This window comes from Rhinolophus sinicus, chromosome 12 (genome assembly GCF_057876585.1).
Source record: "Rhinolophus sinicus isolate RSI-liver-muscle chromosome 12, RSI-T2T, whole genome shotgun sequence".
NCBI lineage: Eukaryota > Metazoa > Chordata > Mammalia > Chiroptera > Rhinolophidae > Rhinolophus > Rhinolophus sinicus.
In genome coordinates, this window is record NC_142512.1 from 2,693,794 (window position 1) to 2,837,388 (window position 143,595).

At 41.0% G+C, this 143,595-nt stretch overlaps 2 protein-coding genes and 1 long non-coding RNA gene across 3 annotated transcripts; all 3 read right to left on the minus strand.

Annotated features, from left to right (window-relative positions):
* Positions 1-32,019: 32,019 nt before the first annotated feature.
* LOC148756432 (uncharacterized) lies at positions 32,020-43,857 on the minus strand. Its single transcript, XR_016022828.1, has 3 exons — positions 43,647-43,857; positions 33,582-33,627; positions 32,020-32,244 (listed from the first exon to the last, which is right to left on the minus strand). It is a non-coding gene; the product is annotated as an uncharacterized LOC148756432 (long non-coding RNA).
* Positions 43,858-45,086: 1,229 nt separating this feature from the next.
* Positions 45,087-88,539, minus strand: LOC109439781 (ankyrin repeat domain-containing protein 26-like). Its single transcript, XM_088788976.1, has 14 exons — positions 88,399-88,539; positions 85,304-85,386; positions 84,008-84,145; positions 81,634-82,563; positions 80,133-80,282; positions 77,250-77,320; positions 76,816-76,909; positions 76,141-76,210; positions 68,712-68,888; positions 67,853-68,055; positions 65,038-65,211; positions 59,721-59,923; positions 58,297-58,522; positions 45,087-45,305 (listed from the first exon to the last, which is right to left on the minus strand). Exons 1-14 carry the CDS (start codon positions 88,424-88,426, stop codon positions 45,087-45,089), a joined length of 2,766 nt encoding a protein of 921 aa, XP_088645102.1. The 5' UTR covers positions 88,427-88,539.
* Positions 88,540-91,055: 2,516 nt separating this feature from the next.
* On the minus strand, positions 91,056-119,615 carry LOC148756433 (uncharacterized). Its single transcript, XM_088801855.1, has 10 exons — positions 119,253-119,615; positions 115,654-115,768; positions 115,318-115,491; positions 110,100-110,206; positions 108,677-108,814; positions 106,299-106,366; positions 100,947-100,997; positions 98,295-98,328; positions 95,702-95,774; positions 91,056-91,223 (listed from the first exon to the last, which is right to left on the minus strand). Exons 1-10 carry the CDS (start codon positions 119,501-119,503, stop codon positions 91,056-91,058), a joined length of 1,179 nt encoding a protein of 392 aa, XP_088657981.1. The 5' UTR covers positions 119,504-119,615.
* Between the last annotated feature and the right edge of the window lie 23,980 nt (positions 119,616-143,595).

Genomic DNA, 143,595 nt, shown 5'->3' on the forward strand with positions numbered 1-143,595 from the left:
AAGGAGCAAGACAGGACAGCCTATCGTAAGGGACTAAGCAGCTCAGCTTTAATGCAGCTACAGCATCTAACATTAAACCAGGTCAGTGAAGCACCGGGAGTGAGATGACACCCAAGCAGAGGTCAGTTCTTGGCAGTCACGGACATGGGCTGAGGCCACTTTGGTTCTCTATAGAGTTCTGTAACCTGGAAGGAGGGATGGTATGAGTGAAAATGTAAGTGGACTTGTTTCCTAGGTTCATGTTTAGGGCAGGGATATGGTCTTATAGGGGTGCACAGAAGGTCACCAGTCCAAACTAAGAAGCTATGCCATAGGGAGAAGCACTATAGTGTAGCCTGGCTCAACACAGATGCAAAGAGGGAAGAAAGATGAAGTGGAGCGTTGCTCCTCAGTGAGGTGCAAAGAACTGGAAGAAGGACACTTGGGACACAATGTGACTTTGGTTTTAGGATCCTAAGTCTTAGCGTTTGAGTCTAAGGATTTCAGTGTGACATAGTAATTATTAAGGTCAAGAAAAATGTGCCCTAGCTCCATCCTAGGTGCAGTAGGGAAGACTTAAAGGTAAGCACATTATTATAGCATGATAAAAGTGTCACAAATATCATGTAGGGAGCACCTAATACTGTCACAATGAGATGAGATCAGGAAAGAGGTGACACTGGGATTGGAAGGTGATGATCATAATTGTTGTTTTTGGTAGATGGGGACAATATTTGGAGGGATCAAGATGAAGTATTTTTGGGGAAGCAAACAGAATTTATTGAGGACCAGCCATATATCAGGCACTGTATTGGGCATGAAAATTACAGTAAGGAATGACACTATGTACCTTTATGTAGGAGCCTGACTCAGAGAAACTATGCTATCTGGCAGCACCTAATTCCTGGAACCGTCAGTTTGCCCTTAAAAGGTCACGTCTCTGCTAAGTAAAGCTCCTTCCTCATTCCACTCCCCGCCCAGTTTACCCTAAACCATATAATCTTGTAGCTGCAATAAAAAATTTGAGGCTTGATCAGAACTTTGTCTTGCCTCCATTTCTTCGCGCCTCCTATTTTCTCTTTTCAGGGTGTCTCCCTTCGGTCCCTGTTGAATGCCCCGCTGGTCGGGGCATTTCTGGCGCCCAACGTGGGGCCCGAAGATCCCAGACCCCTTGAAAAACTGTCTGCCTTAAGTCCGGCCGGACGCGTTGCTGAGTCTCCGCGCGATTTTACCGTGCGAGCCTGACTCGTTTACTGATCTCCGCGGATACAAGCCGATCCGTGAACCTGATCTGATAGAGGTAAGCAGACATACGAAAATAGATGTTTTGGGATGATTTTAGATTTAATATTACCCCTCGGTTGAATGAATGTGTGAATGAGTGATAGTTCCACGACTTCTCATCACGGAGCTTGCTTGGGCCCTAATCTGCGGTTCCGGTTCTGTCATACGGCATAACGGCGACTGGACTCCGGTCCACCAGTTTGGGGGTTTATACCAAAGCGCCTTAGCTAAGACAGATTTAGTCCCACGAGGGTCACGGCCAGATGGGCATCTGATTGTTTCGCTTATTGATTGAAGGGCCGAGAAGGGGACCATGGGTCAGACATTAAGTTCTCATGAACTGTTCATTTCTGGGTTAAAGAGTTCCCTCAAGGTGCGTGGAATTAAGGCTAGAAAAAAGGATCTCCGTGAATTTTTCGAGTTTCTGACAGATATTTGTCCCTGGTTCCCCCAAGAAGGAACGATTGATATTAGGATTTGGAAGCGCGTCGGCGATGCGTTCCAAGATTTTTATAAAGCCTTTGGGCCTGAAAAGGTCCCTGTTTCTACTTTTACTTACTGGAATCTCATAAATGACGTCCTCAGGGTTCAAAGTTATAAAAAAGGGGGAGAGCCTCTTAAAGGAATCGTCCCGTCCCCCGTCAGAAAATGACTCCGTGTATATAGATATCCCTATTACTGACCCTAAGCCCAAGCCCTGTCTCGAGGAAGGCCCTACCCAAAATTCGGCTGAACCCCCTAGTCATCCCTCATTAAGACTTTATCCCTGCCTTAAAAACCTTCCCCAAGATTCAGACACAACCCTCCCTCCCGAGGACCAGGCTACCCTTGAGGATGCGGCCGCTCATTACCATCAGAAGGACCCCTCTGTATCGTCTCCTCCACCCTTCCGGCTACCTCCTTATATCATCCCTCAACATCCTCCATTCCTCGCTCCCATCATCCACGGTCCCCCTTCTACTATTCCTCACTCCAATCCCCCTACTCAAACAGCCGCTTCCCTAACACAACAGATTGCCTCTCTTCGAGAGGCCCTCCAGGAAAAATGCCAACACATTAGTCTTCTCAAAGAACTCCGTGCCCTTGAGGCTGAATTCGCTGCACTCTCTGGGCTGCCCTTTTCCCCCCGTCTACCCCTAAAACGAGCTCCTAAACAAAAACCTGTCCTCGCCTTTCCGGTCACTCGCAGACAGGCTGCAGAGGTAGGTCCCGATACTCATACCCCTGAGGACCCCCAAGAGGAGGATACCGCAGAGGGGTCCGATAATGAGGCTGAGTAACAAGATAACCCCCCCTCAGAGGAAGAAACGGAACCCCCAAGAGACAGACAGCGCTACCGCCCTTTAAACATTAAATATTTAAAAGACTTAAAGGCTGCGGTCCACACTTATGGCCCTGTGGCTCCCTTCACGGTAGCCTTGCTGGAAAGCCTCACCGACCGTTGGCTGACGCCAAATGATTGGTTCACTTTAGCTCACGCCGCCCTGTCTGGCGGTGATTTTGTTTTATGGCGCACAGAGTATGCGGAAAACGCACGAAAAATGGCTGAACGAAATACTCAGAGCCAGTCCTCCCGATCCTGGACTAGAGATCGCCTTCTCGGCCGACCGCCCTATAACACCAATGAGACTCAGGCCGCCTTCCCCCCAGGCTTATTAGCTCAAATCCAAAATGCCAGCCTCAAGGCCGGGCGTAAACTCCCACCCAAAGGGCCCGCCAGCACCTCCTTGGCCAAAATCCATCAAGGGCCTGATGAATCCTATTGCGATTTCATCAGCCGCCTAACTGAGGCTGCCGAGCGTTTAATTGGAAAAGAAGAGTCAGATAGCACCTTTATTATACATCTTGCATTTGAAAATGCCAATGCCACATGCCAAAACGCCATCCGCCCCCATCGCAATGGCTCCCTCTCAGACTATATTAAACTTTGTTCTGGTGTCGGGGCGTCTCACGCCATCGGTCTAGCCATTGGAGCCGCACTAAAAAGCTTCACACAGGACAATCAAAAATCCTGTTACAATTGTAAACAGCCTGGTCATTTTGTCCGGGAATGCCCTATAGACAAACAGCCCCGTCAGCCACCTTCCACTATCTGTCCTCGCTGTAAACGCGGCAAACACTGGGCTAGAGACTGTCACTCCAAGGTAGATGCTATGGGTAACCCAATTCCCCCCAGGTCGGGAAACCCCCAATGGGGCCAGCCCCTGTCCCCAAGTCCCCAGAACAAACCAGGGGCAATACGGTTTGTTCCTCAGTCCCAGTCTCCATTACCTCCCTTTGCAGAGCCACCCCAGGCAGTGCAGGATTGGACCTCTTGTCCCCCACCCCAACATTATTAACCCCTGATCAAGGCATACAACTCCTCCCTACCAATGCCCATGGGCCTCTACCACCCAATACCTTCGGGTTAGTCCTTGGGCGCGGTAGTTCAGCTCTAGCGGGGATTAATATTATCCCGGGAGTAATTGACCAAGATTACACGGGGATCATTACTCTCCTGGCCTCAGCGCCTAACGGGCCGGTTACTATTCAACAAGGCCAGAGAATAGCTCAACTTATTTTACTTCCCTTAGATTCCTCCACTAAGTCTAACCTCCCTCACCCCAGACTACACTCTGCCTTTGGGGCCTCGGATACCTACTGGATACAACAAATTACCCCTGACAGACCCCTACTCACTCTAAAATTAGACAATAAACCCTTTGAAGGACTCATTGACACTGGGGCTGACGCTACGGTCATCGCCTCTCACTTCTGGCCTGCCTCGTGGCCTACCACTGTTGCCTCCACCCATCTAAAGGGCATCGGTCAGTCTACTAACCCTAGACAGAGTACAAAACTTCTCACTTGGGCAGACAGTGAAGGTAATACCGGCCACGTCCAACCTTATATCATCCCAGGGCTGCCCGTTAACCTCTGGGGACGCGATATACTTTCCCAGTTAAAGCTTATCATGTGTAGCCCCAATGAAGTAGTCACACAACAAATGCTCAACCAAGGCTTTGTCCCAGGACAGGGGCTTGGAAAGTCGGGACAAGGCATCAAACATCCCATAACTGTTATAACCAACAATAATCGGACAGGTCTGGGACATCCCGACCAAAATTTCTCCTAGCGGCCATTGACTTCCCTGTACCCCATGCAGACAAAATTAGATGGAGATCGGATGAGCCTGTATGGGTAGACCAATGGCCACTTAATTCAGAAAAACTCACAGCCGCCACACACTTAGTGCAGGAACAACTGGCGGCCGGCCATCTTGAGCCTACCACCTCCCCGTGGAACACTCCTATATTTGTTATTAAAAAAAAGAGTGGAGCCTGGAGACTTCTCCAAGAGCTCCGTGAAATTAATAAAACTGTTTGCCATGGGGGCCCTTCAACCTGGCCTCCCCTCCCCTGTTGCCATACCAGCCAATCACGCCAAAATTACACCCAACCATTCTCGTTGGATATCTACTCCTGGTAACTTCTTGCGTTTTGGCTGGCTATTGTCAATTCCACTGCTCCTGCCTGCCCCGCTCCTAATCATGTTTTCATCTGCGGCAACGGCCTGGCCTTCACGGCCCTCCCCACCAATTGGACTGGCCTCTGTGCACTGGCTTTTCTCTTGCCAGATATAGATATTCTACCCGGAGATCAGTCACTTCCTATACCAGCCCTTGATCTTTTCCCTGGGCGACAAAAACGGGCCCTCACATTTATTCCCCTTATGGCAGGACTAGGTATAACCGCCGCTATGGCCACAGGTGCTGCCGGGGTAGGAGTGTCCGTAGACACTTATCAACGGCTCTCTCTCCAACTTATTGATGATGTTACCACACTATCAGATACTATTAATGACCTTCAAGACCAGGTCGATTCCTTAGCAGAAGTAGTACTCCAAAACAGACGAGGGCTTGATCTTCTAACAGCGGAACAAGGGGGGATCTGTTTAGCTTTACAGGAGCGATGCTGCTTCTATGCCAACAAATCCGGCATAGTGCGAGACAAGGTCAAGAGACTCCAAGAAGATTTTCTTCAACGCAAAAAACAACTTCTTGACAACCCCTTTCTAACCAGTTTTCATGGTCTCTTGCCTGTCCTCCTCCCCATCCTTGGCCCCGTTCTAGGATTACTCCTACTTGTCTCCCTCGGACCTTGGGCATTTAATAAACTGACAGGATTCATCAAACAACAAATAGATAACATTCTGGCCAAACCTATCCATATTCATTATCAACGCCTGGCCACGATGGACCATCCGGAAGGTAATTACAACCAGTTACAAACAGGCTCCAGCTATATAAACATATAGCAGACACGGTGACTGAAAACGTGTCGGCCCGATCTAAAGGGCTTGAGCACCAGACGGCTGCAGCGACTGGGTACTGCAAGGGAGTGTCCCGATTGACCCCATTTCAGCTCTCCCTGAACTCATGTCCAGACTGCATAGGGGTTGGTATCTAAGTCAAAACAATTGCCTCACCCCTGGTCCAAAAAAGACACCAGAGGCTACGCCTTGCGCGTTACTCGGGCCGTCTGAGACCCTGAGTTCCCATCTTGGTTAAGGCTCACTCTCTTAAAGATAAAGAGTAGGAGATGTAGGAGCCTGACTCAGAGAAACTATGCTATCTGGCAGCACATGACCTAATTCCTGGAACCGTCAGTTTGCCCTTAAAAGGTCACGTCTCTGCTAAGTAAAGCTCCTTCCTCATTCCGCTCCCCGCCCAGTTTACCCTAACCCATATAATCTTGTAGCTGCAATAAAAAATTTGAGGCTTGATCAGAACTTTGTCTTGCCTCCATTTCTTCGCGCCTCCTATTTTCTCTTTTCAGGGTGTCTCCCTTCGGTCCCTGTTGAATGCCCCGCTGGTCGGGGCACCTTTACTCAGGGAATTTATAATCAAGCAAAAAAGTAACCTGGGACTGTTCTCCTTCGGGTGAATGACGCATGGGGAAAGGGCTAGAGTCAGGGAAAACTGGACCTGGCACGGAGTCTGAGTTTTAACCTGCAGACAACAGAGACCTATGAAAAGATTATTTAGTAGGAGTGGAATAGGGCAAAACTTCTACTGTAAAAACATAATTTCTGATACTGTGGAAGGTAAGCTAAAGGAAAAAAGGGTCTGAAGGAATTTTTTCTTATGTCTTAAATGCTCATGCTGAAGCGGGGCCTGCCATCCACAAGCCCCTTCTCCACAGATCGAGCTTGCAAGAAATATTTTCATTCCTTTATTCTTAAATGTGTACAATCACATATTTAAATATAAGTGAAAGAATATGCGTGAGCCTGAAAATAATGAGATGAGACATGAGAACTAGGGAACAAATCACAGGGAAATGAAATCTGCATCCTTTCGCATGGTTTTTTCTCCATGAACCCTGGGAGGCACTCACAGAAGAGCTGGAGAATCCTAAGAAATGCCTCTCCTGGTAAAAAAAAAAAAAAAAAAAAAAAAAAAAAACACTGATGGGAAAGAGTGCCGCTTTGGAAGGAGCATTGAACTCCACTGGAACACTTTCCCTCTATCTCCTCTTTGGAACAGCAGCCTTATCTGTGGGGCAGGGGAACCAAACACTTGCTCTTAGAACACTAGTGAGAAGAGATCGCAGCTGGAGAAGAGAACACGGCAATCTATCCTTAGTTGAGGGGCAGGGAAGTGCTTGAATTACTAAGAGGATCAGCATCCTGCCTTGACGGATATGATACCTGGATAAGATTTAACAAAAAAATCAGCAGGCCAAAAATTGAAGGAAAAATAGTATCTTTCAGTCTTAAAGTATCTCCATTAAATATTATTTATCAAGGGAGATAAAGGAACTTCTCAATGAAAACACATGGTGGACATTACGTTAACAAAATGACCAAGTTTAACATAACCAGTAATAATACATATTTACATCGTGTACTCCCTGAAATTGTGCAGTGAGAAGGGCATGTCACCTCTGATATTCATCTCAGAAACCCACGACTTTTTTGTACTTATGAGGATATATCACACAAAATCAACATTGAGGAGCTTCCTATAAATAGCTGAGAATTACACTTAACGTGTGTCAAAGTCATGAAAGTCAAGGAAAATCTGAGGAACAATTACAGATTAGAGGAGAACTATGGCAATCAAAGATTGGATTGGACTGGCTCTTGGAACAGAAAGACAACACTGTAGGGAAAACTGGTGAAATCCAAATAAAGTCTTGAGTTTAGACCATAGTATTGTACCAATGTTTAGTTCTTTTTAATTGAAGTTTGTTTGGGTGACAATTGTTAGTAAAGTTACATAGATTTCAGGTGTACAATTCTGTATTACATCATCTATAAATCCCATTGTGTGTTCACCTTCCATCACCACATATTTCATCCCTTTTACTCTTATCTACCACTCCCCTCGCCCCTTAACCTCTGGTAAAATGTTTATTTCTTAATTTTGATCATGCCAACATTAGGAGATTCTAGCTAATGGAAATAAGGGCACTGGGTACTATTTTTCTAGTTCTTCTCTAAATCTAAAATATTAAAATATTAGAAGCTAATTACATGTATAAATGTATGTCAAATGTAAGAATTTGAGAAGGACACTATGGAATCCAGGAAATCCTGAAATGAGTTAGTATAAGTACCAAGAAAACCAGTAGAATATCAGATTTTTGAAAAATGTGGTCCAGAGATAAAAATCACATTCTTTAGAATATATAATTATAGAGCTTAGAAAAATATTCCAGATGTGCTAAAGTCATAAAAAACAGACAATTGATTTAAATTTCATGAGAAAACTTCCTTTTTCTGGGGCACAGGGGTCACAGCAATGGACCTACAGAGTAGGGAATGGAATTTTAGCACCCTTCTTGGGTAGGGAGAGAACTCATGTACTTACTGACCATCAGCCTCCTCCTGAGCCGTACAGGTGTCCTCATGTTAACGAAATGTGAAGTCAAGAGACATTGGCTCTGGTATGTGGGATAAGAAGTGCAAGTGCACATATCTTGTTTGAATTTGCATAGTTGACAAATCAGAGTAGTGACTAAATAAATTAGCAAAAGGAGTAGATCACAATGTAAGGGAGATCATCCTATCTATCATATTAGGAAGGCAATAGTTAAAATATAACATCAATTGCACAATAACATTTAGATACAGAAGCAGTATTTGGAGAGTAAACATTACCCACCCAAGGAACTAAAAAAGAAAAACTGATGGAGGCTATGGGTTGGACTTGTACAGGAAGGGCAAGATTGAGACAGACACATATAGTTAGTGCTTCATTGTAAACCTATGATCTTTTACCACATATTTGGAGGTATTTTATATATATTTATACATAGCAAGTAATCTGTTAGAACCATAAAACTATGGCCAAGACAAATAAGTGTGGTTATGTTTTTATTTACATTCTTTTGCGTGTTTCTGAGTATATACACGTGTATGTGTGGATATCTATTTATATGTCCGATACACACACATAGATACATACATACACACATACACACATACATACATACATACATACATACATATAGACATGAAAGAGAATCATATACATTCCATATTATAGGTTATCAAATGTAATGCTAAATCCAAGAATGATTTTTGGCAATAGAGTCAGACAGTGAACTAGCCAATTGCATAAGCTATTACATAGGCAAAGACATATTTTCTAAACTGAAGGCAAAAATTGGGTGGCATATTCCAATGTTCATTGCAGCGTTGTTTACAGTGGCCAAGACATGGAAACAACCAAAATGTCCTTCGATAGATGAATGGATGAAGAAGTTGTGGTATATATACACAATGGAATACTATTCGGCGGTAAGAAAAGATGATATAGGAACATTTGTGACAACATGGATGGATCTTGAGAGTGTAATGCTGAGCGAAATAAGTCAGACAGAAAAAGCAGAGAACCATGTGATTTCACTGATATGTGGTATATAAACCAAAACAACAAAAGAACAAGACAAACAAATGAGAAACAGAAACTCATAGACACAGACAATGGTTTGGTGGTTGCCAGAGGGTAAGGGGGGTGGGGGGTGGGTGTGGGAGATGAGGGTAAGGGGGATCGAGTATATGGTGATGGAGGGAGAACTGACTCTGGGTGATGAACACACAATGGGATTTATAGATGATGTAATACAGAATTGTACACCTGAAATCTATGTAATTTTACTAACAATTGTCACCTCAATAAATTTAATAAAAAAGAAAAAAAAAGAAAAAAACTCAGCTCTTAAGTCTAGTGCTTATTTCAACCAAACTTTCCAAACCAATGTTATTACAACATTTTTTATATAGAAGTCACTTGAGAATCAGTTGTATTGTTTGATAGGTTGGCCGGAAATGGAATGCACACGGTCAGGCAAGTTAAGAAAGCTTTATTGCAAGAGAGCAACAGTATATGGGCTCTGCAAAAGATGGCTACAACCCGGACTGCATGTCTAAAGGAGACTTCCAGTCCTGAGGAGGGGGTGAGGAGGTTTTTATAGGGGCTGTGCAGACAGGATAGCATTGTTTGAACATGAAATGTTGAATGACAGCAAGCCAGTAGCTCTTTTGTGGTGTTTTTTCTTGTCACAAGCTTGGCTCTGCTGCAGGTGTAGGCCAGTCGACATGGCTCTGTCTGTAAGTCGAGGTCTCTGAGACCTAACATTCAGGGACCTAACATTAAATCAAGGTCTCTGACATTCAGAGACCTACCCTTCCAGCCTTGTTTGTTATTAAAAAGTAGAGGGGCCGTCGTGTCTCTATTCTGTAGTTTCTTCAGGCTGAATGAAGGTGGCGAGAGGAGGGAGACATTGTGGAAGGGGCTGGTAATGTTGTTGTAGGTGAAGCATTTTATGGACAGCTCCATTTGTGCACACCTGGAGTCGGCTCTGCAGGAATAGGGTGAAAAGATGGAAGAGGCAAAAACTAAAGGCTAGGACCAGGAAAGATAATAGTTAAAGGCCCTATGAGGGGGGCAAATCAAGAGCCACTCTTAGCTATAAACTCGGATAGCCACTGGTTCCTGAGGCGGCCTCTGATTCTGGGCCTGGGTGGGATCTTGAGATCTTGGGTGGGCCATGGATGGATCTTGAGAGTGTCATGCTGAGCGAAATAAGTCAGACAGAAAAAGCAGAGAACCATGTGATCTCACTGATATGTGGTATATAAACCAAAAACAACAAAAGAACAAGACAAATAAATGAGAAACAAAAACTCGTAGACACAGACAATAGTTTAGTGGTTACCAGAGGGTAAGGGGGGTAGGGGGTGGGAGCTGAGGGTAAGGGGGATCGAATATATGGTGATGGAGGGAGAACTGACTCTGGGTGGTGAACACACAATGGTATTTATGGCTGATGTAATACAGAATTGTACACCTGAAATCTATGTAATTTTACTAACAATTGTCACCCCAATAAATTTAAAAAATAAATTAAAAAAAAGAAAAGAAAAAAAAAACTGGTAACACCCTCCACAGATACAAAACATCTTACCACACACCAACACAAACTGGTTTCACCCAGAGATCACAAATTGACAGAATTAGTAATAACTATAGAGAACACACAAGACGTTTTACCAAAAAACAGCTTGTTGTCACAAGAGATCTATAACACAATGTAAATTTATAAGTTTTCCCCATTCCAAGGACCCATCGTCTGCACATGGACACTGAGGTCTAAATAGTGAGACACCAACCAGCCTCTTTACAGCTCAGGCCAGGAAGCCAGAGGCCCCTCCACACCGAGTGCAGAGGAAGCAGCCCTCCCACAGCCGAAGGGTCACCCCCAAGGACAGTCAGAGAAAGCACAGACCTTCGTCACACAGGCAGTAGGGATGGTGGGGTGGACAGGGTGTCTCAGGTCTCCCACAAAATGGGAGGCACCTCCAGCCCCAAACCCACTGATCTGTGGCCCCAGCAAATGTTACTGGACCGGGATCTGTCCAGCACTGAAGGGTAAGGAAGGCTGGGGGGACCGATGCCCCTTATGGGCAGAGGCCCCTCAGGATACACTCCCCTGGGAGCTGGCACAGCCAGGCAGACGCGCACTGGGAACCCCAGCTTCTCCCACTGGCCACCAGGCCCAATGGAGTAAGTGTACCTGGCCAATGGTGGGGACCAGAGAGGATTAGCTTCCTCGGTCACAAAGACAAGCTCCTGGGACACAGATGAGAAGGAAAGAAAAACCTAAAGAGATTTTTACAGAGGGACCCACAGCAAAGTTTGTCTCCTCAGACGCCAGTCTGGAGAGAACCGCTTAAATCCCAGCCTGTGGGGCTGGCTCCAAAGACAGGCTTACGGGAGCCTGTGCCTGTGTTCTGTCCCCGTGGGAGTTCCTTCTGAGGGCAAAGGACACACAAAATACACACACAGGAAAAAAGGATCATCTCTGGGAGGAAAGAATAAAGAAGACTCTAGATTCTCTAGGTGCAAGAAGTTAGCATCACTAATATTTTTCTGTATGTAAATGCAGAAAGGTGACAAGGCCTCACACCTGTTCTAACTTCTACCCAACTGCAGACAGAGACCAGGAATTGTAATACACGTGCACGTAGGATTCACATAAGCATGACGTTTCCAAAGACAGTGAGAAGAAATCAGCTAAATATGCCATTTTAGACAAGGGTGGGAGGGGGCTGTTAGATTTTAGATGAAGAATGGGAGATATACAGGTAATTCAGGAAAAGCTAAACACACATGGCAGGTAAAGTTTTGTGAGCTCCTGCATGGAGTCTTCGTGTCTACAGCTAAGGGGATTGTGCTCAGGGTTTTATTTGTGCTTCACAGCCTTTAAGGAGGCAGGACAAGGGGAGCCAGGCTGGATGAGGGAGGCTTGTATGGTTAAAACTGCCCTGTGGGGCAGAGCCCCAGAAAGTAGTTTACAGGCTCTCGGCCTCACGTGGAGGGGTGCTGGCTCGGGTAGTGGATGGCCCTCGGCTGGGGCTGGTTGGCCGTCAGCTGTGGCCTGTTGGCCAATTGGCCGCTAGTATAACAGCTGCGGCTACGGAGGAGAGCCGAGGAGAGTCCAGGAAGGAGTGGAGGAGAGTCGTCGGTCGGTTGGCGGAAAGGCTGACGGCAGGTCGCACGTCCGGTGGGCCCATTGAGACCATAGTGGTATGACTCCCCTACCTATGGCTCCGTGGGTGTTCCTTTTTGGCCTCACCATATCCTGCGTTCTTATGTGGGGAGCGGGACCAGAGACCCCGCAGGCCGCCCCACACGACAAATGGCGCAGCAAGCAGGGTCTCCCGCACGACATGCCCCTTTTGAAAGTTTTATGTTGTTTAGCTCAGCGGGCCTGGCGCAGTTGTGGGCTGTGTTTACATTTCAGATCTACTGGCAGAGGGCCCGGCGGTGATGGTGAGACTTTCTCACTCCTATCAGACTGAAAAATCAGCTTCCATTTTTCTCAAGTTTCTGATAGGTTATTAAATCCTTTAAAGCTGGTTTCAACATACCAATTCTCATAATCTTATATATCCAAATTTTTTAATATCGCACTTCTCTTGATTTTCCCTTCTGCCTTTTTCAAACCTAATATTGATATTAGCTTCTGTAAGACCCAGGAAGCTGAATAACTAAATCAAAAGCTTAAGAATAGTTGAATTTCCTTGTATCCCTTTGCATTAAACATGTGGTCTTTCTCTAGGGTCCAATAAAACAGCTGTTTCTCATGAACATTCTCCAACACACTTTCAGGTTTTGAAGTTTTTCAAATTCTATGGATCCATAGTCTGGCCACTGACGGTAAGATTTTAATAGCTACTCAAACCAAAAAGCCTTTATACAGCTTAACCAAGGAAGCCAAAGGCTTTCTTTCTGTCTCTGTGGTATTTCCTTGTCAGGACAAATGATACAAGAGACATAGACACCAAAAAAATGACCACCTCTGGGAGGAAAGATTCAATAAAGAAAACCTGTGAGTCGCTACTCCCGAGAAGCTAGCTTCACAAACATTTTTTCCTGACAGTCCACACGTACAAGAGAGGAAAAGGACACGCGGCACTTTTAAATTCTCCACAACCCTGCAGAAATAGACCAGGAAGTCTGGCAGGGTGAACAAAAACACCCCTTACCTCTACGTGCAGAGGTCCTTGAGTTCTCAGCTACAGCAGTTTCCAGGAGCTAGCAGTGCTCCAGCCAGTCATTCTCCTCGCTGACTCCCCAATCCTGTGGGGGCTTAAAACATTCATTATTTTGCTCTCACCTTTTAAGTGTGTTGTCGGAGAGTGGGTAGGCGTTCCAGGATGTAGGAACAAAGCCTCCTGAACAAAGCCATTCAGGCCAAGCATTTATTAAAAGAAAATATAGTCCCAAAATGCAGTACATAAGTGCAGGAAGAAAGGAACTGTTCCTGAGCAAAGAAAATTTAGGATTATATTTGAATGAGGGCGCCAAATATTCAAGGGTGGAGTCACAGGTCACATCTGGGTGTTTCCAGGGCGTTCCCAGGGTGTGTCTTTGTTGACCACTCCCTCCCATTGGAGGAGGGATTCCCTGGTAGGAACTGTCATCGGGACACAAGGGGTGGAGATTTTTCCCTGACTGCAATGCTAGTGGGATTATAACCCATTACAATCAGCTGTATCTGTAGCGTTTCTTAGGAATTTTTCCCTGCCTATAATGCTAACAGTTTTGTAATCCATTACAATTAACGATGGCTGCACCTTTTCTTAGGAATGATCTCTCTTTTCTTTGTTTCATCTCACATCTTCCTTCCTTTCCTCCCCCCTCTCCCAGTGGCCCTGTTCTCTTGCCTAAGGTAACAACTTCTTATGGCTGAACTAATCATCAAATTAACATAATCAGACTAACAGATAAAATTGAAGTTTAACATATGCGCAAGGGGAATTCACTTACATGAGAAAATTCCAAAGACAGTGAGGTAAGTAAGATTGGGTGCTTTGCGGGTAACTTAGGAAGAGTGGCACACTCACGGGGAATGCGGGGTGGGGGGTAAACTGTTAGGCAACCCAGGACATAAAGGGACATGGGGGAAGGATGGTCAGCAAGCTCCACGGGGCGTCTTCCCGCCTCATGCTAAGGAGTTTATGCCCAGGCTGCCTTCCTAGAGTAGGTCTTTCTATATGAATCTCCTTGGGAGGAAAGGGGAGGGTCAAAGGCTCTTTCTGAGCCTTTTGTTTCCTAACTACCAGCTCAAAGTCAGTTTGCCCAAGGCAAAATTTTTGGTCTATTCACTCCCTCCTTTGAAACTAATAACAGTTAACATTCAGCAGTTAAATTGGTAGATTGTTCCATATTTCATTGATCTAATCGTTCAGTCCTGAGAATCTGTACTCCCAAATCTCACCTTTTATTAAATATCCGATTACTTGTTTATGTGGGGGAGGAAGACTCATTCCTCTACCCTCCAGGTTCTTCTGGCTGCTCTAATAATCAAACAGACATGAGACAGATTAGAAGAGAATATACAGATTTCATATACACATGTGGGAACCCCACCCACGGAGGGAGTCAGAGACCCAAGATGCAGGAGAGGCAGAGAGATAGAAAGGGAACGTGGGTAGATAAGACACCCTGAGCTAGAGATGAAGGAAGGTCCCTAGTCAGACAAAGACTGGTGTTGACAGAGACTGGAAGTCAGACAAGGACTGAAATAGATGGAGAATGTGGGGTGTGAGGTGAGGGGTGCTGAGCTGCTGCCAGTTCAAGGTCGCCAACTGTGTGCGTGGCCTGTGGTTTGGGATCTCTTGGGGTGTCCTCGTGTCATGCGGGGCGGCCTGCGGGGTCTCAGCTCCCGCTCCCCACATAAGAACGCAGGACATGGTGAGGCCAAAAAGGAACACCCACAGAGCCATAGGTAGGGGAGTCATACTACTATATTCTCACTGGCGGCTGGCTTGGAGAAATAGGAAGCAGGAGCCACACTGTTCGCAACCCTCACTGCACCCCTTGCAAGCTCAGCCACCATCTTCTTGCTAGCCCCCATTTTCTGCTAGCAAAGCCATGGCAGTTATATTACTGGTTACAGCTGATGGCCAGCTAGTCACAGCTGATGGCCATCCAATCACAGTTGATGGCCATTTACTACCTGAGTCAGCACCTTTCCACGTGAGGCCGAGAGCCTGGAAACTGCACTGCTGGATTTGTCCCCACACCTCGGCTGACTCCGCACTGTGTTCCCAGGTCTTCCATATACACCTTTAGGACCCCCAGGACTGAAGTTCCTACACCAAGCCAGTCCTGTGAACCCGAGTGACCCCAGCCTTGGACAAGACACCTTATGCCAGGGAAAAGCTGAGGGACTCTACCCCAAACCACCGGACAAGTCCAGCTACCACAGCTGTGCTGGGGGGAGGCTCTTCCAGCAAAGCTGCCCCAGGAGCCTGGTGTTCAGCTCCCGCTGCAAATGCTGCACCTGGAGTGGAGGCCCCAAAGCCCCTTCAGCCCCAGCGCCCAGGCCAGAGCCTGGGATCCCACCACAGCCAGCGTCCCCAGCTCTCCCTGGGGGCTACAGTCTTGTCCCTGCAGGCCTCCCTGTGGCCTTTCCATACCCAGGCTTTCGGGTCTCAGACCTGGGTTCCTTCTGAGTGGTCCTCCTGGGCTGCCTCTCTTACATGAAAATAAATCTTTGGTTTGCACCCCACTGCCCCCACTTGTGGTGACTTACAGAGGCTCTCTAAGCACACTGGGAGTTAAAAAACGGCTCTGGGGAAGGTCAGGAGCCAGAGAGGAGGGTGGCATAAGGCAGCATAGGTAAGAGCCAGGTAAGGGAAGGTAGTTAATTCAGGTATGCAAAGCCCAGTGCCAGGTTTCACCTCTAGGACTCTACATTCCTGCAGGCAGCTGCCAGGGCACAGATGACTGCACCTGGGGCACAGCCCTGGGTCTGACAACTTGGCTCAGAAGACTGAAGAGCCTTTCCTGACCTCCACTGCGGTGTTATTCCCTAGATGGACACAAGATGGCAGCAGACAATACCTTTTCCAGGTGACGTGCAAACAGGTATTATTGTTAAAACTCACACGACATGGCAGCAGAAAAGAGCGTTTCCTTGCTCATTGTGAGAATCCGGGCCCCTGGGACGAAGCTCACTGAGAAATAGTTCCAGGCCCTTCACAGGCCTCACCTCACCCACTGCTCCCGTTTTCCAGAGGCGGCAGAGACCATTACTCACTCCATTTCACAGATAGTTAAAATGAAGACTGATTCTAACTAACACAGTTCTGAGCCCAGAACCGAGGCCCAAATGGGCCAACATGGGCCAGTAAGCTTGCACACATGTGGTTCTGGACAAACAGAGTGATCCAAACAGTCCTTGCAGCGTTGGGTAGAATCTTGGTCATTTTATTGAGGAAAATCTGCAGCACCCGGGCACGATATGAGTCCCACCCAGCACCCAGGGGAGAAATAAGTCCCACTGGCCGCACCGGCTGGAAATATGTCCCACCCACCACAATGGCACAAAATATCACACCCACCATCGCCCATGTGCCAAGAAATGTGTCTTTGTTGTCCAGTAACTACCGTCTCACCTTCCTTTTTGCTGAAAGATCACTGTGTTTACTTGTTGCTTATCCGTAAATTTATGACACCTCGCCGTGACATATTCACTGGATGAATGTTGATTTCTTCATCGATTTCTTCGACACTTGAGAAATAGTTATCGAATGCCAGATATGAGCCAGCCACGATTATTAGGCACAGAGAATAATCGGTAACTGAGATTCCTCGTGATGAATTCACTGAGTCAGGGGAACACATAATAAACGACATAGATACTGATTTTTGTAAAGGTGACAAGTACTATGGAAAAAATAAAAATAACAACATTAAGGGGATTGGCAGTGCCAATGGAGTAGCTCCCAGTTTAAACAGAGCAGAGTCTTAGTTTCTTAAACCGGCTGTAACAACTACAGTGTGTTTACACTTTAAGTGTGGGCTTGAAAAACAAATGTATTGTCTCACAGTTGTAGAAGCTACACGCCCAAAATCAAGGTACTGGTACCATTGGTTCCTTCTGAGGCTGTGAGCGAAGGATGTGTCACAGGCCTGTCTCCTGACTCGTATGCCTGTCTTCCATCTGTGTCTTCACATCATCTTTATGTGTGTCTGTGTCCACAGTCCCCCTGTAAAGAAAAAATAAGGACCACAGCGATGTGGATTGGTGATCTCTCTAATGACCTCACTTTAACTTGATGGCCTCTGTAAAGACCCTTTCTCCAAAAAATTCCACATTCTGGTCCTGGAGGATATAACTTCAAAGATGAGTTTTGGGAGGAATACTTAGTAATCCTTCAAAAAAGTAACCTCAGATTTAGTACTTACCACATGTCCTTATGGCAGTGTCTGTCTAGGAATTTTCTTTTCTGACGTTTTTCATTCCCCTGGAAGGGAGTTCCTGCGAACAATAATATTACCTGGGGTCGTTCATGCTGGCGTGGCTGTCAAGATCGTGGCTCACTGGTCATCACTAACTATAATGTTCCATTGTCTTCTTGTACCAATTAGTACCAGAAGGTGGATGAGATTCTAATTTTATTTCCCTTACAGGTCACTGGCTTTTTTCCCACTAGATGACCAACGCACTTTTCTGTCTCGAAAGCCCAATAATTCCAGGAGCATACGCCCCGTCATCAGTAAGCCCAAGTCTCCGTTTCCCGCTGCAGTTTCTGTCTGTGTGTGCACATACACACACGCACACTTTGTTTGCAGGCAGAGACCATTAAAATTCTCCCTTTAGAACGACAGCGTATGACTTTCTTCCCACCTCTGCTCAATTGGGTAATCCCTAGAGAAACTATGGCACCGTGTATATTAATGCAGGTTTTATACCTCATTAGTGACCCATTGCCACCCATTTCATTTTTTAGTTCTAGAAATTAGCCCTGAAGCAGCAATGATTTGGACAATAGCGTTTCACACCGTGAAGGGTATCCACTTTGTGTTTTTCTTTTCTTTGTTTTTTTTTTTTTTTTTACTTAAATTTATTGCGGTGACAATTGTTAGTAAAATTACATAGATTTCAGGTGTACAATTCTGTATTACATCATCTATAAATCCCATTGTGTGTTTACCACCCAGAGTCAGTTCTCCTTTCATCACCATATATTTGATCCCCCTTACCCTCATCTCCCACCCCCCACCCCCCGCCCCCCTTACCCTCTGGCAACCACTAAACTATTGTCTGTGTCTATGAGTTTCTGTTTCTCATTTGTTTGTCTTGTTATTTTGTTTTTTTAGTTTATATACCACATATCAGTGAAATCACATGGTTCTCTGCTTTTTTCTGTCTGACTTGTTTCGCTCAGCATTACTCTCTCAAGATCCATCCATGTTGTCACAAATGTTCCTATATCATCTTTTCTTACTGCAGAATAGTATTCCATTGTGTTTATGTACCACAACTTCTTTATCCATTCATCTATCGAAGGACATTTTGGTTGTTTCCATGTCTTGGCCACAGTAAACAAAACTGCAATGAACATTGGAGCACACGTGTCTTTATCTCTAAATGTTTTCAGATTTTTTGGGTAGATACCCAGGAGAGGGATTGCTGGGTCATATGGCAATTCTATTCGTAATTCTTTGAGGAACCTCCACACTGCCTTCCACAGCGGCTGCACCAGTCTGCATTCCCACCAACAGTGTATGAGGGTTCCTTTTTCTCCACAGCATCTCCAACACTTGTTACTATTTGTCTTGTTGATGATAGCCATTCTGACTGGGGTGAGGTGATATCTCATTGTGGTTTTTATTTGCATTTCTCTGATGAAAATCGCTCTTTTTGTAGGAGGCTTATTGAGGTATAATGTATATATTCCATAAAATTCATCATTTTAAAGTGTATCATTGTGTCACTTTCAGCATAATCGTTCCCATTTAATTATGGATGACACATTCCAAGACCCCCAATGGATGCCTGAAACCTCAGATAGTACTGAACCATACCTATATATTCACTTAAAGGAAGAACTTTATGGTTTTTCTTTGGTGTGTCAGAATTGCCAGCATCACTATTCTTGTACTTTGGAGCCATAATTAAGTAAAACGAGGGGCACATGAACAAAACCACTGCAGTACCGCTGAAGTCTACCTGATAACCCAGGTGACTAATATGCAGGGAAAATATATAGTGTGTGTACGTTGGAGAAAGGCATGACTTACGTCCTGGGTGAAACAGTAAGTAATGTCACAGGATTTCTTCATGCTTCTCAGAACATCGTGCATTTTAAAACTTACAATTTATTTAGTGGAGTTTTCCATGTAATAATTTTGGACCAAAGTTGACCACGGAAAGTGAGAAAACACGGATCAAGGGGATCCCGGGATTCACACAGTTGTGCAAATATCACCACTGTGAGATTCCAGAACATTGTCACCACTCCAAAGTGAAACCCTGTCGCCATTCACAGTAACTCCATTCCTTCCCCTAGCCCTGGCGACCATTATTCTACTTTGTGTGTTTATGAATGTCCCCAGAGAAGACATAAGCCCTCATGGTTTTCTTCATAGTATTACTCCTCCCTCTCGTGAAATTTTCCATAGAATGACCCCTCATCTCCTCCAGACACTCTACCTCATCATCATCTTCCACGTACGCCTGCCTCCCCACCAAAAGGACAGGCACACACACCCTCGTTTTTACTTTCTCCAGATATTCAGATCACCCCCAATAATCAATCTCTACCGCACCACATACACTCTCAAACTCCAACAAAGCGCCGTCTCCCTTATTCCGCTCTTAGTGTCACTGAACATCTCTGTGGGGACAGCGACAGGAAGAGCAGGCTAAGAGTCTCCTTACACCGCTTCAAACCCTGTCACAGGACCTCGCCCAGGCCGAGGAACACAGAGACCGCCACAAGAACCAGTGGAGCTCCTAGTGGATAAGAAACTGAGGCCCATATTCCCGCCCCTGCAGGGCCTCTAATCATTATCACTGTGGGTCCTAGATTTTGTCCCCGCCTCCTCCACCTTTTCTGCCAATTCCTCCAGAGACCACTCCAGGTGTTCACAAATGCAGCTGTCCATAAAATGTTTCACCTACAACATTACCAGTACATCCCCTAATGCCCCCCATCTCGGATGCCCCGTTCTGCTTGAAGCAGGTAAGGAAGAGAGAAACGCTGGCCCCTCTCATTTTTCATAACAAACAAGGCGGGAATGGTAGGTCTCCTAATGTTACAGACCTTGACTTCATGTGTGGTCTCTGAATGTTAGGTCTCAGATAAGTTGACTTAAAGACAAAGCCATGTCCGCTGCCCTGCACTTGCAGAGAGAACCAAACTTGCGATATCACAAAATGCCACAAAGCAGCTACTGGCTTGAAGTCAGTCAATGTTTTTGTCAAACTTGGCTACTCTGCCAGCACAGCCTCTATAAAACCCTCTTCTCTCCCTCCTCTGGGCCTGCATCTATCCTTTAGACATGCCGCCTTGGATCAAGTCATCTTTACTCATCCCGATAAATGCTTGTTATCTTAGAACAAAAATTTCTTAACTGGAGAGACCTTGTGTGTTCCTTTACGGGCCAACCTATCATTGGTGCTGAAACCTGGAGAAGGTTTAGGCCAGAGAACGCAAGATGTCCCCTTCTCTTTCTCTTCTCCCTCTCCCCAGGCTTGATCCGCTCTCTGGCTTCCCTCCCGGACCTGCCATAAGGACGCACTCAGGACTTTCTCCCTTCCCTTGCTGACATCCCAGACAGCAGCAGGCCAAATTCTCGCCGGGTGAGTGAAACCTACTATTCGTGTCTCGGACCTTCTGTCTCTCCCTCATTGTTCTAGGTTTCCATGAAGATCCCACCGCTAGGCCACAGGGTTCCCCTTGCCCCAGGGTCCCAGATCCTCCCAGTCTTGGGGACACCCAGTCTGAGAGGGATCTCACGTACTTGTGTTCGCGGGGTTGGACATCGGGATTTGGGACCCCTCAACCTCTTATTCTCCCCTTAATAGGAGGCTCCCTCCTCACCTTTCTCACTCCATCTGTTGGGACCATGGGGACCTCACATTCAGTCCATGTGAAATCTACATCCCTCGGTTGTCTCCTCCACAACTTACACACCCTCAGGCTCAACTTACAGGAGATCCGAACCACGTGACTCACCTTTTACTACAACACTGCCTGACCCCTATCTAACTTCTGTCACCACAGGGGAAAATGGTCATAAATTCCCTATGTCCAGGCCTTCTTTATACTTTGAGCTCAACCCTCCCTGTTTGATTAAAAGTCTCCACATCTCTCCCCCCAAAAAACAGACGAAAAACCACTAATGCTTCTGTTCCTGTGAGTCGATCGCAGACCTTAAGCTCCTTTTGAAGCAGACAGATGTATCACACCAGGACTGATAACTACTCATAAGTAACCCCAGACTCCTGCAGCTCCTCTTAATACCTTTAACGTAAGAGCTCCAGGTTTCCTCTTTACTGACAACCACCTGGGATGCCCTTCTCACTGTTAGGGGCCCTAGTTTAGTCCCTTCTCTCACCTTTACTCGTCCCACTTCTCATTATCCTTGGACTAACCCTGTTTGGATCTTGACGTGTTAACATTCTTGTCCAGTTTCTCTCTTCCAAAATCGAGTCTATTAACACTACAGATGACTATTGTGCAAGGCTTCCAGCCTATCCCCGTGACGGACTCTATAACCACTTTCTCCCCTTGGGTCAGAAATTAAGTTCCAGTTCATCGCCACTTAATTCAGTCCATAGACGAGGACTCTCAAGTTTTAGGGACCCAGGCGTTCCAGTATCGCCCATTTCTCGAAAGCAACTGAACTTAAACTTACTTGTCACCCTTGCTTTCACACAGAGGACAGGACCCAGGCTCCCGCATCACAATGGAGGAACCCAGGGAGAAACCTCACATGGCAAGAAAGCACATTTCTTTCTTAATAGATGTGGGGGCCCTTTTCTGTGCCCTCCCCGAATTTTTAGGGGCTACTCATCCCTGCTTTGTCTCCATTGGTGGGATTGATGGCTTTATCGCACAATGTTGAACTATACCAGCCCTAACAGGCTCACTTCATAACTCGGCTATTACCACTCATTTCTTATACTCCCCCGGAGGCCCACACTCCAAATACAGTCTCCTTCCATTTTCGTCTGCCCAACCATGGTCCCATCTTTCTCCTTGCTCTCCCGCTCTGACACTCCGATAGAGATGCCCTTACAGCCGTCCCTTGTGGATCCAGTTCTTTGGGAGACCTTCTATGATTACACACGACAGTCCTGTCGAGATCTAGCTCTGTGATCTATTCTCGTTTCCAAACCAATGCCTATACCCTCTTTCTCACGTCCCCATCCCTTTCCTGAACCCGCTCGCTTCACTGTGCCAGACCTCAAAGACAGCAGTCTTTCAAAGGTTTTTGGTTGAGCCTTCGTTTTCGCCCAGGCCTAGCTCCTGTCTAGCCTCTCTCCACCTCGCCCTGAACACGCCCCTACACTACGTGGATAATCTCCTTTTGTGCAGTCAGTCTCACTCTCTCTCTGCCATATCTCTACCCGTCTTGTGTCCATCGCTAACACGGGCTACCTGCTATCTTCAAGCAAGGCACAAATCTCTACTTCCTCTATTGTCTACTTGGATGTCCCTCTCACCTCCACCGACATGGCTATCATGGCTAACGGTATATCCAAATTTAACTCTATACCGCACCTTGGGCCTCCCCCTTCCTCAGTCCTTTCGAGCTCACGTATGTCAGATCCTTCCTTCCAGACAGCCTCCCAGCTAATAGCTCACCAATGACCGACTGCCTCCTAGCCATCATCCTCATTCAGCAGATCCATTGGAAGTACGCACACCGCATTCTTCCCCGACCCTAAGACACTTCCTCGGTTTCTCTACATTCCCTAAGCCCCAGGGGACTGGGTCCATCTCAAACACCTGAACCTGTCAGACTTACGACAAACTGGGAAAGAGCCTTGCCACCATCTTGTCACCACATCCACAGCAGCAATTGCTGGGTCACCCCTCCTGCTTTCATTTGTCTCAGCTGCAAAAATAGCTGACCCGCCTGTCCTGCGACTCCACATGATCGCCCAGGCCCCATGATAATGGCACCTCATTTCTGAGCCCCACCTCGTTTTGACTTTAAAACATCCCGCAGGAAAAACCAGGAGACTAACGAACTGTGATCCCTCCCCTCCCCTTTTCCTCATTGCGTGAACCACACAACTCCAACTTCACTCCAGCGCCTTCTCTCCCCCTCCAAATCCTCTCGGTTATGTCTTCCTTTCCCCTTATCTCTACTCGTCCATTTTAGAGCTCCTTTTCTTTGATTCCATCACCTGATTTTCAACCCAAGAAGACTTGAGTCCCATTACTGTCTTTATTATATTACTCTTCCCTCTCATAACACTTTGCATACCATTACCCCTTATCTCTACCTGACTCACAAGCTAATTCTTTATCTTCCACACACGCTTGCCTCCCCACCAAGTGTACAGGCACTTACTCCCTAGGTTTCCTTTCTCCAGATATTGAGATCACCCCCAATAGTCAATGTCTACCTCTCCCCACATATACTCTCATGCACCAAAAAAGGTCAGTCTCCTTATCCACTTCTAGTGTCACTGAACATCTCTGGGAGTAACGAAAGGAACAGCAGGGCTAGGAGCCTCCTTACATGAATTTCAAATCCTGCCACAGGATCCCACCCAGGCCCAGAATCAGAGGCCGCCTCAGGAACCAGTGGCGATCCGAGTTTATAGCTAAGAGTGGCTCTTGATTTGTCCCCCTCGTAGGGCCTTTAACTATTATCTTTCCTGGTCCTAACCTTTGGTCTTTGCCTCTTCCATCTTTTCACCCTATTCCTGCAGAGCCGACTCCAGGTGTGACAAATGGAGCTGTCCATAAAATGCTTCACCTACAACAACATTACCAGCCCCTTCCACAATGTCTCCCTCCTCTCGCCACCTTCATTCAGCCTGAAGAAACTACAGAATAGAGACACGACGGCCCCTCTACTTTTTAATAACAAACAAGGCTGGAAGGGTAGGTCTCTGAATGTCAGAGACCTTGATTTAATGTTAGGTCCCTGAATGTTAGGTCTCAGAGACCTCGACTTACAGACAGAGCCATGTCGACTGGCCTACACCTGCAGCAGAGCCAAGCTTGTGACAAGAAAAAACACCACAAAAGAGCTACTGGCTTGCTGTCATTCAACATTTCATGTTCAAACAATGCTATCCTGTCTGCACAGCCCCTATAAAAACCTCCTCACCCCCTCCTCAGGACTGGAAGTCTCCTTTAGACATGCAGTCCGGGTTGTAGCCATCTTTTGCAGAGCCCATATACTGTTGCTCTCTTGCAATAAAGCTTTCTTAACTTGCCTGACCGTGTGCATTCCATTTCCGGCCAACCTATCAAACAATACAACTGATTCTCAAGTGAATTCTATATAAATAATGTTGTAATAACATTGGTTTGGAAAGTTTGGTTGAAATAAGCGCTAGACTTAAGAGCTGAGTTTTTTTTCAATGTAAAGGAATATGCCACCAAATTTTTGCCTTCAGTTTAGAAAATATGTCTTTGCCTATATAATAGCTTATGCAATTGGCTATTTCACTGTCTGACTCTATTGCCAAAAATCATTCTTGGATTTAGCATTACATTTGATAACCTATAATATGGAATGTATATGATTCTCTTTCATGTCTATATGTATGTATGTATGTATGTATGTGTGTATGTATGTATGTATGTATGTATGTGTGTGTATCGGACATATAAATAGATATCCACACATACACGTGTATATACTCAGAAACACGCAAAAGAATGTAAATAAAAACATAACCACACTTATTTGTCTAGGCCATAGTTTTATGGTTCTAACAGATTACTTGCTATATATAAATATATATAAAATACCTCCAAATATGTGGTAAAAGATCATAGGTTTACAATGAAGCACTAACTATATGTGTCTGTCTCAATCTTGCCCTTCCTGTACAAGTCCAACCCATAGCCTCCATCAGTTTTTCTTTTTCAGTTCCTTGGGTGGGTAATGTTTACTCTCCAAATACTGCTTCTGTATCTAAATGTTATTGTGCAATTGATGTTATATTTTAACTATTGCCTTCCTAATATGATAGATAGGATGATCTCCCTTACATTGTGATCTACTCCTTTTGCTAATTTATTTAGTCACTACTCTGATTTGTCAACTATGCAAATTCAAACAAGATATGTACACCTGCACTTCTTATCCCACATACCAGAGCCAATGTCTCTTGACTTCACATTTCGTTAACATGAGGACACCTGTACGGCTCAGGAGGAGGCTGATGGTCAGTAAGTACATGAGTTCTCTCCCTACCCAAGAAGGGTGCTAAAATTCCATTCCCTACTCTGTAGGTCCATTGCTGTGCCCCCTGTGCCCCAGAAAAAGGAAGTTTTCTCATGAAATGTAAATCAATTGTCTGTTTTTTATGACTTTAGCACATCTGGAATATTTTTCTAAGCTCTATAATTATATATTCTAAAGAATGTGATTTTTATCTCTGGACCACATTTTCCAAAAATCTGATATTCCACTGGTTTTCTTGGTACTTATACTAACTCATTTCAGGATTTCCTGGATTCCATAGTGTCCTTCTCAAATTCTTACATTTGACATACATTTATACGTGTAATTAGCTTCTAATATTTTAATATTTTAGATTTAGAGAAGAACTAGAAAAATAGTACCCAGTGCCCTTATTTCCATTAGCTAGAATCTCCTAATGTTGGCATGATCAAAATTAAGAAATAAACATTTTACCAGAGGTTAAGGGGCGAGGGGAGTGGTAGATTAGGGTAAAAGGGATCAAATATGTGGTGATGGAAGGTGAACACACAATGGGATTTATAGATGATGTAATACAGAATTGTACACCTGAAATCTATGTAACTTGACTAACAATTGTCACCCAAACAAACTTCAATTAAAAAGAACTAAACATTGGTACAATACTATGGTCTAAACTCAAGACTTTATTTGGATTTCACCAGTTTTCCCTACAGTGTTGTCTTTCTGTTCCAAGAGCCAGTCCAATCCAATCTTTGATTGCCATAGTTCTCCTCTAATCTGTAATAGTTCCTCAGATTTTCCTTGACTTTCATGACTTTGACACGTTAAGTGTAATTCTCAGCTATTTTATAGGAAGCTCCTCAATGTTGATTTTGTCTGATATATCCTCATAAGTACAAAAAAGTCATGGGTTTCTGAGATGAATATCAGAGGTGACATGCCCTTCTCACTGCACAATTTCAGGGAGTACACGATGTAAATATGTATTATTACTGGTTATGTTAAACTTGGTCATTTTGTTAACGTAATGTCCACCATGTGTTTTCATTGAGAAGTTCCTTTATCTCCCTTGATAAATAATATTTAATGGAGATACTTTAAGACTGAAAGATACTATTTTTCCTTCAATTTTTGGCCTGCTGATTTTTTTGTTAAATCTTATCCAGGTATCATATCCGTCAAGGCAGGATGCTGATCCTCTTAGTAATTCAAGCACTTCCCTGCCCCTCAACTAAGGATAGATTGCCGTGTTCTCTTCTCCAGCTGCGATCTCTTCTCACTAGTGTTCTAAGAGCAAGTGTTTGGTTCCCCTGCCCCACAGATAAGGCTGCTGTTCCAAAGAGGAGATAGAGGGAAAGTGTTCCAGTGGAGTTCAATGCTCCTTCCAAAGCGGCACTCTTTCCCATCAGTGTTTTGTTTTGTTGTTGTTGTTTTTTTTTTTTTTTTTTTTTTTTTTTACCAGGAGAGGCATTTCTTAGGATTCTCCAGCTCTTCTGTGAGTGCCTCCCAGGGTTCATGGAGAAAAAACCATGCGAAAGGATGCAGATTTCATTTCCCTGTGATTTGTTCCCTAGTTCTCATGTCTCATCTCATTATTTTCAGGCTCACGCATATTCTTTCACTTATATTTAAATATCTGATTGTACACACTTAAGAATAAAGAAATGAAAATATTTCTTGCAAGCTCGATCTGTGGAGAAGGGGCTTGTGGATGGCAGGCCCCGCTTCAGCATGAGCATTTAAGACATAAGAAAAAATTCCTTCAGACCCTTTTTTCCTTTAGCTTACCTTCCACAGTATCAGAAATTATGTTTTTACAGTAGAAGTTTTGCCCTATTCCACTCCTACTAAATAATCTTTTCATAGGTCTCTGTTGTCTGCAGGTTAAAACTCAGACTCCGTGCCAGGTCCAGTTTTCCCTGACTCTAGCCCTTTCCCCATGCGTCATTCACCCGAAGGAGAACAGTCCCAGGTTACTTTTTTGCTTGATTATAAATTCCCTGAGTAAAGGTACATAGTGTCATTCCTTACTGTAATTTTTAGTGCCCAATACAGTGCCTGATGTATGGCTGGTCCTCAATAAATTCTGTTTGCTTCCCCAAAAATACTCCATCTTGATCCCTCCAAATGTTGTCCCCATCTACCAAAAACAACTATTATGATCATCACCTTCCAATCCCAGTGTCACCTCTTTCCTGATCTCATCTCATTGTGACAGTATTAGGTGCTCCTTACATGATATTTGTGACACTTTTATCATGCTATAATAATGTGCTTACCTTTAAGTCTTCCCTACTGCACCTAGGATGGAGCTAGGGCACATTTTTCTTGATCGTAATAATTACTATATCAAACTGAAATCCTTAGACTCAAACGCTAAGACTTTGGATCCTAAAACCAAAGTCACATTGTGTCCCAAGTGTCCTTTTTCCAGCCCTTTCCACCTCACTGAGGAGCAACGCTCCACTTCATCTTTCTTCCCTCTTTGGTTCTGAGCTGAGCCAGGCTACACTATAGTGCTTCTCCCTATGGCATAGCTTCTTAGTTTGGACTGGTGACCTTCTGTGCACCCCTATAAGACCATATCCCTGCCCTAAACATGAACCTAGGAAACAAGTCCACTTACATTGTCACTCATACCGTCCCTCCTTCCAGGTTACAGAACTCTATAGAGAACCAAAGTGGCCTCAGTCCACGGCCCTGACTCCCGAGAACTGACCTCTGCTTGGGTGTCATCTCACTCCCGGTGCTTCACCGACCTGGTTTAATGTTAGATGCCAGCTGTAGCTTCATTAAAGCTGAACTGATTAGTCCCCCTTGGACAACAGGCTGAGCGGTCTTTCTCCTTTCAGGAGACAACAACTGTAGTTAGATTAGCTTATGTTTAGCCCTCAAAATGAGGAACAGAAGTGCTTCCTCAAGTCCTTTATCCTCTTGATCCATCTGCTCTGTGCCGTGACAAACAGAGAACATCATGCCTCACCATAAAGTTATTTCAAAATTTGACTAACAAGTCTTCAGCAAGGCATTTGGCAAAATCTTTTCTGATATCCTCTCTTCTCTCTCTGTCTCTCTCTCTCATACACACACACACACACACACACACACACACACACACACAGCAAGAACATAAGTTGGATGAAGGTTCAATCAATAGGACAAATATATAGTTAATTGTTCACACCAAAAGGGTAGAGAACAATGTACTGTTATGCATCTGTCTTGAGTTCTGTAGTCAATGCCACATGGCTCTGTTTTCAGCCATTTCCCATTCAACATTTTACTCCCTAATGTGAAAAAAAAGATGCACATTTTATCACTTTTACTCACACAGCCACGTCATTGTAAATGCATTGGATAATGGCATCAAAATTCCACAGAAATCTCAGAAGGTTAAAATAATGTACTATGTATTTCAGATGAAACTTAAATAGAAAAATGCAAAGGCCTTCTTACATATAAATAAGAATTAAAATATTTCAAGGTGGAGAGAATGGTTTAATGACAGATATCATGCAAAAGAATGAAGATTTTCATTAAATATACTTCTCTAATATGTATTTCTGTTTGGTTGGTTCACTGTTTTATTTGCCTAGAAGACATTCCAGTAGACATTCAATGAATGTTGTTTGAATGAGTGAGTCAGGTATATGTTACAACTATGTTGTGTATAGAAAAAGCCAATAAAAGCTTAGATTGCAGTAATAGAAATGGACAGACAATAGAACAAGAGAGAACATAGGCTTGTTTGTTCTTTCTGTAGCCCCAGCACAGCTGTGGTAGTACTATGTTCAGTTCTGAGCAACATACTTAAGAGAGTATGTGTAAAGCGGAACTATTCAGAGGAAAGTTGCCAGAATGATGATACTCAAAAGCCAGCAGGAATCTCAGAAAATAAAGATGAGCGATCAGGGTTACTGTCTTTAAACGTACAGAACACCATTTGTGTGGGGGAAGGGTTACCTTAATTCTGGACGTTGTCCATGGGAGAACCAAAGCAAGTGACAAGATTTTAGTCAATATAAAGGAAGATTTTCTGTAAAGGGAGGAAGGAAGGAAGACCTATCCAAAGATACCAGTCACGTCTTAAGAACTAAGTTCCTGCATTTTGAGGGGTGCAAGATAAGGTGATGGAGGAGAACTGACTGTGGGTGGTGAGCACACAATGGGATACATAGATGATGTATCCCTGCTCTCATCATGGATATTCAACTGGTGATATTTTCAACTATAACTAAAATACCTTTCACTGGTCACTGTAAATCATTTCCTGACCCAAATGAGGTATTGATGTAAGTAATGCCATGGGGTTCCTGCATACTACTTTTAGAAACATGCCGGGTATAAGTCAGTCAGTAGGGTGTGGGAAACAAATATTACTATCCACACTCACAGAGAAGAAATGTAAAACTCAGAGACTGAATGACTCAGTGAAGGTCACACAGCCAAAAAGGAACAGAAATGAGTCTAGAATTATCTGAATGTTGTGTGTTGTACTAGTCACTGCACCCTCTACCTTCCTGTACGTTTTCTATGATGTGTATCTGTAGTGTAATTTATAACAAACATGTTATTCACACACTAACATAGAATTAGAGTAGGAAATAGTTTAAACATATAATTCTATAGTTTGTTTTTACCCTCCTGTGTACATATTTTAAATACCTGAACAACAGGTCTAGGGCTTCTCCAGTGCTTCCAAGCAACAAGGCTTTTCTCACAATATTGAAAAAAAGGAAACTACCTTGAATTCAAACTGGCAGGTATTTTTCTTTTGGCTGTACAATGAAGAAAGTAGCATTTTATGTTAAGACTCTTGAGATTGTAAACAAAATAAGAATTATGTGCTTGAACCAAAAATTATGAACTTTGGATGCAAAATGTATTAGCGTAGACCTAACAGTCATTTAAAAGATTGAAAATGATAAGTTTTCACTAGCTTTTCATTTCCTTCCCAGCAGGGAATTGATGAGTCCATTAGAGCCATAATCTATGTCTGCAGAGCGAGTTAGGGCAGATTCCAGCCCAACAAACTGTGGCCGATGCCTGGGAAGCAAGACGTGGGTCCTTGAACTAGAGAAACAAAAGAACTTGATACGCGTAATTTATACACCACCCAGTGATCCTAGAAAATCGATTTTTCAAAAGCTCAGAGTCATCTGAGGTGCAGTGTAAGTGCATCTACAATGATTTATTTTTTTAATTGCTGTGGTATGTTGTGGGATATCATAAAGTTAATTTGACAGAGACTGACCATCCCCTCGAATTCACTGACATTTCTGTTATTTAAAAAATAACCTTAAAAAATAAAGTTAACAAATTAGGACCCATTGGATACAATAAACTGTGAATCCATACTGATGAATGAATGGAGAAAAAAAAAAAAGATGAGGAACAGGGACCTTGACATAGTCTGAAAGGTCTCCCCCGTAAAGCACCAATGAATTGTAAAGTGAAAAGACAACATCACAGAAGAGAAAACCGGCAGATACTACCATCAGTGATCAACGTTAACAGCACCAAAAAATGGCACAAATCAAAATTGTAGTCACATCACGAGATGCAAAGAGAAGAGCACAGGACCACTTCTGTGATGCTCTTGTGAAAAACATATGATCTGAATCTTACTACAGAGAAACATCAGAAAAACCCACATTGAAGGACAGTCTACATTACTGGAACTTACTCTTCGAAAGAGTCAAGGTCATGAAAGTCACTGAAAGACTAGGGAACTGTTCCAGACTCTAGGGCATGAAGAGACATGACAATTAAATACAATCTATGGATCTGAACATGATCTTTGTGCTATAAAAAGAATATGAGGATTAAAGGATAGAATGCAGTAGTGTTAATTTCCTGATTGTGAAGGCGCTAGGACAGGTCAGTGGAATGTACCGTCTTGTAGGAAATAAATAAATCAGGGATGATGGCATAATGTCAGCAATTTGCTATCAAATGAATCAGGCAAAAAAAGTTCTTTGTGTTAAAACTTGGAACTTTTCCCTAATTTTAAACTGCTTCCAATAAATAAATACACTCAATAAATAAAAAAGGTGAAAATCCTTAGACAAATCTTATTGCTCTATGAGGACAGAATCTATGAATCAGTGCTTAAAATTATATCCAAGTGTTATGGCACTATAACCATTGTAATACATCCAAACATTGCTCATAGCAATAGCAGCAGATATCAAAATGATGCCTGCCTAAAGCTTTACTTTCATATATGGTGATAAAAACTGAAAAATACAAAAAAAGGCTATCAGTTAACACCATCGAAGTATTAATGACAACTTTGTTGTTTCGGTGTTATTAAACACTGGTATTTGGATAGTTTGAGTATGTAAAATGCAATACTTCTTGTTTTCATTTCATTGCAAAGTTAGTTAGATGCCAAGAAAATAGTTTAAAATACTATTAGGTTTGTGCTAACGTAATTGCGATTTAAAGGTTTACAAACAACTGAAAACCCCTCAATTAATTTTGCACCTATACACATATGATACGAAATAAATTTTCCTATACACATGTGATACAAAAGTATTTTCCTTTAATAAGGATTTCGCATGTCATATGCTTTGGGATGCAATTAAAATGTTATTTAAACAGCCCAGTAAATACACTTGTATGACTTATATTTTAGATCATATACTTTTCTTTCAAAATTTGGACATATTCTTGTTTTGCCTTCTTAAGTTGATCATCAATAGATAATGGAGGAAATGTTCGATTGTATTTAGATTCAAATTCAGCAGCATCTGGAAAGAAAAAGAAAGAATTATGTTCTTTAAAATACAACTAAGTATAAGCGTTAAGAAGAATGAAAAACCTATATATGAGGCAACAGTGCACAATAGGAGATCATATTCAATATAATTTGCCCACGGCTGCACACTGACTTAACTGCTATTGTTAAGTATCAGAGCTTCTGGTTGTGTCGTTCTTCATCCCTTTATTGACAAGGTCGTACGACAAGCACTGAAGTTACAAGGTGAAGAAGACACGGTCCACCCCTGACCCATCATCTACTATAAACTGAAGGAACAGATGAACAGGCGATTTCCATGCAGAGTCCCCTATACCACACAAATGCACAACAGGACGCGAGTGGGGCACACGGAAGGGACACCCCAGTATTGATTGTCTGTTCTCTGGTGGAGGTCATACGGAAGTTGATGCCTGAAGGACAAGGACAGAGGAGGCCAGCTAGAGGGAAGAAGCAGATGCAAACTAGAGTGGGGGAGAACACTTACGGAATGAGAAGTGGTCTAGTTTAGCTAGATGCTAGAGCAAAGGTGCAAACAAACGAGGCTTGGTAGCAAGACACAAGGCTGAAATATTTGGTGAGAACTAAATTGATGTGGGTGTTTTCATTCCATGCAAAGGAATTTGGAGTTTCTCCTGAGGGTACATGGCAAACTAATGACACAGTCAACGACTGCAGATTTAAATGTCACCCATCAGGTGACAGCTACAGTGTTTCCCCCAAAATAAGACTAACCGGAAATTGAGCACTAATGCGTCTTTTGGAGCTATAATTAATGTAAGACCTGGTCTTATTTTCGGGGAAATATGGTAGCTTGGCCCTCCCAGGAGGTACCGTATTTCCCCGAAAATAAGACCGGGACTCATATTAATTTTAACTCCAAAAGACACATTGGGGCTTATTTTCCGGTTAGGTCTTGTGTTTGGGGAAATGCCATATATGAACTGTAATTGCCTAAAAATCACTAGATAAGTCTGGGTATTGGGCCTCATATCACTGGCAAAAACATAAGAAGTTGATGACGCCCAGTTTTCAATGTGCAGGTGGACAGTTCCATAGGGATGGCAGAGGAAAGGAAGGGGACAGACCAAAAACAAAAAGAGATACATAGACTCTTGAGATATTTAAAAAGATATACAATGTCATAAATACTGATACGACCTTGTCTCACTATAAATGTTTATGCTTTCACCTTTTTTATTTGCTATGAAGAAAATATGTAATGTAGTATCTATTATCAGAACATGGAAAGGGATGCCATTTACTATTTACATTTTATTCCAGAAATCAATGATATCTAACTTGAATTAATACATTTTGGCAACATACCTTTCTGTCGACCTCTAGCTAGTTCTTTCTCGAACTTCTGCCACAACTGAAATAAATCAAATCTTATTATAGCATTTAAGGTAAACAAGAGACTTTATTGTAGAAATGACATATATGTTATGAAATGTGCCCTATAAATAATACCTTTAGAGACTAGATTTAACGTACAGATTATATAAATCCAAAAAATTAATAAAATGAGTAAAACAAATTACTGCCTGTTTTGATTTTACATAATAGAGACCATCTATATGAGATGCTGTTTAGATTAATCTGACCAACAGTGCAATTGATATTGGTCTACCGAAAATACATAATTTCAAAGGGTGACGTTTGATTTGATTGGTACAAAGAAGTTTAAACAGGTCAAGTCATATTTTACAGTGAATGCAGTACTTTGCAATTCTTAGAAAAATTGTCCTTTATAAATGTTTCTTGTTTTTTGTTTTTACTTTAATGGACTTTTCCTCAAAATGAGCTTTCCGTTCTTGCACTTCTAGAAAAGTAATCTTAAGGTGTATTCTAGGCTATTCATTTTTCAGCATAGAACCTTAAAGACATAAAATGATGAAAGTGGTACTGTGATGTCATGTGAAAAGTCTACTGACAGAAACAATAACCAAAATGATTTTGCCATCTATGACTGAAACATTACTGTATTCATATGGACAGAAAGATTTCCGAAATGCTGCTTGAATAAAGCATGACCGAGAGCCAGTTTTCAAATTTACTTTCTTATTCATGACTTTGTAGTGTTAGAAACAAAAAATAATATATGAAACAAAAAATAATATATAATTCTTTAAATGTAACTTTGTTCCTTAGAAATCAGGCCCAATTTCCAAAACACTCAAGTAGCCCTAGTTATAGTCTATTTAATAATGAAATGCGTGGGAATATTTCACATTACAAGTGTCCCACTCTAGAGTGTTCTTACTTAAACCTTTCTTCTGAAAGCTATCCTCTAACTAAGTGTCCAAAGGAGTGCTTAAAATAATATCCAGAACCTAATAGATACTGTGGTGACAGCAATGTGACACCCAATCCCTGTACAAATTAGGGGTGAAGACAAATTTGTTGGCCATCATGTTGCCCAATATTTGCATAACACTTTTTTTGTGAATGGCTTGATAGACAGGACTTATAACATGAATAATGTGACAACAACATCACTAGACAGGCCGTGTAAAATCAATAACTAAATACCCTATGAAGGGAGAGGACTTTCATGAAACAGTTTTAAGTTACTGTTAATCAACAATATAAAATGTAAATCACATTTTTACATGACTTGAATTCAGGAACTACCAATGTCAAAAGACACTTTAGAGCTGATGGTCCAGCTATGTCTTATTTTCGGGGAAACACGGCATGTTTATTTCTAGGCGAGGCGTGTGTTCAGATGGTGGAAGTAGCTTGAAGTCCAACATTAATAAGGAGAACACGTCTGCAGTCTCATTTATACTTTTCCATTCATCAAATATATAGAAAGCTGAGAAAACTATACACAAAAGAATGTGTCAGCAAACTTTAATCCAAAGGATTTTAGCTAGAAGGATTTTCTCACAACTGGCAGTTCTCACTACACTACGTCTCGGAGAAAGCTCAGGTCCCATGGGGACACCCACGGATTAGCACAGCTTAGGAGCCTGCATCCCTCCTTAGCCAGGTAGTGCTACGGTCTCTGCTTTGCTTTGTTTTGTTTTAATTGGGGACTATCGAGGAACAGTTTGCTTTTCCAGGATGTCAAGCCATTTTTTTTCAATCTAGTTGTGGATAGTGCATCTCACTGGCCAATGTGGGACTCGAACCGGTTACCTTGATGTTATGAGCACCTCGCTCCAACCACTGAGCCAACCAGCTGCCCACCAGCAGCCCAATTCCAAGCTCAAGCCGTTGCTTCTCACGGGTCTATGTGGGAATCGAACTGGCAACCTTGGCGTTATGAGCACCGTGCTCCAACCACTGAGCCAACCGGCTGCCCACCATTGTTCACCTACAAGCTCAAGCCGTTGTTTTCAATCTAGCGGTGGAGGGCGCAGTTCACTGGCTCATGTGGGAATCGAACCGGCAACCTTTTTGTCAAGAGCTTGCACTCTAACCAACTGAGGCATCTGGCCGCCCTTGGTCTCTGTTGTTACATACCGTGTTTCCCTGAAAATAAGACCTAACTGGACAATCAGCTCTAATGCATTTTGGAACAAAAACAAATTAAGACCTGGTCTAATTTTACTATAAGACAGCGTATGACATGATATATGATATGATATGACATGACATGACATGACGTGGTATGACATGACATGACATGACATGACATGACATGACATGATACAATATAATACCAGATCCTATATTAATTTTTGTTCCAAAAGACATATTAGAGCTGATTGTCCGGCTAGGTCTTATTTTTGGGGAAACACAGTAATAGAGTTTTAAACAAAAAAAAAAATTTCTCAAAGAACAGTACTATTCTTTGAGGAAAACAATATTTTTCAAATATGAAAGTCACTGATTTAGTGAAAGTCCCTAATTTTACATAAGAGGCAACCAAGGCTCACAGAGATTATAGGTCACCTGAGGTCACCAAACCAATGAGCTGCGGGCCAGGAATGGGATAAGCCTTCCTATTGAGGCTAGAGTGCTATGCCAGCTGCTACCTCGTATTAAGGAAAATTCCATCGATTTCTAAGCACAACTCAAAGAATATGAATACGTAATACTTTGTCATGTAGCTCAATAATGTTAAGGCATGAGAAACAAAACAGTAGCTTTCTAACTCAAGTATAAGCTTTAAAGTCAGGAATAAAAATAAAGACACAGATTAATATCACAACTTCTACTAACAGAAGTCAACACACTCAGTTTATAAAGCATAAACACTTCTAAACACAGAACACGGAACTTAAAAGGGAAAATCATGAGTTAAAGAAAGGAAACTCAAGTTGAGGAAATTCTTCCTTAAAATGACTTTTCTTTTCCTCAGAATCAAACTTGGCTGACCAATATAAACCAACACAGGTATTATTCATGTTGGGGTTAACTATAGCGAAATTGAAAACACAAAACAGATTTCTCTTTACCATCTAGTGCACTTCTGTCCAATCTCACATCATCACAACCATATCATAAGTCTTTCCAGGGTTCTGTAGTGAGTTGGGACACTGATCTCTGGATCCTGACAGAGTTGGTGCTTTTTCATCTCTTATTCAGCCTTGCATGATTGGGCAACCCAGCGCCTCACAAGGGAACAGCGTTGGCCTTGGAATGAGGACATTGACTTTAACAAAAACGGTTTTTCAATTTATGAGGAAATACTGAAAACTAAACACCTCTTTCCTACCAAAAAATAATTAAAGGAAAAATGTCCACAAGCATATTCTCTTGCATTGCTTATGCCTTTACACTCTTTCATCTTCTGATTTCTGTGGTAAAACTACTGAGAACATTTTAACTGTGCAATACGCTTAACAATTTACAGAAGCATTGGACATTCACTTTCTTTTGGTACCCAGTCCTTCCTCCAGGTTCACCACTCTGAAGGACGTGGACTCCATTTAGCCGAAGGGCTGTCCGAAAGCCCTTGGCTTTGCTCTCCTATGATGTTTTAAGGGGAAGCTGAATGAAAACACAGGTTGGAGCCCCGTTTAGCACAGGCCTGTGCTATTTTTCTCTGCGTTAAGAAGGCCACAAAACACCATCAAAACCACAAACCACCATGCATTGATTGAAAGGAATATTCTTTGGAATGATGTAAACATCATGTCAAGAGAGACAACCCCTTTCTATCTCCACCGATATCTACAACTCATCGGGCATCTATCGCCCAAGAAAGGTTCTTCTGCTCAACACACTACAATTCCTTAAAAGACCACACATCTGTATAAGGGAAGGAGGGTGCACTGGATGTGAAAGGGAGGCAGGATGGAGGCAAGGACAGGGACAGGCCCACAGCCGCAGTTCCAGGTGGACAAGGCTGAGCCTGAAGCCCCCGCAAAGGCAGTAGCGTTGGAGGGGATGGGGTGCAGCTCCCACATCACAGCCCAGGGGAGGCTAAGCGGGGCAGCAGCAGCATCCCCCCACCTCCCCAAGAATCCCCACCCCTCTCCAGATGCAGCAGTGCTGGCACCACCAGGGACCAGTAGCAGCAGCAGAAACAATTCTCCATTCTCAAGACCACACACAGTGCTACCAGGATACATAGGGAACCAGGTAGAAGCTCAGCGGGCTCAAGAACAGGCTCCCCTCAAGCACCCACTTCCCCCACCTGAGTGGTGGTGGTGACCAGAGACCCTGGAGATCTGGATACAGTTGCGACACCCACCTCCCTGGTCACCCAGGCCTGGACTCCCACACCCACAGCTAAGCCCCCCACCCCTGGACCTCCCATACTCAAGGAGCACCTGTGGGAGAAAGCAGAAACTACACTATTGTACCATCTACTGAAAACAAAAGAAAGACCTCTAATTATATACCTGTTTAATTGTTCACATCGAAATGTACCTACATAAGAAAGTGTTCACTACTTCAAATGTGCCTGTAGAGGAACAAGGCATTCAGCAGCATGAACAAGCAAGGTGACACGGTAACACTGACAGACGATGACACTTCTTAAGAAACCAAGTCAAAGTCACGGAAGACTGTGATCTACATGACCGAGATTTCAAAACAGCAGTCATGCTCTCTGCTCGTCACACAGAACAGCTAAGAGACTTGTAGGAAGGTTACTTGAAGGTTGGCAAACTGGGCGAGCAGGGGAAGTGGGAAGGGAGACTGGGCCCGCATCCATGGCTGTGGAGGTGCTGGTGGTGCCAGAACAGAACAGAGACCACAAGAGCCAGGAGGTGGGCCTTTCCCTGTGTCCCACAGCTGATCTCCGCTGCCCAGAGAGCAGCATATCCAGCATTTGAGGCAGTAACCTCAGCTGAGACCTCCAGCTGGGCCCTAGGTCAGACAAAGGAAGGAAACACCATACCTGGGCCCCTCCCCTGACTCTCCCAATCCTACCCCTGCCCTTCCAGAGACTCAAAGTGGCCCCTGAACTGAGGAGTAGTGTCAGATTACAGAGGAGCCCTAGTGCTCAGAATCTGGGAGGACCAGGTTTGCAGCTGCTGTGACCCAGGGAAGAAGCTGGGAAGAATGTGACACTGCTGGGCGGGGAGAGAGAAGACTCCTCCATCCCCAGCCGCCACCTTTTCTGACCTGCCTAGGGCAGGGCAATTACAACTGCAGAGACATCCCCAGGGGTCAGCAGTAGGCAACAGTGGCAGCTCTGGGCATTCAGCAGCTCAGAAACCTCCCACCCTCCACACACACACACACACACACACACACACACACACACACTCACACACACGGAAGAAGTGCCCTAAGACTCAGGAGACCTGGGCACAGGGCTGGCTGTGTTACTCTCAGTGTGCATATGTGCAGGCAAGAACAGAAACTGCACTGACTTTGTAGAAACTACCATCCAGCCCCCATAGCCCCACTCATCCAGGACTGCAGTCCCAGGGTCACTCTGGGCACCAGGTGACCGGCTCTGCCTGAACAATACGCAGAGGACTCTCTGGTACAGCAGAGGACGGCCTGGAGATTACTTGGTGGGCTTAAGCCAAGACTGGCGCTGCTTTTTTTGTTTTGTTTTGTTTTCGTATCTTTGATATTTTTGCCTGTGTTGAGTGTGGGTTATTGGTTGTTTTTACACGTGAGTGTATTTGGTTTTTTCTTTGTTGTTGTTGTTGTTGTGCTTGGTGATGTGCTTTGTTCTGAAATTGCCCTACACCAGGGCCCAGTCCAAGAGTCACAATATTCAACATACCCAGACTCCAACTCCAGACCAAACCAGAGTATTATCGGGTTTGACCTACAAGTGACACACCCAGAGGGAATTCTCTGGCTCAAGAGCCCATAGGGGCCAAGCCTCATTTGAATGGTCAACCCTCACGCAGCAGATCATCCACCGTGGGCAGAGCCAAGTCTCACAACTAGTCAGCCTAGGATCAATCCCACCTACTGACAAGCCAAAAGCAATTAAAGTTCAACTTTAACAAGACAATATACACAACACAAGGGTCACCTTTGGAGCACACGCATAGGAGAATATGGAAGTGGTGCAAGTCAAATATAAAGGACACGCACTACATAAGACAACCAAGCAAAACCAAGAACCCGAGGGGATCTACCTAACACATTGAAGCAAACACAGAGAGTCAGCAGGAATGGGGACACAAAGAGACATGTCCCAAATAAAAGAACAGAAGAAATCTCCAGAATTGGAACAAAATGAAATAGAGGAAACCAACCTATTAGAGACAGAGTTCAGAACACTGATGACAAGAATGTTTAAAGAGCTTAGTGATGACACAAAGAAGGATAGAGAAATCATAATGAACAACCAGTTAGAACTAAAGAACACAATAACTGAAATAAAGAACACACTTGAAGGAATTACCAGCGGGTTAGATGAGGCAGAGAATCGAATCAGCGATTTAGAAGACAAGTTAGCAGAGGTCACCCAAGCAGAACAAAAATAAATCCATGCCTATATGGTCATTTAATCTATGACAATGGAATCAAGAATTTACGGTGGGGTAAAGACAGTCTAATCAATAAATGTTGCTTGGAAACCTGGACAAACACATGCAAAAAAATGAAGCTGGACCAGCTCCTTATACCATATACAAGAATAAATTCAAAATGGGTTAAAGAGTTAAATGTAAGATCTGAAACCGTAAGAAAATATAGGAAGAAAATATAGGAAGAATCTTATGTATATATGTATATATTGCCCGGAGTAAGATTTTCACTGATATATCCCCTTGGGCAAGGGAAGAAAGAGAAAAAATAAACATGTGGGATTACATCAAACTAAGAAGTTTTTTCACAGCAAAGGAAACCATCATTAAAACACAAAAGGATCCTACTGAATGGGAGAAGCTATTTGCCAATGATATATCCAAACTTTATTAAAAAACTCACTCAACTCAACTCCAAAAAAACCAAACAACCCAATTAAAAAATAGGCAGAGGACATGAGGAGACATTTTTCTAAAGAGGACATACAGACATGAAAAAATGCTCAACCTCACTAATCATTAGAGAAATACAAATAAAAACCACAATAAGATATCACCTCACCCCAGTCAAAATGGCTAGCATCAATAAATCAACAAACAACAAGTGCTGGCGAGGATGTGGAGAAAAGGGAACCCTTGTGCACTATTGGTGGGAATGCAGATTGCTGCAGCCACTATGGAAAACAGTATGGAGGTATCTCAAAAATCTGAAAACGGAACTACCTAATGATCCAGCAATCCCACTCCTAGGTATCTATCCAGAGAAATCCAAATCTCCAACTCAAAAATCTTTATGCACTCCTATGTTTATTGCAGCACTATTTACAATAGCCAAGACATGGAAACAACCGAAATGCCCATCAGTAGATGACTGGATTAAGAAACTGTGTTACATTTATACAATGGAGTATTACGAGCCATAAAGAAGAAGGAAATCTTACCATTTGCAACAATATGGATGGAACTAGAGAACATTATGCTAAGTGAAATAAGTCAGACAGAGGAAGATAAATACCTTATGATCTCACTTATATATGGAATCTAAAGAAAAGAATACATGAGTGAACTAATCAGAAACAGTCTCAGAGACATAGAGGAAAAACTGAAGGTTGCTAGATGGGAGGGGGGGTGGGGATAAGGGGGAAGGTGAGGGGATTAGAAAGCACAATCGGTAACTACAAGATTGTCACAGGGATACGAAAGTCAATTTGGTGAACGTAATCAATAATGTAAAGATTTTGAAGGGTATGCGATGGACACTTGTCTCATTAGGGAGACCACCTCAGGGATGATGTAGATGCCTGACCACTGCACTGTACACCTGAAGCTGAAGCTGAACAATAAGGAATGTTAATGTTAACTACAGTTGTTTATACACACACACACATGTACATGTATGTATATATATATGGTTACAAGAAGTGGAGCACAGCATTAGGGATAGAGGTAGTGGAAATATAATGGCTGTGTGCGATGTCAGAGGGGTCGTTGATGAGGGGAGAGGGTCATCATTATGTGAGGGATACAAATCATAAATGTTTACCTATTACATTGTTTTGTACACCTGAAACTAATAATAAAAAAAGCTGAAAAATAAATAAATAAAACTCATTAACTGAAAAAACAAAACAAAAACCACCCAGAACTAGTTTCTGCACAGTAGAACAAAAAGTAGCATTTCTCGATGACTTTCAGGCATGTATCTAACACCTGTCAATCAGCAATCTGGCCCTCAGCTTAAAATAACCCAGTTCAATACAGTCTATTCATGGCTGAAGAGAAACAGGGCTGAGCGATTTTCAACTGTAGCCCCAGCAAGAAGCTGAGTATATTATATACTATATTATGTAAAATACTATTTGTCAATAGTCAAAAGACATACAGTAGTTACTTCTAGGGCCAAAGATCAGCACGAACCAGGAAAAACTTATTCACCTGAAACTAACGACATACATTATACTTCACTTAATTTTTCAAAGACAAAGGAGGTAACAGACTCTCTGCCACATATTATATACTCCCCCATGAAAGAATTATTATTTCATTATCCTTTTTATGCCTACTGCTGCCTAGAGAATAAAATTCAAACTCACTTAAAGCCCTCCTCAATTTGACCTCTACTAACCGTTTAAACTAATTTTCTATATTGTATGCTGCATGTAAATCAGACCAATTGTTCCGAGCAGATGATTTCTTGCTTTCCTTCCTGTATTCTCCATGTTGCTTAAATGTAATAAACATTTTGGAGGGTAAAACAAAACAAAACAAAGAAACAGCAGTCATGAAGAATCTCACAGATATAACAACACTCACAAGGCAGTTCAATGAGTTCAGGAGTAAAATGAATGACCAGAAGGAGTACTTTATCAAAGAGATGGACACTATGAAAAAGAGCCAAACAGAAATCCTGCTGGTCAAGAACTCAAGAATGAGTATTTTTAATAACCACGTCACACGAAGAAAACAAGTTGTGATTAAAGATTCCCTAGCATTGCCATCCTACTCATCAATTACTCAAATGCTGTCAAGACATATAGACATAAGTGAACTTCATTTTAAAAATTCAAATATTTGCTTAATGTTCCTGTTTAGAATATGTACAATTGCGAAGCATCTCATTTTAAAACACTGCAATAGATAATGCTATGAATAAAATAAAAATTAAGGATATACTGTCTTGTTAGAAGATAACTTTAAACATAAAAACAGAGATGAATCTTTTCCAGTATTACAAGTTTGCCGAATTGATAAAAAGAATCATATCCGTTTCATTTAATAATAAACATCCATTTGTGGTTAAGTGTTTGGACGTCCATCATTCACTTACGCTTAGGGGAGGAAACACTGGGATGCACAAAACTTTAAAATTGTTATGAATCATCTCCAACTAAAACCAATTAAGAAGTAAGCCAAAGCATCTCAAAGCATACCATTGGTTATTAGGCAATGATATTTAACACCTAAAATAAAATTTAAAGGCAAATTTTCAAGAATTTTAAATGCATCACTTTAATTACATTTATTAAAAAATAATAAATCATTCTTAACACAGGAGAGATCTAGGGATTTAAAAAAAGATTGTAAAATTTCTGTCTCCTGTGTATGTATATTAACACACATAATTATGACTTTTACCTCGTGTACATTAGTCAATGAAACAACTCAAAATTTCACCAAAGACAAAGAAAGAAAGAAACAACAACTCACAGACACAAACAACACTTAGTGGGTGAGGGGAAAGAGAGAGAGGTAGAAGAGGGAAAAGGGGGTCAAATCTACGGCGATGCAAGGAGAACTGACGGGGGGGGGGTGAACACATAGTGAAATATACAGAAGATGTATTATGGAAATGTACACTTGAAACCTATATGATTTCACTAACCAATATCACCCCAATGAATATATAAGACAAAACAAAACAAGAAGTCTATCAAAGAAATACAAAAGAAAGAAATCTGAAACCCAAGGGAAAGAAGCTAATATAACTAACCTCGGTACAGTAAGCCTCCAGGCTATCATCATTTGTAGCCTGTGCGGTTGACTTCGGAATCACCAAGTTTTCTCTTGGAGCAGGATTTCCACTGCGGAGTAGCTTAGTATTCAAACTTCCAACGCAAGGTGGCTCCAGGACTGGCCTCCTCAGAGCAGTGCTGAGAAACTGGTTCCGCTGTTCCTTTGCGAGGAGTTTGGTTCTGGCCTCTGCCGGCCTTTTATCAGCACTGTGAAGATTGTGAAACACAAAGCTTTGAATTTTATTTTTCCTGAATGACTTGCATTTTTTTCAATTTGCCGTAATAAATAGTAAAAGGAATTTCCCATTAAACAGCATTTTAACACTGAAAATGTGTCGGGGCACACCTACCATGCACAAGTATAGGTTTAAAATTATTCTAAACAAACACACATATTTCTATGGGGATGCCAGACTAAGAAGAAATTCAAAGCAGGGAGGGAGAGAAAGGGCTCTCAGAGATGTGACGGCTTCACAGGTAATACTTGCTGCCTTCTGCAATGGCTGAACTCGTAGTATGATTCTGGAGCACTGCACTGAGACATACTTAGTAAACCAGGTTAGAGATTTTTAAAAATCCCACAAAGATATTTTCAAGCATTTGCTGTCACCTCCCTTGGAAAATACTCTCATTACCCTGGAGAAATTAGTAACCATTTGGCACTGAGGCATCATTTAGAGCAACAGCCTCTAGTGGGGAACAAGACAGCCTGGTTGGTTATCAAAACAATTAAAACAGCTCCAGAGGCTTTAGCTTATAACATTGTCACCAAGGCTTTGAAGGCGGGACCTGCCCTTTCTGTCTTCCACACAGCCCCTCAGGCAGGCAGACCACCTTATTATTTTTAGCCACCTTGTCAATTATGCTGACTTTTACACCTCCATTAATCTTTCCCTATTTAACATGTATACCTTTGTGTAGAGTAGAAAGACTAGAAAAAAATAGTTTTTCTCAAAACCACCTGTAGTGGTAATAACACAGATCACAATCAAGAAAGTGCATTTACCAAGAGCCAGATGTGCAGAGTACTTAACCATTTGGGTTTAGTGTTATCTTCCCCCAAATAGTTAAACTCGTTAGAAACGATTTAGGGGAATTCTGACAAGAAATTTTGTAATAATAGCACTGTCTAATTTATAGTGTTTCCAAAACACTTTGCTTAAAGACTAGTAGATCAGGCTGACTTTATGAAAGCATTCAGTGGGAAAAACACAGTCATGTGAACCAAAAATGGGGGAGAGAAGCAAATGTCCTGGACTAACATTGTAAAGGTTAAGTTCATTTACTAGCATCATGTCCCCAAATTCTACTATTTACTTCGCTTTCACTTCCTTCTAATCGCATGAACCTGGCTGGATCAAAATTATACGTTAGAGGCAAATTAATGAGCTTAACTGATCTTCTCTATGTGTTTTGACTTACTTGGTTAGTTTATTTACCAGTGATATTCTACGTTTTCGTTCTTCCAGGTAGGCCTGCTTATATTTTTCCAATTCTACTGCACAAGAATCTTGAGAAGTTTTCACTTTGGAGAGTTCAGACTCCAGACCTTTACTTCCGAGTTCCATTTGACTTCTGATAGAAATATTGTTATACTCATTTAACGGGTCCAAAATTTCTGGAGCAGCTGCTTGTGCCTAAAGCCAATCAACAGGATACACTTTAAAAATAATTATAGAACATTTTTACTTGAATACATTGAAAGTAAAGTCACTTTCCTTTCAATGATTTGGAAAGTAACTTTAAATGTGAAAAAAAAAAAAAAAGCTGACGTTTAATGTATTTATCATCCATATCAATGGAATTAAATCTGAAATATGAAAATAGAGTTGACTCCTTCTTCTATTGTATTCATGTCATCTGATTATTCAAATAATACAATCAATTTCAAATTTTAAAAATCAAACAATATAATTTAATAATCCAAGAGTATGGTGCAATTTTTAAATCACCTTTTTTCTTAACTTCCTAATAGTCTCGTTTCATATCAACTGCTCTTAAAAATAAAATGATTCTCTAGTAAGAATGATTCTCAAAGATCATTTTAGTGATAATAATGATGGACACTGAAATATCTAAAGGGAGAAACAAATGCCACCTTCCTTCCACAAATCTCAAAAACAAAACAACAACAACAACAAAAAACCCCGAAAACAACAGCAGCAGCAGCTATTAAGGGAAGTAGGCGAATCACATACAATGTATATATTCAAAATGTAGTTTGCAGTGAAATGAATTAAGGCACATTAAAGATCAATAAGTGAATCTGTAAAAATAGATCGACTTCTTCCAATTTTTTTTACGACATCCTGTCTTGCTTGTTCTTCAAAATTTCCCGTTTATACCGTTCTACTTCACTCTTTTGTACTGTATTCATGGCCATATGACATATGAGGTTTAATAATTCTCAACTCCTTATTTTTATTCTGTAATTTTTCACATTTCTTTTGTATTCCTTTCATAGATAATAACTCCTGTTGAAGAGATTGATGTTTTCCAAGCAGATGTAGACATTCTGAAGACACAGTTTCCAGTTTGGCTGTGACATCATCAATCTCCATGAATAAGATAATATAGTTTGGTTATGAAGGAAGTTGACTGAGAACAGTCCTGCCCAAAAGCAGTATCAACTCTGAACTAAATTCAGTTGCCATAAATGTCATCTGTACTGTAGTAGAGTCTCAGAATGTGGAGCCTTGAATGACTCAGAATCAAGAACAAAGATAAAATCATCAGGAGTCTCAAAAATACACTCCTTACTGTCATCGCGTTTGCCACACAACATCTGCACTTGATTTTATACTGCTTCATGTCTTTACTGCACAAAATGACCAGCAGTCACCTCTTAGAAGTCTCTTAATTCCCTCACTTAACACCCCATAATTTTTAAAGAAGGTTTAGGGATATCATGTTGCGTTATTTAGGTCTCAGTCAATAAATGCCTTCCCAAATAAGACTTCGAAAATAAGCCTGTAATTAATGCATCTGATAAGAATAAATTATAATGCCATCAGCCTTTTACTGAACAACCAATATTTTATGGTAATTTGAATAGCATTCCAAGAAGAAATGATTTCCAGATTTCAAATATCTGTTTCCTGAATATAGCCTCTCCCACATGTCCACTTGTCAAATCACGCTAAAATGAAGAAATGGCTTGTGGGTGAAGATCTAATACAGAGTGCTTCCAGGAAGACATGGTCTAGGGACGAAGACAAGACTGTAAAAGAGTCTTGTTCCACTTTGCCAAGTGGAAGCCTGTCACTTGGAAAGAGTAAGGTGCGGCCTCCAATTCCTGTAAGGATCTTAAGAGTATAAGAATATTAAAGGCCTGGTCCTACAACAGTTACAGGAAACCCAAGGTGAAAAGCTCACCTCAAAACGCTTTGTGAGGGTGGCTTCTCAAAACGCACGAACACCCATAAAACTCACACGCAGTTCAAAGTTTTTAAGAGAATCCTAGTAGCAAAAAACGAGCTTGCTAGCTTTGCCTAATGAAAACCAAGACAGCACAAAATAAGGGGAGGCCTGTGGATCTTACACATTTTGAGGGGAGGAGTCAGGCTAAGAGCTGCACGCACAGGTCATTTTTCATGAAAAGTACAGAACAGAGAGGTCAGAGGGTAGAGCACAGGGGCATGGAGAAGCCTTCCCGTGGTCAGGAGTAAGTCCTAATCAAAGAATGGGCAGCACGCATCAGGCGGTGTTTCAGAATCACTGCGGACCAGCACGCCTCCCGATTTCCATTTCTGCGTGGGAAACTTTAGCAGTTCTGCAGAATGTTGGGTGTGTGGCTGGTAGCGAACTCATCTCTTTGCTTCTTCTAAGGTCTTCGTATTGAAAGGAATTGTCTTCGATGGGCTTACTCCAGAAACCACGATCCAGGCATCTCATCATCATTGGCACCAGTCTAAGATGGTACAATGTTGGACTTGAGCCTGAGCCTGACGCCGTAACAATTGTGACTTGTGAGGGTATTGTGTAGGGATGAGTGTATTTTCCATGTGGGAGGAAGATATAAAATAGTGGCCCGTGGGTAGATTAAGCAGGTTTTTAAATGTATCCCTAAGTTTTGAAATATTCATGCCATAAAAACAGAATACTGTTCAGTGACTTGCTCCTACTAAACAGAGTATGTTGAAAGAAATTCCGTGTGAATTCCAAGGCTGGTTCAGAAAAAGCAACACAGCTGCTGCTGGCTGTGTCTCTGAGGACGTTACCCTTGGAGCCCAGCCCCCATGTTGTGAGGAGGCTCGGGCCACAATGCGAGCCTGGGTGTTCCAGCGGAGGTGTTTGGGCCCCAGCGAAAGTTCCCACCGACGGTGGGCGTCAACAACCGCACATGCTGGTGAACAAACTTTCAAACGATTCCAGCCACCAGCGTCCAGCTGCCCCAACTGAAGGTGAGGGGAACAGAGACAGACACACTTTTCCTAAAAGCAGTACTTTTTGTCCGCTTGTAAGAATTTATAAGTAATTTTGTGCTGAGACAAGTAAACAGCTAACAGGAGTGGGCTTTTGAGCTGGCAGGATGGGTCAGGCAAAGATGAACAGGAGCAAACTTGAAGCTGCACGAACGAGCTTAAACATTAACTGCCTGTTCTGAGCCCCCCGGCTAGCACGGCACCTGCAAGCTGACAAGCACCTTACATCCATCACGGGTGGGAGAAGAACACTTCTCAGTCACAAGAGCAACCCCATGGAAGCTGACATCCATCAACGGTGGGAACGGGGCAGTTCCCAGGAGAAGACAATTGTAACGGCAGCCCCTCTGAAGCTGACAAGCACCCTACACCCGACATGGAAAAATATAAAACCCCAGCACTTCTCATCTGTGCATCTGTCTCCATCAGACTCTACCCTGGCAAAACCCCTTTGGTCAGTATTTCCCTTACCCCCTGTCTCCACAGTTCTCTCTGTCACACTGCCTTGGTAAAATTCCTCTTGCCAGTTCCAGCAGAAAACTCTCTGCCTGACTTTCAATACATCCTTTCTCACTCTGTAGAGTCTTGTGAATACTTTTTCATTCTGCCACCGACCACGGGCTAATTCTACGCCAATACACTTCGTTCTGTACTACTCAGCGGGCAAAGACCATGGAGTGTAACGCAGAAACCACCTCCCAGACTGAGCATACAGTGCACATGACCATGAGAGGCAGGGTAAAGCCACTGACATGGAAAGAATGGACTCTAGTGCTAAATCCACCTCCCAGATCGCTTCATTCGCAGCAAATGTTTATGCTGGGCTGCATTCCCAAGTCCTCTGAGAAGCAGATGAAAGCAACATGCTCTGGCGGACCAGAGAAGCCGTCCCCAGATCTTCACAGTTACTCACGTGCTGCCAATCTCTGCACATTCCCACTGTGGCGGAGGAGTGAAGGGAGGCTGGTTTCCTTTTTTTATTTGTTTGTTTATGTTTTTTGTTTCTTACAGAGGGGGAAAACTGAGCATTTGATTGAACAATTCTCTATTACATTAAGTGCTTTCAATTTTGTGTTTAATTTGTAAAATTCTTTTACAACAAAAGCTTTATTATATCCATGTCTCCAAGAAGAAAGTATTGGTGTGGTATAGAATATTTAATGTTATCCAAACAACTGTTCAGCAAAATATTTTCAATTTGTACAAGGAGAGGTGCCATCATATGGAATACCAGTTCTCCTTTGACAAATTGATACTTAGAAAGACAAGGTATCGCTCATGAAGAAAATTTGAACAATGTAAAATTCATTGTTAGCCCTGTCAAATTCTAGCCCTGTCAAATTCAGGGCTAGGTTGTCCTGCTGACAGTTGCTGAGGAGAATGAGCTCAGTGAGAGTTGGAACAGTCACAGGAAGCGTCACGGGAGGAGAGCTTGAAAGCCAGACGTCCAGGGCAGGGAAATAAAACCGTAGGCTCCCACCATAACTTGTACACAAATGTTCACAGCAGAATTATTAATCCCCAAAAAGTGGAAACAACACAAAGATCCATCATTGATGAATGGATAAGTATTTAACCCACAAAGTGAAGTAATGTTGGGCAATAAGCAGAAATAACTAATATGCTGACATGTGCTATAACACGGTTGTGCCCTGGAAACGTGATGTTAAGTGAAAGAAGCGAGTCAGAGGAACTCATATTGTGTGATTCCATTTACATAAAATATCCAGAATAGGCAAATCTATAGAGACAGTAAGAACACTGGTGGTTCCCTGGGGCTGGAGGAGACGGGAAGATGGGGGTGACAGCTAAGTGATATGGGCTTTCTTTCTTTTTTTCTAATTTGGTTTTTAAATTTATTGGGGTGACACTTGTTAGTAAAATTACATAGATTTCAGGTGTACCATTCTGTATTACATCATCTATAAATCCCATTGCGTGTTCACCAGCCAGAGTCAGTTCTCCTTCCATCACCATATATTTGATCCCCCTTACCCTCAGCTCCCACCCTCTAACCCCCTTACCCTCTGGTAACCACTAAACTACTGTCTGTGTCTATGAGTTTCTGTTTCTCATTTGTTTTTTCTTGTTCTTTTGTTGTTTTTGGTTTATATACCACATATCAGTGAAATCGCATGGTTCTCTGCTTTTTCTGTCTGACTTATTTCGCTCAGCATTACACTCTTAAGATCCATCCATGTTGTCACAAATGTTCCTATACCATCTTTTCTTACCGCCGAATAGTATTCCATTGTGTACATATACCACAACTTCTTTATCCATTCATCTATCAAAGGACATTTTGGTTGTTTCCATGTCTTGGCCACCGTAAACAAAGCTGCAATGAACATTGGAGCACACGTGTCTTTATCTCTAAATGTTTTCAGATTTATTGGGTAGATAGCCAGGAGAGGGATTGCTGGGTCTTATGGCAATTCTATTTGTATTTTTTTGAGGAACCTCCACACTGTCTTCCATAACGGCTGCACCAGTCTGCATTCCCACAAACAATGTATGAGGGTTCCTTTGTCTCCACAGCCTCTCCAACACTTGTTACTATTTGTCTTGTTGATGATAGCCATTCTGACTGGGGTGAGGTGGTATCTCATTGTGGTTTTGATTTGCATTTCTCTGATGATTAGTGATGCTGAGCATTTTTTCATATGTCTATTTGCTATTTGTATGTCCTCTTTGGAGAAATGTCTCTTCAAGTCCTCTGCCCATTTTTCAATTGGGTTGTTTGATTTTTGTTGTTGAGTTGCATGAGTTCCTTGTATGTTCTGGATACTAGCCCCTTATCGGAGGCACTGTTTGCAAAAATCTTCTCCCATTCAGTTGGTGGCCTCTTTATTTTGTCAATGGTTTCTTCTGCTGTGCAGAAGCTTTTACGTTTCATACAGTCCCATTCGTTTCTTTTAGCTTTTACTTCCATTGCCTTTTGGAGTCAAATTCATAAAATGCTCTTTGAACCCAAGGTCCATAAGTTTAGTACCTATGTTTTCTTCTATGCAGTTTATTGTGTCAGGTCTTATGCTTAAGTCTTTGATCCATTTTGAATTAACTTTGGTACATGGTGACAGATAGCAGTTCAGTTTCATTCTTTTGCACGTGGCTATCCAATTCTCCCAGCACCATTTATTGAAGAGGCTGTCTTTCCTCCATTGTATGTTTTTTGCTTCTTTGTCAAAAATTATCTGTCCATATTTATGTGGTTTTATTTCTGGGTTCTCAATTTTATTGCATTGGTCTATGTGTCTGTTTTTCTGCCAATACCATGCTGTTTTGATTATTGTAGCCCTGTAGTACAAGCCAAAGTCAGGAAGTGTGATACCTCCAGTATTGTTCTTTGTTCTTCAGATTGCTTGGGCTATTCGGGGTCTTTCGTGGTTCCAAACAAACTGGTGAATTTTTGTTCTATTTCTTTAAAATATGCCATTGGGATTTTGATGGGGATTGCATTAAATCTCTATATTGCTTTGGGTAATATGGCCATTTTAACTACGTTGACTCTTCCAGTCCATGAGCACGGAATGTCTTTCCATTTCTTTGTGTCTTCTTCAATTTCTTTTAAAAATGCCTTGTAGTTTTCAGCATATAGGTCTTTCACATCATAGGTTAAGTTTATTCCTAGGTATTTTATTCTTTTTGCTGCAATTGCAAAAGGAATTGTTTTTTGTATTTCTTTTTCTGAGATTTCATTGTTAGTATATAGGAAAGCAATGGACTTTTGTGTGTTGATTTTGTAGCCAACAACTTTACCGTATTTGTTGATTGTTTCTAATACTTTTTGGTGGAGTCTTTAGGCTTTTCTATATATAGCATCATGTCATCTGCAGAGTGATAATTTAACTTCTTCATTCCCAATTTGGATGCCTTTTATTTCTTTCTCTTGCCTTATTGCTCTGGCAAGGACTTCCAACACTATGTTGAAAAGCAGAGGTGATAGGGGACAGCCTGTCGAGTTCCTGAACGTACAGGAAATGTTTTAATCATAAATGGATGTTGTATCTTGTCAAATGCTTTTTCTGCATCATTGATATAATCCTATGATTTTTGTCGTTTATTTTGTTTATGTGACATATCACATTGATGGATTGGCATATTTTGAATCATCCTTGTGCCTCTGGGATGAACCCCAGTTGGTCGTGATGAATAATCTTTTTAATGTATTGTTGCATTCGATTTGCTAGAACTTTGTTTACGATTTTGGCATCTGTATTCATCATAGATATTGGTCTGTAGTTCTCTTTTTTTGTGTTGTCCTTGCCAAGTTTTGGTATCAGGGTAATTTTTGGCCTCATAAAATGAGTTAGGGAGTACTGTCTCTTCTTCAATATTTTGGAAGAGTTTGAGCAGGATTGGTATTAGATCCTCTTTGAAGGTTTGGTAGAATTCACTAGTGAAGCCATCTGGTCCCAGACTTTTGCTTTTGGGAAGGTTTTGGATGACTGATTCAATTTCGTTACTGGTGATCGGTCTGTTTAGCTTTTCCAGTTCTTCATGGATCAGCCTAGGAAGGCTATATGTTTCTAAGAAGTTGTCCATTTCTTCTAGGTTATTGAATTTGGTGGCATATAGTCCTTCATAGTATTCTTGGATGATCCTTTGTATTTCTGTGGCATCCATGATAACTTCCCCTTTTTCATTTCTGATTTTGTTTATTAGTCTTCTCTCTTTTTATCTCAGTAGCCTAGCTGTGGTTTGTCAATTTTGTTAATCTTGTCAAAGAACCAGCTCTTTGTCACATTAGTTTTTTCTATTGTCTTTTTGTTCTCTATTTCATTGAGTTCTGCTCTGATTTTTATTATTTCCTTTCTTCTGCTGTTGTTCTGCTTCTAGCCTTGGACAGGTGGGAGCAGGGCGAGCTCTGGGAGGGGGCGGCTAGTCTCAGTGCCTAAGGCTCCGTTCTCTGCTTGGCAGTGAGGGCTTAAACCACCATTTTTAGCCTTCTTCCCTCAGTCTTTTTTCCGAGGTCTCTGCCGTGAGCGTTGGGTTCAGCCATGTTATATGCTGTCCCCTCAGCCCAGTGGGTCAAAAACGGAGCCCTAGCAGTCCGAGTTCTTCCCTCTCCCGCAGCTGCAGTAGCTCCGGGATGCAGCGAGGTTAGAGCACTGAGCTAGGTCGAAACTCTCACGTAGTTGTAATGATAGTCTGTTTAAATATGAAATGTGTGGGAATATTTCAAACTATATTACAAGTGTCCCAGTCTAGACTGTTCTTACGTAAACCTTTCTTCTGAAAGCTATCCTCTCACTAAATGTCCAAAGGAGTGCTTAAAATAATATCCAGAATCTAATAGATACTGTGGTGACAACAATGTGACACCCAATCCCTGTACAAATTTAGGGGTGAAGACAAATTTGTTGGCCATCATGTTTTCCAATATTTGCATAACACTTCTTTTTGTGAATGGCTTGATAGACAGGGCTTATAACATGAATAATGTGACAACAACATCGCTAGACAGGCCGTGTAAAATCAATAACTAAATACTATATGAAGGGAGAGGACTTTCATGAAACAGTTTTAAGTTACTGTTAATCAACAATATAAAATGTAAATCACATTTTTACACGACTTGAATTAAGGAACTACCAATGTAGTGTTATTATTATTTTCCCCCAAAACAGCTCTTTTCCTAAATATTTACTTCAGCACCTCCTACCGTGTTTCCCCAAAAGTAAGATGTAGCTGGACCATCAGCTCTAATGCGACTTTTGGAGCAAACATTAATATAAGACCCGGTCTTATTTTAACATAAGACCGGGTCTTATATAATATAAAATAATATCAGACCGGGTCTTATACTAATGTTTGCTCCAAAAGACACGTTAGAGCTGATGGTCCAGCTATGTCTTATTTTCGGGGAAACACGGCATGTTTATTTCTAGGCGAGGCGTGTGTTCAGATGGTGGAAGTAACTTGAAGTCCAACATTAATAAGGAGAACACGTCTGCAGTCTCATTTATACTTTTCCATTCATCAAATATATAGAAAGCTGAGAAAACTATACACAAAAGAATGTGTCAGCAAACTTTAATCCAAAGGATTTTAGCTAGAAGGATTTTCTCACAACTGGCAGTTCTCACTACACTACGTCTCGGAGAAAGCTCAGGTCCCATGGGGACACCCACGGATTAGCACAGCTTAGGAGCCTGCATCCCTCCTTAGCCAGATAGCTCTACGTGTCTCTGCTTTGCTTTGTTTTGTTTTAATTGGGGACTATCGAGGAACAGTTTGCTTTTCCAGGATGTCAAGCCGTTTTTTTTCAATCTAGTTGTGGATGGTCACTGGCCAATGTGGGACTCGAACAGGTTACCTTGGTGTTACGGGCACCTCGCTCCAACCACTGAGGCAACAGGCTCCCCACCAGCAGCCCAATTCCAAGCTCAAGCCGTTGCTTCTCACGGGTCTATGTGGGAATCGAACTGGCAACCTTGGCGTTATGAGCACCGTGCTCCAACCACTGAGCCAACCAGCTGCCCACCATGATTCACCTCGAAGCTCAAGCTGTTGTTTTCAATCTAGCGGTGGAGGGCGCAGTTCACTGGCTCATGTGGGAATCGAACCGGCAACCTTGTCGTTAAGAGCTTGCACTCTAACCAACTGAGGCATCTGGCCGCCCGTGGTCCCTGTTTTTACATACCGTATTTCCCTGAAAATAAGACCTAGCTGGACAATCAGCTCTAATGAATTTTGGAGCAAAAATTAATTAAGACCTGGTCTTATTTTACTATAATGTAAGACAGCGTATGATACGATATATGATATGATCTGACATGACATGTTACAATATAATACCGGATCCTATATTAATTTTTGTTCCAAAAGACATATTAGAGCTGATTGTCCGGCTAGGTCTTATTTTTGGGGAAACACAGTAATAGAGTTTTAAACAAAAAGATTTTCTCAAAGAACGGTACTATTCTTTGAAAAAAAGAATATTTTTCAAGTCTGAAAGTCACAGATTTAGTGAAAGTCCCTAATTTTACATAAGAGGCAACCAAGGCTCACAGAGATTATAGGTCACCTGAGGTCACCAAACCAATGAGCTGTGGGCCACGAATCGGATAAGTCTTCCTATTGAGGCTAGAGTGCTATGCCAGCTGCTACCTCCTATTCAGGAAAATTCCATCAATCTCTAAGTACAACTCAAAGAAAATGAATACGTAAAACTTTGTCATGGAGCTCAATAATGTTGATGCATGAGAAACAAAATAGTAGCTTTCTAACTCAAGTATAAGCTTTAAAGTCAGGAATAAAAATAAAGACACAGATTAATATCACAACCTCTACTAACAGAAGTCAACACACTCAGTTTATAAAGCATAAACACTTCTAAACACAGAACAGGGAACTTGAAAGGGAAAATCATGAGTTAAAGAAAGCAAACTCAAGTTGAGGAAATTCTTCCTTAAAATGACTTTTCTTTTCCTCAGAATCAAACTTGGCTGACCAATATAAACCAACACAGGTATTATTCATGTTGAGGGTTAACTATAGCGAAATTGAAAACACAAGACAGATTTCTCTTCACCATCTAGTGCACTTCTGTCCAATCTCACATCATCACAACCATATCATAAGTCTTTCCAGGGTTCTGTAGTGAGTTGGGACACTTATCTCTGGATCCTCACAGAGTTGGTGCTTTTTCATCTCTTATTCAGCCTTGCATGATTGGGCAACCCAGCGCCTCACAAGGGAACAGCGTTGTCCTTGGAATGAGGACATTGACTTTAACAAAAACGGTTTTTCAATTTATGAGGAAATACTGAAAACTAAACACCTGTTTCCTACCAAAAAATAATTAAAGGAAAAATGTCCACAAGCATATTCTCTTGCATTGCTTATGCCTTTACACTCTTTCATCTTCTGATTTCTGTGGTGAAACTACTGAGAACATTTTAATTGTGCATCACGCTTAACAATTTACAGAAGCATTGGACATTCACTTTCTTTTGGTACCCAGTCCTTCCTCCAGGTTCACCACTCTGAAGGACGTGGACTCCATTTAGCCGAAGGGCTGTCCGAAAGCCCTTGGCTTTGCTCTCCTATGATGTTTTAAGGGGAAGCTGAATGAAAACACAGGTTGGAGCCCCGTTTAGCACAGGCCTGTGCTATTTTTCTCTGCGTTAAGAAGGCCACAAAACACCATCAAAACCACAAACCACCATGCATTGATTGAAAGGAATATTCTTTGGAATGATGTAAACATCATGTCAAGAGAGACAACCCCTTTCTATCTCCACCGATATCTACAACTCATCGGGCATCTATCGCCCAAGAAAGGTTCTTCTGCTCAACACACTACAATTCCTTAAAAGATCACACATCTGTATAAGGGAAGGAGGGTGCACTGGATGTGAAAGGGAGGCAGGATGGAGGCAAGGACAGGGACAGGCCCACAGCCGCAGTTCCAGGTGGACAAGGCTGAGCCTGAAGCCCCAGCAAAGGCAGTAGCGTTGGAGGGGACGGGGTGCAGCTCCCACATCACAGCCCAGGGGAGGCTAAGCGGGGCAGCAGCAGCATCCCCCCACCTCCCCAAGAATCCCCACCCCTCTCCAGATGCAGCAGTGCTGGCACCACCAGGGACCAGTAGCAGCAGCAGAAATACTTCTCCAGCCTCCACCCACAGCACAGTGCTACCAGGGCCACAGGGAACCAGGTGGGCTCAGTGGGCTCAAGACAGACTCGCCTCAACCAGCCCCTTCCCCTGTTCCCTCCCACGGTGCTGGTGCCCAGAGACCCTGGTGGTCTGGATACAGCGGCAACACCCATCAGCCTGGTCACCCAGGCCAGCATAACCACACTCACAGCTAAGCCCCCACACGTGGACACCCCAGGCTCAAGTAGCACCAGTGAGAGGAAACAGAACCTGTGCTATTGCATCAGCTACTGAAAAACAAAACAAAGACGTCTAGTTATCTACCTGCGGAATTGCTTGAATCAAATTTTATACCTGAAATCTATGTAATTTTACTAACAAATGTCACCCCAATAAATTGAAAAAATTTAAAAAAATGTACATGAATAAGACAGTGTTCACTACTTCAAATGAGCCTGCAGAAGAACAAGCCATCCAGCAGCATGAACAACCAAGGTGACACGGTAACACTGAGACAATGACACTTCTCCAGAAACTAAGTCAAAGTCACGGACAATTGTGATCTACGTGATAGAGATTTCAAAATAGCAGCCATGAAGAATCTCAATGAGATACAAGAAAACTCACAAGGCAGTTCAATGAGTTCAGGAGTAAAATTAATGAACAGGAGCACTTTATCAATGGTATGAAAACTATAAAAAAGGTCCAAACAGAAATCCTGGAGCTGAATGAAGAACTCAAGAAAGGAGATAAAAAAATGGACATTTTAATAACAGTATGACACAAAGAAAACAAGCTGGTATTAAAGACGCCATATCATTGCCACCTCAGTCATCAATAATTCAAGTGATGCCAAGATGTAGAGATATAAGTGAACTTCACCTTGAATATTCAAATGTTTGCTCAATTTACCTCTTTAGAAAACGTACTGTTGCTTAGCAAGATATTTTATTTTATTATTACTTTTTAAGCAAGACATTTTAAATCATCGAAATAAAAAATGCTATAAGTAAAATAGAAATTAAGGATGTACTGTCATGTAAAAAGATGACAACTTTTAACTTAAAGAGACAAATTAATCTGTTCAGTGTTACAAGTTTGCTGAATTCATAAAAAAGGATCTACCTCGGTTTCACTGAAATAAGAAATATCCACATATAGTTAGTGAATGTCAAGCATTCACTTACGCTTAGAGGTGGCAAAACTGGGCTGTAGGAAAACTAAATTTGTTATAAACCATCACCAAATTAAAGACAATGCAGAAGTAAGCCAAAGCATCTCAAAACATACCGTTCGTTGTTAGGCAATAATATTTCATTTGTAAAATCTAATTGAAAGCAGCTTTTCCAGAAATTTAAACTGTGTCAGTTAATTACATTTATTGAATGCAGTTAATGACAGGTAGCTCTTAAAACATGGGAGATGCAGGGACTTACAAAAGATTGTAAAATTTCTGTCTCCTTTCGACATTAGCACACATAATTATGCCTTTTACGTTGTGTGCATTAGTCAATGAAACAACTAAGAATCTCACCAAGTTAAGAACAAGAATTATCTCGGAAATCTGAAACCCAAAGGAAAGAAGATAATATAACTCACCTTCCTCATGTTGCTCAACGTGCCATCATTAGAAGTCTGTGGGGTTGACGTAGGAATCACCAACCGTTCTCTTGGAGCAGGGTTTCCTGGAGGTAAGAACCGATCATGTAGCCTTCCTATACAAGGTGGCAGCAGGTCTGGCCTCCTAGGAGCGGTGCTGAGTGAAGGGTTCTGTGGTGCCTTCGTGAGAAGGAGGGTTCTCATCTCTGCCAGTGTGTCATCAGTCCTGTGAAGATTGTAAGAGCAAAGACTTAGTAGTTTATTTTTCCTTAATGATTTGCATTTTTTAATGTTGCCATAATAGTAAGTGGAATTGCCCATGAAACGAACACTGAACATATGTCAGGGCAGACCTACCATGTGCAGGGATAGGTTTCAAATCGTTCTAAGTAAGCACATATCTTTCTACGGGGAAGCCAGACTAAGTAGTAATTCAAAGTAGGGAGGGGAGGAAAAGGGCTATCACTGATGTCCACGGCTTCACAGATAATACTTGCTGCCTTCTGGAATGGCTGAACCAATAAGATTCTTGAGGATTGCCATGAGACATACATAGTAAACGAGTTTAGAAATTTTATTTTAAATCCCACCAAGATATTTTCAAGCATTTGCTTTCACTTCCCTTGGCTAATCCCCTCATTACCCTGAAGAAATTAACCATTTGGCACTGAGGTGTCATTTAGAACAATGGCCTCTGGGGGAGAACAAGAGAGCCTGGTTGGTGATCATACTGAACTGAAACAGCTCCGGAGGCGTGTAGCTTATAACACTGTTACCAAGGCACTGGAGGTGCGATCTGCCCTTTCTGTCTTCCACACACCCCCTTAGGCTGACCACCTCATTTTTTTAGCTACTTCGTAGGTTACACTACCCTTCACCCCTATGTTAACCTTCTCCTATATGTCACGTGTATGCCTTTGTGTACATCAGAAGAACTAGAAAAAGCAGCTTGTCTGAAAGCGACCTCTAGAGATAATAACACAGAGCACAATAAGAGAGGGTACATTTACCAAGTGCCAGAATATGCAGAGTACTTAAGCCTTTGGGTTTAAGTGGTTATCTTATAATAAATAGTTACCTCATTAAAAACTATTTAGGGAATTCTGACAAGAAATTATATAATAAACAGCGCTGTCTAAATCATAAAGCTTCAAAAACACTTTGCTTAAAGACTGGTAGATCAGATTAACTCTATGAAAACCGCGAGAAGGAAAAATACAGTCACGTAAAACCAAAAATGGGGAGAGATGCATCCTGAACTAACATTTTAAAAGTAATTTATTCACTAACATCATTTTCCAAAATTATACTATTTAGTAAGCTTTCACTTCCTGTTAATCTCGGGAATCTGCCTGGATAAAAATTATACTTTAGAGGCAAATTAATGAGCTCGATTGGTTTTCTCTGACTTTGTTTGGACTTACTTGTTTAGTTCTTTTTCCAATGATGTTCTAAGTTTTAATTCCTCTAGGTAGAGGTGCTTACATTCTTCCAATTCTATTTTAGAAGAAGTTTGCACTTTGCAGAGTTCAGATTCCAGACGTTTCACTCTGAGTTCCAGGTCACTTATGGAAGCACCATCATAGTCATTTAGCGGGTCTACGTTTTCTTGAGATGTTGCTTGTTCCTAAAGCCAACGGAAAGGATACATTTTAAAAATAATTATAAACTGAATAATTACAGTCTATTTGTATTCTTTAGTTTTAAGTAATGATTTGGAGGGAAATTTAAATGTAAAAAAAGCTGAAGTCTAACATATTGATCATCAATATGGAATGAAATAAATCTGAATCATGAAAATATTTTGAATCACCTCATCTGACTATTCCAATAAGGGAATCAATTTTAAATTTTAAAAATTGAATATGACCTAATAATCTAAGAGTATGGTGCAATTTTTAAATCACCCTTTTTCTTTATTTCCTAATAGTCTCGTTTTCTATCAAGTGGTCTTAAAAATAAAATGATTTTCCAGAAAGAATGATTCTCAAAGATCAACTGAGTGATAACAATGATGGGAACTGAAATATTAAAAAGGAGAAGCAAATCCCACCTTAGTTCTAGAAATCTAAAAAAAAATAATAATAATAACTGCTGTTAAGGGGAGTAGAGGAATCACATACAATATGTATATCTAAAACGTAATTTGCAGTGAAATGCATAAGGCATGTTAAAAATCAATGAATTAATCTGTAAAAATAGATTTAAAAATTTTTTTCTACTACATCCCGTCTTGCTCAGTCTTCAATATCCCAGAATTTATAGTGTTCTGCTTCACTCTTTTCTACCACATTCGTCACTATATGAATTTTGAGGTTTAATAATTCTTGTCTCCACTTTTTATTCTCTAGTTTTTCACATGACTTTTGTACTCCTTTCATAGATAATACCTCCTGTTTAAGATTGATTTTCTTCCACAAGATGTACACATCTTTTTTAAAAAAACTTTTTAAAACAAAATTTATTTTTTAAATTGGGGACCAGTGTTTTTTCCAGGACCCATCAGCTCCATGTCAAGTAATTGTTTGCAATCTAATTGCGGGATGCACAGCTCGGCTCCAAGTCAAATCGTTCTCTTCAATCTACTAGTTATGGAGGGTACAGCTCACAGAACCATGCGGGAATCGAACCGCCAACCTTGGTGTTATGAGCACTGCACTCTAACCACTGAGCCAATGGGCTGGCCACCCACTGTGGGCTCAGCTCCAAGAACTAGCCATTGTTTTCAATCCAGCTGTGGGGGGGTGTAGCTAACTGGTCCATGTGGGAATCGAACCAGCCACCTTGGTGTTATGAGCACAATGCTCTAACCATTGAACAAAGTAGATGAACCATTGAACCCCACAGATGTAGACATTCTGAAAATGCAGTTTCCAGTTTTGCTGTGAGATCCTCATTCTGAATGAGTAAGATAGTATAATTTGGTTACGAAGGAAGTTGACTGAGAATAGTCTAACCACAAACCAGGATCAACTTTTGAAATAAATTCAATTGCAATAAAATGTCATCGATACTGCAGCAGAGTCTTAGAATGTGGAACCTTGAATTACTCGGAATGAGGAACAAAGATATAAGCACCAGGAGTCTCAAAAATGCATCCTTTATTGTCATCGACTTTGCCACACAACATCTGCACTTAATTTTCTACTATTTCTTGAATGATTGTTTCATGTCTTTCTTCTATAAAATGACTATAAGTCACCTCTGAGTTGATAGTCTCTCACCTGTTCCCCATTATTTCTTAAGAAGTTGTAGGGAGTTACAAGTAACTCATCTTGAGTTACTTCGGCCTCTGTCAGCTACAAATGTTTCATGGTAATTTGAATTGCTTTCCAAGAAGAAATGATTCCCAAGGTTAAGGAGAAATCACATCTCACACTGTGAATGTTTAGTGAGATGATTGCTACATTTTTTTTCAACAACAAAAAAAGTCTTAATTTGATAATGCTGTCTTGTAATCCTCTCTTTTTGTTTTTTTTTTATTTTTTTGTTGTTGATTTGCATGACTTCCTTGTATATTTTGGATATTAGCCCCTTATCGGAGGCACTGTTTGCAAAAATCTCCCATTCAGTTGGTTGCCTCTTTATTTTGTCGATGGTTTCTTTTGCTGTGCAGAAGCTTTTAAGTTTCATATATTCCCATTCATTTATTTTAGCTTTTACTTCCATTGCCTTTGGAGTCAAATCCATAAAATGCTCTTTAAACCCAAGGTCCATAAGTTTAGTACCTATGTTTTCTTCTATGCAGTTTATTGTGTTAGGTCTTATGCTTAAGTCTTTGATCCATTTTGAATTAATTTTGGTACATGGTGACAGATAGCAGTCCAGTTTCATTCTTTTGCCTGTGGCTTTCCAATTCTGCCAGCACCATTTATTGAAGAGGCCACATTTTATCCATTGTATGTTTTTTGCTTCTTTGTCAAAACTTATCTGTCCATATTTATGTGGTTTTATTTCTGGGTTATCAATTCTATTCCATTGGTCTATGTGTCTGTTTTTCTGCCAATTCCATGCTGTTTTGATGATTATAGGCCTGTAGTACAAGCTAAAGTCTGGGAGTGTGATACCTCCAGTATTGTTCTTTGTTCTTAAGATTGCTTTGGCTATTCAGGATCTTTTGTGGTTCCAAACAAATCTGATGGTTTTTTGTTCTATTTCTTTAAAATATGCCATTTGGATTTGACGGGGATTGCATTGAATCTGTGTATTGCTTTGGGTAATATGGCCATTTTAACTATGTTGATTCTTCCAATCCATGAGCACGGAATGTCTTTCTATTTCTTTGTGTCTTCTTCAATTTCTTTCAAAAATGTCTTATAGTTTCCAGCATATAGGTCTTTCACATTCTTGGTTAAGTTTATTCCTAGGTATTTTATTCTTTTTGCTGCAATTGCAAAAGGAATTGTTTTTTGTATTTCTTTTTCTGAGATTTCATTGTTAGTATATAGGAAGGCAATGGACTTTGGTACGTTGATTTTGTAGCCAGCAACTTTACTGTATTCGTTGATTATTTCTAATAGCTTTTTGGTGGAGTCTTTAGGGTTTTCTATATATAGCATCATGTCATCTGCAAAGAGTGATAATTTAACTTCTTCATTCGCAATTTGGATGCCCTTTATTTCTTTCGCTTGCCTGATTGCTCTGGCAAGGACTTCCAACAATATGTTGAAAAGCAGAGATGATAGGGGAGAGCCCTGTCGTGTTTCTGAATGTACAGCAAATTTTTCACCATTAATTTATGAGATTACCTGAGGGCTTGTCATATATGGCCTTTATTATGTTAAGGTATTTTCCTTCTATACCTATTTTATTAAGTGTTTTAATCATAAATGGATGTTGTATCTTGTCAAATGCTTTTCTGCATCAATTGATATAATCGTATGATTTTTGTCCTTTATTTTGTTTATGTGATGTATCACATTGATGGATTTGCAGATGTTGAACCATCGTTGTGCTCCTGGGATGAACTCCGCTTGGTTGTGACGAATAATCTTTTTAATGCATTGTTGTATTCGATTTGCTAGAATTTTGATTAGGATTTTTGCATCTGTATTCATCAGAGATATTGGTCTACAGTTTTTTTGTGTTGTCCTTACCAGGTTTTGGTATCAGGGTAAAGTTGGACACATAAAATGAGTTGGGGAGTACTGTCTCTTCTTCAATTTTTTGGAAGAGTTTGAGCAGGATTGGTATTAGATCCTCTTTGAAGGTTTGGTAGAATTCACTAGTGAAGCCATCTGGTCCCGGACTTTTGCTTTTGGGAAGGTTTTGGATGACTGATTCAATTTCCTTACTGGTGATCAGTCTGTTTAGATTTTTCCAGTTCTTCATGGTTCAGCCTAGGAAGGCTGTATGTTTCTAAGAACTTGTCCATTTCTTCTAGGTTATTGAATTTGGTGGCATATAGTCCTTCATAGTATTCTTGGATGATCCTTTGTATTTGCATCGTGATAAATTCCCCTTTTTCATTCTGATTTTGTTAATCAGTGTCTTCTCTCTTTTTATCTTAGTGAGCCTAGCATGTGTGTGTGATGACGACGATGGGGATGAAAGACAGTTAAACAGTCATCCTTCATAGTGGGAGATCAATAAACTATGTTTACAATAGGGGGGGAAATTTTAAGTAGCTATTTAAGCCTGTTATGTGGAGGTAAATATGGAAAGGACCAGCTAAGTATGTTGAAAGTGGTTATCTAGGGAAGCAGGAAAAGCAGGTGGGGGTGTAGCCAAGGACCTGCTGTTTTTCTATACAAAGCTTGTGGAACAACCGATTCTTAAACCGTGTGAATGCAAAACTGATTTTTAAAAAAGAACTTAGTGGTGATAAAAAGTAAAACAAGCAATATTGCTATCTTGCAAATTGCCAAACCTAACTGTTGCACAGGCTCAGTTCCTGGCTCAGCAAGTAAGTGGGTTAGGAGCCATTTGGTGCAGGGTTGAAGGAGAGCCTTTATCATACCACTCACACATCCACAGTGTTTTGACCTACATTTGAATTACAGCTTGTTTTCATTTTCTAGGGCGAATTTTCCAATCTGGGTTGAATTTCCTTGCTACTTCTCAATTTTCCTGGGTCACACTTCTTACACACTTCCCCTCTCCTTACTGGCTGTCAGTTTAAGTTTGTTAAGAAAACACAAATTACGTGACATATTAAACTTGACAAACAACAAAAGAAAGACAAACCACCTAAAATGTTTCAGAATAAATTTCACACTCTCTAAACCCCTATTTCTTGTGATTAATGAAAATGAAGATTAACTTATTTATTTGAGAAAAACACATGCTGAACTTGGGATGTGTTTTCATCATATTTTATACAGCGTGTACATCAAGCCAGGATGTTCAGGTGTCAGGGATTTTAGTTCTAGGTTCCAGCCCTGCCTTAGTTAGGAGGAACTCATCAACCTGATACCCACGTAGAAAACATTAGTCTTGGCAACTAATCACCGACTTGCGGGTTGTTAAAGACTGAGAAGGTGGTTAGTCAGGACAGACTGGAAAAAAGAAGGACGATCTCTTTTGTCATAAAAGGTAATCAATATTTTTCCATTTCAGCAATGATAACCCTTACAAGCATTATGTTATACTTAAGAAATAAGAGCCAATTTATCTTTGCTACACTGAAATTTTCCCACTACTTGGCTCCTCTGTGTTGAAAAGAAATAGTGGTATTTGTATCAACTGTCCGGGTGCGGTTTTGTAATTTGCTTAACACAAAACCAAAGCCAGAACACTTACAGCCATCCTAACTTCAACAAAGGAGTCTTCTGAGTGGCCGCTTGAGTTCAGCTTGAGCTGTAATTCAGACACCATGCCCATCAGATCTGCCATTTTAGCTTGAAGGCGCGCCGCCTGGGTCTTTAGCTGTTCCATTTCCTGTTCTGCTACTGCTTTGGGGTCCCCAGGTGGGTCCTGGAAATGACAAGGAACAAAGCGAATTAACTAATCAATCCAAGAATCTGGCCGTCAAACTCCAGTGCTCCACACCCACTGGGAAGGCAGTTTCTCAACATCTTTGTCCCCTGTGCTTTACAATAGAATATTCTAGCTTGTCCTTGGCAATTTTTTTTGACATAACATTGAAAACGAACATTTTCATATCATTTTATTGTATTGAAATAATAGCAAATTAAAATAACCTCATGAAAGAAAGGCTTCCTCAGCATGCTGGAATAATCTGATAGTATGAAAATAACCAACCAGACCTTGGCAATGGTAGACTTGCAAGTTTTAGTCCAGAATATCAGAAAATAAGGACAAATGCTGCCACAATTCAACCTCTTGCATTTTATTTTCCTCTACAAATGCATACCCACCCCCTCGCTCCCCATACCTGTCATGTCCACTTAGAAGCCCAAGCATCAAGGACATCACTTGGCACAGTGACAGCAAAACACAATGAAAGGTCCAAAATTCTCCCAGGTATATAGTCTGGATACTATAATACTCTGGGTTGGTGCTTTAAGATGCTAAGCTTAAGTCTGGTGAGAAATAAGCCGACTGAAAGTTCAGAGGATGGTATGAAAGCTCAAAAAATTAAATTTCAGCCTCTGTAAACATGGATAGTTCAGCAATACATCAAGTACATGTTGTGTTCAGCCAGATGCAATTACTGCATATGACAAAGTCACAAGACAGACCCTGTTTAGATGCAGCCTTTTACTTGGGAGCAGGGAGAAGAGACTCGACTCCACACTCAGCTAATCAGTGTATGTGCTGCCTTGAGCAGATTCACTTAATGTCTTGGCCTCAGTTTACTTGAGTTAGAAAGAAAGACATGGCACACAGGGTCTCTGGTCCCTTCCAGCTCTGACCTTCTCGGCCTCTCTGATTTCCTCCTCAGGAAACCTTCACTACTCTTGAGGGCATGGCCACCACCACCAGAAATACGCTTGAGAAGCCCTGATGCTGAGGGCGGATTCCCCCCTGTGGAAACAGCGGCAAAGATGGGCCAGCATGAGTGAGACAAGTCCCAGGCCTTGAGAGCTTTACTAAGTGAGGAAGATGACCGCCTAAACCTAAAAACCACCTCAAGGGAGGGAAGGGTCAGCCTGGGAGGCACAGTCTGGGGGGGAGAAGGCTGATGACCAAGGGTATTAAAGAGCCCCAAGTATCTCATTGTTCCAACACCAAGTCCTTTGTCCCAAGGACTCGTTTCTGAGTCCTGCTTGTAGCTCACTTCGATAGATCACCTGCCCTGAAACAAGCGGTCCAGAGTTTCAACTTCTGATCTCAGCTTCTTCCAATGCTGGGATCGGTAAGAAAACCTACAGGCAGACAATCTCAAACTGCTTCTGGAAGCTTCCTTTTTGGCTTCAATGTGTTTGGCTGAAGCCAACTGTCAGCTCACATCCCAAAAGCCAAGGGAGGAAAACCATACAAGACGTCTTCTTCCAGAGAATACAAAATGACTCATATATCCCAGGTGTAATCATTTCTTCAGAGTATTATACCTCAAAAACATTCAGACAATGAGCGATTTCCCCCCAAAAGTGACGTAACCTCTTCCAACTGGAAGACACGTTGAAGCATCAGATGTGGTAAGCCTTATCCACAGTGAAACATTTCCAACACTAATATAAATGCACTAAAGCTCAATGTTTTCATTGTCTCATGAGCACCAGTTGATGAATAGATCACTGATACAAACTGACACTTTTCTAAACAACTTTTCATCCTTTGGATTATTCTACATCATCCCCTTTGCATTACTTTCTTTCCATGTTAGTCCTCTGTTCGCATTCTTTACCCATTCAAGAAATTAGCGATCATCAAAGTTCAAGGTAAAGTCTCAAGAAAGATCACTGATATCTGGAGTTACGTCCTCCCTGAATCAACCCAGTGCTCTGTCCTCCAAAGAGTTAAGATCCAGGTTTGGAAGAAAATGAACAGCAGATGCGTCCATGTAAACAAATAATACCCAGTGAGCGTTAGCAACCAGGCAGACGCTGCACATGTGCTCTGCTTTGTTTTTCACTAACATCTTTGATACCCACTCTGGGTTGTGAGCATATTTCCCAGGTTCTTTGGGTCAATGAAAGCACGGCAACCCTATATAATCTTCTATCACAATATACATTTGTTAAACCATCTTTCAGAAGTAAATGTACAATGGAAAGTGATGAATCTATCTTAGACAGAGAGGAAGGACAAGGTCAGTAAGTAAAGCTTCTGAGTAACAGATTTCTTAAAATGTAATCTTATATCACAGACACACTGAAAACTAACACTTGGATGGTTCTAGGCAGAGGTCCTTCTGCACTGTCTATAATGAATACAAAACATTAGTTTATAACTGCAACATTCTTTTGACTATAATCAATATGGTCAAAGCTTTACAAATGTCTTTCCCCCAACAGTAATTTTTCATGACCCTTAAACCTGCAACCAACCTTCTCAGCAAGAACACTTTTTTCAAGGTAATGCAAAACATCTGTCTAACTTGAACCATGAAAGGTTTTGGTCTAGAAGTCAACACAAATAAGGTTCTACAAATAAGATACTACAAATATTAGTAAAAAAAAAAAAAATCACAGCTTATCAGTCTGCTCACCTGGAATGACCTTTCTGATTTCCCTTTTAGTTTTCCAAGTTCCTCCTTCAAATTTTCAAATTCATGATTCAAAGCCATTAGGCGTTCTTTGGCTTCTTTGCTCTGGATCCCAAAAAAAGGGCGTTCTTCTTTCTGTTTCTCTGTCCAGGCTGAAAACTCCTCAAATCGTCCTTTCAGACCTCGTTCATTTAGCTTCATGGCTTCTGTATGGGGTTCACAGTGAGGGCGTCACACACCAGGGGACTGAACCTGATTTCATGAATCACACTGCCCCTCAGACCCCTTCACCGGGAGGCTCTGGATCTAAAGATGCCACGTTGGGCCTGGGCCCAAGGATCAGCCAGAAGAAGACTGTAGCAAGATGAGGGGCTTTTGTTTTCAGACAGGACCAGCGGGTCTAATGGCATTTCTAGTCCTCATAAGTCTCAAGAAAATAAAATTGGTTCAGGTACCTCCAGATAGCACAAGTACCTGTGTATAACTACAGAGACTAACCCGATTCAAACACAGGTCCTGCCAAAAGCCATGGCTTGAGATAGTAGAATGCTTCCTCTTAACGAGGTAATAATATGTAGGACTAACTGCAATAGTAGCAGCCTTCTTTCTTTTTCCTTTTAAATGGACTAAATGTCAATATGCTATTTCCCAGAGACACATAAAATACTTTTTATACTTACCTTCACCAAAAGTAAACAATGAAAGCAGCTTTAGCCTTACTGAAAGCTTAATTCTGTACTCTTTCTGTCCCCAGGGAACCAGACAGAGAGCAGGGAGTTCACAACAAGCCTTATTACAAAGGGTATTATGCTCAGGAAGGTCCAGGGTGAATGGAGAAACACGGGGGCCAGGTGCTGCTTGCCTTTCAGCAGATGGTTCTCCATCAGGAGCTCCTTCATTTGCCGCAGCAGCTCCTCTGGGGTGAATGTGTCCAGGTTTGGGGGAGCCAGATTGGGGGGTCCATTTCCTGTGGTTTCGTCGGGGCTGTCCCCCTTTTCAGTTAGGCAGTTAAGTGGTTGGTGGGACATGGCAACAGATCCTATGGAAAAGTTACAAACAGAAAATATAGCTGTCCGTCCTCTGCAAGGGTTCCCCCTGAATCCCACCAAATCCATTAGCAATTGCTAATATGTATTCCAAAAGTTGCCTACTTTCCCTCCCATTATATTTTGAATATTTTTGACTCTTTTAAACAAAGGCATATCCTAGCTCAGTGTGTATGTGTGTGCATGTGTATGCCTGTGCATATGGGTGTGCAGAGGGGTACAGTGAGGAGCTGGGAAATGGAGGAGGAAATAAAGGGCACGGCATCATGATGATCGGGAATCTCAGCAAGACTCATTCAGGAGGATTTCCATATGTACATATTTGTAGATTTGGGCAAAGTATCATTGAGCTGATTTTCCCATGCAAATCATTCCATTCAAGTCTCCATACTGTGGGAGAATTGTGTGGTATGTTAAGTATATTTCAGTAAGCTGTTAATAATCTCCATATTTTATTTCTTGTATTCTTGGCTAAGAAGAAAGGGAGAACTAACATATTTTGGATGCTCACTATGTCCTGAATCACTGCATCAGACACATCAGCTCCTAATCCTCATTGAAACTCCATTATATTTAGTTTACAGCTGACAGAGCTGAGTTCACTGAGGTTTTACAGCTCATCCAAAGTCACTTAAGAAGAGGCACAAACAAGTATCAAGGATGACTCCAAACCCAGGTATATAGGACCATAAAGTGATGACTGAATATTTAGGCTTCAATATTGGATCATTTTGCAAAGCACACTAAAAAGACTAAGAAATCTCGCCTAGTTATTGCATGTTCTGAGACTGTTTTAAGCATACCACTTAACCTGTAGAGGGGCAAAGCCGACGTCAATAAGACACAAGTGCATCCCAACTCCACTTCTGTAGGGCCTATCACCTGGGCAAACAGAACTCTCCTCTCATGACTGGCTGCATGCTACAGGCAAACATTTTCTTTTACACACTTCATGAAGAAGATGATAAGCCTTTTCATGAAACCCTGCGGTCAGTGAAGACGAGGAGAGAGAAGTACACTCTGATATCTCACTGTATCATCACGACTGAGTGCTCTCCCAGTGCCCATATAAGAAAAGGCAACCAACACACTAGTGCAGGACGGTACTTCCTCCTGATCCAACAGGAGGCGGCACCCGGGCTCTCTGGGGGTCCCCTGGCATCAAGAGGCCGGCGACCTGCCTTTGATCTAAAGGTCCTTGTAGGAAATCAGAGATGGAGCTACTACTGATGGGACAGCAGGCCCCCAACAGTGTCACCTGTGTGACTTCTCCCCAGGCAGCTAGCACAAGGAAAGGCATTGTCATGAGATTCTTTAATGAAGATGGCAATGTCAGGAAGTAAAAACACTGATAAAGCACGATATTCAAGTGTGAGCCGTTGAAGGCACCGATGTGTCCCATATCCCAATTCATTTAGCAAAGAGGATACTGCTGACGTGTGCTCTCTGATAGTATCAGGGGACGAGAACGAGCTGCTTTTGTTTTCCAAATAAAATAATCTGGATAAAAATAATTCGGTAAAGCCATTTTCTGGCTTTCCATAAATTCAGTTTTGTACAGAATGATATTGGTGCTAACATTTCATAAAAATGGGTTTTTACTTTATATCAGTGTTCCCATCTATTTTGCAGGGGAATACTAAAGTTCTAGGTGATAGACCTAAAGATAAAATCCTTGTAACGTGTATCATTTACTCGTGCACATTAAATTTCCTCATTGTATTCGATGAGTACATGACACTTCGAAAAAGTAAATGGACATATTTAACAGATTCTTAAAAAGTACCTAAGCAGGTATCTACAAATGTGTTTGGTTCCATTTCATTATACGCACACATTTCTCCTTAATAGTTTTTCCAAGAGAGGGGAAAGAGGAGGAAAGGAGAGGAGAGGGGAGAGGAGAGGGAGGAAAGAAAACCACCCGGATATTTTTCCTCTTTGACTATCCTTTATACCTCTACCAAGTCTTCAGACACACCATAAAGGAGTTAAACAGCTTCTAGTTATTACATTGGTGCTTCTCACTTTTCCAGGTTGCCCAGATTTTATAAGGACACCAGGAAAAAACAACAACAGGGTTATACTAAGGGAGATGGTAGAATAAACACTGGGTGCCACAAACAGATGTGTGACCTCCAGATGTCACCTGACCTCTTGTGATGGTCAGCAAATGTGTCTTATCCAGCAAATGATCATTACAGTAGTTTTCAGCTCAAAAAGTGTTCTTAAGCTTCTAATAAGGTCACAGTCCAACCCATACCATTCAACACATGCACCCTAACAGCCCAGGGCCATGCCACCGTCTCACACTAATAATACACATGCCTATCCTAGCTATAGGAAAGCCTTCGGTATTCAGCATTGTTAGGGAAAATTATTTGGTAATGCAGATGTCACAGTAAATAAAGTTAGCCTGCATGCTGAATATAAGTATGTAAATACCAAAATTATAAGCATGTAAATTAGTACCAAAATTTTACTAAAAGCAATTTAACTGACTTGTGGTGACTCAAAGAGAACTTTATGATTTTAGAATATTTCAAGGGGCCTCATTATGAATTATCACAGTACAGTGCATATGTGAAAGGTCTGTTGGTAGAATGCCAGTTAGAGGGAGTTGAGTCCTCTGTTTTTAACAACACCTTGAGCTGCTTTCAATGAAACAAACACAGAGATGTATTATATATCCTTGCACGCATCTTCAAAGGTTATGGAAATTGGAACTAAGCCATTTATTCCAAGTTCTACCCCATAACAGATTTTTTTCATAAAAGGCCAACTAATGTGGATCTGAAACGTGTCATTTACAAAGGTGATATTTAACTACAGAAGGCTGAATTAATTTAACACAGGATTTGTCAAGATTTCCCTGAAGAGGAAAAAGGAGAGCTGCCTAGAAAGGAAAACGATCAAAAGCAAAATCTCCAGGATCTTATTCCCAGACCCACTATTTGAATTCCTGATTATATTTTTTTATCATTCTTAATTCCAGAGGTCACGTAGTTCTAGCAATGACTTGACTTTGTAGGCATGAACTTAAATCTCATCCCTGAGTTGGGCTTTAAAATGATCCAGTCCAACTCCCTATTCTGGCTCTGGCGGCCCAAGATGGCAGATTAGAAATTTAACCCTGGTCTTGAACAACAACAACCAAAATGTCTCGTCTGGCTTTGTGGCAGATGGTCATATAGACCAGGCGTAAATGTCTTCAATGGCAGGAAATATGAGCAATGATCTTAGCAGGCAACTGCCCATTGTATTACAGGATGGTTCTCATTGCCAGAAAGTCATTTTGTATTGAACATAATCTGCCTTATACTGACTTCCCCCCACTGGACATTGGACCAGTGTAAATACCGTGTTTGCCCGTAAATAAGACCTGGCCGGACAATCAGCTATAACGCATCTTTTGGGACAAAAATTAATATAAGTCCTGGTCTTATTTTACTATAATATAAGACCTGGTCTTATCTAACATAAAATGATACCGGGTCTTATATTAATTTTTGCTCCACAAGACCCTTTAGAGCTAATTGTCCAGCTAGGTCTTATTTTCGGGGAAACACAATAATACAGAATAAGTCTAACCCTACGCTGGTGTGGTTGATTCTCCAAATCTGCTGATTAAGTTTTCATAGGTTCAATCCCCATGTGGATGAAGAAATTTTAAACAGTGAAAACCTATTTGGTGATTGGAGACAATAGCTGGCTATTGGCAAAGTCTGGTTTGGGTTCACAAGGAAGCTGAGTAAGATTCCAAGACTGCATCAACTAAACCCATCCCCATCCTGGGAAAAGAACTCAAAGTATGCATCCTTCTAGCGGGATAAAAACAACTCTCATCTTTTATGCCAGAAATGCTATCCTGATTTTGTAACTTGCTAATATACGGAAAATGGAAACAGACTTCACCTCATCGCCCCGGGCAGAAACCTGGGAGCTGTGTTTGAGTCTTCCCATTTCCTCTTCCTCCAAGTCTAATGGGTCACTAATGGGTCACCAAAGGGTGTCACTTCCGCCCCCTCTCCATCCTCACCAGCTTAGGTCAGGCCCTTCTTGTCTCGTCTGGACTACAGATATCAACGTCGCACTCCACGGAGTACAGGCCTATTTTGTCCACAGCACCTAGGACATTACCTGACATAGTTGGGGGTCCAACAAATACTTGCTGAATGAAATTTCATAGCCTCCTACACAGTCTGACTCTCAGATCTCCCTCTCAGCCCCACTACCTCCATGGTTTCTTCCCCAACATGAGCTCATGTGCCCGCTTAAAGCCCTTCCCATACAAGACAGAGGTCCAGCTCCTTCCTGAGTGAGACAAATAGGGCCTTTCAGGATCTGGCTGTCACTTAACCACCAATATCATCTCCTGTCGCCATGCCACTCATACCCAGAGGACACTACAGAGCTCACAGTTCCCTGCACTCTTGCTTCTATGCCCTTGCATCTGTGTTCTGCCCTGTGCTTGAAATGAATGGCCGCCTTTTGCCCTGACAAACAGCCACTGGACAGTTCAATGTCCAGGTCAAGTAGATGTCCCGTTCTTTCCTCTGCGTACCCGATAGCGCGTTCCTCCTGTGTTTCACCTCCCTGGCCCTTTTCTGCAAAGTAATCACCCCATGCCCGTCCATCTTCCTGTCAAACTTAGACCCAGGTCTGTATTTCATTCTTCCTAGATGTTGTCACACAGCAGGCCCTCAGGAAATGTTTGTTGAAATGAAATGAAAATGTAGTTTACCAAGGTATTTTAAAGTCTAACACTAGTAAAACACTTCCTGCTGCGTAGGTGACAAATCCACATGAGTTTCTCTACAGTTCTATGGCATTCACTTCCAGATTCTTAAATTCAACATTTAAAACTTACCTTGAAAATCAGTACTGTTTTTCATGTTACTATTAGGTTGCTGCAAGAGTAATTGAGGTTCTGGTTTCGGAAATAACCTTTCCACCTTAGTCACTCAAGGGCCCCAGTGGTGGCAGCCCCTCACCACCGACACATTTTCACCCCTAAAGCCCAGTGGATAGTCTCACATCAAATTCTACTTAGAAGGCAATCTGGGAGCACACATAATAGCAGATAAGTGACTTTCAGCAAAGATAAATCAGGATGGTCTGGGACAACCTGTTGTTTTCAGTAAGTGAGGATGCTTTCAAATACAGCAGGGTGAGTGTTAAAAGATTACGCCCACCGACATAGCGGTGGTAACGTGAGCAACCAGAGGAAATTACAATGACAGGTGTTTGCAACAACTTCATCCTGGGTCATCCCACAGATGACCCCGCTAATTAAAATTACTGATAATAAGACATGCGTCGATTGCCAAAATGCTAACAAACCAGGTCAATGTGTAGCAAGGAAGGGACAGTACATTGTGAATGGCTGAACAAGGGAACAAAGCACATAAAGCTACTTCGTGTTAGAGAAAGAAGTAGGAGGAATTAAGGCCCATGTAAAGAGTAAGGACTTAAAATTTTCCCTGAGGTAGCAGATATTAACTTTAAAGTGAACCGAGCAGAGTGAATATACATTTGGTTTTAAACATGTTGAGTGACACAAGTATGTTCTATACCTGATAGAAATTTAGTTAGTTATAAAACCCAAAATCCGTAACCTCAATTTGTCTGAAAAACTACTCTGTTTGCTTTTTTGTTTCTGATAATTGCCTAAAATTCTGGAAAGCTTTTTCTTAAAATGTAGAAATAAAGGAGCAATATATTTTCGTTCATGGTGAAAAAAAAAAAAAAAGAGTAATTGAGGTGTTTGCATTCATTTTTAACCTTTAAAAACCACAATTACTTTTGCACAAACTTAATGGAAAGATATCTGAACATCATTTCATAACATATATTCTGTTATTCAATCCTCATGCACATCAAAGTGAAAACAATGAGAACTTGTGATACGTATATTTTTTCTGCATGAAATAGATGTTATTTTAAAAACCAACAACAAAGTTTACTTGTTTCGTTTTGCTTTGTATTAACTGTTCCACAGATTCCAAAGAACATACCACACAGTTCAAGTATCTATAAAATTCACAAGAAGCAGGGCTCGGAGATCTACGTAAAGGGGGGCTTCCACGGTAAGGTAATAGACACAGTGACCAATTCCTTTCAAGAATAAGTTTGTTTTGGTTTTTGGAGGGTTTATTTGGATTCTATAGCATGAGATGCAACCTGAGGTCAATTACAAAAAGACGCTACTTTTATAATGCTGTTCACAATATCTAAAGAACTACTGAAACTGTCCCAGTAGAAAAATGGATCGTTCATCCCAAAGACTCTAATCATTGTCTTCTGTCTCCAGGGTAGTCCATTCCAGGGCGGTCCCTGGCCCTGGCCTCCTGTCAGGGCCTCCCAGCTGACTACAGACTGGGCAGGGCCTGAGGGTTAGCCTGGCCCCTCGACAAAGAGCAAGGGGGGGGTTCCTGTTCACAGCGCCACTTGCTGAACCAGATCTCAGGCTTTGCATGTCCTACCACCACCTTAGGGTCCTACAGCTTTGGTCTTCCTTAAATAACTCTGTGGCACACATTTCTGTGCAACAGTTTTCCTGGTGAAGGAGGCAGAGGAACCTGGTTTCATTTTCTCTCCTCGATGTTTACTGCCTCCAGCTTACACATCTCCAACAGTAAAAGCAAGTCCTCACCCTCATCAAATATTCATATTCTCTCTCTCTGTCTAAATACATGTATATAAGTATGTATGTACACATATCCACACACAGACACCCACACATGTTCTAGACACAAGAGTTTATGAAGATTCCTTTGGGCCAGCTCTTCAGTATCCCACCACCTGAGAGAAGTCATTTGTTCTTTAGTGTTCCTGGGCCGTTTCCTAAAGCTAGAGTAGTTTTCAGTTTTTTACATCTCCCAAAGGTGTACCCTTAACCACTTCCCTTATAATGAGGCACTAGCTGTAGAGTGATTCCCAACCCGCAGGACGGTATCACCTTACGCCACCTTCGTGACCTTCACAGGAAGTCACCTGCGGCTGGCCAGGCCGGTGAAGGGGGAAGGGCGCTTAGGGATGGCTGCCCTCGTGGCCCTTTCCCACCAGGTCAGGATCCGCTGGGAACTGGAAACCCTCCCACAAAAGGGGACTCCCCAACCCCTGGCCACCCACTCCCCGATTGGCTCAGGATGGCAGGGAAGGGGTCTGCGGGAACAGCTTCCAGGGTAGATAGAGAAGAAGTCACCACCTCGCCCAACCCCGAAAGGCCCCCCGGCCCTGGCTCACCCGTTGCCTGAGCTCCCGCCTCTCTCTGGGTTACTGTGTCCTCGGCATCGTGCCCGCTGGGGAGAGTCTCCTAGTAAAAACCAAAACAGTGGAAAATAAGAGGAGGCCTGTGGGTCTTAGACATTTGGGTGGAGGAATGATGCTGAGGAAAGAGCTGGAAGCACAGGTCATTTCTTATGAAAAGGACAGAACAAAGACTCACAGGGGACAGCAAAGGGCCATGGAGAAGCACTGGCATGGGTAGGACTAAGTCCTAATCCAAGAACAGACAGCACACGTCAGGCTGTATTTCAGAATCGCTATGGACTAACGTGCCTTCCACTTTCCTTTTCTGCAGGGGAAACTTCAGCAGTCCGGCAGAATGTTGGGTGTGTGGGTGGTAGATAACTCGTTGGACAAACGAAAGGTAAATGAAATGTGGTATATATCAAATATTGCCTTTCGACTATCACAATCTTTTTGTATAAAAATCTGACTGCAAAAATCATTAATTTTATGAACTGAGATTTCTTTCTCTGTAGAGAGGAATTACATTACTCCCAGCAAGTAGTATCAACATGAATACAGTACTTTTATTAATGAGACTGTTCTTATTGTCTAAAATAGTATTATAAGCTACTATGACAGACATACACATTCCTTTGCAGTATGACACAAATGAAGAGATTGACTCACCAAGCTTGTACCTGACAGGTTCCTGTGAAGCTGTTCGATTAGGCCCACTAGCTTTTTAGTTGTCGTTGTTAGGTCAGTGCTTTCAGTGTCAAGCCTAAAGTGAATATTTTGACATAATTATTCTCACACATTGACTTTAAAGCATACCACATAATCTCTGAACAAATATCTGAAGGAGCAACTACATAAAATCTTACAATTTGAAAAGCGCATGATTTGGCAATTGTGCCGTTTTTCTAGTTGTGAATTGTGGATAATGTGCAAAATCAGAGACAATGTACACAAATTATTCTTTTCAAGGTAGCGCAAAGCTGACACTTTGACCCAGCTTCACACTCATGTGTTTATTGTTATAACTGATCTAACTGTCATACTACACTACACATCTGCTTTATAGATACTCAGGTTATTTTCTGTGCTGCTTTAACTTATACTTTTGTACGTGATCTTGAATCTTCTCAGTACATCTCGCATCCTCTGTATGTCGAGCTCTTGCTTCTTGCTGCTAAAATAAAGAAAAAGTGATGTTGAACTACTGATGATCTATGACATCTGACAACTAAGTTCGCAAACTTGTTGCAATGATGTTGCTCCCCTTTTTTTATATATGAGGGATTGTTCATTATGAATTTCTACCAACTGGACAAACAGTTAACCAAGTTTACTCTTTGGAAGTGCTGAAAAGGTTGTGTGAAAAAGTTAAGAGGACCTGAATTTTTAGCCAACGACTCATTGCTCTTGTATCACGACAATGCACCAGCTCACAGGGCACTGTCTGTGAGGGAGTTTTTAGCCTGTAAACAAATAACTTTATTGCAACACCCTCCCTACTCACCTGATCTGGCCCCCAATGACTAAATATGTCATTATCCAAAGATAAAGAAAATATGGAAAGGAAGACTCTTTGATGACATTCAGGACATCAAAGGTAATATGATGACAGCAATGATGGCCATTCCAGAAAAAGAGTTCCAAAATTGCTTTGAACTGTGAACTAGGTGGTGGCATTGGTGCATAGCTTCCCAAAGGGAGCTTTGTGACCGAAGTGATATTCAGAAACGAGGTATGTAGCACTTCTTCTAGAATGAGTTCTCACACTTAATTATCATACCTTGTAGTACAAATGACCCGAGAAGTCAAACATACTGTATTCCAAGCATCCCATCAGCTCTAATTTTAAATATTGACATATGTGAATTACCAGGCTAGTCCAGTTGACATGTTACTCTTGGGGGCAGTCAGATAGTTCATGGAATAGTTTGAGGGGCAGTAACTAAATAAGAGTCAAAATGCCAGGGTTTTTATCCCAAGTCCACCAGTTATTAGCTTGAGCAAAATACTTAAACTTTTTGGGTCTCAGTTTCTTCATGTATAAAATGAGACAATAGTGGCATCTACGTCACTGGGATATTGGGAAAATTAAATTAAGGAACATATGTAATAGAAAAGGACACGGCGCACAGTAAAATCAAAGGGTTTGCAGTTGGACTACAATGCAAATGCCACCTCCCGGATTGAGCATACAATTTCTATGACCATGAGAGGCAGGGTAAAGCCACTGATGTGGGAATACCGGACTCTAGTGCTAAACCCAACTTCCCAAACCAATTCATTCCCGGGAACTGATTATGTTGGGATGTGTTAGCAAGCACTCAGAAGAGCAGAGGAAAGCAACACGCTCTGGCAGATCAGAAAAGCCGTCCTCAGAGCTGTGCAGTTAGAACGTGCTATCAATCTGTACACCCTGTCTGGCTGCAGAGAGGAAGGGCTGGTTCCCTTTAATTTTATTTTTTTTATTTTCATGGAGAGGGGGAAAATGAGCATTTCATTGGACAATTTTCTGTTAGATTCGTGCTTTCGATTTTATATATAATTGTGAGAAATACTTCAGAATAAAAATTTAGTTATATCAATGTCTCCAAGGGGAAGTATTGGTTTGGTATAAAGTATTTAATTTTATCCTAACAACTGTTAAAGAAAACATTTTTAATTTATGCCAGGATAGGTGCCATCATATCAAATACTATTTCCCCTTAGACAAACTTATACTTAGAAAGACAGAATTCTCGCTCATGAAAAATTAAAACTATGTCAAATTTAGGGCTTGATTGCTCTGCACAGACTATCTGACAAGTGCTGAGGAACATGAGTTCGATGAGAGTTCGAACAGTCAGAGAAAGCGTCACGGAGAGGCGAGGTTGGGAGCTGAAATCCGGGGGCAGGGAAATCAAAACATTGGCTCCCACCATAACTTGTAAACTCGTGTTCATAGCAGAATTATTAGCAGCCGAAAAGTGGAAACAACACAAAGTTCCATCAACTGATGAATGGGTAAGTATTCTGTCCACAAAGTGAAGTAATGTTGGGCCATAGGAAGAAATAGCTAACAATTGATATGTGCTACAACACGGTTGAACCCTGGAAACGTGACGTTACGGGAAAGAAGCGAGTCACAAAGGACCTCACTTCCTGTGATTCCATTCACATGAAACATCCAAAATAGGCAAATCTATGGAGACAGAAAGTAGATTGGTGGCTGCCTAAGGCTGGGAGAGACAGGAAGACGGGTGACAGCTAAGTGATGTGGGGTTTCTTTTGGGGGTGACGGAAATGTTCTATGATTGTGGTGATAGTTCCACAACTCTCTGAATGTAACGAGAGATATTGAATTGTATGTTTTAAATGGGTGAAATATGATATGGGAATTGCATCCCAATGAAGATTAAAAAGAACAATAGTGAATCTCGATTATTTTCTTAATTCTCTATTGTGGGTGTGCATACTATAATGATCTACATATTTCTATACTTTTACAATATTTCTAAAATGAAAACAAAATGAGGGAAATGTCTACTTCAATTGGTTTGTATAATGAACTTTCTGTACGAGTCAGTCTGAAGTCCATGAAATATATGCCAGTGCTGTAACCATTGACAAAAGTGATGATAAGAAATAAGACAAATGCCTGAATTGTTCTAGTAAACATCATCTTCTGATCTTAAATGGCTGCTCATCGTGGTCATGGAGCGATCACTACAAAATACTTTTAGTAGGAAAAAGTCTCTCCATTTCTATGAGGAACGCTGCCTATTTCTCAACGTTACCAAGGGTATAGACTCTAAGAAAAAACATGCAATGCGAATAGCAGGATGGAAGCCAGAGTTTAAGGAAGAAGTGCATTATAAAGATAATAAAATTATAATAAATTAATTACAACAAAAACACAAAAGAAAGCTGCCCTTGAAAATCAGGATCCTAAAACACTTTATATTAATCAACTATAGATGAACTGTTGACAGGTTACATTTCACACATACCTGATGTCTGAGTTGCTCTAACGTCTTGAAATCCTGTGTCTCAGCTTCTGAATTCATACGGTAATGTGATCTAACCTCCCGTGAAGCCTCTGACAGAGGCAGTTTTCTTGTGGTGTCAGGTAGCTCTTGTTGAAGTTGTCTCCCAACCACCTAGGAAGATGATGCTGTTAGTGATTTTATAATCACATCTATTAAATTATGTTAATAATCCCTAACTCTAACACATTAATATAATCTATAACTTGAAAAAGATCACCCCAGGCATCATTTCACCTTCTTTTCCTCTTTTGGGCACAAGTCTGTCTACTGAATCTGGGTAAGACACAGAAGGTGTTATCCCGCTGCCCACTCACTATTACGTAGGTTACTTGAACAACAGATTCAGCCCCACTCCCCATTTCCCCTGATGAAGCTGCAAAGCTTAACAATCTACTGACATCTCAAGGGGAAATTGGTATGTTGGTGGGACTAGTGGTAGTCAATTCTACATTGTGGAATGTTTTCCCCCTTTTTTTTATCACAGGCTTAAATTGACTTCACAGGTCCTCACATACACAGTCCACTGCTCACAACCTTCCAACAGATTCCTGTATCTTAGAAGAAAAGCGAACTCATTCCAGTGGTCTTCAGGGCCCCAGGTAACGTGGCCTGGACCTCCTTCCTGCTACACATGAATCCTGCCTCCCCTCACTCGTCTGAAAATGGGGACCCAATGCCAAATTAATAAATCACAGACCGCTACAATTCTCTTTGAAATGGACAAACTTATGTCCAAATGATAGTAAATGGGCCTTGCGATGAGAAATACGAATTTGTAAAAATATTCAAGGACAATTATACATAGCAGTGGGAAGATCAAATCAAGTAGAGTTTTGATAAAACTCCTCACATTTGTCCAAAATCATGATTTAATGAAAAATTAGCTGTCTTTAAAGAGGTCACAGGTCATAAGAATACATTATTTGGGACTGAAATAGTTCCAATTTATATCAAATTGACATGAATAAAAACAAAATTATACCAACTAAAATGTGGAAGAAACTACTGAGGGAAAGGGACAGCATCTACACTTCAGTTCATGTGGGAAATCTAGAATTAACTCTACGTAATCCACTTAATTGAACCTTTATCTCTAAAAATTCTGTTTGCATAGGAGCATTTCCATTTATCTGCTTCACAATGGTATTACAATGTGGTAACATAGATGAAAATTATTATTGCAGCAGTATAGGACTAAATCATTCATATCAATATGTATCTAATAACAATTTATACCTTAAAATTTCATAGTCAACACAATGTCTTGACTCAAAGTAAAGCACCTCACAGGTCTAAGTTTTATTGGCTGGATACAATGTATGCTTTTAAGCTGTTAGCACAAATGCATTTGTAATCTATATATTTTTAATATTCAGATAGATTCAACACTTAGCCATCATCAAATATTTGAACATTGAATTTTCTTTCGGGAAATTTGAAAACTATTTTTCTGGATACTTACTTCTCTTTCTGATTCATCGTTTTCATACTGGCATATTCTTCCTTCCAAGTGAATCAATGTGTCGACTAACTCCTTATGTGTCTCTTTCGCAATACGATCGTGTTTTTCACATTTAGCTTGAAGCACTTTTCTGACCTCCTGAAGCTGCTCTTCAATACTCATTCCTGAGTTTTCATTATTGTCACTTTTGTTGAACGCATCATCCAGTTGCCGTCGAAGAAGCATATTTCCACTTTGTAGGTCAGAACCTTTCTCCTTTAGGGATTCCGGCTTTCCAATATATGTGTTCACGTTTCCGTGTTCCCTTTGATACACGGGTTCAATTTCCTCCTCTTGACACTGAGTTTGGTTTAGGTCTTTCAGTACAGGTTCAAAAACCAATGTCCTGTCTCTGACAGCATATCTTGTGTGAGGGAGCTCAGTGTCTAAGCTATTGAATTTACTTACAGCTTTAGCAAGTTGTTGAGAAAGAATCTCCTTCTTTTCTTTTCGGTTACACATAGCAAACCCGCTTTTGTCCAATAAATGCAAGCATTCATCTCTTAATCCCTGGAAAGCATTTTGTAGGTGTCTTATTAATTGCTTACTAAGCTTATAATGATGGGTGGATTCCGCTTCTGTTTTCAGTCTTTCTTTGCTTTGTCTTTCATTCTCCAGCTGAGAGTTCAGCATTGTATTCTCAGCTGTTGGGACATTAAGCTGTCTGTTACATTCAAATACTGTTTTTGTTAGTGTTTCGTCATTCAGTTTTCTCGTCTTTTGAAGACAGTCATTCTTTTTTACGTTTGCAGTGTCCTCAAAGTACTTTTTTTCCATTTCCTGATTCTGAGTTTTCAGTGTGTCCCTGTGCAGTCTTCCTATGGCGATTTCATCCCCCAACATCTGATTTTTAGGCAACAGGTCTTTTTCTTTTTCGTAACTCTCAGAAACCTAAGTAAAACAAAGGAGACTTGTAGCTAGCATTCAATGAAATGACATATCATGATATCCTCTGAAATGAAAGAAGAACCTAAATGTTTATATAATGAAAAGGTTGCAGTAAGTGGATATCCCATTGGCAAAATACAACGTTGAATCCAAACCTCCAACTTTATACAAGAATAAATTCCAAAAAGTTAAAAACAAAATTAATATAAGATGCTGAATCCATGAAATGGAAAAAGAGAATTTTAAAATCATAAGAGAACTTTAAGCGTCTCAGATCTGGAAAGGCAGCAAACCCAGAAGGCATGAAATAAAAGATTAAGAAGTCTGACTACACTTTAAAATAGAGGTTATCGTCTGGATATACACCTCTCCCACAGTAAGAGTATTCACTCTGCATACATTTGGACTGATTACATTTCCTACAACTTTATTCCCAAGAATACTGAAAAGATATTCTACATTTCTAATACTTTCAGAGTCACTTATAAGATTAAGTCTACTAATCACTGATACATCTAGGCATTGCGCTAAGCACTTCTTTATACATCAATGAACTCGTTTCGTTATCACAATCTTGAACAGAGTGATTAAAAAGATGAGCAAGGTCAGGATTTTCCGCAGGACTTTGGGCTCCGCAATAGTGTGCTTGCTGCTCTTCTAGTGGAAATATGTAAATTCCAACGAAGCCTTAGATTTCAAAACACTCAGGGAAAATAAGCTCAAAATTATAGAGCTCTTCTTAGAAAGTAGTGAGATCATTTGCTGCTGCAATAAGTGTTATTCCCTTTTCATAATGTTTAAAGGAGAAATAAATGTGAAACAGGGGCAAATACACTGACTTCTCTGAATAAAATCCTCACCAATAAATTATCACTAAGTATGTATCACGGCATCCAATTTCTTCAAAAGTTCCTAGTCTGAAGTAGGACTCTACTGGGAGCAAGTTGTTACTTTCTCAAAAGTAGGAGAACGGGATCTAAAAGACGGTCCCTGACCTGGCTATGCCTCTACTCCTTACAATCAGTGGAAGTGAAAACTAACCTCTCTGCTAATACAGCAAGGGGATGAAATCACTGCCTCACACTGAAACTTCCGTTATCAGTAGCAATAGTTTTGAGATTGTAGAAAGCTCATCGATCCCTGTAAAAAGTATTGAAAGCCTCCCCTTTAGATGAGACATTGGGAACGTCACTACTTGACTGTTGGACACAAAAGGACTTCAGTCAAGAATATCATTTATTGCAATGGACCAAAAATGTCACTCCCCCTAAAATACTCTCTCTCTCTCTCTCTCTCTCTCTCTCTCTCTCTCTCTCTCTCTCTCTCTCTCTCTCTTTCTCTCTCTCTTTTAAAATCCTCTACAATTCCCATACGTACAACATTGGTTTTTAAAATATGTACATACACGGTACACACACACATGTTTGAAAAGCACTAAAGAAAATACCTCAGAATTCATTTTCTGAAGGTTTATTTCTGTCTCCTTTTGTTGTTGAAGGCAATTGGTCAGAACTGCATCATGTAATATTCTCTTGTCCTGTTCTCGGGAAAGTGGCCTCTGAGTGTCGTTTTCCTCTTGTATAACCTGGAGAATAGAATATGAACGGAGAAAAATTAGAATATAACTAAATTTAACTGTTAAGATTCTTAATCTACATTTACTTACTCCCAAATTATTGGACTGTAACTAGAAAGTGAAAAATAAGTTGCCTTAGTCTAAATTAGAAGAAAAACATGAACCCGCAAAACTAATTTTGTCACCGTTTGCACTGAACAATCGCTTATATGTTAAATCCACCCAAAAAATGAGATAGTAGATGATTTTTAATGTCACAGAGGCTTCCTCACTTAAAATAGTTCACCCCACCATATCTTAAATCGTGAGACCCCATAGTGAATTTAAGATTATTTTTTCAAGATTAATAACTGGAGAATAGGCAAACTTTAATTAGGAGCCCATATGATCAACATCAATCAGTAAGAGAAGCAAATTCCTAAATATTAATTCCAATTATACACTATGACAGTGTTACACATTGACATAGTTATCTGTTGCATCCAATTATAACTTACTCACTACCCACTAATAAGAGCAGATAAAACATTAAATCATATTTACTGATTTCCTACACTGAACTGAAAGAAATTAGAAAGTTATTGTTTGTGCCCTAACAACCAAAGGTCCCATCCTGGAAGGTGTGATTCTCTTAAAAAGCAGTTGAGTTGAGTGCATGACCCCATTCTCTCCCTGAATGTAGACTCAGAGTCCGTTACACAGAGGTCACAAGGAAGAATCCATCTCCAACCTTGGCCTTAGTGACCAGCCATATGGAACTGCACATTTTGAACCCCTGAGAATCCTGACTCCTTTCGCGTGAGCCCGAATCAGTGGCCATCATTTTTACATGGTTCATAATTTCAACTGTCTCATCATGTGATTCAATATTTGATGTTACTTTCTTTATTACGTAAGGGAGTTATAAAAATTAAAGGCGCAGACAATATTCAGGACTTTATTATTTTTTTTGGCCTCAATCCAAAGATAAAGTTGAGCTATGAATATCTATAGATTCTAACAATATTTTAAGTTTTGTAACTAGTTCAAATGTTATAAATATCATTCAGTTATGACCTTTTGACTCTAAAAGGCTAGCATGTAAGGTAATATCAATTGGACTGTATTATATTATTAAAGCACAGAAAACCATATTATACTAGAAATTTCAAAGTAAATTTCACATACATGCGTGTAGGTCTTTTCATTTCCATCAAGCCTCGCTTGCCCTTCCTCCGATGTCATTCCTAGGTGTTGTCCTGCTGACGAATCTACGTATTAGTTAAAACGAACTACTTAGAACAGTTTGATAAAAGCTATAATCTTTATAAATACAGAAAATAACATCTTATCAATTGAGAGTTCAAATTAAGCGTAATCTTTTCCTGAATATTTACTTTACTTAAGAAATACTTCTAATTAGCTAACACTTCAACAAACCATTTGGGAAATATGAGATGTCACAAACTGAAAGGCATACAAACATGTCAAAAATTCATCCACAAATTCATTCATTGAACATCGATGGAAGAACAATCAGAAACAAAAGACAATTTAGAAATGCAGGACAAACACATCGAGTTGCACTCTATACTCTGCTCTCTACCTGGTAATGGTATCTTTTGAACAACACCCTAAGATTCAACTGCAATGTCATTCATTGTTTCCAAAATGACTGTTACTTCTGATGCATTTATCAGTGTACACCCTTTCTTATAGCTGAAATGTTTTCCTCTCCTATTCTGAAAATTTCTTTTCACCTTTGAGGATTCAGCACTGGGGTTTAAGGAAGAAGAGAGAGAAGAGGAGACAGACTGCGGACACAGCTGAGAAGGAAGTGCTATAGATTTAATTCTCGACGATTCCCATCACTGCTGGGAAAGTCAATTCTAAAATATATAAAGCCATAGAAAATCCAAGAAATATTTGATTGTTGGTTTCGGAAGGTGCTTTTTCATTTACAATAAATAGTTTTAACTGATACCTGTGAATTCAGAATATAAAACTAAAGCTAAGAAACTATGTTTTGTTTCACTAGGCAATCTTTAGATCTTTATGAAGTTTTCCCATCTGGTCCCAATGTGGTACATATAATCCTGCTGCCCACTCCCCAGTGTACGGTAAATACTAGTCTAAAGGAAACCACGCTTTCACCTCATTCTTTTTCTTATTCCCATATGTTGCTGTGGTTCAGGAAGAACGCCAATGTCTTGCTAAAAGTCATTTTGCTTTGTTGTAAGTTGCATAAACAGAGTAAACATAAAGTAGGTTTTGCCACAAAGTGACTGTTGGAAAGTCAGAACTATGATGAAGCTACATAGAGGTGGGCTGGGGTTGAACACTTTCTGTTCCTTTATTTCCTTCTTTGCTTTCTCTGTTTTCTGGTAGCGGTGATTCACACAAGTCATGGAGCCTATTATTACCTAACAGAAACACACCTACAATCTGAGTCTAGTTTGTCTATTACGGTCATCTGTCCAAACTCTGTGGATGCTGACATAGGTTTGCTCATTGAGTGTGTGGCAAATGGCCTTTTATCACCAACTTTCTAATCCCCGGATCTTTGACAAGTTCCATGATTAGAGGTCAAAGAAGTAGAATCCCCGTCTGAATTCTGGGATTAACTTTTCATTTATTAGGATGTAAAAATAACACAAAGTTGACTATGTTGTAAAACTTCTTTTTTCAGAGAAACAGTCACACATCCTCCTTTTCCCCCAATACACTATTCCTTCAGAGTACATTTTATTTTAGGTGTCCTATACTTGCCATTGACACAGGTAAGTTTAATTAACTATTATCAGGCAGCAATTTCTATTATATAATGTGTTTCCAATTAAAAATTACCTACTTAATAGATGGTGCAGGGTATGATTTTTTTTGTTATGATCAAAAGTTACGTGTAACCACTTATCTTTAGTTTAAATATGCATGACAAACGTGGGTTTACAAAAACTTTTAATGAATGGTACGACTTCAAATAAGAAACTACTGATTATAAGAAAATGGTATTTTCTAAATGCTCCAATATCTTCAGAATTCATTTTTTTAAGCCTTAGATAAACAGATATTCATGTGACAAATTACAGTCTTGGGTGACCTTATTGTTTCCAAGGAAAAATAGGATCAAACTAGGTCCACATGAGCTCCAAGGAGTACAGGGCACCATGAGACAGAAAACAAATATATGACAAAACTATTTTCCTTTTGTTTTTTAAACAATATTCTCAGCTTAAAACTTTTTAAGACAAGTGAAAGAAAAACACAATTGTAGAAGTGAAGCTTTAAAGCCTGTTTTATCATTTCACGTCCAGGAAGCCCGTACATCATTTCAAACGGTGGTTTCCAATGTCATGTAAGAATCCCTGAAGTCCCAAGATCTGTAAGTCGTGGGGCCCGAAAAGGTCACAACTATTTTCACAGAAAGACTAAATGTCATTTGCCATTGTCACTCTCATTCTCTTCTAAGTGTGCAGTAGAGTTCTCCACGGCCGTGATATCACAGCTCTGATGGTAACATCATAGGTCTGATGGTGACTGGGTCTTAGCTCTAATGGTTCATGGAATGCATGCCTGTGTGAGCTCGTATTTTACATTGTTCAGTTTTTATTTCTAATACTGTAACTATCTACGGAGACTACCGACTTAAAAATATTCTTTGGAATTCTCAATAATTTTTAATAGCATAAAAGCATCCCAAGGCACAAAAGCTTCAGAATTCCTGTTTTCAAAGATTGTGTCTACCAAATATTCATTACGATTAATTACTTCTCCCATTTTTAATAATCAAAGACACCATAAGTGCGCGTACACACACACCCGGTGTCTGCTCAGCAGAACATCTGGTTGTCTTAAGACCATCAGTGTTACAACACTAAGAGGAATAAATTTAAAACACAATTGACATGGTAGCAACTGAGGCTTACTCTGGGTAAAGGTCAAAATTCAAAGAACCATTTTCAAACCCTGGAAATATCTTCCAGTGTGATAATTAACCTCTGAGAACCCCTATTAAGTACAGGGGTTCCAAACTGGGACATTTAGGATATCGAACCAAGAGGAGAAACATCTGAATTAAAGTCACATTTTTAAAATCTTGTTTTCTTATTCCTGTCGATGTCTTTTTTTTCAAACATCAATACCAACAGTGACATCATGTTGCTTATGTGAAATCCTTCCATTAAATTGTAACAAAAGAAAGGAATTCTGAATAGAAGACTGCGAGCATGCCAAATGTCCTTGCGTACTCCTTCCCAAAATTAAACTGGTATTGCAAAGTGCACCTGGTCTGAAGGGTTGCACATCGTCCATTCCTACACCTTCGTGAGGACCAGGATTTTCCACTTCAATTCTCGTCTGAAAGGGTTAGGAAACAGGACGATTAGTAACTAATGGACACTTCATACAATTTCTAGTTAATAATTCAGGATAAAAATATTAGTGTTATCACCACCAAGAAAAGGACTTTTTGAAAAATATGTATTTAAGCAAACATTAGGTTCGTGCAAATGTAATTGCAGTTTTGCAATTTTTGTAAGCTTTTAAACTGCAATTACGTTTGTAGTGACCTAATACTTTGATAAGTGTACTTGATATAACTGCTAAATATTTCTAATGACAGATTTGATTTTTAGTGTTAAAACAAGATACTTGCTTGAAATGGTAAGAAACCTTGGTGTATGTCCAGTTGAGTCTAAACAGAACATTTTAGAACCTACTTCATCTAAATCAAGAAGAGCTTGGAAAAACCGAACTCTTATTTGACAAAAATTTTGATAGAAAAAATGATTGAACAAAGTGGCAAAGTGATAAGAAAAACTTTTGATTAGATTATGTTTCAATAAATAATAGGGAAAATGTTATATATAGTTATGCAACTTTTCAAAAAAGTATAATAATTTCTAATCGGGGAAAAATAAGAACATTTATTTATTATAACCATCTAAAATGTACCAGACACTTACTATGCACATTTTATTTCTTTCCCACACAAAACAACAAATACAAAAATGGTTTGATGATGGTTACCCCACTTCCTGCTTCCTGGCCATTCCAAGACATTAGAATAAAATATGAACAGATGTGATCCATTGTTATCTCTGTCCAGCAGGTTTTGCTTCTAGATCTTCACACGACTGGCTCCTTCTCATGCTTCACTTGGCAGTTTTTGTCACACTCAGAAAGATCTTTCCTGACCCCCGAAATTCCACTCCCACTCCCATTCCAACTACAACCATGCCCCCCCACGACAATATTCTCTAACCCAGCATTCTCCATCCTCTTTAAATGAAGCACTTATAGTGCCTTATGATGGACTGTTGTTCACTTGTTTTTCTGCACCTACAACTACAGCTGAACCCCTGAACTTCTCCATTCAGTGTCTAACTGCCCAGCACACAGCTGGTGTCCAACTAGAAATTAACTCAAGGTGAAAACGTTGAGCTCGCACCAACAAAGCCTCAAGAACCGAAACACTACACATCTACAGGGTACCGCCAATCACAGTCTCCTGAAACTTAACATCCCCCAGATTAGAAATCCACATGCCCCTTCTAACTTTTCCACTCTGCTCTTGACACTACCGCCATTTGATTGTCCTACATGTTTACAAAAAGTGTCCCCGATATCTAGTAAGTCAGTACATCCCACTGTGATCATTGTGTTTTACATTCTATAGCTCCCTTTACAGTTTTAAAAGTGTTTTCACATTCGTTACCACATTTGTGCATTCCACATACCTGAAAGGTAGTCATTAGTACCATTATGACGAATGAGGTCACTGACATCCGACAGGTTCAAAAGAAGTTTCCCCAAGATCCCATAGCTAGTAAGGGACCCATCCAGAATTCTAGTCTGTTCTGATCGTCAAACACAGTGTACCAGTAGGCAGCAGTTGCCTATATCAGAAGATCACACTTTTCTTATATCTTTCCACAGCTGTCACCTCACATTAGCTCATCATTACATTGTACTTCTATTACTACAAGGACGGTTGCCATCAAGTTACTCAATGCATGATACTTTAAGTGAACAAGACAGTTGTTAGTATTAAAGCAGCGCTCAGCCGAATTGTTGTTAGTATAATCCAACGTATTATTAGTATTCACCATGCTCTTCCTTCCCAGCAAAAGTTCCTTGCAGATCTCTTTGACAATACTAATTAATAATACTTTGATGTCCCAGGCATTATCTTTTCAAGTTCCAAGTTATAAACAAACCCTGCGATCCAAATTCTTTCTTTCTGAAATTCATTAGGACATTTACACATCCACAAAACCCACAAGATCATGCATTTGGGCATAGTTCGAGCTGGAATAATTCTTTAGCTTTTAGGGAAACTTAACTTCAGAACCCAAACTGATTCCTTATGACTTGGAAACCTTTGTGTTTTATACTATACTACACTGACTGCCTGAAGAGAAACTTGCAAGTTAGCAGAATTGTACTACGCTGTCTCATTATATTACACATAGCCAGTTTAATAATTACAGGCGAAACCATACAAATTGGTGTGTATGGGGAAATGTAGGGGTGAGAAAGTAAAGTCAAAGCATACCTTTTTCGTTTTCACATCACAGAATGGTGATATTTCAAATAATAACGATAATAATAAGAATAGTGAAAGACAGTACCTCAGAATGCCAAGGTGATTCTTCATCTTCCTCTTGTCCTAATCCTAATGATGACTTTCTAACTATAAAATGTAGTCACAGGTACATTAATGTGAACATATATTACTATGCATTTTGAATACACATTCAGTCATGAATATTTCCATAAAAGTAATAGCAGAAAAGAATTTCAGGGGGTTGAAGCATTTGCAAGAAGAAGCAGTTGTTAGTAGTGGGGACACTTTTGAAAAAAAGATAGAAAAAAAATGCTTAAAAGAAATAAATATCACATTTGGACCTACACATGTTAGATTTGTTTATAGCAGCACTTACGCTAGAAAGAATTCATAGACAGTCACTAAATTACCACTCATATTATTCTGCTGTGCTCCATCAGCACAAGTCAAATTACCATTGCTTGTTTGCTCTTGTGGAGCACTTTCAATAAGATCCACACCATTTTCTCCTTTTCCAGTTGCCGGTTTGGTTGCTTCTTTCTATTAAAAAAAAAGAAGGAAAAAGAAAAAACAACCCAACTTCAGAAAACACCATATTCGTTTACTCGTTCACTCACTCACTCAGTCCATCCATCGACAAGACAAAAGACTCTACTGTAGCCATCAAATCATAGGCACAGCCCCAGGGGAAGCTGGAAATATAAATGAGACTTTCTCTCCTACACGCTAGTACGAGTAGAGATGACATAACACATGAAAAAATAAGAGCAGAAAAGTACCGCTCTCCACTTCAACAGCCCACATGAGTCAGGTATCGTAAGGGCACAAGAGACAACAGTCAGTTGCACCAGGGAAGCTCAGCAGATGCGGCAAAGATAGGGCTGCATCTTGACAGTTATGCAAGGTGCTGAGGGAAGGCGTGACGGGGATTCCAGAAGGGCAGCGCGAGCAAAAGCCTGAGGATGAAAGAACATATTGCAAGTGAGGCCGCAAAGGAATGGGGTAAGCCTGGAACACTGAGAGTGGGATGGAGATACCACTGCAGTTTCAGAACCAAATCAAAGAAGGCACGTGTCATGCTAGCCTATGAATTTCACCCTCACGTAGTGGGGAGTCACTCAGTAAGCAGAGGTGTTGCATCGTCACAATTCTGTTTTAAGACAGTCACTCAGGCTGCACTTTATGATATTGAGGACCTCCGTTTCTTTCTGGTATCCTATCCATCATCCTGTCTTGCGTCACAGCGTAGGCGCTTCTCGGTGCCTCCAAACCCGCAAAGGCAGCTACCAAGAGTAGGTCACTTTGTGGCTTCTATTAGGTGGCTCTGGGTTGGGCACTAGCAGCAGCTGACCTGGGCCTGCCCCACAGCCCCTCCCAAGAGGCCCCAAATCCAACACACCTGGTGATCAGCTTCAGCAACCCCAGAACAACACCCAATTAGCTCCATAAATGACACGCCCAAGCAATGGACTGAGCAGACACCAGAGCCCTGCTATAGCCGATCTCACTCTGCGAGGTCAGCCCACATACATCAGCTCATGTACTGTAGTCACAGCCAGTCGTCCTGAGGGTCGATTCCACACACTGATGTGCCAAGAGCAATCAAGGCTCAAGTACAACAGGGGGGCACACACCACCCACACAAGCTTCTGGAGCACCTGGCTAAGGTGACCAGACTGTACGACTGGTCCCCACACAACACCTGTTATATGAGCCAATGCTGCCAAGATGAGGCGAATTAGCAGATCTACATAATACATAGAAACAAACACAGAGAGGCAGTGAAAAAAGAAGAGAGAAAGAAACATTTCTCTAATGAAAGAATGGGATAAAACTAGAAAAAGAAGTAAACCAAATGGAGACAAGCAATCTACCAGAAACAGAGTTCAAAATACTAGTTATAAGGATGCTCGATGAAATTAGAAGAATAGATAAACTCAGTACAATTTCAACGAAGAGACAGGAAACATAAAAAGGACATAGAAATCATTAAAAAATGTCTGCAATGAAGAATACAGTATCTGAAATGAATAATTTATAGATGGAATCAGCACCACATTTGGTGAAGCAGAGGTTCAAATAGTGATTTGGTAGACAAGGTAGCAGAAAACACCCAATCAGAACAGAAAAAAAATGAATATAAGTAAAAGATAAATAAAGACAGAGAATACTTTAAGGGACCTCTGGGACAATATCAAGTATAACAACATTCGTAAGACTATCAAAAGGAGGAGAGAGAGAGAGAGAGAGAGAGAGAGAGAGAGAGAGAGAGGAATTGAAAACCTTTTGGATTACACAATGATGGAAAACTTTCCTGACCTGGAGAAGGAAATAGACACACAAGCGCAGGAAACACAAAGAGTTCCAAACAAAATGAACCCAAACAGGCCCACACGAAAACATATTATAATTAAAATGCCAAAGGGTAAGGACACAGAGAAGATATTAAAACCTTCAAGAGAAAAGTAGTTAGTCATGTACAATGGAGCTCCCATAAGACTGTCAGCTGATCTCTCAACAGAAAATTTGCAGGCCAGAAGGGATTGGCAAATATTGAAAGTGATGAAAAGCAATGATCTTCGACTAAGAGTACTATATCCAGCTAGGCTCTCATTTACAATCAATGGAGAGGTAAAGACTTTCCAGATAAAAAGATGATGGAGTTCAACACTAACAAACCAGTATTACAAGAAATGTGACACGAAGAAGGAGGAGGAGGAAAAGGAGGAGGAGGAGGAGGAGGAGGAGGAGGAGGAGGAGGAGGGATGAAGAAGTAGAAGGAGAAGGAGAAGGAGACGAAAAAGGGAAGGGGAAGGGGAAGAAGGAGAAGAAGAAGAAGAAGAAGAAGAAGAAGAAGAAGAAGAAGAAGAAGAAGAAGAAGAAGAAGAAGAAGAAGAACAGAAAGAGGAGGAGAAGGAGGAGGATGAGGACGAAGAGGAGGAGAAGAAATATGAATAATAAAATGGCAATAATCACATGCCTATAAATAATTATTTAAATGTAAATAGGTTAAATGTTCCAGTCAAGACATAAGGTGGCTGAATGGATAGAACTACAATACCCATAAATATGACATCAAACTTAAATTTTTTTGCACAGCAAGGGAAACCATCACAAAATGAAAACACGACCAGATGAATGGAGAAGAGATTTGCCAACGATATATTTGATAAAGGGTCGACATCCAAAACATGTAAGGAACTCATAAAATGCAACACCTTTAATAGACAAACAATGCAATTAAAAAATCAGAAAAGTACCTGAATAGACTTTTCTCCAAAGAGGTCACACAGACAGCCAAGAGACATACGAAAACATGCTCAGTGCCACTAATCATTAGAGCAATGCAAATTAAAAACACAATGAGTTATCACCTCACAACTGTCAGAATCGCCATCATCAATAAATCAACAAACAACAACTGTTGCTGAGGATGTGAAGGGAAGCCCCGCGCACTGTTGGTGAGACTGCAAACCCGGCCAGCCGCAATGGAAAACAATATGGAAGTTCCTCAAAAATTTGAAAATAGAACTACCACGTGGCACAGCAGCCCCACTTCTGGGTTTTTCTCCACAGAAATCCAAAACACTGATTTGAAAACATCTGTGCATCTGTATGGTCCTTGGCACATTATTTTCAATAGTCCAGATAAAGAAGCAACCGAAGTGTCCATCGTCTTGGATAAAGAAGAAGTGGTACATAGATACAACAACATACTACTTGGCTGTAACAAAGAATAAAATCTTACAAGCTGTGACAACGTGCGTGGACCTAGACGGTATCATTCAAAGTGAAATAAGTCAGACAGAGAAAGACAAATATCACATTATTTCACTTATTTGTGATATCTAAAAAAAAAAGTTGACATAGAAAAGAGAAACAAACTCATAAGTGCAGAGAACTAACTGATCGTTGCCCAGTTCGAGGATTGTTGGGGGAATCCTTGAAAAGGTAAAAGGATTAAGGAGTATAAATTGACAGATATAAAATAGTTATGAACATGTCAGTTACAGTACAAGGAATATAGTAAATAAGATTGTAATAACTAAGTATGCTGTCAGGGATACCAGACTAATCGGGGTACCAGTTTATACATTATATGAATGCCTAACCACTATGCTGTACACCTGAAGCTGACATAATATTCAATGTCAACTCTAACATAAATGAAAAACTTTACATTTAAAAAACAAAAAAATTTCTGAAATTTGGTATATTACTATATGGTTCTTAAGAATGTCTGCTTCTAAAATTGGTTATTATTTTATGCAAAACATGTACTCCTCAATTAGAGGAAGACATTTAAATATAGTCATAATGCAATGATTTAGAACATAGTGGAATCCCTTTACAATATGGGGTTTAAGAAAGAGGACTTGAATTCTAAATTGTCACAATTTCTACTATTATTTTAGCCTAAATTATGAACCCAGTATACCTGAAACTTATACAAAATATTATTCAATTTCAACTGAATATAACTAAAAAGCACAAGAAAACAAAATAGAGAAAACACTGGCTCCCAACAATTATATGATACCAAAATACAAAGTGTAACAAAAAAAGAAGTGTATGTTATATGCTATATAGTTTTAAAACTGAAAGGTACCAGGAAGATTACATGACTATGACAATATGTAATTGAATCCATCAAAGATTTCATTTAGGCACGAGTATTATGAAAGTCATGTTGGAATAATGTAAAAGATATATTAAGAATCCTAATCCGTAACCAAATTTCATATCTCCATCACTGTGGGATACCTCCCAATATAATTGTCCTATCACTATATATTTCCCAGCCCCTTCTTTTTTACAGCTCCCATGTTCAATACTTCCTAAAGTTAAAAAAAAAAAAAGCCTCAAATGCTCACATGTTATAAAATGGTTCACGCTGACCAATTTTCCATTACAAACATAAAACAATGATAGGTGGACCACTACTAAATTTTACAAGTAAGTGCTACACAAAACTAAATTCAGAGCAAAAAAGTTAATTCCACAAAGGAGCATTTTACCTCGGTATCAACACTGAAGAGTCCATCAGTTGATATAGACGTTGAATCATTAGTGCCAGGTTTGCGGGTAAGACTTTAGGGTGAAGATACACAAAAAAATAAGTGAGTTCATTTCTTTACAAAACCAACAAAAAAAGTAAAAGGTCAGCTATTTCCATATTAAATGAAGTTTCTTGCTTGATTTAATTAAAATGTGGACTCTGTTTTAGACAAGCTATTAGTTATCTATTTCTGCCTCTACCACTCCCAACTCATGCAATATTTAATGAAGATACACTCTAAGTTTCCATAACAAAGAATGACAGCCAATTTATTGTCAATGCCTGAGATTACTTTGCTTTCACCACAAGTCCTGAGGCTGAATTGAAAACCCAATTAATAGCTGATATTACTGGAACCTGAACTGGGACAAAACCGATGACCTAAATCAAGGTAGAAAGATACACTGTCCCTTCTCCATTGTCTGTCCCTGGTTCAAGGACTAATCTGTGTCAGTCTAAAATAGCAATCTTGGTTCTTTAACATAGAAAGCAGTTACTAAACTTACCCCATTCCTTCTTTTCACTCAAAAACACTACGGTGAGTTCCCTGAAGTGTTTATAATGTTTGCAAGTTACACGTACAAAAGTTCAAGAACAAATATGTATGTTTTTAGCCTTCCCACTCCCAGATCACTTGTCCTCACAGCGTCCTGGCAATCTCCAACCTTGAAAATTTTAGCCTACGAAGGCATAGACTCCTGAAACAAGAATGGGCTCAAATGACCCACAGTAGGAGTTCTCTATTTCCCTGTTCCTGGAAAATAAGCTAAATGGAGCCTCAGTCATCCACGCCCAACACAGGCATGTTACCACCTACCCAAGTCCATTACTGTTTTCACAATCAGTCCTCCCTCTGCCCAACACTCCATATATATGGGAAGGACATCAGCGCGTTGGGAAAAGAGGTGGAGGTGACGAGACACCTGCCTTGGGCCATAGATCTATGTAGTTCGGCAATCTCCAGTGCCTTAGGACTCGAGGGGACATAAGCCCACCTCCCTAAGTTGGGGTTCAGGTGGATGATACCACATTCTTATTTGCTATAAAGAGAATGTTTCCAGGGGCTCAGATACTTTAATATGTTTTCATAAATTCTTAAATTAGGCTGGTTCCTCCAATTCAAGAAACAGAAAAGCAGCAACCTGTACAGAATGCCCTTGAAAACCTTCTATTAATCTGCTTTTTCAGAAAACTACCAACATCCTTTGTCCTTCCTTCTTGTAATATCTCTTTAAATTGTCATAGCCTACTATTCTCATCTCTTTTCCCTTATCTGATCTCTATTCTAAAAGCCTTATTCCTATCCCAACCAGTATTGTTCCTTTTAAAACTTGGATTCCCTTGCTAATTCCAGTCTTATCCTCTTCCACTGCATTCACTAGACCTTTCCATTATTAAAACACTCACCTAAAGGATGTGTACTGGGCTTAGAAACCTACACTGAATCTCATTTCATCACTCACTGTACTCAAATAAGTCACAGAATCGCTTGGAGTTTCAAACTTTCCATGTGAATAACCACTTGACCAAAACATTCATGGCAGAATGAAGAACTGCTGGGTGTTTTGAATAATTAATTGCTAACATTCGTTAAAACCCTGGAATTCTATGTACTTTTGATTCCGTCTAGAAAAATGGAGAATACTTAGCTAGCAGAAGTGGAATAAAACAACAGATCAACAACAACAAAAACCCCTGAGAACAGCAGAGAAAAAGTATAAAATGAAGAAGACTCATGGAAGAAGGAAGAAAGACTTTAGGAAAAAAAGAAAAAAAAACTTCCTAGAACAAGGGAAAGGTATCAGCCAGAAGGGAAACAAAGGCTGGGGATTCTGTAAGTAGAGAAATCAATTAGAAATACCCTCTCAATTTGTGCTGAATTAACACAACATGGTCTATACGTAGATGTTCTTCACTTACAGAACAAAGATTCGTCCCAAGAAGGTACATCGCATTATACCTGAAAACACTTGCCTGATTAGGTCTTGCTTATGTACAGCCTGTGGTTCTGTGGCCACAGCTAACTGAGACCTGGCCTAAACACTGATGGTAAAAAGAAGGCTCTCGTGACTGCTGAAATTGTCAAGTACATTAAGACAAGAGCTTGGGCTAACTGGGCTTGGTAGGAAACTTCTAAATCAGCGTTAACACATCACTAAACGGGACTCTCTGAGTCCACCTGACTTGCACCTGAACCTTGAATCCACGCCAGCCCAGGCACTTCTCAGTACAGGCTGAGGGACAAGAGAACGGACTTGGAAGCCAAGCAGACTGAAGGTCACATCACAGGTCAGCCACTTGGTAACTATGGAACCAGGAGTCAATTAATACACGTCCCGGAACCACACTCGTCTAATGAATAAAAACTAGGCCGAACAGCACAGCTACTGTGCACAGCTACTGTGCACAGCTACTGTGCCGAGGACCTGAGACAACCAACGTTAGGCACATAGTATAGGGTCTCACCCAGAGCAGAACACTCAGTAAAGGTTACTCGCTTCTCTCTGCACTCTCAGTTAACATGTGAGTTTGAAAAATCCATAAAAACCTACCTGCTTGAAGGGTCTCCTTCAGAACACTCATCCACTATTAAAGAAAAAATTCAAATACATTGTAAATTCACAATAGAAAAACACAGAACTTTAAAACTATCGGACTGAAGTTATGGAAAATATTTCTTTGGGACAACCCCTGAAGACTATAGTAAAGTGAATATTAATGATACGATTGGTAGGAAATTAATACATGAAGAACTTCTACTTCTTCTCCTATATGTGTGTGTGTGTGTGTGTGTGTGTGTATGTGTGTATTTATATATACGTACACATATACACACATATACAGGTACATATGTGTGTGCATGGAAGTATATATTTATATCAAATGAAAGAAAAATGAACGGGATGTGCAAAAATGGGATAGCTACAAGTCAAGTGCTACTTGCAATGATTGTAATCCTAACCAAGCCCATCAGAGTGAACGAAAACGGTATCAGTAGTAAAATTATTGTCATAAACTAACAAGGGCAAATTTAAATAGCATGATTTTTCTGGACTTCTGTCATGAAGAGCAGTTAGAAGACTTGTTTTGCTCGTACACAGTACCGCTTGTGCCGCTCTTCAGTCAAGGGTGTTCAGTTTAGGATGAAACACCCCGTCATTAGCAGCTTAGTCAAGAGGCAGTCTACTTTGCAGCGGCAAACACAGGAAACAGACGCTTTCTCGCCATCTCTCCAATTGCAGGGTAAGTATGAAAGACGTTGGGATTCCAGTTTTATCAAGTGTAACCCCTGAGATTGTTCCCTCCATTGCTAGAGAGTCTATCTTGTCCTACCTTATAGAGCAGGAAGGTCCAAAGAGTTATTGCTGTGCAGCAAGCAGCGTGTGATGCCATTTTTGTCAGCCCTCCCCATAGTGGCAAATGTGTATAGATAGCATGTTTTTTTAGCTTGTAAGTCATATGTCATCAGAGTCTCAGCCAGTGAATAAGAGCAACCAAACAGAAACCCCCCGAAAGACAGAGAAGTTATCTTGAATAACTACATTCAATGACCCTGGAGTTTTAATTTTTTAAACATTCGAAAAGTTGGCCACTGTATGATTCCAACTATACGATATTCAGAAAAAAGCACAACTAGAGAGGCAGTAAAAAGACAAGTTGTTTCCAGAGGTTAGGGAGAGGAGAGGGCTGAGGAAACGCCACAGAGGGTATCTAGGAGTGAATCTATTCTGTGTGATACTGGAAGGATGGAGACGTCCTTATACGTTTGTCAAACCCCACAGATTGTACAACAGCAAGAGTGAACTCTAATGTAAAGTGTGGGCTGTGAGTGGTAATGTTGAGTCAGTGCAGTTCATCGATCATCGTAAAAGTACCACTCGGGTGCAGGGTGTCAACAGTGAGGGAGGCTCTGTGTGTACAGGGACACGGGCTTTGAGGGGACTTTCTGTACTCTCCACTCAATTTTGCCCTGAACCTAAACCTGCTCTAATAACGAAGGCTTACTAATTAAAGAAAAAGAAAAAGTTTTCTACTGAACCTGCTATTAGCAGATATGAACACATTAATGCTATTTTCAAAACACAGTCACCTTGAAAATGAACATAAAGATCCAGTATCAGAATATGATTATTCACCCAACTGAATGAAGCATATGAAATTCCATAAACAAAGCAAATCATTTTTGGAATACTTACACAAGAAAGTAACTGATAAATGTGAATGAACATCTCGCTGTATCATGGTGTATAGATGTAGTGCCAAGTGAATCAAAATGGAATCATCCCTACACTTAAAGGACAACTTTTATTCTAATTTTAAATCAGAAAGCATTATGCTGATTTTATTGAAAATCTATACTGAAACATTAATCACACAAAAAGATTATAATTGCCATGGTTATTGCCATAGTAATGTATGTACAAACACCTGTGAAATACTCACCAAAAGGCAAAAAAGTAACCAGCATTGCAATTTTTAATGGATGATACAACTGAAACCATTACCAAGGCGCGTCACCATATTACTTGCTTTTAATATTTTAAGCAACACCCAAAATTAAGTCAGGCCTATAACTGTTGTGCAGAAAAGATTTCACACAGCAGGCCTGACTGCTATCCTTTGAAAGTCCTACTTGAACGGCTGGCCCTTGGCTGGTGTCTGGAAACCTGCCTATGGGGAGGGTTCCCGCCATTCCCTAACTAAGTGTGGCTCACGGTGCCTGAACTGCTTGTACAAACAAGGTGGTGCGTGCTGAACACTCGCTTTCCTTCTGGGAATCAGGAATGTTGGTACTTGCTAGGGGGACGCTGCCTATGTGACTGGCGTGCCATGAAAGCATTAGGCACTGAGTCTCATGAGACTGTGGTACCACTAGACAGCATTACACGGGTGGTGCCAGAATTTCACAGTGGAGGAATTAAGCACATCCTGCTAACTGCACAGGACATGAGTCTTGGAAACTTGCACCTGGTTCCCTCCAGACTCTGTCACACACACCTTTTCTCTCTGCTGATTTTGCTTTCACTGTAATAAATCACAGGTGTGAGCACTACTACAGGATGAGGCCTGTAAAGTGCTCTAGTGAATAACCAAACCTAACTGTGGTGTTAAGAACCTCTAATAAATTGCATTATATGAATTTTTCATTCTTTGGGTGGATGTTTTCTACATGATTAAGGTCAGAAGGAGATTTTGCAGATTACCTGTCGATAAATTTGTTTTCCTTGATTCTTCTTTTGCAGATTCCTGTGGAGCTGGACATATTTGAATAAAGGCATAAAGGGGATAAACGGAATGATGTCAGAAAATACTGTAAAACAAGCAACCGTCCTATTTTAATCAGAATGAAAAATAGAACATCCTAATGGCAACATCTTGAATCAGTTCCTAGAGAGAAAATGGAGAGATCTCATTGTCAATTTTCTGCAACTAGGCAGAAAACTATTTTTATAATAGTTATGAATCGGTCAAGTCACTGGGATAATTACAGAAAAACATATAACTATCACTTGTAGTATAATAATGTGCACTGATAATAGAGTTCCTTTGGTTTCTAAGCTTCTTTATTTCTTATAAAACTAAAAACACAGCTCTCGTATGAAAAGGCAGTGGTTAACAGAATAAGTGAAAAATGAAACAAAAAGTGATATCCAACATGTAGGATGAGTTACCCATGGATATACCAGGAAACTCAACGTTCAGAGAAAAAAAGTGTCTTCCCTGTTGACCTGCTGCTCTTCTCTCTCCATCTGATAATGTCCTAGTCACTCTTCTCATGTCCCATTGAAATGCTAGTGCACAATCTGGAAACCTAGGAATGATCTGAGTTTCTCACTCCCCACTAACTTTTTACATGCAATCATCACTAATCCGTATTAACCATAACACTCTCCAGGCTCTACTTTCTTTTGCCACAGCCACTGCCCTAGTCAAACAGGGGCTCTGAGCAGATGGCTTTCGCTGGGGGGAAAAAATGAAACACCACCGCCTGTTATTGTTACTTCCTAAATGAACAGGATTTCTTTTCAGCAAAACAAATGAGAAAGACATAAGCCAGCAAAGACCAACATATTAAATTGAATAAATTAACCTTCCTGACTTTTTTTTTTCATTCATAATGGATGGGTGAAAACATCACAGTGGACTGATACTAGTCCAAGGAAGTAAAAGCTTCCTTTGTCTGCCAGTTATTTTTAGGCGCTTTTCTTCAATCTATCCTCTATGCGAGGGGCCAGCAAACTCCAACCTGCCATCAGCTTCTGTAAGTAAAGCTTTACTGTAGCACAGTCTTGCCCATTCACGTGGCCCACGACTGCTTTCACACCGTAATGGCAGATTTGAGTAGGAATGACGGAGACCACATGGCCTCAAATCAGGCCCTTTACAGAATAAGCTTGCTGGTCCCCGCTTTATACCACAACCAGAGTGTCCGAATGCCACCTCATCTTGTTCCTCGTCTGCTCAAAACTCTCCCATGATCCCTGCAGTAACCACTGCTGAGTCCCTGCCCACTTGCCATTACTTCGTCTTCATTCTCCCTGGAGAACCACAACTCTGTGTGGATATTTCCTGTGCAAATACACAAAGAACATGGCCTCTCTCCAGCTCCACAAAGAAAAATGATTATACTGAGCTAATCAGTGACTGCTTTACCACTAACTGGTGTGGGAACCAGCCTGTGCCGTACCCCAGCCTGTAAATGTTAAGGGATCCACGGGCAGCCTCTCAGTTTTCTTCCTATTTAAAAGAATCACATAGCTGAACATCACTGATTATCAGGGAAACACAAATCAAAACCACAGTGCAGCACCACCTCATAACTGTCAGGTGGCTATCATCAACATGGCCCCATATGACAAATGTCGGCAAGGAAGTGGAAGAAAGGGAAAACAGAGCCGGCACTATTTTGGGATTTGTAAATTGTTATATTCACTGTGGGAAACAGTATGGAGATTCCTCAAAAAATTAAAAATAGAACTGCCATGAGACCCTGTAATTCTACTTCTGGGTATTTGTCCAAAGAAAACCAAAGCACTAATTTGAAAAGATATCTGCACCTCTATGTTCGCTGCAGCAGTCTATATAATAGCCAGGATACGGAAGCAACGTAGGTGACCTTCGAGAGATGAATGGATGAAAAGGATTTGATATGTGTGTCTGTGGGGGGTGTGTGGACAGTAATACTATAACTGATATTAGAATAATTAACTCATCCATAATATAACTGATATAATAATAACTCATCCACAAAAGATGAAATCTTGCCCTTTGCAACAACATGGAAGTTCTTAGAGGTATTATGTTAAGTGAAAGAAGACAGAGAAAGACAAATACCTTCTCATCTCATTTATATGTGGTACCTAAAAAAGCAGAACAAACAAACCAGAAACAGACCCATAGCTACTATGAAGCAACTTGATTGTTCCCAGGTGAGAGGGAGTTGAAGCGATGAATGAAAAAGAAAGTGAAAGAGAAGTACAAACTGCCAGTGATGAAACATCTAAGCCACAGGGATGTAGTTAACAGCACAGGGAAAATATCAATAATATTGCAGTCACTTTGAAGGGTGATAGATGCTTACAGACATATTGTGGTGATCACCTCGCAAGGCATATCAATGTCAAATCACTATGTTGTACACCTGAACTGGTATAATGTTGTATGCCAACTATATATTAATAAAACATAAAAAGACAATAGAAACACCTACAGAAACGCAGTCCTTCAGACTTTGGATATGGTAATGTGAGAATATGATGCTTGGAGCCGTTGCTAATTAACCAGCAGGCAAATGAGACTTAAACAAAACACTGACGACCTCACAACTGAAACAGGGACAACATCAGGGATCCTGATGGCATCACAGACCCACCAAAACCATCCTGGTTCCTCCTGTTGCAACCACTGCTAATTAGGTCACCTATTACCTGCAGCTAAAACATTCTAACTGATATATTTCCCAAGGCCTGCAGGATAAGAGCTACTCCTTTCTCTAGAACTAAAGACTTTCCTAAGCTTGCCTTACCTAGGTATTCACCACCTTCTCAACCATTCCCACAGCACGCTTTTTATAGCATCAAAACTGAACTGCTCGTAAATCCTGCAGAGTTCACTGTGTATCTTAGCCTATGTCTGCAGTTCCTTCTGCCAAACCTGTACTCTTGGTTATTGGTTCCCCTGCCCAACATGGTCCTTCTGCCTCTTTATCTGGACAACTCCCACTCACGCTGCCTACTTCCCTTAAATCCTACCCAGATTTTTATAACCGAAATCGTCATCATGGACATCAAGTGTCTGGCCCACGAGGTCTGAACAATTAGGTTCACGAACTCATCCTAGAAAAAGTGCTGCATACCTCACTGATGAAGATCACTATGGTCACCTTTGAAGTACAACCCTTGGGAAGCTCTGCACCAACGCTAGCACCTAATCTACTCTGTGAAGCAATTTTGGAACTCTTTACCTAGAATGGCCATCAGAGCTGTTGTCGTATTACCCTTGATGTCCTGAATGTCATCAAAATGTGTTCCTCTTAGTATTTCCTTTATCTTCGGGTAAAGAAGGAAGTCATTGGGGGCCAGATCAGGTGAGTAGGGTGGTTGTGTCAATACAGTTATTTGTTTACTGGCTAAAACCTCTCTCACAGATGGTGCCATGTGAGCTGATGCGTTGCCATCATGCAACAGCCATGAATAGAGGGCCAAATGTTGAGGTTGTTTTCTTCTAACATTTACTGGGTTTGCTCTGCTTCTCACAGGCAGCCAATGATGTTGACTCACAATTCGATGAATTTTTGCAATGCTTTCCTCAGTTCTGGTCGTTACTGGCCACCGTGACGTCTCTTCATCAGTGACACAATCTTTCCCCTCAGAGAAATGTTTAATCCATTTGTACATGGCCGTTTTCTTCATGACATTATCTCCATGAACCTGGACTAACATACTATCCCTGATTTCACTTCCACTCTTGCCAAGTGTAGCACGAAATTTAATGTTTGGTCATAGCTCTAATTCAAGCTCAGACAGCCTCGCAATGCACACAAAAACATGCAACAACAATAATGAGTGCCACTCAGCGAGACACTGCCACACATCTACACGAACGCAACTATGAGACACCGGTATACCAAGGTTATGAAACCTTACTGAGCTGTTTGTACAGTGCTGCCAATGTAAGTGCACGGTGGCAAGTTCTCGAACTTAAATGTCAGATCTCATACTACACACCCAATGAAAAACAGTAATGATAATGATGAGCTCTCAGTGGGCCCTGGCACCTAGTAAGCACTGTGTAAAGTACAGTAAATAATAGAAATGACAATGATAAGAACAAGCTCTTGGAGGGTAGGGACGTGGTTTTAAAACGCTTGTCTTCTGCAACATCAAAATGACACTTAGTACCTAAAAGACACCTGAAGGTTACATAGCAAACTGCTGCAGAGGCAAATAAATAAGTGAATGAAAACATTGCCCTTGAAAATTCTGTTTGAAGAAACTAAGAAATAAACCAGGGACAGCTCTAAAGTATTAGGGGCACAATAAGGACAAATTCCGTTTCATCTGTGTGTTTCCTATAACTTGCAAAACCACCGACACAAGCGCTTTGATAGAGGTCCACTAAGTTAAAGGGGGCCTCGGACATTTCAGATTGCACAATGCACAAGGTGCCACATCCAGTGAGTAAATAGCGTTTTTGTCATTGTGAAACTTTTCTGTACTTTTATTATAATTGTTAGAGTCCTAAGTTAGGCTATGGGAACATTTATTATGATTATCTTTTGACTAATGGCTACGGAGCATCTTGTTCTAGAGAAATTACACTGTCATGGCAACTATCCAACTAACAGAAGAAAACATCTTCTTCTAATGAGGTCAACACGTCTCACTCTGTTTTGACTTATGAGGAAAAAAGGTGATAATAGTGAGACCTTGGTGGCATATCCACATGGAAAATAACCATGCTTCTCAACAAGGCACAGCTTTACTGACTTGTAATAGGAGATACCTTTCAAAAACAGTCTCACTGCCCTTCCTTCACACTGGCTAAGTTTTGCAGTTCTTATTGTTTGCCATTTGTTTATGGGACTAGGAAGGTATTGTGGAGCTCCCAGTGTGAGTTACATTACGGTGAGACAAACCACTATGTAGTAACAAGAATTCATTCACTACATGTAATCCATTTGCTGGAAAATTTAAACAAATTTTCATGTTTACAACAAGTCCAACTTGTTGCAAGGTGATGATACAAGAAACATACAACATAGTAACTTAAAAATCGTTTTTCTTATTGACAAAAATATCATATGGAATTGTAGAGGTCATGACTAGATCAATGAGTTTCTTTTCACACAATACTCTCTCAGATTTTAAATTACCTACAATTAACTTTTATAATAATTCTGAATGCTAGACTATTAAGAAAAACATTAACTAAGAAAGAAAAAATATACATGCAATATACACATTTTTTAACAGCTCTTTCAATAGCAAAACTTTCTTAGTCTTACTGTATGTCTGGTAGGACCACAAAGAATACTTCACCATTAGGAGTCTTACCTCGACTGTTCTTGTCAGAAGATTTTTTGCATGTTTCTCTTTTAAAATCAGAAATTAGTTTGGCGTTGCTATGTATAAAAGAGGTGATAATATTACTGTCTTAATACTGACACGAAAACATTTATCAAAACATGGATTTCTCAGAGTATTTCAGGTAATGTCTGAGTTAATATAAAACTTGAATTATCCCATACGCTTCACTTTTGTAAGTTCTAAAGGCAAACAAATAAACAAAAACTCATAGACATAGACAACAGTTCAGTGGTTGTGAGAGTAAGGGGAAGAGAGGATAGTAGAAAAGGGTAAAGGGGGTCAAATACATGGTGACAGAAGGAGAACTGACTCTGGGTGGTCAAAACACAATGTGATGTATAGAAAATACATTAAAGAATTGTACATTTGAAACCTATGTAATTTTGCTAATCATTGTGACCCCTACAAATTTAAGTTAAAAAAAAACAAAAAACATGGTAAGTTGTACAAAATTTTTCTTAAGCATGTGATTAAAGAAGACAAAAAAGCAAGGTGAACCAGTCATGTTGAGGGCAGTATAGCTCAGTCAGTCAGTTAGAGTTAGCAGGGGCAAGTGTCGTGAACTCAGAAATCCTAGTTCCATAGTCCACAAGATCCATTTTCGGAGACGTCACTGCTGTTTGGCTCAGAGTTCTCTCTACAAACCAAGCATCTCACTGCCTTATTGTACAGGTTGTCAGAGGATCAAACAGATAATACAGCAAAATGGTAAGCCAATGGAATAAGTTTTTTTGAGCTTTAGATTTGACATTATTTTGCAATTCCAAATAAACCTAATGTGTGCTTTTCATACGTTCTAGCTAACATTCAAATGTTGCAGTTTACAGAAAATGTTTTCAATTTTGGTTATTAGCTACTCTTTCTTTGTGGTTTGTAATTCAGTACATCTCAGCTATTATATAATTTGTAATTAAATGCATTTAGAAATATTTTCCCTCAATAAGTCAGATAACATAATTGCCCCCTATTATCGTAGCTAATCACACCAGTGGCAGAAAACTTATAGAAGCCTAGATCTGGCTTGGACTACTTCTGTCTCATGTTTACCTCCTGAAACTCTGAACTATCAGAACTTTCCAACCTTCCTAGGCATCCGCAGTTGACTTGGAAGATATAACACATGCACACTCATGAGGCATGGAAGGGGTGCAGCTATTCTAACACCAAGTAACCTCCTTTAGATCCAGAGCTTTCTGTGTACTGGCTTCCATGTCAGGCACAACTTTAAATATTCTGAAACCTGAGGCAGAGTCAAGTCACTTGAGAGATTTTCATTATTTTGGAAAACAGATCACTGAGCCTCATCTCAACTAAGGAATCGCAGGCAAGTTAGTGCCTACTACTCTGGGAAAGGCGTTATGGGACCTTCCAGGACCTAAGGAAAGATACTCCATGGGACAGCAAGTGGCCTTGGGGTACAGATCTGGTAACAAAGGAGAAAGGAAAGTCTGATCTTTTCCTGCAGCATTACTGGCACCTCTCTGACAGCTCAGAACGTTGCAACTAACATGTGCTAGCAGAGGACACAACAAGACACTCAAAAGGGTAAGTCATCACGAGGTCTGGGCTGAGATGTGGGCCCCGCATAGGTTTTCAGTGTTGGGGAAGGGTGTGTGTGGCTAAAGCTAGAAGTCCAAGCTCCCGCGACAGGGTGCTGGTGCTCTGGAATAGGGGCTGAGAATGTAAGCAAGCCCATGTGTGTCGAGTAAAAAATATCATCACTTGGAATTCCAAGTGTGGGAAACCATGAACACCGAGGACTCGGGATCAGCAAGGGCACCTGGGAGCACAGGTAGTCATGACCACAGGACCCGTTTCTATAGCAACCGTGCAGCAACACAATCAATGGAAGCCAATGAATGACCAGAATGACCTTCCTTCCCTCTCCATCTGACTTGTGAAAGAGGATGGTCCCCCTTGGCCTTAGGGAACACTTTGGCTTCTTGAAAAATTCAAGGGGGGAGCACAGCCGATAGCCTCCATAAAGTAGAGAATTTCCTGCTAAACTGTACATTTTACACCCCCAAATAACTAGTTGGAAAAGTCAGAGAAGAAACATTATTGGTACCTGACACACAGGGGTTATGCTTGGGATGAAATGGAGAACGTTGGGATCCCTAAAGATAAAGGTCTTCAAAGTTGTGTGATAAGGAATCTGTCCCTTTGCTACGTCTTACACGTCTGACCGGTTGTTTGGTTTCTGGCTGAGGATGTCTACTAACTCACTGCCATTCCCCCACTGCCTGAGCCCAGTTATGAAGTCTCACCTGTTACCTAAGAAGTAACAGTTAAAGTGTTTTGAAGCTCAGTTTGGTGATAACTAGCATTTCAATGTAAACACTTACGCCTCAAAACCTCTAATAATCCCATGGTCTTCTGCAGTCCATCCAATGCAATCTCGAGCAAAGACATCAACACCTGCCTGAAGCAGAAGCACGACTGTATTTGAGGATGCATACTTTACAGCAAGTATGAGGGCCGTTCTGAAATAACAGAGAGATCACTTCACCCTTAGGAACTTTAAGTTATGTAAACAGCACCAGTGATAGTCTTTACCGAGTTCAATATATTGCTTGTCTGTATAGAATCGACCATTTACACGCTTAAGAGTTCATCTTTTAAATTATGTCCAAGGCTACAATCAAGGAACAAAAGAACACACAAACAAAAAAGCCTCTTGCCCCACTTAGGTACCACCTAGAAGTTGCTAATTTAAAGTTCTTTAATAGACAAGTAACTCTGCTGAGGTCACTTATCTGAAGTAGGTGAAGATTTCAATCAAGAATTCCTGTTTCTTCCTAGTCTTATATATGGTGCATCCAAAGTCAGCCAGAAGTCAGGTAAGTTAAAGCTACTTGGCAGGCTCAAAACAATAATATTAGTAATAATTCTAGTAATTTTGTCATCGTTCAGTTAATGGTGCTCATAGCATGTGCCGGGCACTGAATCACATGCCAGGTCATGACCCACGACCATCCTTGAAGGAGATATTATTTCCCTCGTTTCCACATCGGGAAACATGTGTGGTGATGACAGTAACGTTCCTATGGTCACACACGTGACACGTAGGAAAGCTGAGCATTGAACCCAGTCCTGAATGAACTGAAAGCCCATCTCTTTTCTTATCACCCATCCATGGCTTGTCTTCATTAAAGAAAAAGTTTATTCGGTTAAATACCAATTAAAAATAGAAAACAAACAACATCAAAATAGACTAGAAATGAAGAAGGATAAAAACTGAGGACTGTCTGGTAGTAGTAATTCACAGTCGCTTAGGGAAAACCCTACAACATCACTATTCCTTGAAGAAAACAATGTAAAGCAGAGACATCCGAACAACAAATCAACTCCTATTTACATTTAATGTGTATCTTTTAATGAAAACTGAATACACAGTAGAGGTTAAAAAAAATGTCAGAGAGACTAAATCTAATATTGCATCAGAAACTAAGTTAGAGTCCATACTATACAAAACTAGTAACATTACTGTGAAAACCCTTTAGCTAATATAATACCACGTGACCAAAAACTACAATGACAAATGACATCAGTCGATATCATAAATGAATATGAATCCTGCAGGATATGCTTCTTCTGTTCACCAGTCAGAATAATTGCTTTTCTTCCTAAATGATGACGTGCTGATATTGATAACTTTGTAATTATAGAATAATTGTCTTCTTATTAATTTAATCTTTGTGACTTGAGTGACTGTTACCACTCTAAAACAATACTAAGTTTTTTTTAAAAAAGAACAAACAACTGTACCTTTTCCACTTATCAACTGCATGTATGTTTGCATGTCTCTCGAGTAAAAATTCCACCATTTTCTGGCTGTTCTTATGCACAGCAACTAAAAGTGGTGTAAAATCAAACTGTAAAACAGAGAAAACAATTTATAGTTTAAAAAACTACATAGTTCTAAATTGAATTTGAAAACTCATAAAAGATCCTCTAAACTTGAACATACACTAGAGAAAGTAAATACAAAGTAGCCCTCTGTGCTGTCATCTGCGGCTCTTCCCTTTAAAATACCCTCCTCCTTCCTCTCCAACAGATGAACTTCACCTCACTCTCCAGAGCTCCCTTCAAACACTGACAGTCCTGGTTCCAAGAATCTGTGCTCCTATCACAGTCTCTATCACACTAGACTGCAGTTATTTTATCGTTCCCCGTCTGAACCCGGAGCTTTCTGAGGGCAGGGGCTATTCTTCACCCCTGTATCTCCAAGCTCGAAAACATAGACACAAATGCTTTAAGTCGTTTTATTGAATTGATAACCTAAATAACTATTTCTGGGGTAGTGTTTGTTACATTGTATTCCAAAGAATATGTACTTTACCAGAAATCATTTACTGTGCCCCAGTAGGAAGATTCCAGAAAGATCACCTGTGTTTGAGAAGTATTATAAAACTGTGCTCTATATGCCCATTACTAAAGAAGTGTTTCAGGCTGCTTAATCCCGATCTGACAATACTTTTCTGTGGCAAACGTTAACGTCTGAAACATCATAGAATATTAGGGATACAATTTGGAGAGTTTTCCAACAGAGGTGAAGGTTTTCTGCAGCTTATACAAACTTGCTTGCTTCTCTTCTATCAGTGTTCTCAGTATCCCAAATGTCAACTTCAGGCTCTCCTGCTCCAAAAGGGTCACTAAGGAAATGGATTCTAAATTAAAAAGAGTTAGGCTTCAAATGATCTTTGATTGCTTATCACTAAATGGTCCATGGGTTTTCTCCAATTGTGAGACAATAAGTTTTTATCTTAGCTGTTGATAAACTCAATATGAAATTGCATTTCAGTTACAATGATAATCTTGGGACCCCAATGCCTACCTACTTTTTGAAAAAATCTGTTTTTATTTTGGTTCTAGTTTAATTTCTATTTAAAATTATTGTATAACTCACGCAAAATATAAATCAGAAATAAAATATCATGGCTTCTCAGTTAACGTTTTAATACTGATCTACATGGATTATTTTTAGCATAACGAAAGCGACTAAACCACTTGCATGTTTAAGGAACTATGTTGAGGAGGAAGGTGGAATACTGTCTGGAATATGCGTAACATCTACAATTATACCCATAAGACTTAAAGACATTTCAATGGGTATGATTATTTATAGGACGTATAATGAAAAAGACGGTCTTTTTAATTTATTTTTATTTTTTTAAAGAAAAACAACTTAGGAATTCCAGCTTGAAAAACTCACTATCATTCTAAGGAGATTAATATAAAATACATATAATAAACCAATATAGAATGTCTTGAAAATCTTGAAATGTTTATCAAAATATTCTGTAAAAGAGGAATCGCACACTCCAGTGCTTCCGGAGGCAAAGAAGGTGACCCAAATAAGTGAAGAACCCCGGTGGGGACAGCAGCACACTAGAGAACACATGTCTCATAAAGAGGCACAGCCTCGCCACAGGACACCCAACTGTAGTCGGGAGTCAAGGGGACCAGGCTGGATTCTTTAAGAGAAGCTTGACATCCTTATTTCTTCATGAGTCTCCAAAACTTTCCATGTTGACTCAACATACGTAGGGAAAGTAAATATCTAGGAGCCACAATTAGTCTATAGCCATTTGGTATTTCATATTTGCTGTTTCCAAATGCTTGTGTCTAATGCGAATATTTGCACGTAAAATCTTTCCGGTTTTTAGTATCATATGCTTCATTAAAAAATGGGGCCCCAACATGCAATACAAGTGTCACTGAGACTCATACCCACTTCAAGAATTTTTCCAACTCTTATTCAAAGCACTATCTATTTTTATTTACTTTTTATAGATTGTTAATCCAATGGATAATTACACTATAGGACTCCTGACACTACATTAGTAACACTTCCCATCTGTATTAGTACTAACTTCATGGGATTTGATCTTTAAACCTACCATCGTGATTATGCCACGGTTGTATGAATGTCACAGACATACTGAGAGAGTTTATCACACACTTTGGATCATTGCAGCATCATTTACGGTGGCCAAGGAATGGAAACAACCGAACTGTCCTTCAACAGATGATTGGATAAAGAAGATGTAGTATGTATACACAATGGAATATTACTCTACCATGGAAAAATCAAATGCTGCCATTTGGGGCAACACAGATCAGATAGATCATGAGATTATTATGCTATGTGACATAAATGAGACAAAAAAAAGTCGGGACCATATGATTTCACTCATATGTGAGATATGAAACTGAAAGCAACAGATGAACAAGACAAAGAACCAAAACTCATAGACACAGACAACAGTTTCGTGGTTACCAGAGGGTGAGGTGGGACAGTGGATAGTAGAGGAGGGTTCGGGGGGGGGGGGTGTCAAATATATGGTGAAGGCAGGAGAACTGACTCTGGGTGGTGAACACATAATATGACATATAGATGACGCATTATAAAAATGTACACTTGAAACCTATTTAAATACAATAACCATTGTCATCCCAACAAATTTAATTAAAAAACAAAGAAAACTGGAGATTTACAGAACAACAGGCAAAAAAGTAGGTTCACAATTTCCTATTACTGCAGGAAAACCCTGCTTGCAGTAAGCATTTGTTGATCTCACAACCTGAGCACAAACAAACATGCAAAATTCTTAAAGGGCCCGATTCAACGCATCAGGGGACCACCCATCAGCAAATTTCTCAAGAATCCCTGAGCACCAGTGAATGACTGATGGCTGAAAGGGAAAACGTGTTCTTCTTTAAGCCAGTAGATACTGCCATTGATATTTCCTTCCACTTCTCGAGCCCAGAGGTACAGACAGTTCAAAAGTCAGGCGAAGAGTGTTGGGAAGGAGAGAGCCGAAGGAAAATCACCTCTCATACGCCACCTCTTCCAGAGATTTCTTAAGTATTTGAGATCTGCGATTTGATATGCTGCACTAGTAGTTCTTAACCAAGAGTTGTATCAGAATCTCAGGGAAGTCTTTCTAAATGACACATGTCCAGGCCTTATTAGCTTTACTCAGTCAAAACCTTCAGGGAAGAGCCTAGCTTGTAAGTGGCTGTAAATGTTTTGAAAGTTCCTAGGGTGGGTGTGGTTCGCCAGCACAAGTCTAGCCGAGAACTCGTCCAGTAGACGATCACTTCGGTCTCTTCTCTCGCCTATGTCGCCAATTTCCTCTGACATTGAGGATTAGGCCAAATAAAAGTGGAAGAGGCATGTCACTTATGAAAACCACACTTAATTTCCTGGGTAGGAGTGGCAACGGGATTAATAAACTCAAAATGCAACTTGATTTCCTTATTGCTAAACTCCTTACTTCTCATGGGACGTCTAGACTTCACAGCAGAGTTTAGACTCTTACCGAGGAGGCTCTTCCTGCCAGAACAGGATGATACGTCACTTAATTATCTGTCCTTCCCTCGTTTCCCACTTAATTGCCACCTGTTCACTGCAATCTGGTGGATTCGGAGCCTTCCTCGTTGTGGTCTCAGGGAAGTTTACAACTCACTGACTCTCTCCCCCAAAGTAAGGATTGTTATCCCCCAACACTTAAGAGGACCTTGACTGAGCATATAAACTGAAGGAAAACTAAAATAAAAAACAACAACCTCATTTTATTAATTAAATTAATTGGGGTGACATTGGTTAGTAAAATTATGTTGGTTGCAAGTGTCATTTCTATAATACATCATCTGTGTATTGTATTGTGTGTTCACTATCAGAGTCAGTTCTCCTTCCATCACCATATATTTGACCCCCTTTTCTCTCTTCTTCCGACCCCTCCCCCCTTTACCCTCCGGTAAATATTGTACAGTTGTCTATGTCCATGAGTTTTTGAAAAACCTCTTCTTGTTATTTCCCCTCAAAAGTCAAATTTCCAAATTGCCCTGCATATTTCGGATTGTTATTTCCTTTCCATTTCCTTTTTCCCTCTTAGGCTTTGGCCAATGAGAGCTAAATCGCTTTATATAAATCACTTGTTTATAAATAGCAACTTGTCAACAGCAGGAAGATTTCTATGACATTGTAAAATGCCTTTGCTTGTTGGAGTTTTAAGGTAATGCCGATTTCAAAGACAAATTTTGCTTTCCTGCATTGTTTTGCCTTAATTGGAAAACAACTCGAACGTGAAAAAAACACTTAAAAAAGGAAGTGTTGCCTGTAACCAGTTGTGTTTTCACAACTAATTTGTCGTAAGTGCATAAAGGAGAGCTGTACCCTCTACTGCTACTTTAGAGGTATCATCATGTAAAGTGAAATTTCAGAAAATTAAGTTCCAACTGTTTGCATTCAGGGAACGCTTGAGCTTCCAAAGATGTAAAATTGACTTTTCCTGTGTCAACCAAGGGCGTTCCTGCCGGGTGGCAGTGGCCAGACGTGATGTATGTCCAGGAACAAAAAGGGGTGAACGCGTCCCCATCACCTGCTCCCTCTGTACACCTACAACTCGCCCAGCGTCTCCACGAGGCTGAGCAGGAGCCCCACTCCGAGGTGGAGACCCCAAGGGGGCCGTGGCTGGCAGAGTGGCTACGAGCACAGGCGCATGCCCTTGCTGGATGTCCAGACGTGACTGGCCCTCTTGCCCCAATCTTCAGAACCCCCGAGGCCTGGGCTGCTCAGGGCCTGTGTCCTGCTGCTTCCCCTCCCCACCTGCACACCCCCAGCTCCCCAGCGGGACCCAGGTTCCACTCCTCCACCCACCCACCCCCAGGAGCACCCATCTCCTAGGCCCTGCCCTGCAGCAGCCACCCCCACATACTTCCCTTCCCCCAGGCCTTCAGTCCTTGGTGGGCTCTGAGCCTGGCACCCACTCCTATGCAGTAACAGGACTGTTACAGGACAGAGCTGGGCCCTTTCTGTGGGCACCCCATTTCCCCTGCCTGACTTGGCTTTGGACTTGATTCTATGGCGACAGGGCCCGATGTACAGCATGCAGTATATATCGACTAGAAATAAAATGCTTGTGGCTGAAACACATGTATTACAAGTATTGTGTAAATACAGTCTGTGGATCTATACCTCATTGGTTGCTTCCATATCTGCCTGGTATTGCAGCAGCTGTTCAGCTATCGCAGTGTTGTGCCCCATGGCCGCGTAGTGGAGAGCCGTGTTGCTACGGAAGTCCTTCATATTTGGGTCCGCTCCATGTTTTAGTAGGATTGTTGCACACTGCTCTTCCTGGCACTCCACGGCCTGTCAGGATTACGTCATTAAATAAACGGTAAATTTGGGGAATTCAAAGTAAGCATTCCACAAGTTTCCACCATTTGTTATAGTTAATTAAGATACATTCATTCTTATTCTAAATACTGAAATCAAATCCATCTCCTGTTGACAGAGCAGGCTACCACATACCTTCATTAGAGCCGTCCTGTTTTTGTTGTCACCGAAATTCATCTGGCATTTTTTCTCTGCTAGAAGAGTCACCACTTCCGGATGGCCAAAGGCGCAGGCCAAATGGAGAGCAGTCCTGTAAGGGTGAGAGGACATTTAGGACATTACAGGGCACTGTCTCAAACATGCAGTTCTGCACGCAATTGTAAACATGACGCACTACTCCAATGCCTTCAAACCCAACATGGAGTTTTCTTCTGCACAAAGGACAATATTCACGAGCTCTTGTTACTCGCCACACTAATGAAAGAGCAGCCTGTGTGACTACAGAGAGCATGACGTGGGGAATCAGCTCAACTCGGGTTTGCTCCTAATTGAACTACCACTTATTAGCTGTCCCTTAGCCTTTGTGTGCCTCCATTTCCTCATCAACAAAAGGGGCATAAAAACAGTAGTTAACATCACAGGACACTGTTGTTGGCTTAAATGGGAATCTATGCAAAGTGTTTACTTAGCTTCCTAGCACAAAACACACAGCTCAATAACTGTTTGGTAATATTATCAGAACTATTACCATCACTACTACTTTACAAGACAACATTTCAATTAAGTAAAATGATATCATTCTACCCACTTTGCAGCCATATTTTAAGGAGTAAGAAAGAACACTGCACTGCACTGGTTCTAAGATGCTTCTTTTTTCATATTTTAACACCTCTCACCCTGGAAGGTAATGTATAGTTCAGAACGCCTTGAAAGTATAGTTGGCAGCATTTAAATAATTTCTTACTGGTACTTACGAGAACGGGCATCCTACCTCCCGTGGTGCCCGACGTGAAGTGAAATAATGGAAACACACCAGACCTTCCGCAGTTCTCGTCATAAGTTGGCATCTAAGTAAATGTTCATTCTTAAGAACCTCATGGGGAAAGAGGACTAAAATCACAAAGTAATTCTTGTTTTGATTTTCAAGAAACTTGAAGCCAAAGGAGACTCAGGATTCAAGTGACTAGGGATGGCTCATTTCATTGACTGTTTAGATTCATAGATTATATGAAAACCGGATGATTTCCAATGATCAATATTCATATTTAATACTATTGTACACTAGCTAAACAGCAAGTTTAGTCACTGTTCACAATGTCCTAACTGTAGAAATCCTTTTGTTTGAAATGAGGGAGGAAAAGCTTCAATTGAGATTAGGTACTAATACTTCCATTTACAATTTCTTATTTTGCTCCTTCTAGGCAAGATAAAGTTTTTAAGGATGAAAAGGGCCTGAGAGACAGATTCTGAGAGTCCTGAGTAGACTGTGTCTGCTGCGTCACAGTTATTCAGGGTATATTTGATGAATGAATGGATTGGAAGAATGGATAACTAGAGCTGGAGAGTTCAATATTTTTCAACACAATTTTTATAGTAAAGCGGTACTTCTGCAATAGTAATGATCACTTATATGTGCTATTGTTGATTTCCATAAAGACAGAACCAAAATGATTAATCAAAAATTATTTAATATTATAGGTAATGAAGCTCTATGTAATAAAAAAAAACACACGTAAGTGTATTTACAAATATACATATATGAACTTCTACAGGCACAGATAAAAAGACTGCCTTTACTTCTGAAGAGGCTAAAAGTTGCCAGAGAATACCAATCGTTAAAAAAATAAAAATAAAATGTAGAAAACAGACATTGTTTTAATCTATTTTAGTTGTTTACAAGATTCTTATTTCTGGGAATAATGAAATATTACCTGGGATTACTTTATTAATAATAAACTGTTACTAGAATTTCTGTATATGTTCAGTGTAGACATCAGATTTTTTAAAAAGGAAAATGTCACAGTACAAATACTCAGATATCAAGTTTGCACATATTTTTGGCTAAAATAACATCACAGTCTGTGTGTGTGTATAATCAAAGGAATGCTTTTCTCCTTTTCCGATCTACCAAAGTACATCTTTGCACGTACACATGTACGTATTTTCCATACCACCTTCAACTGTCTCAGGTAATTCCATCCTACGGATGCACTGCAATTTATTTACGAAATCCGTTGATGTGAGTTCTTCACAATACATTGATATTGTAAGCAGTGCTGAGAAAAACAAATTGTATGTGATTTATCTAATTATTTCATAAAGATATTTTAGTACTTGGAATTGATGGGTAAAGGGAATATACATTTTTAAATGTGGTACTTATCACCAAACTGCCTGTTTGAAAAGTCAGAAGCAACTTAAATTTGAAGCAGCAGTACAAATACCACAGCTCCTCATCTTCTCAACCTTTGAGGATGGAAAAGAAGTTTTCATTTTTCTTTCAACTTTAATTCCTTTATTTTACCTGGGACACTAAATATTGATCACTGAAAGATACACAGAAAGAACTTGGTCCAATTCAAAATTCGAGTGCTTTTTTTGGTTGTTTTCAGAGACTTCGCTATAAAACAAAGATACACTTTTTCTCTGATATACGTATGCCGTACATGATTTGGAAGTACATTTTCTTTTACTTTATTATTTTCTGATATACAGAGACTTTTGATTTCTTATATTGCTCAACCAACCTTCTGAACTCTTGCTTTTGAAGTCTTTGCCAACATAAAAAGTCTATAAATAGGCATTTCTGTTTTCTTCTGGTACTTTCCCCATTTCATATATTTATAATTTTTAATCTATAGTACATCTGGAACTTATTTTTGTGATATGAAAATCTAACGAATTTCCCCCAAATAATTAACAGGTATTTCTCCATCATTCACGAGGAATTCATCTTTTCTACTAACGTGAAATGTCACCACTACCCAGCTCTAGCATCCGACATATATTAGGGTGTTTGGGCATTTTCTGCTATATTCCAATCATTTATCTCTCTTTTCAGCTCTTAGTAAGGAAATTGTGGCAATAGAGCACCTGTTGACACCTAGAAGGGCAAATCTTTGTCTACTATACAAAATGATCCTTAATTTTATCACTCCAATCAAAGAGACTACATGTGCAGCCCAAAACTTTTAAAACCCTGCTAGTTTAGTCGGCTTATGTAAAACATAACTAGAGGCAGAGCACACACGGTGAGAAAACAAGTGTTCCTAGACTGACCACAGCATCTGCCACTGGAAGCTTCCCTTCTAAGGCCCCTCAATAGACACCACACATACCTGGGTGTGCACTGATGTAAAACGGACACTGGGTTTTAGCTGAACTTTTAGCCCACAAGTTGCTCTATTATGGGAATTCGTTTTCTCATTATGCACTTTTCTATAGTATTTAACAATATCGTCTAAAACTGTGCACATCAAAACTAAAATGCTGTATATACTTCTTTTCATCTCTATTATTGATATTTAGTTAAATTTCTTTAAAATTGTCAGTAAAGTGCTTTATAAGGGGAATTATGAGTGACGGGTCCTTGAGATTTTGTTCCTGGTGCTCACAAAGTCGGCCTGGGCACTGGCCCCCAGGTAAGGTCCCACCCGCGAGGGAACCCAGCACAGCCCTGGGTGACAGGAGGGCTGAGCTCCACCTGGATGAGCCGGGCGGGTGAGCCCCTCTCCCAGGTCCCCCCAGCCTCCTCCAGGCCCGCCCGTGGCCACTGGCCTCGCAGTCCTTCTCACCTCTTCTTCCTGTCTCTGTCATTCAATCTGTCTGGATGGAGCGAGAGAAGCCTCTGCACTTCTGATACGTCGCCCCTGTAGGCAGCTTTGTGGATTTCTTGGAGGTCTCTGCCTCGGATGCGGCACCTGGACTCCAAGGAGATGCCATCTCCAGTCTCAGGCTGCCGGCCAACATCACCGCTCTGTGGTCTCTTTCTGAAAACCGAGCGGGACCTGACCTTCGGAGGCCCGAAGCCAAAAAGCTTCTTCATGGCCAAGCCTAAGGGCTTCAGAACCTCCTCGGCACTTCTCACGCTTTTTTTCTCCCGAGCCCAACCAACAGCAGACTCTAGAGCAACCAACTCCCTGTCGCCACAATATCCCAGCAGCGAGGTAGGCAGTTTGGAATCTCTCAGCCCAGAATGGCTGTAACCAAGCAACGGTGCACGGGTCAGAGGCTGACGTCATTGTGCATGCGCACAGAAGCCCGGTGGCCAAGGTCAGGGGCACCCAGAGCTCACGTGCAAGGCCCAGGCGTCGCAAGTTTCAGAGATTGCTCGTGGGCAGCGCTGAGTTCCATTCAGTCCTTGGTGGGCGTTGGCCCAGTCTTTTGCTGGGTCGTATGAGCAAAACGTAATAGAAAAATTCATTTCCTGAATTAAGAAAGCAGACATGTAACAGGCAGAGAACTTGGGGGAAGCAAAAAAACAAACAAACAAAAAAAATTTACCCTAAATCTGAAATCTATTAATTTCGATGTATAAAATAGAAAAGTATTTAAAAGCTTGATTCCCAGAGATAGCTCTTTTGCATTTTGAAATGTTTTATTTTCAACCTCAGTATCTATCACCTTAGATCAAATAAGCTACTTAAAAAATTGGAGTATACTTCGTACTTATCCGCTTTTTGAATAAGGCCTGTGAAACTAGAAATCTCTCTTTTCAGTATATATGTTAAGAGAGAAAGGATATTTGCTCCTTTTGCTTCAGGATTTCACCAATTTCTTCAGTCTTGAATGGCCAGAAAAGATCCACCTTTCCAATCCTTTAGTGGGTACTATAGTCATTTGTCAATTTATGACAACTGGACCAGTATTATAGCCGATCTTTGATTTTCAAACACTTTTTTAAAAACCCACCTTAAATTTGTCACTTAAATCCTTCTATTGTCTTTCCAAAGGCGAGTTTGCATTAGGTTAATGTGTACAATGATTTTGCCAATATTTGAGTATTTAATCATCTTTTTGTCCTTATAAAACTGAGTGGGAAATATAAAAATGAATTTACCAATACCCAGAAGCATAGATGATACAGACATAATACAATTATTAAACTTAGACATGATTAGACATTCTAAGAAACATCCTTACGTCAAGTGAAACAAATTAAAGAAAATATGTAAATCATTAGAAATAAGTCATGGAAGATTATAGCTAAAAATTGAGGATAAACCAGTAATAGCTTTGACAACTTTCTTAGGATGAAACCCTTACATTATAACACGTTAAGGCTACTATTAAGTTTTTGTGCTTTTAAGTTGCATATACATTTGAACCTAAAATGCTATGAACTAGTAATCACTTCTCCTTAATCACTACGTAAGTTTGACAGCTAGTGGAAAAATATCTACTATTTTTCTAATCTACCATTTCAGAAGGAAAGAGTCCAATTTTAGCTGTTGCATTTTGCTGAGTTTTCAGAAATAGATTCCAGCAGAGAAAGACTGTTTCTGATGCTCGGGAGAATATTTTGGCCCTTTGTCACAAGCACTGAGTGCAAGTTTTCGGTAGTGCTTCTATACATCATGTGCCTCCTAAGTAGTGTACATAGCTGTTTCCAAGTGCAGACATTTTTCCATCTTTGAAATTTAGCAAGTTACGATTCTACATGACAAAATATTTCACTCTAGATGAAGAGTATTTTTCAGATTTTATACGTTATGCTTGAATGGAGTATTATTTTCCTTGTACTTCCAATGTGCATTATTATGCAAAAGCTCAACTTACATTTTCTTTCAATCTGGGGCTTTGCTATGCATTCTTTTAGAGGTGTATTTTGATGAACTAAAGTTTGTAAAGTTTTGAAATCCCGTTTTTCTCCTCTTTCTCCTCCTTCTCCATCTTCTCCTCCTCTTCCCCTTCGTTCTCCATTTTTGGTTAGAGCTCTCTGTGTCTTCTCTAAGAAAATTTTGCCTTTTCCAAGATTACAAAAAAATTCATCCCTGTGCTGTTCTCTAAATAGATACCGTGTTTCCCTGAAAATAAGACCTAGCTGGACAATCAGTTGTAATGCGTCATTAGGAGCAAAAATTAATATAAGACCCAGTCTTATGTTACTGTAATGTAAGACAGGGTCTTATATAACATAATGTAATATACTATAATACCCAGTCTTATATCAATTTTTGCTCCAAAACATGCAATAGAGCTGGTTGTCCGGCTAGGTCTAATTTTGGGTGAAACACGGTAGTTTTGTTTTTCCATTTGATCCATAAACTTGTGTTTGTCAGGAAGTATGCCAAGAGATTCATTTTCTTTCCATAATAGTTGTCTGGTTTTTCCAGCATCATTAGTAAAAAGACTATCCTTTCCCTAATTAATTTGGATTAACTTGGCACCTCTGTCAAAGAATCAGTTGACAATTTATGTGTGGCTTTTTTCTGATCATTGATCTTATTATCTGTACTAAAGCCAATACCACACTGCCTTGATTATTAAAGCTGTACAGTAATTCTTGAAATTAGGTGGTGTAAGTTGTCCAACATTTTTTTTCTTTTCCAAATTGTTTTTGCTACTCTAGGTCTTTAGATTTAAATATTCATTTTAGAATCACCTGTCAATTTATCCAAAAACAAAAACAACAACAACAACAACAACAACAGAGAGACAGAGAGAGAGAGAGAAAGCCTTCTGGGATCATGACTAGCTTATGGTGAATCTACAGATCAATTTGGAAAATAGATATTTTAGCAATATGGATTCTTCCATCTGTGAACAGAGTCTATGTGTGTATTGATTTATGTCCTTAATTGGTCTCAAGAACATCTTATAGTTTTAGGCATATTTACGTCCAAGTATTGTTTATTTTATGGTGTTTTGAATAATACTAATTTTAGATTCGTTTTCCATGTTATTCTAGTACATAAAACACAATTGATTTTGGTAAACTTACCTTATATAGTGTAACTTGATTACATTCATTTATTAGTTCTTGCAGATTTTAGTAATATATCTATACACCTAGGGAAGTGCACGTAAAAGCCATTTTATTTCTTCTGATATAATCTTTATTTCTTACTTGTCGTATTATATTGGTTTAAAACATCCAGAAAAAACGTGATAAAACATACTAAGTGCAGGATCACTGCCTTGTTCCCAACTCTGTGGGAAACATCAAGTATAATAATTACCTGGAGGCATTTCATAGCGGTTTCTATCAGGTTGTGAAAGATCCTCTCTACTCTGAGTAAGCCGAGATGCTCTATCGTGAATAGATACTGAATTGTGTCATACAATGTTCATCCATCTTTTAAGATTATCATGCCATTTCTTACTTTAATATAAGTCTCTTTATGTTGAATGACTTCTTAACATGACACCAATGTTGCATTCCTAGGCTGACTCACATTTGATCATGTCTTATGATTATTTTCAATATTGCTCTGTTCTGTGACTCTTTTGTCAATATTTGTTCCAGTGATCATGGGAGATATGGGTCTGCACTTCCATTTACTTGTAACATCTTTCTCAAGTTTTCATATCAGGGTTCTGTTGCCTTCAGGAAATGAGCTGGTCAATAATCCTCCTATTTTCTGAAATTTATGACGTATAACTAATATAATTTCTTCATTTTTCCCTTCAATATTTGCAGAATTCACCAGTGAAGTCATGGGGCCTTCGGTTTTTCTGGGAAGGCTTTGTATTTCGAATTCATTTTCTTTAACAAATGTAAGACCATTCAGATGCCGTGTTTCTTACTGGGTCACTTTAGCTATGTCTTATCTTACAAGGAATTTACCCATATTCGTAAGTGGCCATTAATTATTTCCTTAGCATCATTTTAAAGCTCCCAGTGATGTCTCCTGTGCAATTCTTGATATTGATCATGTGTATCACATCCTTTTATGTCTTGCTCAAGGGATTACTGATGACATCATATTTTTCCAAGAACCAAATTTTGGCTTTCTGAATTTTCTTTATGCTTTCTCCATTCACTAATTCATTGATTTCTTCTCTTTATTGCTTCTTGTTTTCTACTTGGACTTTAATTTTCTTTCCATTTTCAAGCTTTTTAATGTGGTAGTTCAAGCCATGGATTTAAACATTTATTCTTTTCTCTGAAAGCCTTTAATGTTATACATTTTGTTTTTGTTTTTTTCTTGTTTTTTTTTTTTAATTTTATTTTATTAAATTTATTGGGGTGACAATTGTTAGTAAAATTACATAGATTACAGGTGTACAATTCTGTATTACATCATCTATAAATCCCATTGTGTGTTCATCACCCAGAGTCAGTTCTCCTTCCATCACCATATATTCGATCCCCCTTACCCTCATCTCCCACCCCCCACCCCCCGCCTCTCTTACCCTCTGGCAACCACTAAACTATTGTCTGTGTCTATGAGTTTCTGTTTCTCATTTGTTTGTCTTGTTCATTTGTTGTTTTTGGTTTATATACCACATATCAGTGAAATCACATGGTTCTCTGCTTTTTCTGTCTGACTTGTTTCGCTCAGCATTACTCTCTCAAGATCCATCCATGTTGTCACAAATGTTCCTATATCATCTTTTCTTACTGCAGAATAGTATTCCATTGTGTATATATACCACAACTTCTTTACCCATTCATCTATCGAAGGACATTTCGGTTGTTTCCATGTCTTGGCAACCGTAAACAAAGCTGCAATGAACATTGGAGCATACGTGTCTTTATCTCTAAATGTTTTCAGATTTTTGAAGTAGATACCCAGGAGAGGGATTGCTGGGTCATATGGCAATTCTATTCGTAATTTTTTGAGGAACCTCCACACCACCTCCCATAACGGCTGCACCAGTCTGCATTCCCACCAACAGTGTATGAGGGTTCCTTTTTCTCCACAGCCTCTCCAACACTTGTTACTATTTGTCTTATTGATGATAGCCATTCTGACTGGGGTGAGGTGATATCTCATTGTGGTTTTGATTTGCATTTCTCTGATGATTAGTGATGTTGAGCATTTTTTCATATGTCTATTTGCCATTTGTATGTCCTCTTTGGAGAAATGTCTCTTCAAGTCCTCTGCCCATTTTCCAATTGGGTCTTTTTTTGTTGTTGTTGTTGAGCTGCATGAGTTCCTTGTATATTCTGGATACTAGCCCCTTATTGGAGGCACTGTTTGCAAAAATCTTCTCCCATTCCGTTGGTGGCCTCTTTATTTTGTCGATGGTTTCTTTTGCTGTGCAGAAGCTTTTAAGTTTCACATAGTCCCATTCGTTTATTTTAGCTTTTACTTCCATTGCCTTTGGAGTCAAGTTCATAAAATGCTCTTTGAACCCAAGGTCCATAAGTTTAGTACCTAAGTTTCCTTCTATGCAGTTTATTGTGTCAGGTCTTATGCTTAAGTCTTTGATCCATTTTGAATTAACTTTGGTACACGGTGACAGACAGCAGTCCAGTTTCATTCTTTTGCACGTGGCTATCCAATTCTCCCAGCACCATTTATTGAAGAGGCTGTCTTTGCTCCATTGTATGTTTTTAGCTTCTTTGTCAAAAATTATCTGTCCATATTTATGTGGTTTTATTTCTGGGTTCTCAATTCTATTCTATTGCTCTATGTGTCTGTTTTTCTGCCAATACCATGCTGTTTTGATTATTGTAGCCCTGATTAACAAAATCAGAAACGTAAAAGGGGAAGTTATCACGGACACCACAGAAATACAAAGGATCATCCAAGAATACTATGAAGGACTATATGCCACCAATTCAACAACCTAGAATAAATGGACAAGTTCTTAGAAACATACAGCCTTCCAAGGGTGAACCATGAAGAACTGGAAAATCTAAACAGACCGATCACCAGTAACGAAATGGAATCAGTCATCCAAAACCTTCCCAAAGGCAAAAGTCTGGGACCAGATGGCTTCACTAGTGAATTCTACCAAACCTTCAAAGAGGATCTAATACCAATCTTGCACAAACTCTTCCAAAAAATTGAAGAAGAGACAGTACACCCTAACTCATTCTATGAGGCCAACATTACCCTGATACCAAAACCTGGTAAGGACAGCACAAAAAAAGAAAACTACAGACCAATATCTCTGATGAATACCGATGCAAAAATCCTAAATAAAATACTAGCAAATCGAATACAACAATGCATTAAAAAGATTATTCATCACGACCAATTGGGGTTCATCCCCGGGGCACAAGGATGGTTCAACACATGCAAATCCATCAATGTGATACATCACATTAACAAAATAAAGGACAAAAATCATATGATCATATCAATTGATGCAGAAAAAGCATTTGACAAGATACAACATCCATTTATGATGATTAAAACACTTAATAAAATGAGTATAGAAGGAAAATAACTTAACATAATAAAGGCATTATATGACAAGCCCTCGGCTAATCTCATAATTAATGGAGAAAAACTGAAGCCCTTTGCTCTACGTTCAGGAACACGACAGGGATGTCCCCTATCACTCTGCTTTTCAACGTAGTGTTGGAAGTCCTTGCCAGAGCAATCAGGCAAGAGAAAGAAATAAAAGGCTTCCAAATTGGGAATGAAGAAGTTAAATTATCACTCTTTGCAGATGACATGATGCTATATATAGAAAACCCTAAAGACTCCACCAAAAAGCTATTAGAATCAATCAACGAATACAGTCAAGTTGCCGGCTATAAAATCAACACACAAAAGTCCATTGCCTTCCTATATACTAACAATGAAATCTCAGAAAAAGAAATACAAAAAACAATTCCTTTTGCAATTGCAGCAAAAAGAATAAAATACCTAGGAATAAACTTAACCAAGGATGTGAAAGACCTATATGCTGAAAACTATAAGACATTTTTGAAAGAAACTGAAGAAGACACAAAGAAATGGAAAGACATTCCGTGCTCATGGATTGGAAGAATCAACATAGTTAAAATGGCCATATTACCCAAAGCAATATACAGATTCCATGCAATCCCCATCAAAATCCCAATGGCATATTTTAAAGAAATAGAACAAAAAATCATCAGATTTGTTTGGAACCACAAAAGACCCCGAATAGCCAAAGCAATCTTAAGGAAAAAGAACAAAAATGGAGGTATCACACTTCCTGACTTTGGCCTGTACTACAGGGCTACAATAATCAAAACAGCATGGTATTGGCAGAAAAACAGACACATACACCAATGGAATAGAATTGAGAACCCAGAAATAAAACCACATAAATATGGACAGATAATTTTTGACAAAGAAGCAAAAAACATACAATGGATAAAATGTGGCCTCTTCAATAAATGGTGCTGGCAGAGTTGGAAAGCCACATGCAAAAGAATGAAACTGGACTGCTATCTGTCACCATGTACCAAAATTAATTCAAAATGGATCAAAGACTTAAGCATAAGACCTAACACAATAAACTCCATAGAAGAAAACATAGGTACTAAACTTATGGACCTTGGGTTCAAAGAGCATTGTATGTATTTGACTCCAAAGGCATTGGAAGTGAAAGCTAAAATAAATGAATGGGACTATATGAAACTTAAAAGCTTCTGCACAGCAGAAGAAACCATCAACAAAATAAAGAGTCAACCAACTGAATGGGAGAAGATTTTTGCAAACAGTGCCTCCGATAAGGGGCTAATATCCAAAATATACAAGGAACTCATGAAACTCAACAACAAAAAAACAAACAACCCAGTTGAAAAATGGGCAGAGGAACTGAAGAGACATTTCTCCAAAGAGGACATACAATGGCAAACAGACATATGAAAAAATGCTCAACATCACTAATCATCAGAGAAATGCAAATCAAAACCACAATGAGATATCACATCACCCCAGTCAGAATGGCTATCATCAACAAGACAAATAGTAACAAGTGTTGGAGAGGCTGTGGAGAAAAAGGAACCCTCATATACTGTTGGTGGGAATGCAGACTGGTGCAGCCGTTATGGAAGGCAGTGTGGAGGTTTCACAGAAAATTACGAATAGAATTACCATATGACCCAGCAATCCCTCTCCTGGGTCTCTACCCCCAAAATCTGAAAACATTTATACATAAAGACACGTGTGTTCCAATGTTCATTGCAGCTTTGTTTACGGTGGCCAAGACATGGAAACAACCAAAATGCCCTCCGATAGATGAATGGATAAAGAAGTTGTGGTATATGTACGCAATGGAATTCTATTTGGTGGTAAGAAAAGATGATATAGGAACATTTGTGACAACATGGATGGACCTTGAGAGTATAATGCTAAGCGAAATAAGTCAGACAGAAAAAGCAGAGAACCATGTGATCTCACTGCTATGTGGTATATAAACCAAAAACAACAAAAGAACAAGACAAACAAATGAGAAACAAAAATCCATAGACACAGACAATAGTTTAGTGGTTACCAGAGGGTAAGGGGGGTGAGGGTTGGGAGATGAGGGTAAGGGGGATCAAATACATGGTGATGGAAGGAGAACTGACTCTGGCTGGTGAACACACAGTGGGATTTATAGATGATGTATTACAGAATTATACACCTGAAATCTATGTAATTTCACCAATGATTTTCACCCCAATAAATTAAAAAAATGTATATACTTTTAATAAATATATTGGAGACACTATGTTAAGGGGCTCTGTTGCTGTTTAAAAGAAAGCAACCACATAATAACGGTTACCTGTAGTGTATGCTATATTTAGTATATGGCCAATCAAGGGTAGTGTCATGTATATGAATGACACTGACACATTTGTTTTATAAAGCTTGTCTCCGGAGCTCTCACTGAAAAGAGAAGCTAGGACAGGAAGGCTATATTTCCAAGAAACAGAACAGCTAATATAATAGGCTATGATTCATGCAATTAATGAATCTGGTACTATCATTCTATGGATATGAGATCTTTCTATTAGTACATATCATAGAAAATATATGCAAGTTTTTACACTCATAATTATGGATAATGTAAATTAAGGGCTCTTTTTTTCTCTCTCTTTCTTTGCCTTTTTTACCTATATACACTTCAGACTGTATTTGTATGAAAATGTCTTAGTAAGTTTTGTTAAATAGTTATATTTTCATTATATAAGACCTCTTACATTTTGCATCTTTCTGATATTTACCTAATATTTAAAAATGTAGTGTCCTGGAATGAAATAAATAAAAAATGATAAAATGTGTCATGTAGACAACTACTCTCTCTCTAGACATGGCCATAAATTCTTTCCAGTAGAAGAAATGTTTTTTTTAAGACAACTGTGTAAAGGTGGTCCATACTTATACCATATTATAAAAGTTATTCTGGCTAGAAAAATAAAGAAGACAGAGAAGCTTCAGGTTAAGCAATTTTCTTTCAAAGTTCTTAGGGATAAAAGGAAGGAACAATAGAAAGGAGGGAGAGAGAGAGGAGGGATTAAAGCAAGAGGAGAGAGAGAAAGGAGAAGAAAGAGTATAAGTGGAGTGAGTGGATAATGAAAGAGAAGGAAGAAGGAAGGAAAGAGGGAAAACAGAGGGAAAGAGGAGACAGAAAATAGAGAGGGAGGCAGAAGAGAGAGAGAATGATCTCAATCCATTCCTAACCCTCCCCTTCACAGTACATTCCGTGGCTAACTTTGAGAAACATTTCTTACGCTACAGTGGCCTCACCTTACATATTATAATTAGAAAGTGTTGGACTCTTAAGTGCCATTACAATATTATTTGGTTAGTATCAATTACTTTCCCTGAAAATTACAGTTTAGCTCCTATGACAGACACCTAAGATATGTTAGAGTTGGGGGAAAACAAATCACATGTCAAGGACTAACTGAAATCGATTACAGTGGAGGACCGAGGCAAGATAGGTGTGAAACCTGTATCTAGATGTGAAGAATAGGAACCCTTTCCTATAAAAATGTCTGACAGCTTGAGATCCGATCCAGCTTTCTTACAATTACTTAATGTGCCACAAATACACCAAACGGAGAGGAAAAAATGTGAAATGAACTTAATGGTTAAAAGTAGCTTCAGGGACAATCTCTATCTCAGAATTCCACAAGAAGCAACTCTACTCTTCTGAATACAGTAAACCAAGGAAAAACAGTTGGTATTACCATAAAATTATTAGAAATCTGTCACGCAAGGCGGACTGCGGGGTCTCTGCTCCTGCTCCCCACATAAGAACGCAGGACATGGTGAGGCCAAAAAGAAACACCCACGGAGCCATAGGTAGCGGAGTCATACTGCTATATACTCCCTGGCAGCTGGCTGGGAGAAACAGGATGCAGGAGCCACACTGTTTGCAACCCTCACTGCGCCCCTTGCAGGCTCAGCCACCATCTTCTTGCTAGCCCCATTTTCTGCTAGCAAAGCTACGGCAGTTATATCAGTGGCCAATAGATCAGCGGTTACAGCTGACGGCCAACTAGCCACAGCTGATGGCCATCCAATCACAGTTGATGGCCATTTACTACCTGAGCCAGCACCTTTCCACGTGAGGCCGAGAGCCTGGAAACGGCACTCCTGGATTTGTCCCCACACTCCACCCGTACAGGGTCTCGCCTCACAATCTACGTGACAAGCGTCTTCTACAAGGGGCCCTGTGCGAGGAGCCTGGAGATGAATGTAATATCTTGGACACAGCCAGGGTTTATCAGGGCACCACCAGTCCCCCAGGCACAGCCAGGGCTCGCAGGGCACTGCCACTCTCTCTGGGTACAGCCAGATTTCCTGGGCTCAGCCAGGGCTCTCTGGGCACAGCCAGACTTCCTGGGCTCAGCCAGGGCTCTCAGGGCACTGCCACTCTCTCTGGGTACAGCCAGACTTCCTGGGCTCAGCCAGGGCTCTCAGGGCACTGCCACTCTCTCTGGGCACAGCCAGACTTCCTGGGCTCAGCCAGGGCTCTCAGGGCACTGCCACTCTCTCTGGGTACAGCCAGACTTCCTGGGCTCAGCCAGGGCTCTCAGGGCACTGCCACTCTCTCTGGGCACAGCCAGACTTCCTGGGCTCAGCCAGGGCTCTCACGGCACTGCCACTCTCTCTGGGCACAGCCAGACTTTCTGGGCTCAGCCAGGACTCTCAGGGCACTGCCACTCTCTCTGGGCCTCTCGGTACCGTGGTGGAACAACAGCGGCTCAAAGTCAAGGTGCTTACATATTCTCGATGGTGGCCGGTCAAGACACAAAAGCAAATATCCTCCAGTTCCACTACATGGTGGTATGTTCCCAAGCAAACAGTCAAGTGGTCCATTAAATTAGGGATGGAAGGCAATTCCCCATAGTCCGTAGTTATTTGCCAGGGCTGTCCTGGGGGTGAGGAACAACCTTGACCTCACCCTCATCTCCCACAGAGGACTCAGCAAGCCTTTCCTCCTGGGACAAGTCCTGCATCCGGGCTGCCTCAGTAAGCACTTCCCGGCCCACAGGGCCGCAACAAACTTTGCTTTCTCCAGCCTATTCTGGTTGGGGAACCGTCCACGTCTTCCCACCCCTCCACCGGGGTCCAGCTCTCCGGCAGCTACTCCTCCTGGTCTTTCTGAGACTGAGTGTTCATATGCACAAGCTGCTCCATCGCCCTTCAGAGAGCTTTGACTGGCACCATACCCTGCTTGCTGCGCCATTTGTCATGCGGGAGACCCTGCTCCCTGCGCCATTTATCGTGCAGGGTGTCATGCAGAGTGGCCTGCGGGAGATGCTGTCAACTACGCCTTGTGCCCTGAGAGCCCTGGGTGAGTCCAGGAAGTCTGGCTATGCCCAGAAGTACTGGTGGTGCCCTGAGAAACCCTGGCTGTGCCCAGGGAAACTAGTTGTACCCTTAGAAGCCCAGGCAGTCTGGCTGTGTCCAGAAGCACTGGTGGTGCCCTGAGAAACCCTGGCTGTGCCCAGAGAGCCTGGCTGTGTCCAGGATATTGCATTCACCTCCAGGTTCCTCGCACAGGGCCCCTCGCAGAAGACGCTTGTCACGTAGATTGTGAGGGCAAGAGCCTGTAGGTGTGGAGTGTGGGGGCAGAGCCCCAGAAAGTAGTTTCCAGGCTCTCGGCATCACATAGACAGGTGCTGGCTCAGGTCGTAAATGGCCATCAACTGTGACTGGATGGCCATCAGCTGTGGCTAGTTGGCCGTCAGCTGTAACCAGTGAGCCATTGGCCACTAATATAACTGCTGTGGCTACGCTAGCAGGAAATGGAGGCTAGCAAGAAGATGGCGGCTGAGCTAGCAAGAGCGGATTGCAGAGAGGCAGTTGCCGTCGGAGAGAATATAGTGATATGACTCCCCTACCTATTGCTCCGTAGGTGTTCCTTTTGGGCCTGGCCACATCCTGCGTTCTTATGTGGGGAGCGGGAGCAGAGATCCTGCCAGATGCCCCGCACAACACATGGCGTAGGCAGCAGAATCTCCCGCAGGCCACTCTGCATGACACCCCGCATGACAAATGGCGCAGCAAGCGGGGTATGGTGCCGGCCAAAGCTCTCTGAAGGGCGATGGAGCAGTTTGTGCATATGTACACCCAGTCTCAGAAAGACCAGGAGGAGTAGCTGCCGGAGAGCTGGACCCCGGTGGAGGGGTGGGAAGACGTGGACGGTTCCCCAACCAGCATAGGCCGGAGAAAGCAAAGTTCATTGCAGCCCTGGTGGCCGGGAAGTTCCTGCTCAGGCAGCCCAGATGCGGGACTTGTCCCAGGAGGAAAGGCTTGCTGAGTCCTCCGTGGGAGATGTGGGTGAGGTCAAGTTCGTCCCTCAACCCCAGGACAGCCCTGGCGAATGACAATGGACTATGGAGAATTGCCTTCCATCCCTAATTTAATGGACCGCTTGACTGTTTGCTTGGGAACATACCACCATATAGCGGAACTTGGGGATGTTTGCTTTTGTGTCTTGACAGGCCGCCATCAAGAATGTGTAAGTGCCTTGACTGTGAGCCGCTGTTGTTCCACCAAGGTACCGAGAGACCCAGAGAGAGTGGCAGTGCCCTGAGAGCCCTGGCTGAGTCCAGGAAGTCTGGCTGTTCCCAGAGAGAGTGGCAGTGCCCTGAGAACCCTGGCTGAGTCCAGGAAGTCTGGCTGTGCCCAGAGAGAGAGTGGCAGTGCCCTGAGAAACTCTAGCTGTGTCTGGGAAAACTAGTGGTACCCAAAGAAGCCCAGGAAGTCTGGCTCTGCCCAGAAGCACTGGTGGTGCCCTTTGAAACCCTGGCCAGCACGGTACCCTGAGAGGCCCAGTGAGAGTGGCAGTGCCCTGAGAGCCCTGGCTGAGTCCAGGAAGTCTGGCTATGCCCAGAAGTACTCATGGTGCCCTGACAAACCCTGTCTGTGCCTGGGTAAGCTAATTATACCCTATGAAGCCAAGGAAGTCTGGCTGTGCCCAGAAGCACTGGTGGTGCCCTGAGAAATCCTGGCTGTGCCCAGATAGCCTGGCTATGTCCAGGATATTGCATTCACCTCCAGGTTCCTCGCACAGAGCCCCTCACAGAAGACGCTTGTCACGTAGATTGTGAGGGCAAGAGCCTGTAGGTGTGGAGTGTGGGGGCAGAGCCCCAGAAAGTAGTTTCAAGGCTCTCGGCATCACATAGACAGGTGCTGGCTCAGGTCGTAAATGGCCATCAACTGTGATTGGATGGCCATCCGCTGTGGCTAGTTGGCCGTCAGCTGTAACCAGTGAGCCATTGGCCACTAATATAACTGCTGTGGCTACGCTAGCAGGAAATGGAGGCTAGCAAGAAGATGGCGGCTGAGCTAACAAGAGCGGATTGCAGAGAGGCGGTTGCCATCGGAGAGAATATAGTGATATGACTCCCCTACCTATCGCTCCGTAGGTGTTCCTTTTGGGCCTGGCCACATCCTGCGTTCTTATGTGGGGAGCAAGAGCAGAGATCCCGCCGGATGCCCCGCACGACAGTTTTACTCTTTGTTTTTCGTTCATGAATCAGGAGCAAAGTAATATTCAGAGACGGGGCTTTTTTAGGGCCAGGCCATTGGGGTTCATGCCCTGCCAAGTTTGCAATGGCCTATTTGTGCCGGGTGATCATGGAGACTTTTACTTTCTTTCTGAATCCCATGACCCCTGCAAACACTTTCCCTCTTAGGCAGCGTATTTTGACCTTGGTGACCACTGTAATTCCTGGCCACACTGACCCCGGGGAAGTGGTGGTTGTTACGTAGCCAGAGGCTGTGACACGTGCTGGTCTGTCCTGCTGGTGTTCGCTCAGGGTGCTTGGATGGCTACAGTTTTATTTTGAACTGCACTCCTGTTTCACAAGCTTCACAGGGTCTCTGCAGTCAGTGTGCCATCGGGCCCTAAGTAACAAGTGCTGCTGGGCGTGGACTCACTTATAAGGACAAGAGCATCTTGGTGGGATAATTATTTGCCGCTTTTAGAATCTGAATTTTCAAACAGGTGTGCTGGTCAGACATTTAGTGCAATAAATTCCATTTGTGGAGTTAACAATTAGAGTGTGTAAGTTAGCTTTAAACTGGGTGTACAGGTTGTTCACTTTTGGTGGTGTTTTGAAGCCAAATAACAAGCAAAGGGGGAAATCTATGGACAGGCCAACCCATGGATCCACATTGTTTATACACAGACTTTTAAGAGTCATTCCCCACTTTGTAGTTTCAAGTTGGCTCTGGATTTATTTAGATACACGCTGGTCTCGTTTGTAGACATCTGAAACCTACAGTTTGGCTTTGACCATAGAAGGGTAGTAGAATATTATTAACAACAAACAGAAAGATGGGCACTTTATTACAAAAATAAACCAAAAACAAAACATAGCACATTCTTGCTTTGAGGGAAGAAATCATTTCAGTGAAGCTGCAAGGGCCCGATGCCCCCAAAAGCAATTCACAAATCCTGCACCGGGAGCCTCATTCTCAAGGAATCAGCTCTTCTCTGGAGGACACATTAAAAGTGTGCTTCAACCTTGCTATAAGAATAGGTGCAATAGAATAATAACAGAATAAAGAAATTCAGGTTGATTTAGCTGGAGGAAGTGAAAGGTTTCCTCATGATAATGGTTGAAATTTGGAGGGTCAGACTCAATAGATGTGAGGGGGAATTGAACTCCATAGGTCAGGGGAGTGAGATGTGGGTGGTCTACCTGCTCTCACAGAGGGTTTCAGGAAAGGGGCGGTGCTCTCATTGTTACTAGATCAGAAAGGTGACTGGACCCCACCAGTTTAGAGGGAGGAAAGGCAGGATGCCAGCTGACTAGAGTGGTCCCTGAGAGGGTGTGTCTAAAAGCTGCAGAAAGACTCCCTAGGAAGACCAAGGAGGACCCTCCAATCAAATATTGGGACAGCAGTATGAATTGGTTACAGAATATCAGGGCAGGTTTGAGAGGGGAAGTTGAATCACATCAGTGTAAAAACTCAAAAACAAATTAGTGAGGGGCTGTTAAGGTGACCACGTATTGTATGCTGTACCCTGGGAAAACATGCCCAAGAAATCATGGTTAGGAGTCGTGGTAAGGCACAGAAAGGATGAGCTATATTGGAGGGAGGGTAGAAGGAAAGACCATATACTATCGACTGATTTTGTAATAGTCGTTGGTCTGATGGAAGGATCTCTTCTGGGAAGGATTATGTATCCCAGGAAAGTTGAATGTGGACAAGATTTGTTTAAACATCAGATGCCTTTGGCAGAAACCAAAGTTCCTGTTTTCACATATCTCACTATGGAAAACGGCATAAAACAAAATCTAGAGGAATATAAGTGTTAGGAAAACATCTAGGGCCAAAAAAGGGGAAAGAAAAAGTACTCAGAACCGGCAAAAAGCATAGCTCACTTGGTAAAGAAGGAAAGAACTCTGTGAGGTAGGGTAGTGAGCTAAGTCTTCCTGAAACTACTGGTAAACTAAAACAATAAAGGCATATAGCTTAAAGGACATAGCTGATAGAAGTGATACACAGAGCCAGTAACGTCCTACCTAAACCAGAGGAAAATACCTCTCTTGAGTAGTCATGACACAGACGGCCACTAGGGGCGCAGTTCATTTGAAGCAACTTGTTTCCGAACTTGCGGTGGTTCTCTCATTGAAACAATAATGGGGACAAAGTGGGCAGCAGAACGTTCCCTGGGAAGCAGCTTTCCCAGATCCAAGCAATTCCATAGTGAGTGGCAGCAACCACAGTTGCTCAGGACCAAAATCACTGGTCCATGGGAGAGAGTGGAATCACGAGGTGGAGCCCACAGGCCACGCAGCATCAGAAGGCCAGAAAGAGGACACTCAATGCGCTAGTCAGAACTGACAGACTGAAAATGCTGAATGGAAAGAACTTCTCAGGACCTGATACCGGGAACTACTTCCACTGAAAATTCTAAGGAAAAAAAGGCAGGACTACCTTAAGTGACAACCTTGGGAAAGAGATGAGTGAATCTTAGCCTCTACCACATCCTGGTTCCATATATATAGAAAATCCCATAGTGTCTAATTTAACCTCTTATGGAAGGTTTCTTCTAATTACTTTTTAGAAATTGGGATATAACATAACATACGCTGTTCAAAGGAGTGCAAATCTGTACTTTTAGTATATTGATTACGCTGTAACACCATCACCAGTATCTAATTCCAGAATATTTCCATCACATCAAAAGGCAACCCTGTACCTGTTAGTAGTCAGTCCCAATCCTCCCCTACCTGCCCTCCTGGGAACCACTAATCAAATTTTTGTGCCTATGTATTTGCCTCTTCCAGACATGTCACATACATGGAACCGTGCAGTGTGTGGCTTTTTAGACGGGCTGATTTCACTTAACATCGTGTTTTCAATTTTCATCCATATTGTAATGTGTAGCATTATAGATTCCTTAGTAAAGCTGAATGATATTCCATTGTGTGCATATACAGTATTTGTCTATCCATTTGTCAGTTGATGGGCGTGGATTGTTTCCATTTGGGGCTATTACGCAGAATGATGCTATGAGCATTGCTGTGTGATCCTAAATGGTTTTCAGGGTCGTGATCACAGACCCCAGACAAGCATCATGGGTTGACCAGTATACTAGCAAAGTTGAAACTAACTCTTTTTAGATACCTCTCCGTCTAGTACGGCCTTTGACTACACAAAGTACTGGGGTTGGGAAAATAATTGTGTTTGGGATAACTGTATTAGGAGTCGGGGATTGCTTTATTTTCTAAAATGTGTAAGTGTGGAAAACAATTGTCGTGTAATTGTTTTGAATCAAAACTTGCTCGACTCCTTAAAAGTGAGGCTCCTGAGCTGCTTAGCAGTGAACACACACACTTGCGATGCCCTGAACTGCACCCACTCCTGGCTGCAGCTGCCAAAGGGATGCAGACATGGACAGTTCATCTGATTGGAACTGGCACGATGAGAAGTCCGGGAGAATGGAGTTAGGCTCTAAATGGAGATTTGGGACTTGAATTTCTTTGGATTCCTAATGCACAAGGACAGCAGGGCCTTTTACATTATCGCTCCAGTGGACTTTCACTGAAAGAGTCAGGATTTTAATGTTTTAAGATTTTAATCTTTTAATTATATCACTAGGAAGTAATGGGAGGGGTCATACTTAATTTTGGAGTATCACTATATGCTGACACGTGAGTAGGGGAATATTTTAATTTAATTTGGAATATTTAATTTTGATGTTGTTATTTAATATCATTGCAGAAACTCTGAGAGGGTATATTGGTCAATATGGCTGGTCAGAAGTTGGGGTAGGAAATAGCTTTAAATTCAGAATGGTTATTGAGATCATTCAATTAATATAATACTATTCTGTTCCATTTCAGAATCTAGAGCAAAATCTAATTCTTTCAATAGAAAGAAAGGTCCTAGAATGTCCTAGAAAGATCGATACCTTAGTACAGAAGTGCAGTTATTTTCTTGTGACAAACATTTTGTTCTTCATTATGGTATATATATATATATATATATATATATATATATATATATATATACCATAGTTCTCTGCTAATGATGCCTCATCGGGTAATCTTTTGAGGACATCTAAAGAGACAGAGACACACATTTAGAGTGCATTTTTTAAAAGTGGCACAAGCTAAGGTATCTCTTATTCAAAGGGAAGGGCAAAAGCACAGGAACTGGTGGTCATATTATCACTTATCGTCCATCAAGGAGATGAAAAGATGCTTTTGCTGTAGATTTTTTAAGCAGCTAGATTACACAAATATTAAACTGCGGGGGAAAAAAATTCCTCCATTTTTCTCCCTTAGCTGAATCATTGCTACTGCCATTGCCAGGTGTGTAAAAATGATGATTAGATTTTGGCCGTTTAGAGTTTCGTCCTTGGGCCAAAGTAGAGGCTAAACCTGGGACGTCTCCCACTGTAGGCCTTGAAGTCTTTATCTCCAACATGGGACACAGACGGGAACCCAGGATGTCCTTCCTGCCCCCTGCCTGCAGTAAGTGGGGATTTGCAGAATTCCCCCCATTTGCTGCTGCTGTGCATATGCTCCTCTGCAAAGTGAGTGAGTTTTCCATTCCTGGTGTAGTAACTTAATTTGGTACAAGGTTTGTGGTAGGAGATTGGACTTTTTCTGGTTTCACGTTGGTAGACATGTTCCTCACTCTTTCTGCTTTTCTTTTTTCTTTTTTTGGAGGGTAGTCTGATTCCTTTTATTAATATTCATACAAAACAGGGTCTTAAGCAGGTCACCATTCAAAAATTATATAATTAAGAATTAAACCAAACCAAACTAGAGGCTCCTAAAACCAGACAATAACATTTCAGATACAGAGAACCGGACAGAAATGAAATCTTCAGAGTTTCATCCAACAGACAAATAAATTTTCCATAACCTCACCTGAACCCCCCGCCCCCCCAAACCGCTATCTTCTCAAGGAAGAGCAGGAGGAAATAAGCCTTGCTTGCCTTCCTCTAATCGACAGGGGCTGGACAGTTCACTTTTCTGAGGAAACCCCCAATTCTGGTGCTTGCTTTGGAATGGAGTTCCTTCTGTCTCCTCAGGCCAAGCCCCGGTTATCACTGCCCTGGGGCATTGGGGGTGAGGGGACAACAGCATAAGCTAAAACCAGTGACAGCTAAAGGTCACCCTGTGTCACCCCGTCCTAGACCCACTGGAACTACAAGTGCTCCCCCTTCCCCACTAGAGAGGGAGCACATCTCATCTCCCTTCTCACCCTGGGGGAGAAGCTTCACCACGCAGCTTTTTCTACTTTTTCAATTCACAAACTCATTTTCAAGAGATTTCAAAAGAGGTTACAAGAATCTGTACTTACATGGCCATTTTATCCTGTAGTATCTAGTTTTACAAATATTTCAGCCGCTTCTTTAAAAAACTGTCTGGCATATTGGATTAGTTAATGAATGGCACCCTGTCAGGTACTGAGGAAGAAGAATGGCACACATATTAAATGTGAGCTCTAGATTTTTGAAGTAAGACAAAAATTATATGAAAATAATACTGTCTAAGCCATCCAATTCTGGCAGTTTGGGGAAGCTCACCTAATTTTCTTTTTTCTTTCTTTTTTTTAAAATTTGTTTTATTGGGTAATATTGGGGAACAGTGTGCTTCTCCAGGGTCCATCAGCTCCAAGTGATTGTCCTTCAATCTGGTTGTGGAGGGTGCAGCTCAGCTCCAAGTCCAGTGGCTGTTTCATTGCAAGGGGCGCAGCCCACCATCCCATGTGGGAATTGAACCAGCAATCTTGTTGTTGAGAGCTCACTCTCTAACCAACTGAGCCATCCAGCTGCCCCTCCAGAAGCTCAGCGGCAGCTCATTGTCTTCAATCTAGTCGTGGAGAGTGCAACTCACTGGCCCATGTGGGAATCGACCGGCAACTGTGTTGTTCAGAGCTTGCGCTCTAACCAGCTGAGCCATCTGGCCGCCACCACATAATTTTTTTTTTCTTTTTTCAAAAACGATCACATAAAATGATGCACAATCAGGGCACGGCATTCTACCTGGCATATGGTGAGTGGACAACAAATGTTGGCTTCTATGGTTATTATTCTTTTATTTTGCTCAGCCACATACAATCATTGCACACTATTTTACCCTCTGCTACTGTAATACGTTCTCACTCTCTCATTTTCTCTTCCTTCCCTGACTCTCCTTCATCTTTTTCTTTCTGTCCTTGCTGTGGCCAACTCCACAACCATCGTCCACGTCCTCTCCTACTTTTATTGCCATCCTTTCAATCAATAATTTCCTCAGGCAATTAGTGCCAATGTGTATGTTTATTTTTTATTCCTGTAGAGTAAGGCAGTATTTCCTAACAAATGTAGGTGTATATTATCAAGTTTAAATATAAATCATTAAATCATTATATCAATTTAGACTAAGAGGTCCAATCTGCTAGTATAAATGCCTGTCACCCAAATATCATCGCTTGTGTGGAGATTCCTCTAATCTTCAAGAACTGATCTGCCTGTGATGTAGCCGACTGAGTCTAGAACGTAGAGAAAGGACTGCTTCTGCTTTCTATGGCACCGTTTTGTAATCACAGCAAGGATGCATATGACTCAGCTCTGGCATTTTCCTTCAGTCTCTATAGAATGTGGGCCATTTGGGTGACATCTTGGCTCCTATTGATCTTATTTCTTTGATCAATCCAGAAATTTCCGGTAAGAGGCGTTTGACACCTCCTCCTACAGCACAGTTTTCTGGAAGTGAACCTGCACTTACGTGGACTCAAAAATCAAGTGACATACTGTTTCTGGGGCTCTGGACCATCTCTCAAAGACATTTGCTGTTAATGCCTAAAAAGATGTCTTACAGCTTTTTTCCCATGAAAGTATTCCCTTAGCACCGGAAATTAAGATCTGCCTCTGATTCGAAAATCAAATTATAACCACAGGAACATTTTTTTCAGGAAATTGGAATTTCCTGGCTGGAAGGAGTCTGATGTCAAGGAAGTATCTGCACATGAACAGTATCTAAGGGAGGAACAAGGAGGCTTTGTGTGGTTGTTGTAGAACATGAGGATTGCAGTTATTCAAACTGGGCCATATGTATATATGTGTGTGTATGTATATCAGCCATTGCTGATTTGGCAGTGATTCTTTCATATGCTATATATATATATGAGAGAGAGCGAGAGAGAGAAACTTTTTATTTTTACTTCTCCATAAGCACAAGATTGCCTCAATTTCCCATTTTAAAAAGTTTGTCACATTGCTGTTTTTGAGTTTTTGCATTTATTTTTTTCCTGATTCCAAGCTGTTGGACAAGGTTTGGCTATAAGCTTCCCTCAAATATGCAGTCACGCTACAAAACTAGGGCCACTGCATTAAATAAGAACCCATCAGTGGAGTAGATTTGTGATTTGCATTGCTCATACAAAGGCTCAATGTGGGGGAATGACTCATATGAATACAGTGGATACTGCACTACTGTTGCTCACAAATGTTTAATTACAGACCAAGTTTCAAACGCAGTGCAACATATTGGGAATTTGATTAGCCCTTTCTCATGCAGACTCATCGGATTCCTGTCTTTCTTTCTTTTCTTTTCTTTTTTCTTTTTCTTTTTGGAAGTGGAAAGAGCAACATGACTCCATTATTCACAAACCAGGCAGTAAAAAACACTAAAAACTAAGAATTCATTGGCATGCTTCAGATCTGGCTGTACATGTTTGGCAACAGATGTTGAATGCGTTTCTGAGATCTGACGGCCAAGAATAAGAATGAGAGCAGTTTGCATACAATTGCTCTCCTGCTGGTTTTTCTAGTTATCCTACAAGTGGAATTTAGATTTCTCCAATTGGCTACAAAATAGCATTTGGCTAAACATTCATGATCACATTTTCTGTGGTGTTGGTGTTAAAGCAATTCAAATTGTGAAATCCTTTTCTGTCAGTTTTATAGCTCTGAGACTGACCCCAGCCTAGTGAGTTTGGGACAATGCCTGAAAATGACGAGGTGGCATCAGATTAAGCATGTTGGTTATAATTTTTTCCTGCATTAGTTTGCAAGTGTTAAAACGTGTGCCTCAAAGGACTTAAGGCAAAGGTAGAATGCATGTCTCATTCAGCTGAATAATCCACAGGTGGCCTGGCTTCCAGGGCTGCTGGATTCTGGCCCCTCACCTGATGGACTCCTCCCACTACAGCAAGTCTCTACTTCAGTCCTTCCCAGCTTAGACAGGTCTTTTCCTCAAAGGCCAATCCCTCCACTTGTGTTTTGGATCCCATCTTCCTGTTCTTTCTCTAGGTCTTTACAGTATTAACAACTTGGTCTCTATTTTGTAACTTCAGTCTCTACTTCTCACTGAATCCTCACTTTAGCTTTTAAGTATGTTCAAGATTCTCCCATTAAAAGTAAGTGTGCTTGGCGCTCTCATACTGCCCCGGCTACCCTACTATATCCCTCCCCTCCACCTCCAAACTCCTTCAAAACGTATTAGGACTCACAGCATCCACTGCCTCACCTCCCACTTACTGCCTAACCCATTTCCATCTAGCTTCCGCCTATTGTCAACACCTTTCACTGAAGTCACAAGTTACGTCCCTGCAGTAAAATCCAGTGCACACTGTCCAGGCCTCATTCTTCTTGAGGTCTTAGTATCATTCAGGGCAGCGGGTCACTGGCTTCCTTTTGAACCATTCTCTCTTCCCTTGCCTTCTATGACCCAGCCCTCACCTTGTTTCCTCACTTCCTCTCTGGCTGCGTCTCAGTCCCATCTGCAGATGTGTATCCCGCTTCCCAGCCCCTGTATTTACACCTTCCAGCCACTGAAGCGCTGGTTTATCTCATCTATGCCCAAAGTTTAAATTATCACCTATGTGAAGTTGATTCCTAAATAGATGTCTCCGTTTTAGTCCTCTGAGTCCTTCCTGATCTATAGATCCAGTTGGTTTCTTGACATGTGCACTTGGCTGTCTCAGAGATTCCTTCAGCTCAGTAGTTCTTAAACTCGTTCCTCAACCGCCAAACCCAGGCCTATTTCTAGGGACACCACCATTCATCAGGCTCTGCTACCTTACCTCTCACTCAATCCATCACGGAATTCTGGCAATTTCTTACGTCCCGACTCTCTTCTGAATTCTTCGCTTCCCTCAGTTTCCACCCTAGTCTAAGATAGCAATGTCTCTCATGTGGTATATTGCATTAGCCTGAAAAGTGGCTTTGCTGCCTCCAGTGTGGTCTCTACTGGGCAGAATAACCCTTTCAAATGCAAATCTGATCGTGCCATCCCCTAGATAAGACACTTTGGAAATTGCCCTCTACACATAGGAGAAAGACTAAAATTCGAACTGTGAGTGACCCGGGCCTGCGTGATCTGGCTTCCACCTGAGATGCTGGCTTTCCCCAGCACCACCTCCCGCACCTTTCTTTCTATGCTCCCACCTCTTTGGCCTTTTTCAGGCTGAGCCACTCTCTCTTGTCACAGAACCTTCTCCCATGCTATTCTTTCTGTCTGGATCATGCTCCTACCCCTCTACTACTTACCCAGTTGGCTGCTGTCTTCCTACAATAAAAGCTTAAGCTTCACGTCCTCATGGCACCTGTTCTGACTTCTCTTGCTTCTCTCTTTCTTGACACTGATCATGGTTATAATTTTTCATTTGCTTGTTATGATTGGTGAATGTCTGGCTTTCCTGGTAGACTCAAGTTCCACAAGGTCATGAGTTATGTGTGTTTTTATTAATCTTTATGCCTCTAGTCCCAAGCAGAAAAACACAATAGTAACTGAAGAGATATGTGTAAGAGGAAAGCTTGCTTACATGGCCCTATGATATTTTTCTATCTACAAGGAAACTGTGTGTAATTACTATTAGATTTGGGATGTCTTGAGAGTCTGGTGAAGTGGCCAGCAGAAAGCTTCATGGCACACATGAGAGGGCATGTAACAGGCTATTGTGTGTGTTCTTTTAGAGGAGGTTGTGCATAAAGAAACTAATTTCCCAGAAGAAATAGATTGTTGCCTTCACTTTATTTCCTCTATAAACAAAGAGTAGCAATGTATGGAAAAAGTTAATTCAGGAGAATTTCAGGTAAGGTCCATAATATGCCGAGAACAGAGAGTATTATAGGATAGTCAAGATTATCTAAGATTGGCTTTGGAGAAATGCAGTGGGTCGTGTTCCCTACACATTGGGAAGCATAGAGAACCAAGTTTCAAGAAATGTTACCAGAAGAAAAAACCTTGTGTTCCTGAGAGTTGGTCCCACCCTTGCTCCTGATGCGGAGCATTTGTTGTGTTCTACTGTCTAGCCCTAACCCATGGGACTTGAGAGAGGTCACACTAGCCATGTC

What these genes read in the sequence shown, in the direction of transcription:
- LOC148756433 (XM_088801855.1), bottom strand. Translation starts at nt 119,503, where the DNA reads ATGAAGAAGCTTTTTGGCTTCGGGCCTCCGAAGGTCAGGTCCCGCTCG. An exon ending in ATTATTAGAGGTTTTGAGGC is followed by an intron (nt 106,367 to 108,676) that starts GTAAGTGTTTAC and finishes TTTTATACATAG; the next exon opens with CAACGCCAAACTAATTTCTG. An exon ending in GAAGGAGACCCTTCAAGCAG is followed by an intron (nt 95,775 to 98,294) that starts GTAGGTTTTTAT and finishes TTCACCCTAAAG; the next exon opens with TCTTACCCGCAAACCTGGCA.
- LOC109439781 (XM_088788976.1), bottom strand. Translation starts at nt 88,426, where the DNA reads ATGGACGATGTGCAACCCTTCAGACCAG. An exon ending in TTCAGAAAATGAATTCTGAG is followed by an intron (nt 82,564 to 84,007) that starts GTATTTTCTTTA and finishes TGTTTTACTTAG; the next exon opens with GTTTCTGAGAGTTACGAAAA. An exon ending in AATCAGAAAGGTCATTCCAG is followed by an intron (nt 65,212 to 67,852) that starts GTGAGCAGACTG and finishes TGTCATTTCCAG; the next exon opens with GACCCACCTGGGGACCCCAA.